At 35.2% G+C, this 144179-nt stretch overlaps 11 protein-coding genes across 14 annotated transcripts; 5 read left to right on the plus strand and 6 right to left on the minus strand.

Moving 5' to 3' along the window:
• Positions 1-2019: 2019 nt before the first annotated feature.
• On the plus strand, positions 2020-11075 carry LOC101889462 (uncharacterized protein CG3556). Its single transcript, XM_005177729.4, has 7 exons — positions 2020-2617; positions 6239-7091; positions 7163-7556; positions 7634-7832; positions 7897-7974; positions 9141-9223; positions 9294-11075. Exons 1-7 carry the CDS (start codon positions 2442-2444, stop codon positions 9353-9355), a joined length of 1845 nt encoding a protein of 614 aa, XP_005177786.2. The 5' UTR covers positions 2020-2441; the 3' UTR covers positions 9356-11075.
• Positions 11076-13266: 2191 nt separating this feature from the next.
• On the minus strand, positions 13267-17139 carry LOC101889623 (eukaryotic translation initiation factor 3 subunit C). Its single transcript, XM_005177730.4, has 3 exons — positions 16981-17139; positions 16565-16707; positions 13267-16497 (listed from the first exon to the last, which is right to left on the minus strand). Exons 2-3 carry the CDS (start codon positions 16655-16657, stop codon positions 13789-13791), a joined length of 2802 nt encoding a protein of 933 aa, XP_005177787.2. The 5' UTR covers positions 16658-16707; positions 16981-17139; the 3' UTR covers positions 13267-13788.
• A 220-nt stretch (positions 17140-17359) lies between these two features.
• Positions 17360-18586, plus strand: LOC101889793 (chromobox protein homolog 1). Its single transcript, XM_005177731.4, has 4 exons — positions 17360-17519; positions 17674-17855; positions 17923-18043; positions 18102-18586. The coding sequence occupies exons 2-4, from the start codon at positions 17769-17771 to the stop codon at positions 18434-18436; spliced, it is 543 nt and encodes a 180-aa protein (XP_005177788.1). The 5' UTR covers positions 17360-17519; positions 17674-17768; the 3' UTR covers positions 18437-18586.
• A 326-nt stretch (positions 18587-18912) lies between these two features.
• LOC101889965 (N-acetylglucosamine-6-sulfatase) lies at positions 18913-21239 on the minus strand. Its single transcript, XM_020034748.2, has 5 exons — positions 21089-21239; positions 20813-21012; positions 20249-20756; positions 19534-20186; positions 18913-19465 (listed from the first exon to the last, which is right to left on the minus strand). The coding sequence occupies exons 1-5, from the start codon at positions 21159-21161 to the stop codon at positions 19310-19312; spliced, it is 1590 nt and encodes a 529-aa protein (XP_019890307.2). The 5' UTR covers positions 21162-21239; the 3' UTR covers positions 18913-19309.
• Positions 21240-23583: 2344 nt separating this feature from the next.
• LOC101890131 (probable E3 ubiquitin-protein ligase IRF2BPL) lies at positions 23584-37652 on the minus strand. Of its 2 annotated transcripts, none has more exons than XM_011291847.3 (4): positions 35617-37652; positions 26490-26777; positions 25966-26414; positions 23584-25896 (listed from the first exon to the last, which is right to left on the minus strand). In XM_011291847.3, exons 1-4 carry the CDS (start codon positions 36386-36388, stop codon positions 25756-25758), a joined length of 1650 nt encoding a protein of 549 aa, XP_011290149.1. In that variant the 5' UTR covers positions 36389-37652; the 3' UTR covers positions 23584-25755. The 2 variants fall into 2 exon arrangements, with proteins under 2 accessions (XP_011290149.1, XP_005177790.1); XM_005177733.4 differs by having other exon boundaries at positions 26490-26591; positions 35617-37648.
• A 5948-nt stretch (positions 37653-43600) lies between these two features.
• On the plus strand, positions 43601-45807 carry LOC105261458 (tigger transposable element-derived protein 1). 2 transcript variants are annotated; one of them, XM_059122403.1, is made up of 2 exons: positions 43601-43750; positions 43808-45807. In XM_059122403.1, exon 2 carries the CDS (start codon positions 43819-43821, stop codon positions 44647-44649), a length of 831 nt encoding a protein of 276 aa, XP_058978386.1. In that variant the 5' UTR covers positions 43601-43750; positions 43808-43818; the 3' UTR covers positions 44650-45807. The 2 variants fall into 2 exon arrangements, with proteins under 2 accessions (XP_058978386.1, XP_058978387.1); XM_059122404.1 differs by having other exon boundaries at positions 43622-43750; positions 43800-45807.
• On the plus strand, positions 45535-46824 carry LOC105261459 (uncharacterized). Its single transcript, XM_020034749.2, has 2 exons — positions 45535-45714; positions 45777-46824. The coding sequence occupies exons 1-2, from the start codon at positions 45535-45537 to the stop codon at positions 46662-46664; spliced, it is 1068 nt and encodes a 355-aa protein (XP_019890308.2). The 3' UTR covers positions 46665-46824.
• Positions 46825-48641: 1817 nt separating this feature from the next.
• LOC101890299 (pyruvate dehydrogenase phosphatase regulatory subunit, mitochondrial) lies at positions 48642-52315 on the minus strand. The gene is made up of 5 exons (XM_005177734.4): positions 51128-52315; positions 50500-51072; positions 50145-50442; positions 49604-50087; positions 48642-49532 (listed from the first exon to the last, which is right to left on the minus strand). The coding sequence occupies exons 1-5, from the start codon at positions 52116-52118 to the stop codon at positions 49086-49088; spliced, it is 2793 nt and encodes a 930-aa protein (XP_005177791.1). The 5' UTR covers positions 52119-52315; the 3' UTR covers positions 48642-49085.
• An 824-nt stretch (positions 52316-53139) lies between these two features.
• On the plus strand, positions 53140-55477 carry LOC101890473 (alpha-ketoglutarate-dependent dioxygenase alkB homolog 7, mitochondrial). The gene is made up of 5 exons (XM_005177735.4): positions 53140-53479; positions 53546-53724; positions 53786-53953; positions 54229-54410; positions 54474-55477. Exons 1-5 carry the CDS (start codon positions 53335-53337, stop codon positions 54589-54591), a joined length of 792 nt encoding a protein of 263 aa, XP_005177792.1. The 5' UTR covers positions 53140-53334; the 3' UTR covers positions 54592-55477.
• A 582-nt stretch (positions 55478-56059) lies between these two features.
• LOC101891331 (voltage-dependent T-type calcium channel subunit alpha-1I) lies at positions 56060-121303 on the minus strand. 2 transcript variants are annotated; one of them, XM_059122349.1, is made up of 23 exons: positions 121025-121302; positions 113916-114147; positions 113625-113799; positions 107520-107561; positions 101704-101825; positions 101482-101636; positions 101172-101264; positions 97394-97635; positions 93283-93907; positions 90828-90851; positions 90377-90565; positions 87408-88207; positions 87137-87346; positions 78463-78577; positions 71089-71244; positions 70490-70672; positions 70058-70282; positions 69809-69985; positions 66767-67968; positions 66508-66700; positions 66292-66441; positions 65482-66216; positions 56060-65420 (listed from the first exon to the last, which is right to left on the minus strand). In XM_059122349.1, exons 1-23 carry the CDS (start codon positions 121214-121216, stop codon positions 63597-63599), a joined length of 8061 nt encoding a protein of 2686 aa, XP_058978332.1. In that variant the 5' UTR covers positions 121217-121302; the 3' UTR covers positions 56060-63596. The 2 variants fall into 2 exon arrangements, with proteins under 2 accessions (XP_058978332.1, XP_058978331.1); XM_059122348.1 differs by lacking the exon at positions 107520-107561 and having other exon boundaries at positions 69809-70282; positions 121025-121303.
• A 5640-nt stretch (positions 121304-126943) lies between these two features.
• LOC101893189 (uncharacterized protein DDB_G0271670) lies at positions 126944-128434 on the minus strand. Its single transcript, XM_059122527.1, has 4 exons — positions 128372-128434; positions 128233-128292; positions 127049-128024; positions 126944-126975 (listed from the first exon to the last, which is right to left on the minus strand). Exons 1-4 carry the CDS (start codon positions 128432-128434, stop codon positions 126944-126946), a joined length of 1131 nt encoding a protein of 376 aa, XP_058978510.1.
• Positions 128435-144179: the final 15745 nt, after the last annotated feature.

Consider the following 144179-nt stretch of genomic DNA (forward strand, 5'->3'; position numbering starts at 1 on the left):
TGTTATGTCACGATATCGTGACATAGCATTATGTTATAATTTAACAGAGCTGACACTTTTTAAGGGTTGTTGTTGATTTTATCGATTCAATGTACAAGGAAATGCTCTGGAATAAATTTTTGAGAGCATGTCTATCATACCTGATATTTTTTTCTGCGTATTTCCGCCATTTTTCGGCGATATCGGACTAACATATTTTTCTAAAATTGCCAATGCATTTCTGTTATGTTGCCTGCCATCTATTACCTGAGAGAAAAATTAAAGCTCATATGCATTTTGTCCAGTCTTTATAGTTTTATGTCTTTGTATATGCATTTTGACCAGTCTTTATAGTTTTATGTCTTTGATAATTGTATTATTCGATGATTTATTTTGCTAAGCGCCATCTACATTTCACATTGTGTTTTCACATTGAGTGGTGAACCCTACATCAAGTCGCTTTTCGATCTTTAGAACCCTGGTCAGCCATCACTCATTTCGCTTTGTTTGCTATAACTCAAAGAAAGTGAAAATACAGATAAAAACAGCAGTTTAAATTTGGATTTTGAATTAAAGAATAGGGAGTTTGCGTAAACTAAAAGTCCATGGAGGCCAAATATCATTTAAAAAAAAAAAAAAAACGACGAGAAGAAACATACCATTACAAAAATTCTGGTAGCTTCAAGTCTTCACTTAATGCCGGCATTGTAGAATCGTTCTTTATGCCCAGAGGTATCAATAACAATTATTTTTCACGGCTTAACTCTAGTTTAGCAAAAACTCTTCAATTTATTTGAATTTTTTTTCCAGAGGTAGGTATTTTTACCCTTGATTATGGAAAACTATTTTTTTCTTGGGGACGGATCCGGGACCCCAGGTTTTTTTGATCCGAAAGTCCAGGTTCAAGGCCCGGATTCACTTACACGATATAGACAAACATAATTTTAATTTTTAGTGTGTAATACCTTTTTTTGGTATTAGCACAAATTTTAGCATTTTGGAAAGGTAAGGTGAAAAGGTATTAGCTATAATTTGGCATTAATTTTCTTGACCCCCATAATGGACTCTTTTTTCGTCTTTTTAAGGGTTTTTATAAAAAACAGGGTCCAAAGAATCAATAATTTTACTATATCTTCCGAACCGCTTTAAATAACCCCATTATGTAACCACTTGTTGGATAGTACATTGTTGAAAAATACATATCATAACTACATCGGATTGGCGTCGTATAAAAAAACATATAAAAATCAGCTTAAAAAAAAAACTCACATTTTTTGACATATTAATATTCCCAAGATTTGTTGCATCTACCTGCATTCTTCTACCATGGGTGGATCCTACAGACTACTTTATTTTCCTACCTAATTTTTTGGCAAATTTCTTAAATTACCGAAATTATAAATATTTGAAAAATGGATGTTATCGATAATTGCCTTCTATCAAAATCAGGTGAACTTTAATACCAAAAATATGATTAAATTACCAAGATCCGGATGTGTAATTAAACTGAAATCTGTCAAATGTTTTGTCTCCAAATTCGAAAAGACCTGTTTACACATTATGTCAAATTCATGTGTATAGTGAATTTTTTTATATATTATATTTTAAATGTTCGTAGCATACTTTTAGGGGCTCCCAACTTAAAAGAAACACACAACATAATTTCATGTCAGAATTGAAGTAATCCCCACAATATTTGAATTCTGTTTCTATAACCGACTATTATATATTCCGATCTTTATAAAAATACATTTTTTATAAATATTTCCCACAAAAATCTATCTAATTTGAATTTGTAAATTTATTATGCATAGGAAGCAAACATAAAAAACATGACACGATCAAATGTCTGCCTAGACGTCTTTTCGAACTTCGAACAGTTAAAAATAACCGAGTCCTTTAACGTACGCTTTTCCCCTCTTACTTTACGATAATAAATGAAACCTGTCCGCGATGAAACCACTTAAATGCGCATGTCCTTTGATAACATCTGTCAAACAAAAGGACGAAAAAAAAACACAACTAGACATTTGAAGTTTAGCTTCGTAAACGTCAAAAACGAACATCAACGAAAAGACGCAATTAGAAAATATTGCCTAATCGTCGCCTTCGTCGTCGTCGTCGTTGTAGAAAGAAAAAAGGACATAGAGCCACAAGACATCAGAGCACAAAACTAAAATAAGTATAAAAATTGCTAAAGCAACACAAATTCTCGGTGATAGTGTGCCACATAGAAACGAAATCCTTTAACGAATAAAATTTAGAAAAACCCATAGAAATCCGGTGATTTTTTCTACTACTTTCGACAACGAGACAGTGTAATTCGATTGATTGATTGGTCGGTTGTACGGTCGAACGGTCACTGACTAAGCAAGGAAGTATGTCATTTTCCGTTTTTGCCTTGCTGGAATAAAAAAAATGAGGCTACGTGAACTGGCCGCTGGACAAGTCCTCCATGTTTCATGCTAAAGGATTACATAAAAACAACAATAACTTTGCAACGACTCTGCGACACGGCTACAAAGAAGCAACGCTCCATTCCCATACCAGTTGAAGCAGCTCCCCTCCAGTCACCACCCACGGTGAAGCCACTACAGTCATTTATTGGTGTTAAGTATTGGAAAAATCGAAATCGAAGGTAATTAAAAAAAAAGAAGAATCTGAAAAAGTGAATCACAAAGGACATGCTGTCGTCGATGACAATGATGATTACTCATTTAACAAATGCCTAGGTTTGTTGGCCTTAAAACGGATGTGGGTGTGTTCGACAAAAAGAAAAAAGTTCGCCTTTCCTTTGTTGGAATTATTATAAACAGATGTTCGGTGAATAATTGGCTGGGATTTGATTATGGCCCTCTGGGGTCCAAATGTTAAGTGCCAGCAGGATAACAATTTTGAAACAATTATGTAACACTTGACATTTGTTGTCGTTTCCGTTGTGGATGTTGTTGTTGTTGTTGCTCTCCTTTTTTTATTACAACTCCAATTTGTGAGGTGTTAAATTTGTTGTTTTTAGTGTTATTGTTGTATGTTGTTTTTTTCTTCGATTTCTTCTACAAAAGCAACAACACAACATAGAGGAAAGTATATAAAGGATGTCATATACACTGGTATATGTGCACATATATGTGAGCGTGTTTGTGCATGATGTGCCCAGAGAAAGGGGGCAAAACAAAAATTTCAAGTCTTGTGAACTTGGACCAGAAGTTAATGAAAATCCATAGACAAGTTATATATGTGTGACGATGTGTGTGTGTGTAACATATATGTAATATTTCACGAACACACACACACACATATATGTACATATACTTCCTTATGTATAAATAGATTTTTCATTTTGTCGTCTATATATAAACAAATTGGGTATTTTTTTAAGAACGTCTGAATTTATTTTTTGGCTGCACATCATTAACCTCACAGTTAGTGGGGGTTGCCATTTTGGGGGCTTGGGAAGGGGATTGGAAGGAGACACTTTAAAATGTTTTTTAATTAAATAATTTTTATACACAGTTTCCTTATAATTTAAATGTGGAAAAATTCTGTAGAGAAGTTTGGCTTTCAAGCCGTGTTTTTACAATTCAGGTTTCTACTGAAACAACTTCGAATTCTCCTTAAATCGCCATTAGAAAAAAAGGAATCACATGGCTGATAAAAACACACCAACTCTTGCTCTTTTCCAGAACTGCAAGAATTTACAAAATGCACATAATTTCACAGGACTTTCCTTTATGATATTGGAAAAAATTGGATATTGGAATCAAAGCTGGTAAATTCTTGCAGATTCTGGAACAGAGTATATTTGAAAAACCGGCAACTATTACAATACTAAAGATTTCTATCCCTAAATTTTAACATTGAGTGGGAATATTAGGCAATTTGTGGTTCTGGGTGCCCTACACGCGAATCTTCAACATTTCTGCAGAAAAAGTTCTTCTTAAATCCCAGGTTTCCCGTTGGACAGTCTTAGCCCTACTTTTATGGTTACAATGACTCGGAAAGGGCTCTAAACTTAGTTAGTACTGGTCAGGACTAGATGAGTTAAAAAGCTCTTTAGAGGGCCTTCTATCTTGAAAATTCTTTCAAAGATCTTCAAATAAGGGTCAATCTAATATATTTAAAAAAGCTGTGCATACTTTTGGGCGCAATATCGTCAGGACATGATTTTAAGAAGTCCTTTAGAGGGCCTTTTATCTTGAAAATTCTTTCAAAAGATCTTCGGAAATGTTTCAATTTTGGTATTTGAAGTTCATAATGGATACTACAGCATATGTAAAAAATTATCTGCGCAGGTCCACGTTTTGGTATAGCCCCCATATAATGGTACCTCCCTATTTTCCGTATTTTAATGATTTTAGCTATATTATTTACTGGTTTTTTTCAAGTTTCGCATTTGAATATTGTAATGCCTTTTGACAAAAGTTGCCTATGCAGGTCCACGTCGTCGTATACAACCTAATATAACGGCTACATTCGGTATTTTTTTAATATTTTTACAAAATTTTTAACGGAATTTATTTATTTATTTATTTATTTAATTATTTTTTTTTTTGAGAATTGTCAAATTCGTTCCAAATGGTGAATGGTATTAAAAGTTCGTCCCGGCCATATTTTCACATTTTTTTGTTCATTACAAAACGGAGACAAAGTGTTCGGTATTTTTTAAACCACGAAATCCGGTTTTATTTCATTTTTTATGGTTTTTAAAGAGCCTATCTTGTTTATAGCTGCCCTTATCACTTTTTGCGATCGAATGCCTATTTTTTAGATTTATTTGCTGTGCCCTTCAGAGATCATTTATAAATTCACAATTCTAGAAAGCTCTTTATTTTGGGGTTACTTTGGTATCTTTAGAACGAGGTCCATTACACATAACCACTTCCACAAGAATTTTTTAGCGTTTTTGGTCGTAAAAATCCCTTAAACAGTAATCATGTCCTTTTTTAATACCTTTGGGAAAAGTGTGCATATGTATGCACGCACACATATGTCTTTCTATTTATATTTCTTATCGACTATGCCTAAAAATATAAAAAGCTCGTTTTATACGTAACACGTTGTTCACAAAATTAATTAGAAGTTTTGTAAGCCATTCAAAATTTAACACCCCCCATAATAAGGAATTCAACAAATTACACAGAGCGACAAAAGATTTGAGAGCATTTTTTTTGGGAAATTATTAACAAGTTCAAATATCATCTGGACCTGTATCTATAATTTTGAGAAGGATATTTTACCAACCACCCTGAATAAAAAACCCCGAAAATAACCCAAACAATATTTGTAATTCTTATCTAACCACATCCAATTCTAAATGATTCCCTAATAAATAAATTCCTTCAAAGCTGGTCATTGAAAATTATTTTTGGGAACATAACCTAATTTTTTCATAATTCATAATTTTTGGCAATATTTTTCATTTTTTATTACATTAAGAAAATTATTTACTAATAAAAAAATTTACAAAAACTTCATATTTTCGTTTCTAACCTCACATTCTAGGGGCAATGCTCATAGCCCCGTTGAAATCAACAAAAGAGAGAAAGCGAGAGAGAAAGATTGGCTTCATTCTACATGCAACAGGGACTATTGTTTGGTTTTTGTTGTCTTTTCACAGCCCTGATGTAGAATGGGGCTGGACGACATTGTCTGCAGTTTTTTTTCTTTTTTTTTGGCTGGAGCCCAGTGTAATGGGGACAAATAATAATAAAAAAAAAACAAATCGATATAAAAATTCTTGCCAACGCACAAAAACTATTCTTCCTCCACACACTCTTTTATTTCGACTCACATAACTACAAACACACACATACGCGTCCTCACAAAAAACGGCAGTAAAACAGGAAAAAACTTGAAAGGACTGTGGCCTGTCTTCGTCATCGTGTCCGTGCATGACCCCAACAATGCCTAAACAAACAAAGGCTGGTGTCATTTTATCAAGGGGTGCTCGTCTGCTGCTGATGGTGGTGGTGGTGTGAAGTTTCCAAATAGTCATTCATACCCAACTCCAAGACAAGAACAAAAAAGCACTGTTACTTAGTGACAGCTGCTAAAATTAGCCAACCACCACCCTGGGCTGCCAGCAAATTGCATTTAATAATGGAAACGGAAATATCAAAAACGGAAATGGCCCAAAGAACCCCCCCTGGCCATTCGGCAGGAAAAAAACTCATTTACATTATCACTCAAGCAAATTTTCAGTTCTTTTAACAGCAATAATCAAGTTCCCCATTCACTCCCTCACCTTCTCTCGTTGCAGCACAATGTCTCAGGATAATGGAAAATCAGGCGGTGGATTGCTGCTTTCAAGTCTGCTAATAGTAAGCCTACAGTTATTAATTTTGCCACATGTTGCCGACGCCCTAAATTCAGGTACAGCCGCCACACCCGTGGAGCTTAACTTAGCAACGAGTCCAACTTCGAATAATTCTCTGGTCAATGCAGTGACAACGAATGCACCCGCCTCGGTGGCGTCAGCAGCAGCATCGGCCACAGCTGTTTCCCTGCAAACAGCCCAGGTGGATTCGGCCGAGACCAGCAGCGAACAGCCAGCAACTACATCTTCGCCAACAACAACATCAGCACCAGTTCATGAAATCATTGGTTCGGCTGGACCCGACAAAAGTGAACAGGAAGCCATTCTAAAAGCTCTGGCTTGGTTGAAGAAAAAACGTGCAGCCGATTTTGGTTGGGGCAATGACACTCATGTTGTCATTCTGGCCAAGGAGCTGTCCGGTGCCCAAGATCCCTCAGATCCTGATGATCATCTGCAAAAAATCCAAGAACTTGAAGATACCCTGTCGGTGAAGGAGATGGAAATTGAAATACTCTCAATGCTGGACAGGCATCACACCTTGCCGAAACCACTGAACTTGGAACGTTTGGCCCGTTATGTTTTGGCCTTGGGTTCGCTGTGTAAGGATCCCAAACATTTCCATGGTCACGATTTGGTGGCCACCCTGCAGCATCACGAACCGACACAGGATATTGAATTTGCTCTGACCACACTGGCGGCGTGCAGTTCGGCGGCTCATGTCCGTAAGAGGCAGATACGTAGGCTCTTGGATATAGCCAGTGGGGTGGCAGATCAAAATGTCGATACAAATGCTATGGTAAGTGAATAATATTTTCCTCCTAACCTCATTTCCCATTGTTTTCATTAAAATTCCTTCTTCGTGCCTAGGTCATTTTGGCTCTACGCTGCATTGTCACTGATCATCGACACCGTCATTTGCAACACTTTGTAAGGCGGCCCGCTCGTGGTTTGGCCAGCCTACAAGATCCTCGCGGCAGTTTTGGTTCACTGCGCAGCACCGCCTTGGCCATGCAAGCCCTGCAAGATCTGGAGAACGATCCAGCCGGTAGCTGGAATAGAACGGCAGCATCTCGTTGGATTCTTAGCAGACAAGGTGCCGAGGGCGGTTGGACCGAACAACCCCTACAGGATGGTCAAGATCCCGATATTGGTGTTGGCCTTACTGCAGATATTATTTTAGCTTTGGGCTGGAAAGGTTTGGGTGCCGTTCGTGCGCTACAATGTGATCATGTTATACGAGAAAATAGCGATACCGCCTCAGGTAAGTGAGAAGGTTTTGGTTTGGTTTGCGATTTTTTGTTGCTATACATATTTGCCATATCCACGAATCACTACTAGAAAATGGCGAACAAAAATTAGCATTACCCTATGGACTGACTGGCTCATCGGCGGAGGAATCGGATTCGAAGAATGTCTCGTACACATATACCCTGTGGGTGGGTACGAATGTGTCGCAAATTCTTACACTGAATATGGTGTCGCCCAAAAATACCAGTTTCTTTAAGGCCATGACCCAGGCGGCCGAAATAGATCCAAGGTAAGGATTGCGGAGAGGTGGTCGTTAAATATGGAAATAAATAATTAATTTTTTGTTTTTTCAGGTTTGCTTTTGAGGCAAGAGAATGGCCAAATGGACATTATGTACACACACTGGCTGGCATGAAAGAGGAACCAAGGGGGTAAGTAGCAATTGAAGTAAAGAATGAACGAAAAAATCCAAAGGAACGGCGAATTAAGGTAGAACTTTCTTAATTCCCGATGGTTCAGAAGTTTATAGACCCTTATTTTGAGGAACATATTTTCAAGTTTTTGATTTAACGCTTATTTGGATTAGTATTTTTCTTTCCTATTCACTTTTGCACCCTCAGACTGCCTTCAAGGTCTTCGAGGACGATTTTAAGGTTAATATATGGTTATGAGGGAGGAGTATTTATACACCAACTCCTCAGAAAGGAGTATTTATACACTTTTTATGGCTATAACTAATTATTAACCTTAACACTTGTTCTCGGAAACTTTTTTCAGTCGTCCTTAAAGACTTGCTTTCACTTACCCACGAAAAACTTGCTTCCAAATTTCTATTAAAAGTTAGGACTTGTTTCAGTTTAAGAAAACGAAAGAGGATGAGAATGCAAAACACTATTCAAATTAAGCTTTATTTAATTCAATATAATTAAAAATTTGAAAACTCAATTTTAAATAGTTTCGTATCGTAATACAGAAACAGGTTTTTAATTTTGGATGCGCCGAAAAATTTCCTTTCAGCGTCATCTGAGGCCTATCAATTACCTCTATCTCGAAGTCTATAAAAACATTTCTTCCGTTGCGATTGAAGACTGTAATTATTCAAGAAATTCTTTATATCAATATTCTTTAAATATTGGCCTCGATTCACCCATAAACAATTCCTTTCAATAGTCCAAACTCTCTCTCTCTCTCTCTTGGTCGTCGTCCGTAAGTCACTTTCCAACGTCAATTCTAATAAATTCTCCTATCTCTCCGACTGTAAAGATTTGGATGCATCCTCAATTAATTGTCTGCATGTCTACATTTCGTTCAAGTCTCAAAATTATGAAAATGTTCGTCTGTAAAGATTTTGTTTTATAACACTCATGACTTTTACAATTCACTTAAAAAATGTCTTCTTCGGTAGTTAAAAAATGGATTTCGTCTAAGTCCCTAAATGAGAAAAGATCTAGGATTGTTTATAAACTATTTCCTCTATATATTCAATACTAAGTTTGCAATACTATCATCCAGATCTGTGGGATGAAGAATATAATTTAGATTTCCCTCTTTTTTCCCTTTTTAATTTTTTTAATTTCTTTTGTCTTCCATTTTCCAGCTATAACTATTGGTTACTCTATCGCTTGCCTGAGATTCCAGATAAAGATAACACACCCGGAAATCAGCTAATTGCCCCAGTTGGTAAGTATTTCTTCTGAAAATGTACGATTCTTTTGAAAATTCTAAACAAATTCTGCAATATTTTCCCTAGGCGTTGATGAACTGATGGTCGAGGATGGTGAACACTATCTGTATTGGTATAAGAAACTTTAAATGCAGCCTTTCCGCAACAAGGAAACTCCGTCTATAACCTATTGAAAAAGAAAAACTCCACACACTCACACACACCGACACACAAATGCAAATTTTCCAACATTATCTCTTAAACTCCTTTAACTATGACTCCTATTCTGTAATTCTTTATTTCTTCTGTTCCCCTTTGTTTGGTTTAAATCAGAATTTTGAAAGGCATTTCTAGTTATCAACATCTTAGCAGCCGTTGTCGTCGTTGAAAAAAATCAAAACCAATATATATATATGTACATCTCGATCAATAATACGACCCATGGTGATACAACAACCATTACTCAACATTGTTTTCAATGGACGCTTGCATTCCTTAAGATATTGGAACAAAAAAAAAGAATAACCGATACCAATTTTAAAAACACTGTAGTTAACCGAAAAACAAAAAAACAACAACATATGTGATGGCCAGCAACAACAACTAAAATAAAAACAAAAAATTGAAAACCGCTTAAACATAAATCCAAAACCAAGTATAAATCTAAATATTAAAAAAAGGAAAACAAATAAAGAAATTTAAAAAAAAAAATACAAACTGCAGCTAAACATTGACTATTGGTCTACCAACAATAGCCTTAGGGCAAAGTTTCCAACGCAAGCATCGAACTAATGACAAGGGAATACCAGCAGAACAAAAGGAGGAGCTCTCACCAAAGATCGTCATCGTTTTCACTTTCTCCAAACTGACGACTTCCATACACATACACACACACAAGACGTACCCGACAGAAGCATGATTTTGCAAAACTATTACTCGGCAGACAAAGCTAAGAGAAAATTCCATAACAGGATTTTTTTTTTCATGAGGCCTTTTCTCTGTTTGCGAATGAATGCCGAATTAGACAAACCCCAAGATTTATTTAGACCGTCAGACACCGTTCGTAACAATAAGTGATTATAAATCATACTCTAAAAAAGAACTAAAAAAACAAAGAACAAGACAGAAAATAACAATTCATAAATATTTACATTCATTATATATTCATTAACGTACATACTACCATCATCATAGCATCATATAACTAACATACGATACCATAGTACATACATACATACAATGTAGATATTTTTTGCGACTAAATCAAATATTATTTTGATATACGAAAAAAGAAAACCAAAAAAATAAAAATATTATTATTAATAATAATAATGAAAATATTGAAAATAAATATACAAAAAGCAACAAGCAAAGCGAATATGATGTATGCTCTACTAAAAAAAAAACTAAAAGAAATTGCAACAATACGAACAAAAATATAAAACCACAAGAAAATAGAAAACAAAAAACAAACTTATATTAAATATTGGTTCCAAAACAAACAAACAAAAGAAAAAGGAAAAACCAAATATCTATCATATGCTCTATTTAATCTCCAGTAAATTATAGCTATCACTTTCTTCTCCGCCCATCTAGATGACACCACCCAGCCGCCCACCCACTTGTTCCCAAAAAAAAAAACTTCCATTTCATTTCGTTTTTTCTTCTTCTTCCATTTAGTCCCTTTTCTCTCCCAAATTCCATTTCAAAATTGTAAAATTCTTTTCTCCTTAATTCAGTTTCCACAACAAAAAGTCTCCACTCAATCTATGTATGTATTTATTATTATTATTATGCTTAACTATTGCAGTATTTGTTTATTGATAAAAACTGCTTCAAAAAAGAGAATAAAGAATCATAATATGCGTTTGCCTGGACTTTTTGTGGGAGGGAGGGTGGTGGAGTTGTTGTTTTTATAAATGAATTCATCTATTGAGATTTGAACACGGATAGGCAGAGTTCCTGTGGCCTAACAAAAATATTTATAAGAGTTCTAACAAGTAAAAGAGTTGTAAGTTCAGCCGGGCCGAACTTTTAATACCCTATAACATTTGGAACGAAATTGAGAATTCTCAAAACAATGAAATCCGTTAAAAATTCTGTTAAAATCTTAAAAAAAACCGAGTTTAGACAGACAATTTTCTGTTATAGGCTGTAGTATCCATTACGAACTGCAAATACCAAATTTGAAAGAATTCCGGTTAATGATATCGCCAAAATCATTAAAATGCCGAATATCGAGAGGTACCGTTATATGGGGGCTATATGAAGACGTGGACCTGCACAGGCAATTTTCTGTCTTAGGCTGAAGTATCCATTAGGAACTTTAAATGACAAATTTGAAACAATTCTGGTGAATAATGTCGCAAAAATCGTCAAAATACCAAATATCGGGAGATACCGATATATGGTGGCCATACGAAGATGTGGACCTGCACAGACAATTTTCTGTCTTAGGCTGTAGTATCCATTACGAACTTCAAATACCAAATTTGAAACATTTCCGGTGAATAATGTCGCTAAAATCACCAAAATACCGAATATCGGGAGGTACCGTTATATGGGAGCCATAGCAAAACGTGGACCTACATGGCCCATTTTGAATACCAAAAGTCCTACAAACATAATATGCATTTGAGTAAAATCTTATTAATCTACTACATTTCGTTCGGAAGCTAGAGTGATTTCCACAAACGGATAGACGGACGGACATCGCTAAATCGACATAGAATTTTATACTGATCAAGAATATATATACTTTGTGCGGTCTAAAATGTATAAAAACGAAAATTCTATTATTCATGCAATTCTCAAATTTATTTTAGAACAAGTAAAAAAACATTAAGTTCGGCCGGGCCAAACTTTTAATACCCTCCACCCTAGGGTAAAAGAACATTAGAAGAAATGTGGCAAAAAACATTAAAATGCCGAATATCGGGAGGTACCGTTATATGGGGACTATACCAGAACGTGGACCTATACATGCAATGTTTTGCTACACGCTCAGGGACCCGTTGTGACCTACAAATACCAATTTTCAGACAAATCCGTGAAAAAATGTGGCATAAATCATCAAAATACCGAATATCGGTAGGTACCGTTATATGGGGGCTATACCAAAACGTGGACCTATACATGCAATGTTTTGCCACACGCTCAGGGACCCGTCATGACCTACAAATACCAATTTTCAGACAAATCCGTGAAAAAATGTGGCATAAATCATCAAAATACCGAATATCGGTAGGTACCGTTATATGGGAGCTATACCAAAACGTGGACCTATACATGCAATGTTTTGCCACACGCTCAGGGACCCGTCATGATCTACAAATACCAATTTTCAGATAAATCCGTGAAAAAATGTGGCATAAATCATCAAAATACCGAATATCGGGAGGTACCGTTATATGGGGACTATACCAGAACGTGGACCGATATATCTCATTTTCAATACCAACCATCCTAGGGACAATACACACACTTGTGCCAAATTTCAAAGGTCTACGTCAAATAATGTGGGCTCTATCGTGATTTCAACAGACAGACAGACAGACGGACAGACAGACAGACAGACAGACAGACGGACATCGCTAAATCGTCTTAGAATTTTATGCTGATTATGAATATATATACTTTATGGGGTCTACGACGAATATTTAGAGGTGTTGCAAACGGAATGACAAAGTTAATATACCCTCCTACCCATGGTGGAGGGTATAAAAATTAAAAGTAGTCGTAGGCTACAAGAGTCTAAAACCTTGTTACAACGATAACCCATTTTTCCCCTTATGATATCGAAGAAATGTGCAAAACTAATAGATTCTTGTAGTTTCCAGTACAGTACTTTATTCTCCCATTCGATTCCGAACAAAATTCTATCGGAATGAAATTTGTATGTATTATAGAGTGACTAACTCCAACCCTTCTGCATTTAGCTATTTCTGCCGAATTTTTTAATTTAATCAAGCTAAAATTGAATATTTTTTGATACCGAATACGAGAATTGGAACCCTGAGTACTGACAAACCTACCCAAAAAGTAACAATACCGCAATATATCCTTTTCGGAGTTTTCTCTTTTTTTCTTTATTAAATATTAATGGTTTTTATCAGATATTTTTGTTTTACTTTTTGTTTTTTTTTTTTAATGAATTACATAAAAAAATTGCTTCTCCTAGTTTACAATGAGGGGACAACAATGACGCGTTTTGAATGTGCAACAGCATCTTTTAAGTCTTTGCCATTGCTTCTTACAATCTTCCTTTACAGCTTTGTTTCATATATAAAAAAACGAATAAACAAATTATTATAAATTACAAATAAAAAATATATTTTTTATTTGCCCCCGGCCACAATGCAACGGGCTGAGAGAAGTCACGACACATTGTGACCGGGAGCTAATCGACAAAGATTGCAATAAACATTATAGCCTAAATAGTCCATAATACAATTCCCCCGGAGGAATAGATTTTGTTGCTGGTGTTGCTGGTGGTGGTAGTGGTAATAAACGCGTTTCTTTTCTCCTTCTCTCCCTCCTCCTCTTCCGTCTCTTTCTTGCGATATCGACCCCAAACGAGGATTTACTCCTCTTCGACGACTTGTTGCAGGGGTTGTTCGTGTTGTTGCTGTTGCTGCTGCTGTTGTTGCTGCTGTTGATGGTGCTGCTGTTGTTGTTGCTGCTTATGATGATGTTGGTTGCGCTGATTACGATTGCGCTGATTGCGATTGTCGCGACGTTGACCACCCCAGTTGCCACCACCTTGATTGTTTTGATTGCGGTTATAGCCACGATCACGGTTACCCATATTGCCACGTTGGAAGAAGTTACCCTGTTTCATATCGAATATCTTTTCATTGACATCCACCAAATTGGTGACCTTATCAACAAACTGCATTGCCAAAGCCTGTAGACGTGAGGGTTCCGAACGATGCATAACCACCGTTTCGCTGGGGTCATCCAAACTAGCCATCAACTCTTCATTGATGATCATTTTACTTATCAATGAATGAACCTTTTGTACAGGCAACTCGTACATCTGAGCCAAGGAAGGAATGCTCAACGAAGTATAGACATTCGAATAGGTAAACAAATAGGTGCGCAACGATTCCTCCTTGATGAACTTCACCAACATTTCACGCACACGATCCGATTCGTAGAAAAGATCCCAGACCTTGGTGTTCATTTTCTTGTTGACAATGAAGTTGACACATGCCTGCCAGTTGCCGCAGCGCATTGCCTTGGCAGCAGCCACAACGTGTTCACGCATAGACTCAGGAGGACCGACGAGGGATTGACGCTCCGACGAACGCAATTGTTGATAGAATGTCTTGCTGATCATGCGACGACGAGCATCGAACTCATGGGCAGCAATGTAGGGAATTTCAATGAGCATGGCCGACACAAGGTACACACATTCCAACAATTCCAAATTAATGTGCATATGGAAGGGCATTTGACGTTGTTTCTCAATTTTTTCCTGCTCGGCGGAACGTTCATGTTGGCGTTGAGCCAACAAGCCTTGGGCCAACAATTCTTTGGGTTTGCCAGTGACCATTAGGTCGACCAAACAGTGATGGGCATCCTTGATGTTTTCCTGACGGAAGGCACACAATCCCAAATTGGCCATCATGCGATTGTACAGGATCTTGGTGGAAGGATCGGCAGAATCAATGCTATCCTGCAAGTGGGACATGAGTACCAAATCACGGGCCTGGAACCAGTTATCATGCAGAGCATGGTGGTAGATATGGGCCAAAATGGCACGAGTACGAATACGATCGGTATCATCCTTGGCATAAATGAATTTACACAGGCGATCCATAACCTGGACGGAAGTAACAGTGCCGGCAGGAAGCTCCTTGCGTTTCTGTTTCAATACCTCAGGATCGAATTTGTAGTACAAATGTTCAATCTTTCTCAAATAGATGCGGCAACGCTCATTGTTGTTGCCAATCTTTTCGAAATATTGCAAAACACTTTCAATGATCTTGGTCACGGTCACCTCATCCTTGAGACGCACCACATAATCATTGGAATGGGGATCACACTCCTTGAGCAACTTGGTGAACTCATCGTCCAAACGTTCTACAGCAGCCAAAGGACAGCCACGAATATGGAACGGCGCTTCCACGAATTCCTCATTCTCCTCGGAAACGCTTTCGCTCATGACAATGTTCTCATTGGCCAACAATAATTTCATCATGCTCTGCATAACATCCAACAATTTGCCCCAATGTTCCAATTTCATTGGTTCCGAAATCTTTTGGTTGTAGTCATAGATGGCAGAGATAATGTTGAAGTGGATTTTAACGGCCACAGCAACACCCAAGTTGTGTTGTTCGGAAATTTCCAATAGCTCGAAAAGCATATCGATCTGCATACGGCGATCGGTACGTTTCTTGCCACGGGCAGACATGATTTCCAACAACTTGGCCAATACCAAGGGTACATCAATTTCGGCATCTTGTTCGAACATTTTGGGCTTCTCCACAACCGGGCCCTTGACAACAATTTCCCATACACCCTCATCGTCGCCCTCTTCTTGCTTGCGGCGCATTTTTGGTTCCTTGGTACGCTTTTCCTTTTTACGGTCCTCCCGTTCGTCCTTATCTTCCTTGCCAGTGGCCGCCTTCTTCAAGAAACGATCACGAATGTTGACATATTGATTGTCATCATCTGAAGACTCTGATTCCGATTCAGAATCGGAATCCCAATCAATGGAATCATCGGACTCATCATCAGCCTGATCAATTTTGGAGGGAGCAGACTTTGAGCTTTTTTGATCCGCCGACATTTGTTGTTTCAAATCGCGATTGGCGCCAGCGCTGCCAAAATCATCATCCTTATCTTGATCGGATTCTTCGGCGGCCTCTTCATCTTCGGCCTCGCTTTCTTGATCAGGATTTTCACGGAACTTGGCCAAATCATCTTCGAAATCTTTGATGTATTTGCGCACCTTCTGACGCAATGTACCCAAAGACTTGGCACTGTTCTTGGACAAGTTTTTGCGGCTTTCCCTATCCTCCCACACCTCATTGATGAAGTCTTCTAATTCGGCCAGACAGCGCACATAGAAACGGGGTGTAATACCGTTTTCTTCCTTGGATATAACCGGCAATGCCTTTTGATAGGCCCTGGTCAGATCTTCAAATGTAGTTAATATGCTAGCCATGTCTTTAATTTTCTTATGATTTCGTATGGTTTTGATGAGGGCAGTAATGTTCTCATAACGTTTTTCCTTGGTGGAGCGTACAACACGCTTGACCTCCTCCTCATCGTCACTGAAGGCCTGTCCAAAATAGGGGGATGAACTATGGTCAGTAATTGAAATGGGTGGTATTGTCATTTGTACTTACGTAGGCTGTGGCTTTAGCTTGGGTTGGGATCTGAACCTCCTCATCCCCGGAATCGGTTTCCGAGTCAGAACCATTTGCGAAAAATCTTGACATGTTGGCGACTTTAGCTTACTCTTTTGCACCCCTGTTGTTTGTTAGTTAATCTGGAATTTCAAAAATAAGACATTAATTTACTCATTCACTACTTTCTTTGAGGTTATGTTGTTTTTGCATAGAAAAATTTTCGGCCAACATGGCTCTGTTTGTTGAGACACTCTGCCACACAACATTTTTGCAAAGCCTCGCTGCTCATCGTTTCAGAGGAGTGGGCAAGAAAACCACTATGGCATATTGTGGGGCTTAACTTTGTGCCGAAGTTTGATATGATTTTATGGCTAATTTTGTTTAAATATTTAACAAAAAAAGCGAAAACTTACAGAACGAATAAAATATTCGACGGCTAAATCGCACAATCGCGTATAAAAAGGGTACTGCCAGACTGAAAATTGTTAAATGTCAAAATGTTAACAAGACCAATGGTATTGCCAGACTGGAAATGTGTTTTACGCTTTGGTGGCAATGTAGACGCTGGGCGTAAATTTTTTAGAGGATTAATAACAGCATTAGAATAGCAGATGTTGATTTTGCAGCTGGCTATTTGGAATGCCTTGAATTTGTTTTCATTAACTTAGTTTTCGGAATGATACAAAGACAACACGCAGGAAATTAATTATAAAGTTCAAAAAACGTCCTTACGCCACGATTTAAGATAACAACAGTGTTTTCATACCTTGGCAGCGTTGCCATACTTAACCATCAACAGTAGCAAAATAGACATCTGGCAAATTTGTATGACGCTGAAAATATACTTTCTTTGGCTCGATATACGATCCAGAAAAATTATTTAATATACAATTAATTTACAACTACCGTTAGCATTTGGGATATCATTTAATTGTACAACCATTTGTCTCAGGTACGTTGTTTATTTCATTCATAAAGCCAGCGGATAAATACCGGTAAAAATCGGTCTTCATCCATTGATAAGAATTCATGTGGCTGGCTGCGAGTTTTTTTTTCGGTATTCACTCTTTGGGCGCATAATTTTTGTTTATTGCAAAAAATTCCAGAAAACACGGAACTGTGGTTGTGGACATAGAGGTGTAACTGTAAACAACAGAGCACTGTTTAAATAGTAGCTAGGAAGCGTAACACACACACAACCATGGCTGATCCGGCAATTGAAACTGATCCAGACGCTGGTGAATATTCCGTAGAACGTATTGAAGACAAGCGGGTCATAAATGGCAAGGTAAGAAATGATCAAGCTTATTTCGAAAACAAACATAAAAGTCATTTATTTTCCCGCTTGTTTTTAGACTGAATACTATCTAAAGTGGAAGGGTTATCCTCGTAGTGAAAACACATGGGAACCGGAAGAGAATCTCGACTGCCCTGATCTAATTGCAGCTTATGAAGAATCAATAAAACCCAAGAAACGTAAGTACATGTACATGCGATTTCCCAAATTCTAATTGGATTTATTTTAATTTTGCAGCCGATGCAAAGAAACGCTCTTCTACGGCCCCAGCCGGTGAGCCCAAAACTAAACGGAAATTAGCCGAAGAGGAAAAGGATAATCGAAAAACAGTGGGTTTTGATCGTGGTCTTGAGCCATCGAAAATTCTGGGTGCCACAGATTCTTCGGGCGAACTAATGTTCCTTATGAAATGGAAGGGCAGCGATGAGGCAGATTTGGTTCCCGCGAAACAAGCCAATGTACGCTGTCCACAAATTGTCATACAGTTCTACGAAGAGCGACTAACTTGGCACACACCCAGTACCGACGATGACAAAAACTCCACCAGCAAGGAGAATTCAGCAGCTGATTAGGCCGGCCGTGTCACAAAATAGGCATATAAAACCCCTAGATATTAAGCATCGTATTAAGTGCATATTTTCTTGCAATACAAACAAACGAACTCAAGACACACACACACAAATAAAACATTCGACTTTTCCCAAATGTGAAATTTAAAGTAACTCTACTTGTCCAAAACATATTACTCTGAATTGATTTATTTTTTTTTTTCTTTATCGTACACAAATTGCTATAATGGCACCCCATAACTTAGCGATCAACAATGTCTTGTCGCAGACGAAAGTACCTCCTTTTTCTGTTCAACAATAAATCGTTCGTTTATAGTTTTACAAATTAACTTCATTTCTTCGATTACATAGAAATGTATATTTTTTGTTTACTTTTTTGATAAATACACAACATATATTAATTTTTAATTGTCCGCATTGCGGCAAGTGAATTCTGATATATCATAAAGCTGATCTTTTGGAATATAAAACAATTTGAATTTTCAATGGTGTGTTCGCTTATAATTATTAAAATGATAATTATAAAATAAATTTAAATAACATTGTCTTAATTAAAAATAAAATAGAATTCGAATTTTTGTTTGGCCGGCCAGTTGTTAAATGGGCGGTTTATTTGTGGTGGAGACGTGTCGACCCTTCACAATCAGATTTTTGCTCAAAGCTTATATTTAGATGTGATGTTTTTATGTTTGGGACCTTGTTATCACATTGCATTTGTAGTAAAGTAAGAACTTAATCCAAACTCTGTTTGCATTTACAAAAGGAAAAGAACTAGGCATGATCACGTTGTTTACATCAACCCAATTCCAAAAGTCATTTGTCGTGAAGGGAAGTGATCCAAACAGCAAAGAACTTACCTTCAAATAATTCCCTTTCTTAAAAAACGTGAATGGAACACGATGCAGCTCCTGCACATTTTGTGAGATTTTTCAAAGCCAGACTGTAGAGAGCCCGTTCTATGGCCAGCATTTGTTTTGCCATATTTCGCAGCTGTTGCGGATCATCGTACATGTCATAGAATTCAGCAAAGTCCTTTAAGGGGAAGCATTAAATGAAATCCCCCCTAACATATATCATGTTCAACGCAATCCTCCTCTTACCTCATCATCCTGAAATTCACAGTACAAATGATTTATGCCATAGGCGAAATTTCTAACACAGGCATAGGTATTATTCCATGAATCCTGGCAATGACAAGCTGACTCTCGAGTACATTCTGCTAAACGATCTTCCGGCTTCCACATGGGACATTCAGACCGATATGTTCTCAAATTACCCTCGCCCTTGTGTTGCACCAAGAGACCACGATTATAGTACATATCGGCTGCAGCATCATAGCTATCAGCATTTACCAGAAATGGATGCAAGGATTGGCCATCCATTTGGGGATCCAATGGCAGGTGGATCCACTCCAATATGGTTGGCAATAAATCAATTAGCAACGTTGGAGTTGTTACTGTAACACCAGGTTTTATGCTGGGACCCCTAATCAGTAGAGGCACTTGGATATCGGTTTCATAGGGCTGGCGTTTGTCAAACGGTTGGGCAAATTGTCCAATGTGATAACCATTATCTGAGGTATAAATGACATAGGTGTTTTCTAGCTCTCCCGATTGCTGTAATTTGTGAATAACACTGGCCACCAATTCGTCCACGGCCAACAGGGACTCCCAACGTTTTTCAAAATAGCTATCCATTAAACTTAGGGTTTCTTCGGGTATTTCTTTTGATGTGGCCAACAGCCAATGTTTTTCTAATGAATTGGTTTAATTAAATGGTTAAATGGTCTAATGTTTCTGTCTAGGTTTTGCTTACCTTTATCGACCTTGTTAAAACTAGGGGTCCTCTTGGCCTTGGTGTTGTTAAACGCACCCCTGTGCCTATCAGCCGGTGTAAATGGTTGATGGGGTGCTGGTGGTGCAACGAAAGCCAAGAATGGCTCTTCCTTGTCTCGCTGATCCAGAAACTCCAGGGTCTTATCACGCAACAGATCGGTTAGATAAACATTGTTGTAACTTACATTGTGATCATTCTCCCTCAAGGTAAAATTGTAATAAACCGAATTACCATGCAGACCAAAGAAGTGCTGCCAACCCGGAGGTACTTCCAAACCATGATAAGCATTCAAATATTTGCCAGCATAAAATGTGCTATAACCTGCATTCCCAAGTATTGTGGCCAAGGTGTGTTTTTCATCCTTGGCACGCCAATGACTGCCGTAACAACCACCACTCATGGAATTATTAAACGTTAGATGGTTATGGGCATATTTCCCAGTCAATATGCTTGCTCTTGAGGGACAGCACAATGGTGAGGAGGTATACTAGAGAAGATGTAAGTTATTTGAAAATGAAAATGTAATATTTTCACATGACTTACGGCATTTTCAAATGTAGCTCCCGCAGAACCGATTAAATTCTTTACATTTCTCATGGGATGCATGCCATCGAGGACCACATCTTGATCGTCGGTCAAAATGATCAAAACATTAGGTTGCTTGGCTCCAATTGCCTTATCAATGGCAAACAGCAAAGAGATCAGTATCCAGCAACAACACTTCATGCTTCCCAAGTCTCCGCCTATTCGCAATCCACACAAAACAAATCGGTTTTGTTTATTGTGGCAAAAATATGACTAAAGACCGTGCCTACCTACGTTTGTCTTCAGTTGATACTGATTCAATTACTACTGCACTGGTGATGACATTGATTAATGTACCCATACACATACACCACAATTCCCATACATGCGAATCTACGTTGCCATGGAGAAAGTGACCAAGTGCTCAAAATTGAATTGAGTTAAGCGTATTTTCGGCACATCTACTTTTAAAAATAATTATTATTTAAAAATGTATTATTTAAAATGTTTGCTGTCTTGTGCACGGAAAAGTCTCAAATAGTTGCTGTTTTAAATTTACAAATCTTTTCTCGAACTGAGCTCAAAAGCATTGAAGGAATTTATCTTCATTGGCATGAGATTCTCAAAAATGGATTTATACAGTTTCATAATTTTAATGGCAATTTTACGATCATATATTTATTGGATACTGTATTGAAAGAGTTCTTTTCGAATGTAGCTAATATAAACAAAACCAAAATAGGTTCCTTAAAGTTCCTTTTCCTTTTGAGAATTTTAATTATCAAATGATCAAAAGCGCCTACGTTTCAGGAGAAAATAAAGAAGTAGGTATGGAAAGATTTTTCTATAAAAAAAAGAAAACATTATCAAATATATATTTTTTTTAATTTTCAGTGGCAATTTTTCTTTTCACTGAAATAAAATTTATAGAAAAACAACTTTCCCATTTAAACTTAAGACATTTTCTACGAAGCATAGCTCCATGGAAACCATTTAGAGTGACCCTTAAGTTAGAAAAGTGAGTGAAAAGATAAGCTCAGAAGGAATTTCTTTGGCAATATTTTTTTCGTGAAGTAGTAGGCCTGTTCTAAAAATCATGATGGCTAGTATCAGATATATTACATCAAGACGAGAAAACAGTGTTACTGACTGACTGTAATTGCTCTGATCCAGTACCTGCAAGAATATACTACTTTTTGAATTTTCTTCGATGTCTAAAAGGGAAAATCGGCTATCGTAGTAACAACTTTTACATTCTTGCAGTTCTGGAACAGACCATATGTGAATAGGAAGTACAAGGTGAGATAAACAATCTGCAACAAAGTCAAACGCCATAGTTTTTACATTTTTTTTTAATCTTATTGAATGAAAGCAAAAAAATGTCGGAAATAGCATCAAATTTTAGAATAAGTTTAGATTTGTTCGAATTGGTCACCTTTGGCACGAATTATGGCCTTCAAACGGCCAATGAAACCGTCACACGCTGCACGAATATTGCTCTGCGGTATTTTGGCCCATTCCCGGCGAAGTTGGTTGCAGTTTTTTCCTCTCACCCTTTATACAAGACTTCTGCAGGATTTCTGACTACTGGAGGCTAGGTGAAGATTAAGAAGAGGTTAGAGACGATTGAACATCTACTTTGCAGATGTTTCAGGTTATCCAACAAGATACATAGGCTATTTGGCAGGTGGGAGATTGAAATTCTAACATTTTTCTCAGACATAGATTCCATCATCATTTACAAGTTTCCCAAAAGCATTCCCTGGGTAGGCAGACCACAATGTTAACTATACTTCTCTCTATAAATCATTTCTTCTTCTCTCTTCTATATCCCCAATAATTTTTATTTCTTACTAAGATGAACACAAGGGTCCAAAGGTCTCCCGTCCATCCCACCATCATTCAAACACCGAGCGGAGTATATTTTCTAATAAGAAACACAATTTCTTATGGTTTAGTGAAGACATTTCTCCGAGAAAAGGTTGCCATAGAATGTTTTTCTTTATGTTTTAAATATGCCCCAAGAAAAATAATTATTAAAATAACTAACCGGGACATTTTTTTATTAAAAATGTGTCGAATAGTTTTTTTTTTTTTTTCATAAAATGCCTTTAGAAAACTTTAATAGAGCTCGATCACACATCACCTTAAAAGGTAACCTTGCTAATTGCTGAAAACTACTCTAAGGGCAGAGTTCTTGGCTATCATTATGGTGGATAAATTGGTGGGATCATTGTATGCCCAAATCGCTCAGAATGCTAAATGCTTAGAAGGTCATCCGCAACTGGTGTCTTTCTAAAATGCACAAGGAAATGTCATAACTGACAAAGAGAAAATAGACATTTAAAAATTTTCTATCTTATTCTCCAACTTACCTTCCAATCCATCCACAAAAGAAACACGTTCATAATATATCCATGTTTTTGGCATATTTCGATAAATTGTTATTTTTCCTTTATTTTAACATTCGTTAGTTAAGAAAAATTGATTTTCGTTTTATTTTTACTTTATTTTAGTGATGTTTGTGTGTGTTTGTTTTAGTTTGGATTTTACACACATGCAATTTGTTTTTTGTGTACTATGGATATTTTCTTTTCCAATACTGTATGTCTTTGGAAGATTTCCAATTTCAATGGGGGTGGGTTGTTTTTCCAGAAAACGGGACACAACAACACATCCGTTTTGACTTGTTTTCCAGGGAACCCCTTTAGAATCTCTCCATCCAATTAATGTTGTTTTTTTTATCTAAAAATGTTTTGTATTTTTTTTTCTAATTTTGGGTAAAAAAGTTTTCTTTTTGTTTTTGTAATGTAGTTTTAACTTGGGGAATGGACAACGTTTTAGCATATTAGTCGTTTGGAGGGGTCTACCAAAGTCCGACTGAGATTATCACAAGATACAAAATTGATTGAAACAAACAATAAAATAAAACAGGCATTTTGCATACTCAAAACCAAAAAGCTGAATTTCCCTTAAAGTATGCTCTACTTTTTTGCGTTTTTCATTTATTGCCCAGAAAGGGAAATTTTAAGAATGCCTTCCATGGGAATCCAAGATTTCTTTTTCAACACAAAATACCAAACCAAAAAATACATAGAAATTTGTTTGGACCAATCAGATCTAGATATAGTATCCAAGTATTTAATTGCTTAGTTTGAACCTACGTTCCATTCGGTCCCACTTCTGTGGAAGATCTTAAATAACATTTTCTAGTTCTTTCTTTCATTCAAACATAAGTAGTTCAAAACGGCTTGTTGTCTTCTTTTTTTGTATATTTTACGCTTTTTTTAGGTTAGTTATAACGTTTTGTTTCGTTTGCAAACTTGTTGTAGTTTTTTGTTTGTTGTTGCTTTGTTTCATATATATTATCCCGTTACGCTGATTGTGATTAAAATGAATACTTATTGTTCTACTTTATATTAAAGATTTTATTTTGTTTTTATTTTGTATATTCTTATGGGCGTTTGGATGGATCCATTCGAAAATGTGGCCATCTATGTTGCTTAGGACTATAAACCACAGGCCCTTTTTCAAAACAAAATTCACTGACCCACCACCGTACCGTACACGTATGTATGTATGGGGGTCAGATAACTGAAAAAGGACCTGTTACCGTGTGTGTATGTGTGTGTTTGTGTATGGGTGTATGTGTATACTACAGCTATCACTACTATTTGCTAAGGGACTACAAAACAATTTACAAAATTTAGATCATATATCGCAGTTTGACATCTATGATCGTCACATGGCTTATAAAAAAGGACATGCATAAATCTTAATAAATATCGGAGTTGAAGAACAACATATTTGTCATTGAATTACGTGTATGTATGTGCAGGACTGGAAAACATCTACACTTCTCTGTAGTAGTAATGCTAGCTATGATCCTAGAAACTGCAGTTGTTGTGCATTGTACTTGCTGGTTGACTCTTTATTTTTGCTAGGTGGCCGACTAAGTAGGCCACCACCATTGCTCATTGACTTTGACCTATATTGCTTTTTCGCCAAAGACCAAGAGTAAGCAAACCCGCAAATAACTGTGCACACATACCACAAATTAGGTTCCATTTAAATAACGGCCATATCTGGTACGTTAAACGTACCCATTGACAAGTTCTCTTTGAGGAACATTGAATCTGCAATTATTACTTCTTAGACATACACACACATACACAATATGTTGTCATCGTAACTACCGGATACATAAATAATAGATATGCACAACATATATTTATAAATACACAAAAGGATAAAACAAACAAATAAAATACGAAAACATACATACAATTTAGAATATTACATACAGATCATAACATACATAAATTAGCCCTACATATACAATTAATTTTTTATATTCTATGGATATTAAATATTTTTGTTGTTTTCTTCTCTCTTTTGCATTAAGACTAAAATTATTTATAATTTATTATTCCAATATTTACAATATTGATTATATGCAGCCACTTGTGTCAAGGTGGTGGCGGCGGCGGGGGTGATTGGTTACTGCCAATTGCAGTTGACCACAAAAAAGACAATTTTGTTGTTGCATTAGGTGTGTATGTAGGTCGTCATAGGTAACATATCTCTCCAGCCACATCAGGATGTGGATGCAAGGAGCCTCTTACACAACACACATGCACAAGAGTTGATTTTTTTTATTTACTGGTTCTCGAATAAATTATTAATAACTAATGGGATGGCATTTGGTTGTTTCTCTGAATGCAAATCACACCAACGGACCAGCTCATATCTGTCCAAGAGGTTTCAAAATTGTTCAAGGGGTTTTCTTTTGAAAAGATGTTGTTGTTATAACTTGTTGCAAGGAACTCAAATTGGACTTGCATTTGCAGAGAACCTCAGCAGCATCCGCATTGAAAAAATAGTTATTTTTTTGGGGGGGAGGAATTATAGGTTTAGTATTTTTCCAAAGCTCGCCTCAGCTTTTTGCAATAAAATGGACATTAAGACTCCCGTTCCTTCTTCACCTTAATCTCTTCTCCTAGAATTGTGGTAATTTCACCCTGCATAAAGGCCCAGGGTATTGTTGAATTTGCCAACGGACAGCGATCACCGCTTGGACAATATACCTCATTGCCAAGACCCTGAAAAATAGAACATTAGAAACATTAGATAAAAAACGACCAACAAGGACAACAACAACTTTGACTTACATTCTGCCTCTTGATGCTTTCTCTGCTGCATGGGAAACAGAATTTATGGTGATTCACCGAAGGGCATTGTACAAAGTGAGTATCTTCGAGTCGTTCCTGGCAAAGGGTACACTTCAGTGTGGTATTTTGTGCTGCATTAGGTGGCGGTGCTGTTGTGCCAGGTGGTGCAGTTCCTGCTGTACTGGTGGTGAGGCCAGTTGTTGGCTGACCTGTAGGATTTGCACCTGCTGGTCCTGTTGCACCATCAGGTCCGCCCTGCGCACCCGGTGCTGACGCTGTCAGTGGACCATTTGCTGGGCCATTGCCAACACCACCCGGTCCACCTGGGCCTACTGGGGGTGCATTTGTTGGTTGTTGTTGCTGCTGATTGCCCGTAGCTTCGGAGCTAGTAACTGTTGTACTGGACACATGACGTGATCCTGATGAACGACGGCTCGAAGAGGAGCCAGCTGAAATAAAACCGACAGAAAAACCACATAAGTTTTTTTTTTGTTTTCACAATGCTACCATAAGAGACAACTTACCTGAACTATTCGGTGAATGCTGGCTGCCCCGAGATGCCGTACGTGGGGGTGGTGGTCCGGGTGGACTGGGTCCATTGCGTGGGCTGCCTGGTGGCAATGTCTCTGTAATAGACATTAAATTAGCCATCGGACTTGCTAATTGGGTTACTGAGGAGGCTGTTGTTGATAATTGTGGCATAGATGGTGGTGCTATTGACTGTGGTGGAAGAGGTTGTGGTTGAGATGTTGGTAACGCTGGTGGCGTCGAAGTGCCCAGCGAAACGGCCGAATGAGGCAATGTTGGAAAAACTATAAAAATGCGATGTAGAGGATATGACCCCACCGCGAAGAAGGGAAAAAATCAAAGATTATACACATTTTTCAAGCAGAAACACAAATAGAACACATACTGAACATGTGACAGAAAGAGAATGTGATATAAAAAATATCGCTAAAACTAGAGACATGACTGAGTCAACATTGAGGTTGGGGGTGGGGGGACATAGTTCGCACAGACCCTGCGTACGTGTTCAAAAAAAAATCCTATAGGGATTTCTTAGTTCTACCAGGTATATACAGTTTTCGTTTCTAACGAGTGAGTACGTTTAAAGCATTATATGAGAAAGGTCAAATATTTACAGGAGCTACTTAAGTTCCTACAATTCAAGTTTACTGATCCAAATGACAAGATTTTTACTTAAAAATACAACTCCCAGGTTCCCTTAATATTCATCATCCATCTTATGAATGAATGAGTGAACAGAATGCAAACATACTTATTCAAAACTTTGTTGGGCGGTGTTGGAATACAAAAAATAAAACTGAAATGTTCATTCTAAATTGTTGGCTATATTTAGACGATGTGGTCGTGTAATCATCAGTTGTTGTTATTGCTTTCTGTGTCGTTTTCATTTTCTCTCTGACGAACACTGTTTATTTTTCTTTTCCTTCCTTCCACGTATTGTATATTCTACCACAGTATATACAAATTTATAAATAAATAAATATTTGTATGTAAAGCATATATACATATCTATATGTATATACACTCTGTGTAGGTTATGTGACGAATAGTTCATTAAATACATACTTCTTAATTAAAAAAAATCAGTGGCAGAGAGAAGGGTTAAAGTTAAGGAAGTGATTGAGAGTAACACATTTCTTCCATAAACAAAGTTAATAAATTGAACAAATCAATGTCAACGAATGGAAGGTTTTAAATTGATTTTCGGCACCCACTGTGATACACGTTCATTTCAACAGCTGTAAAATATTTCAACAATCCATTCACAATAGCACAATTGTGGAATTGTGTGCGGTACACATACACAAATGAAATGAATGTTTTGATATGTATATTTCTGTTGTTCTATTATTATTTTTATTTGTATGACGACAGCACATCAGCCGGTCTAGGGCAGGGGGAAGTGCAAAGAAACGACATTTAGCACAGTGGTTTGTTAGTATTTCGATTGAGATCTGCTTCCTCACCTTTGTATTAACTGGCATTCACTGTAAAATGGTACACCCCATATATATTGAGCTATTTTTACATTAACCATATTTAAGTAATATATTCACGTACGATTGTACTTCAAATAAATAGTGAATCTTCTAATTCAACGAGTAATTTAAGTGCCAGTGTGTTGAACAAATTCGTTATATTATCCATATAATAATTCAACGTAACAGTAGCAAAGATCTTCCTTGTAAATGCTGTGTTCTTCCTCTTTGTAATATTTTCATCCTCAGTAAAATGATATCCTACCATCTACATCAGTTGTTTTATTCCTTTAATAATCTGTTATATAATTTATTGGAACAAAAATTATTGCTAATATAGTTCAATGAAAAAATATTGCCTGAAAGATACTTCTTCTTCCCTTGAGATAATGATACTTACGGGGAAATGATATTTGACATATCTTTATCACCGAAGTGTGTAAAATGTCTTATAAATACATTTTGTGAGCTTAAATCTTTAAAAATTCTGTTTTCTTTTACCAAATCGTAATCGTACATTTTTATTACAGAAACACAAACTTTTTCAGTAATGGTTCTAAATCCCCTGTGAAACCCCTCACTCAAATAATAAAAAAAAAAACAGGTATTGATGACTAGCGGGAAACACGCAAAGGGGCTTGTGCCTGTTCTCGGTTGAATGTGTGGGACCATGCTTTATACGTTATAGTATAAAAAATATATGTATATTTGTTGGCCGGCTGTTTTTTCGTTTTATATATTTATTTCTGTCTGTCCGTCCGCCCGTCTAAATTGACTAAATAACAGCAGCATGATTTTTCATTCAACTTAGTACGCATACATACGTCACTTTCAGAGTGGTGGTACAAAAAAGTAATAATGGTGATGGTGTCAGCAATTGTGTGCCTTGGTCAGGGTGGGGGAAGAACGTGGAGACGGTGTGTTTGGTGATGGTGGTGGCGGGTAAATTGTCGTTGGCATGCAAACGTGCATGTACGAGTACAAGTTCATTTTCTTCTTCTTCTTCGTCGTCGTCTACTTGTTCATGTCGTCGTAGTATTATAGTCAGCCATTCCCCAACTCTCTCTCCACTCCCCAATGGTTTTGTGGGCAATGACGACGTTAGCATTTGCCAAAGTCTATTTGTGGATTTGGCAGTGGAGGGACGTGTTTGTTGTTATACACAACAATCCAACGGATGCTTGGAAATTATGAGGCTGGTCTTCGTGTTTTTGGCATACATATTTGCAACAACATACACATACATACATACATGCAAACCAGCCACACAACAATGTGCACCATAAAGTCATGGAATCAACATACATACAGGACATGTCTCGAACATACACATGCACAGTATGCACGTAGATGGGTAAGAAATATTTGAGCGGTTCGAGAAAAAACAAAATAAAACATTTAATGCGAATAAAAATATATTCAAGTATTCACTTGTAAAACCAGTTCTGTTCCCTACTCACACAGTGTCTGTCGTCCATAGTCATAATGGCCTTAAATTTTCAAAAAAAAAAAAAAAATCAACAACAATAAAACCAGTTGTCCAATGCAAACAGTCAAATGAACCGGACAAGTTATAAAAGTGGCTGGCAGTCACGTTCAGTTTGTCCGTTTAACCATTCCAAACCCAACACCAGTACTCATCAATGCTGACGACCGACTACTACTTATACCTCCCCTGCTATATATTCGTAAAATTTAAATGTCTCCCAGCCACAGTGCTGGACTGGACTACAGCTGAACGTGTTTGGCATAAATTCAAACTCCCGCGCACTAACTCATTACTAATGCTATTGGCTAGCGTATGTGACCGGAATGTTTGATTAAAGCAATAACTTCAGACAAACACACGCTCAACGCGCTATACCTTTCGCACAAGCATATTAGTATTCCCCAGGCCAACACAACGTTGTTCAGTTCGTGCATTCAGTAATCATCATTACGGCAATTCGATGCTGTCCTGAATTCTAACAAGCATTTCTTCATATCAATAAGTATATTGGCAAAATTACACCCTACATTCTACGATATGAGCGGCATTCATTAACACATCTTGAAGAAGTATACCAAAAATGTTATATACAGTTGGTCCTGTAAATTGATTTTTCGCATGGAATACAAATCTGCCTGTTGTCGTCGTGCATTGAACGCATAGTATCATAACCACCCATGATAGAATAATATAGGTAGATGCATCAACGCTTGGGATATGTCAAAAGTTTTTAAATGTTTTTCAAAAATAAGTATAATTTTATATGTTTTATTATACGACGCCAATCGGAGATTGTTATGATATTAATTTTTCAACATTATTTTTACGAATTTACATAACTTTTCATTCAAAATTTTCAATTTTAAAATTGTTTTGACAGTTTATTGTCCCAGCAGCTGTGTCAATGCGAAAACCTGTTTTCTTCTACCCATTTGGAAGTGTTGCCACATGTGAATTGTGTTTTTAAAGTGGCCTAACCACACATCAACTCAAGGGTTGTATTATACATAGTCATACGATCTACATCACATGGCAGATCGTTTAAATAATATATTTAGATATTAATTAACTCTAATCTAAATACAAATAAAAACATATGTTCATAAAATGCGTACGTTGGCAGGTGTGAATGGTCGGACGATTTTCTACAGAAAAATTCTTGCGATAGCAAATGTATCTAGTAACTTATCTTATCTATAATTGCTTTCATTATATATCTAATCAAAACTTTGTTTTTTTATCAAACGACCTTATCTATGAGAACAACTTTTCATTGCTTCTTATCTCCTATTGACACTTATCCATACGCAGCGCTCTTTTTGATAGTCAGCAATAATTTTTAACCCAAAATGTTTGATTTTGAACTCAGCTGCATGATTTTGTTTTGTTCAATCGAGCAATTTCGTTTTAATCAATACCCAGACCAAGTTAAAAAAATAAAAACAATGACTGATTAACAAATCTAACATACTTTCTTTGTGTCCCACGTCAATCTTATCTCAAAGCTCATAACGTCACAGATAGATATTCGACAAGGTTTTTCGTTAAATAATCATTAGCCTGATGTCAATAAATGCGCAGTTAAAGAAAGAGGATATATCGGCATGCAGCTGACTTCAAAATGTTTTAATTTTGGCAATAACTGAAACAGAGTTGCCATTTTAAATGAAATGTGCAGCATATATAACATCATCCTTGATCTTATGATACTTTCATTGCTTATTTTATATTTTCCATTTGTTAGGTTTTGCGATCAATACTTTCGCCATGAAAACCCACATTTCTATATAAATAATGTATATACATAGATATGGCGGGGCATTATGCGTTTACTCAGAATCAACGAGACTTTGTATGACTGGCTTGCTTGTCAACTGGTGGTGATAACACGACATTCTGTATAAAGCGATAGTGGCTTTCTTATCCTTCTCCGCCTCCCTCTCTCTCTCCCCCTGTCTTTCTTGCTCATAAAACTTTGCACACAATACGTACGTGTATCAACACTCACTGATGATTGTATAGAGAGTAATTCAAATCTTTATGGCATTTGTGGTGGTAATTGAACGCGATAAGATTTCTCGTTATCAGTTCAAATAAACAAATATGTATAAGAAGTCGAAAAAAAAAACACCACAGTCATCTGTAGAGAATTATTTGTACATTGATATTGTGTCCCTCCGCGTCCGTCCGTCCACCTATCTGTCCATTTGTATTCTGATCCATATCGGTGCGGAGATACAATGTGGAGAGGTATCAAAAGTAAATACCATTTGTAAATTAACATTTAAAAGGCGGAGAATTCAGAAACAGCAACTGTTGATAAGAAACAGCAACACGTCCCACCAAACGGTTTTCCATTCTTATCACATTTTTTTTGCCTTTGCTGCCGCTGCCTGGTCTTATCAGCCAAATTTTCCGTTTGTGATAAGATAAGTGCGATTCTAGCAGAGTATGGGTTTTCATTGGACGTATACAATTATTTCTTTTGATTTAGCAACAGTATGTAAATACTTGCAGACAGATAAGTTTTCTTTTGTAGGCGCAAAAAAAGAATGTCTATGCCGTATGACATGCATTTTTAGTTTGGTCATGCACTTGGAATGTGGCATGATCACCAAGCAATTTTAAAAACTAAAAACTGGGATATGATCGGCAACGTCTAGGAATATTCTCCCTGTTTTGTTTAAGTGGGGCATATTAGTTATATCTTTTTATCATAATTTCTTGCCAGAAAATTACAAAAGAAATGGTTGTGTTTGAGCATTTTATGAACAAGATTGATAGTGTGTACACCACTTAAGTGCTATTAATCTCTAAACATTTCTGAATAAAAACAAATTATTTGCATCTACTCATTCATCAATTTCACTCATGAACATAACATAGTTTTGAGATTTTAATACCTCATTCTAGAATTTGCAAACATAAAGTAAGGCATTATTGATTCAGGAGTGTCCCTATAGGGGTGTTCACATTACAGAATTTTTGGTTTGTTAATCTAAAACCATCTGGCCAGCCATGAGCAAATAAATCAATATTTCTTCACATGTTTGGGAGCACCATATTTTAAAGAATTTAAATTTGAAAAAAATGCCACTTGTCACAAATCTTCATAGGAGCAACACTTTAGAACATTAGTAAATTATAAACGTAACAGAGTTTATTTATTTTTTTTTTTTTTTTTCAATAACACTAATGAACAAACAATGTAGTCCATGGAACCAAAACAATTGTTACATAACATAGTTTTGAGATTTTAATACCTCATTCTAGAATTTGCAAACATAAAGTAAGGCATTATTGATTCAGGAGTGTCCCTATAGGGGTGTTCACATTACAGAATTTTTGGTTTGTTAATCTAAAACCATCTGGCCAGCCATGAGCAAATAAATCAATATTTCTTCACATGTTTGGGAGCACCATATTTTAAAGAATTTAAATTTGAAAAAAAAAAAGCCACTTGTCACAAATCTTCATAGGAGCAACACTTTAGAACATTAGTAAATTATAAACGTAACAGAGTTTCTTTTTTTCATTTTTTTTTTCTGTTCAATAACACTAATGAACAAACAGTGTAGTCCATGGAACCAAAACAATTGTTAATTTATTTCATTGTACCTATTATTGTTTATTCTAATAAAATAAACATTGTTAAACTCATAACTACAACTACAGACAAGTTTTGCTAACAAATTATAACTGTCATACTAATTAAGTTTATAGTGTTTAGACTTGGTAGACATAGCACTCATGGTAACAGTTAATAAAAAAAAAACTATATACCCAATCCTTTTGGAAAAAAATTCTAACGCCATGGTAATACAATGTGTGCAAAATAGCTAAAATTTCCGTGAAATAATACCCTTTGAATGCACAATGCTTTTTCCATAATCCCAGAAATGTTCAATGCCCGATTTCCTAGTTAATATGTATATTTGCTCAATATAATCTAATACATGAACCTTAGTCAATATCTGCAAAAGAGACATTTACACACGAATATTACAACTCCTTGTTCCTAGACATTTTTTTTTCTTTTTTCATCATTTGCTTCGTAAAATGCACGCGCCAAAATTATTCCAAAAAGACCAATAAAAAAGACACGAATCAAAATTAGTTGTATATCTGGTTCTGTTGTTGCTTTCCTATCCTATTTTATTTTTGTACTCGTGCGAGTTCATGGTGCATCGTCAACTACTCTCACTCTCTTCTCACTTCCTGCAGAATGAAAAACGCATACATTATTCCCCGTTTGTTTGTCTAACTTGAGAAATTTTCCTCTTCTCCTCTCTTCTAGTACAGAGATGATTGTGGCATTTCAACAAAATTTTATTTAGAACATCACATAGCTTTGACGATGTAAAAATCATAGAGAGCGAGAGAGAGAGACTTTACTAGGTACACACATAATGAGAAAAATATTTTCGTGATTTCGAGTACGGAAGCCAGTTTGGTTATTTAAGAAGACAGAAAAACGTAGTTATCTTCTTCTTTTCCTTTTTCCGTTTCTTTGGCATTCCAGTTCCTGTGTGGGGCCTTGCACCAACTAAACAAGTCATTCTACCTATATAACTACCCAACAACTGTCCAGCGCTGGCGGGGAGTAAAGTATCTATACACTTGTACATACAATAATTTACTTGACACCTTCTCTTCCTGCCTTGCAGCACCACCCTTTCTCCATCGTTGAGAATACCAGTCTGACTGGGAACATGTTGTTTAAGAAGACAGACGGACAGACAACAGCAACAACGAGGCATAGTATGTAACCAATGTTGTTGTTACTCGTGACTCCGTGGTCCGTGTATATGTTACGTGTGTTACGTATCTGCATAGTTGTTTTGTTGGCTGGGCCAGTTAGCGAGACACGCTGGAGAGGATGGTAGATAGATGGGAATAGCGACCATCGTTCGTTCGTTCACTGTCGTCGCCTCGTCCAGTTAGAGCGAAACTGGTTTGGTGACGAATGCTTGGATCACACACAACATTCATACATACAGACAGACAGACATACGAACAACAAATAACAACAACAAAAAACAATAACATCGTATAAACTCGTTTTGGTAGTGTAGGTAGGGGTATTCTGTGTCTGCATGTGAATTGGTCTGGTTAGCGATTTTGGCACGTTAGCAAAATTCGATCATTGCGCATGACATGTTTTGCTTCTTCATGGCTTAGTTAGTGAACGAAGAACGCTCAATGTACTCTGAATTAGTATGGGGTTAGTTCACGGGTACTCGGCTCATACATGCACACCAATGTAAGCTTTATTTGATGAGTGTGTAAGTATGTACGTGTTTTATGTTAATATATACGACGATACATACCTAAATACAAGTACGCGCGCATATGGATTCGGATTTATAGTATTGTGTACCACAAACAACAACAAGAACGAAAAATGAACGCTTAGAGGATAACCGTTACAATTATGAGCCCTTGGTATACACAACAAATGCACAAATAAAAGCAAGAAGCAGCAGCAGCCATAAGGATGGAGAAGAAGAAGAAGCACCAGAAAAGCTTTTTTTCATTTCTTGTTGTGATGTACACGCCAATACCATTATGCCCAGGCCCAGATATGAGCATGTATGAGAGATTTGGGCCAAGCTCAACTCTCAACGCTTTCCAGGGTTTCCTTAGACCCCGAAAAATAAAACTCAAGTAAATAGGGTGTTTTGTGTATCACCCAAATTAAAGTGGTTACCTGCGGCCAGTAGTGCTTTTATCTTATCAATAACGATAAGTGTAAGCCCCACACCGATAACAACAAAGGCAGTTCCACAACGGAGTGTGAGTATGTAGGGTACATATCTCTCAAGTGTTGTTTTGATTTAATTTCTTATAGGCGATCGGGGGACCGACCGACCACACAATAATATCTTCCACGAAAAAAAAACGATAAGCCTATCTCGTCCCAAGATAACGAAAACCGACCAACCTCTAAAACTGTAAAGTAATTAGGAATTTTTTTAATGGCAAACATTTGAAATGTGATGGAAAAAATTATTTTTATCTTGTCATTATGATCTTCGTTAGCACTACCAACAATTATGACAACAACAACAACAACAAACGTGACATCGATAATAGCAACACTAGTGGAGTTATGCCTAGAATTGTAAAATGTAGCTTCTTTTGGGCTATACTCACCGCCAGGCTTAAAGGTGGAGGCATCAAACGAAGGTGCCCTGACGGGCTGATGTTTTTCCCGCATCCCCGATGAACGTTCCGATACAAATGAAACTGCTGCTGGCAATGATTCGCCCCTCGTTAGTGGCGGACGTGTTGAGGGATCATCCAAGGCCGGTCTTTTCATGCCCGATGGACCGCTACTGCCGTCTGTGTTACCATGATCATCTTCCTCTGAGGGGGATCTCTTAAGATTTACCGACAATACTGGTGGCACGGGCACGGGTAAATGCGAAGGATTGATATTGGAACCTGCTGCTGCAGCGGCCGCCGTCACAGCCCGACTGGACATGGACATGTGATGTGGCGCCATGTGTGATATACGCACGGGTCTAACATTGGCATCGTGCGGCTCCATTTTAACGGGGAAATCCATGAGTGTGGTCTGTGGCGGTCCAATTCGTTGAGCAGGATATGCGTGATGATGTTGCTGTTGTCCCACTACTCCCACACTAATGGGTCCACCGCCGGCCGCCGTGACCCTGTGTGTTTGACCTTGTGCGGGTGGTTGCACGGAGCTGGTTTGGACTTCGCCGTTTTCATGACTCCTCTTGGAGGCCTGATGCAGACGTTTCATTTGCCGGGCCGCATCGAGCACTAGTTCAATGCGATCCGCACCCTCATAGTTGACGCAGCCCCTGCACACAGCTTCTGAAAAATCATTGATCATGGCCCAGGGCATGCGGGGCAGATCGCACAAATAGCAATGCTGTCGTTTGGTTTGTAAGGACATGATGGAACACGTTTTCAATACTTAATCACTGGAATATTCCTTTTTCAAACATGAATTTTGTAAAATGTCGTTGGATTTCTCTGGAGGTCTTCTGCGTTATTGCAGAACACGACCTGTCCTCCTTTTTTTTTCTAGGTAGAACTACACCAGCCTACAGATTTACACAATACACAATTTTCAAAGGACCTCTTTTTTGCTTCCTGTTTCTTTTTGGCCTTGTATCAGATATTAGATTGTCCTTGGAATCCCCTAGGAAGGAGGATATTTATTTTTAGTTGGTGAAACACCTTTTTTCCAAATGTTTGCTTGTTTGAAATAATTTATTTTAATTCAATTGTTTAAAAATCTTTTCCTTAATGGAATTGGATTGATTGGTTGTTCTTCATCCGCATTATCCACAACGGCGAACATAAGCGAACACCATAATACACATCACAACTGCACTCATATAATGTCGCAAACGTACTAAACACCATCCATGAGGCCGTTGTCCGTTATAAGACCGTATCGAGCCGTGTACTGTGCTGGCTGGCTGACTGGCTGATTGTTGGTTCGTGAGAAGGAATAACGAATGGTTCGTTGGTTGGCTCGCGTTTTCTTCCTTTTCCCCTTCGATAGTCCTTTATTGATTTTTGTGTATTTGGCAAGACATGGAAAAGAAGGAAGGAAATCCTGCAAAGGCAATATGTAAACACACCACAAACTTCACTGTATCCGTATAGCAGTCTGACAGTCAATAGATTTTTCTCTATTTTCGATACGCGTTAGCGGAGTTCAAAACGCATGTCCTTCCTCATTTTTATTCAAATTCTTTTTTAGGGGATATTTTCGGGTGTCAGGTATTACAATCCATTTTTGTTTTTCATAAAAATCGCAATAAATATCCAAATTTCTTAAAAAAATTATGATGTTCTGAATTCAATTCTTATTTTATTTGTTATTCTCTCAAAACTGTAACCACCGCGCCGTTGGTTTTTTTTACCGTAGACGAGAAAATGCGACAATACGATAGTGATACATATAAATTTTGTGTATGTATGTAATCGAAAAAAATAAATACACAAATTTTATGTGATTGTTAGGTAGGTAGGTAGGAATCCGTTAAATCGACGACAAGACGCGCGCTCTACCTTTGTATCCAACAGTCTGCAACCGAATAAAACGGAATAGACGCAAACGGCACTCTAAAGTGATTCACTCGAGAAATTCACACTCCTCGCGCTCGTGTGTGTATACCATTCACAAACGTCGTATTACCCTGCCATGCCCAACCTACCATCCCCGTGCCCAAAGTCTTATCGCTGTAATCAACATCATTAGCCGGCAATGTAGTTGGAGAGGCCGCTTAAGTAAAGGGGCCCCGTATATAGAATTAGCACAAAAAATTCACATTTTCCCCAAACTGTCAGACTTGTTTTTCGGTAAGTATGCGAGGGGTGGACAAAAGAAATCTAATGGGTATAAAGAAAGCCCTTTTACAAAAATAAATGACTACTATTTTGAGAAACGAAATTTTAGATACATTCATGGTACAATGCATTCCCAATTCTGCATTTTCTGTAAATTACTTTGTCAAAGTTTAAGGCATAAAAAACAGTTCCCATCTCTGATTTTGTGCGTATACAATGTTGCCAAATGTATAAATTTAAAAAAAGTAAACATATGTTTACATGACTTTACCTTCTTAGTTCTACTAAGGATACATCATGTAGAAATATTTTTTTCTTGTGGGAAATATCCGCCAATGGGGCCCCAACTGAGGGCCTGCACCTCACCCACATCCGTTGTATTATTGTTGGCATATTAAAAAAAATCATCATTCTCAACAACCATCACCTACCAACACATATTCAGTTGTGTGTTTGGTGCCCTATTCAATATTTACTTAAGATACACATCACATTGTTGTTGTTGTTGCTGGTGGTGGCGTGTGAGAACCTCACGTCTGTGTGTTGAGCACGGCAGTGTGTGTGCGTGCGGTTTTTGCTGATAAACACATAGATACTGTACCCGAATCGTCATCTACGTGTACATACACAAACTAGAGAGAATGGAATGCGCATGACAAAGTACAGTTTTTTGGAACAGTGGGTTGCGGGGTGAATACCAATGATTTTTTTACAATAACCTCAATATCTCTAAAGTCAGATTATAGCTAAAGTGGCTGGTGTAAATGATAGCCGTTTAACTTAGAAACAAACAGGGTCTAAGAAGTTTGATTGTCTGAACAATATAGAATTTATAACTATCAATAATAAGAATCAACTGCAATGACGTGGATATATGTCATGGTCCAATAAGGAGGTAGAACCGCTTCGTAAATGAATTAAATGCCTAGATTTTCTTTGAAGAATATGATCTAAACAGCCCTGAGACTATGTCCGTTTCCTGTCAAATTTCCATGCAACAGGTTCTTTTCATTTATTCAGTATTTTTCTCATTTTTAAAATCAGTAACACTGGGGGAAAATTGTATTCAATGCCTGGATTTTCTTTTAAAAATATACAGTTCTATTTTTCAATTACATGGCAAAACTGGCGAATAGCTTTAATGTTCGTCTCGCAATGTACGCGTTTTCCACTCATTGATTTTGATAATATTCTGTTTTTATTTTTCAAAACAATAAAAACATACACAAAATTAGCAGGAGTCGGGCATACTTAGAAAAAACAAAAAGTAGTCAGCTGATAGCTCTACCTTACTCTCTAATCTACCTTTCCCAACCTAGGGCATTTACAAATACTATATTAAATCCATATCTAAGGAACCCTATTAAATCCTTAACCAAAGATGTGAAGAGACAGAGTTAAAATATGGCAACCCTGTGAAAATACATCTATTGTTATGATATCATAAGAACAGAGTTATCTATTTTAACTGATTTAATCGCTAAGGCAGAATGCAAATTTTTGGAAAAGTCAATGGAATAGATTTTTGAAACCACATTTTTGGATTTTCAAAACTTTTATTTGTCAATAGTTTCTGTAATTGAGGTTTTTAACATGCATCAATCAATTTCTCAATTTCATTCACTGTAAATGATAGCTCATCATTGTGTTTTACAATATAAAAGTCATTACTATTCGCCTCACAAAAATTGCAACGAATTCACATCAGCCTTTAAACCACTGTGCCATGAAACAAATTAATGTGATGATTTTTCGAATGTGACGTCACATAATAGTACAACTAGGAAATATTTGGCTCGGACATTGCTGAAACCAGAGAACAAAAAAAAACAACGTACAGGTATAACAGCAATCGTAGCTATTGCCACAAACACGAAACAGTAATAAGGGATCATTTTCAAATGAGTTCTTTGGCACAGAGGTTAGAGAGCGTAGCGCAAAACAAAACATAAAAACTTGGACATAATGCCAATCTTTGAAAAACGGGGATAAAACATGAATATGGACAAAAATCAACCCTTAACAAAGTAGTTTTTGCATCTTGACTTAATTGCACGTACATCATTTTCGGGGATGCACATTCCCCCACTGCCGTCAACCCCCTTTGGGTTACGCCAGTAAAGTCCTGCCAACAGATACATACCGGATTGCGTCGTCGAACAAGGTGTATTGTGTATACATAATGCTGGGGATAAATGTACGAAAAAAATGTGTATACAAAAACAAGTTTTACTTGTATTCACTACCCACTTTCATGTCTCGTGCTTCCCTCACTCGCGCTCAGTCACTGTGTGTTGCAAAGCAAACGTATGTTTGCGTGTGTGTGTAGGCCTGTTTGGATGAGTTAATTTAAAAGCAAAAAAACAAAAAGGAAAAAATCCAAACGAGGCGCGTCATAGTCACTAACCAATACTCTCACAATGACAACAAGAAGAAAAAACAACAGAAACCGAGAAAAACCATAATCGATAGAAATAAAAATGTAAACATACCACATTGTTCTTCTCATGTAGGTATGCAGTACCTTGACACATGTGTAAGTGCAGCTGTGTGTGATCGCAAAACACCCAGAGAAAAAATGGGGGGTTGAAGGAAGCGCAAAAGAGAGTGCGCGAGTATAGAAGTAATAAATTTATTTTTTTATTGTTTTTGTTGTGAGAGAATCACTGATAAGTTGCATATTCAAATCCCACCACATGTACATATAAAAGAAAATGCTGTAATATTATGTATTGCCGTTGTGTCATTTCCCGACCAATAATCATGAGAAATTTGGTCGATTTGGTTCTACTTCGAAAATTGATAATATATTCCATCTCGGGTTTAAGGAGTGTAAGAAGAGTATTTATAAGAAATTTACATGGTGAAATAAGGAAGGTAAAGTCATCTCAAATAAGCATTCCCATCTGCATTTTCTGAAACTTGACTTGTCAAACAGGTTCCCATCTCTGATATTTGTATGTACAATTTGTTTATAAATATATATTTTGACAATGAGATGTTGTCAAATGAAAGAATGTAAACATATGTGATTGCATGACTTGACGTTCTTAATTCTACCATGGAAAGTTACTTCCACAACTCAAAAAGCTAAAACATTGATGATCTTATGCATTATATGTCTTATAAATATTTAATAAAATCGAACCGAAATAGAAATTTTTAAGGTGTATATCATGGTAGAATTAAGAAGGTAAAGTCATGCAGTCATTTTTTTCGAAATTATTCATTTGACATCTCATTGTAAAAAATTATATCTATGCTGTGAAAGAGCTTTTTTTTTTTGATATTAGGATACCTTCATTTTATTGTACCATGGGAAAATAGTAAAATGATTAAAAATAGCTACTTATTCGAAGGTATTACAAAATGTCGAATGCTTATTTAAAAAAAAAATAGTTAAAATATTTAAATTATTGCCTAAATTTGTATAAAATTTTCACATCGGCTGATTTTCTCTAAGATGGTGATACTAGATCATTCTTTCTGAGATGTTTTTTAGTGTCAGAATTGCAAACCCTAAGTAACTCTTCTGTCAAAATGCTCTCTTCACTCACTCTCTACTACTCGAATTTTTTTAATAATTTGTACGATTTATTATAAGGTTCATTTTGACCCTTTTTTTTTCTGGGATAATTTTGGTAGAAAATCAACAACAACTGCACTGGCAATAATGTGCCTATCTGCAATGTACGTGGTGTATAGATACGAAATAAACACGAATCAAAAGTAAACAAAAACAAAACAAAAAACACTTCACCAACACATATTTGAATTACCCACAAATACTCTCAACTATTTGGATCTGGTTTACGCTGGCCGCGACTGTATGTGAATCGTACGTCTGAATGTGATGAATAGTGTAGAGAAGAATTTGCAAAAAAAAAAAATAATAATAAAAACAGAGAAAACAAAACAAACCGCTGCAAAATCACTAGAAAGAAGAGTGCGCGGGCAGAGAGAGAAGGAAAAGACTTGAACTGGAATGTGGTTAGTGTCGTTGTTGTTGTTGTATTCAACGGATCTCTCTCTCTCTGTGTGATGCAAAAAATTCCTATTCGTGAATCTCGTTCTTGCTCTTGTTAATCGTGTTCCCAAAGTGTATACATTTGTGGTTGTTTTTCGTTTTGAATTTGTTGACCGGGCTGGGGTGGCGGCAAAGGTGTGGGGGATATGTTTAAACTATTTTTGGTTTATTGCCAAGTGATGTTTCTCTACTTGTTTTGAACACTCACACACATAAACGTATATTTTATTTATTTTTTTAGTATGTCTGTCGTTTTGTCAATTTGTACTATGCCTGCCATCAATTGTTCTGTGTTGCCTGCATTTGCCCATAGAGATACTAACATCGAGACGTAGTAGTATACATCATGCCAATAATTACGTGAACCCATGTACTCTAAACAATTGCGCTCATGGCGATGGTATTGAGACCACCTTTCTCTTCTCAAAAATGATTGCCAGGCCTGTGAAGAGCTATAACAGGCATGAGCTATTTTGCTTTCATTCATAATTTAATGGTGTTTTGCATCCAACAAATGTTGACATATCAGAACCGATCTTAAATTTGATATAGGTACCTCAGTAGTAGACGCTTACATTTTATCCTTTGGATTTTGTTTAACCTAATTAAAAGCTCTGGTGTAAATAAGATCTGGAACAAGAGAACTTATTTGCTACTCCTCCTCCTCCGTCTTCCTTACTCCTTTCATAACACCTAGGACAAGTACCAAGTAATTTAGTAAAAAAATAGTTATTCATTCGTTAATAATTTTTTTGACAATCCCTCAATTTCGCCTTGAAGTGGGGGAGAAAATGTATATCCAGGATGGCGCAAACATTGATATTAGTAAATATCCGAAAAGCCTGCGACCGATTTATTTACCAAGATATCTTTATATCTTTTTAGAAATGCCAAAATACATATCCAAGTTTTCTCTAAGACCCGCAAAATGTTGTCCTATAAATTGAGAATTTTGCTATTATTAGAAAAAAAACAACAAAATATTTTCCCCATTATTTCCATTTTTGGTATTAATCTAACTGTTCTTAACGTTCGCACGTAAACCAGCTAGCTCAGTGATGATTTGCAAATGTTAAACAGATGTGTTCAAATAGGTATTTTCATAAATGCTGTTTGAAGACGAGAATGACAACAATAAAATAGCTATGAACAATACCGCCGTGGTGTTGTGGACCTTGAATACGTAACGGCTATTTAAAAATGATCCTACTTCTTCTGTGTCTCATGCCATGCCGTCGTCATAAATAAACCTGTTTCAAAATGCACACACACACACACTCACAAAGTACACTCAAATTGTTGTTGTTGTTTGTTTACCGAGCTGCTTAGCAGGAGTAGTTTAATGAAATTCAAACAAGTTCATACACGAATGAATAGGAACCTGCTGTCAACAGATTATTTGATATTTCTCAGTCAGTATGGCATGTCTGTTAATGATCATTATCTTTCGAAGCAACACAAACTCTCTCGTTCTCTTCTCATTTTACAAATGTGTATTTTTTGCATGTGAACAGACACACACACACACACCCATTGCTGCTCTCTGTTAAATACATGTTACTTTGTGACGTCAGTTCAGAAAAAAGAAACACAAAAACAAACATTAAAATGCAAAAACAACAGCAACAATAATTGAATAAAAGATATTTTATTATATTTTGTAAAAAAACACAAACAATTAAACAGTGTTGCCCACAAAATTTCAAGCATAATATGTATGTATAAATCTGTACTTTTTGTGCTCATGCTACACGATTTTAAAGCGAGAGAGAGAGAGAGAGAGAGAGAGAGCTATTACTCTTTTACACGAAAGTAGATATCTAGAAATAAGAAACAGTTTTTTTAACACGATTCTTGGCATGTATTCAGTTCATGAGTAGCATTGAAACACGGAATATTTTGCGCATGAAAATAAAGTGACGTTAGGTAGTATTTGCTGACAAACTTTCTTGTTGATTCGAATAAAAAACAGTAGTTTTTCAGAGTCTTTTACAATGTCCAGTAATTCACCCGAAGTAAAACCAAAGAGAAAGGCAATAAGTTTAGATACCAAAATCAAAGTTTTAAACTTACTTGCCTTGGGAAAACGTGCCACAGCGGTTGGAAGACATTTTGGCATTTCTGAAGCTACCGTACGAACGATAAAGAAAAAGGAGAGTGCAATCAGACGATCGGTACGTTTCGGAACAGAAGAAAGTGTTAAAACCACGTTGCACACCAGGAACAGTGCCAAAGAAAAGATGGAAAAGATATTGGTAATGTGCATTGAAAAGATGGTGCAACAAGGAAAGCCCGTAAAATCAGGAATCATCAAGAAAACAGCCATTGACATATACAATCGTCTGAATGAAGCTGAGGCAGACAATCCCACCCACTCGAAAAATTGTGTATTTGCGGCCAGTAATGGCTGGCTAAAGAGATTTCGTGAACGTCATAATATTAAATTGAGGCCAGGCGACAAGTCTGATGATGAGGATGGAGATGAAAATCCGCTTTTAAATACAAACAATGGCCTTGAAGTACTTCATAGTGATTTTCTAAATCACGGTCTAGAACTTGCACGACAATTGGGTGAACATTTTCAACAATGTGATCCTGATAAGGAACGTGCTGCAAATTTTCGCCGGCAACTGGAATTACTAATGGCTCCCTATAAAGATATGTATAGAAATATATCACTAAATCAAACAGAATATTCAGAATTTTCTTCTATTAACGATTTCGATCCAGTATCTGTAAAAGAGGAGGCTAATGATTATAAAGAAGAAGAAGAGGAACGAGAGCTAATAGAAATACAAGAAATAAAACTTGAGCCAACAAAATAAATCTGTCCTGGTTCCGCAAGGAATTTATTGATATAAATTAAACTAACCATGAAATGGACTAATAGAGTAATTTAAGGTTCTCATTATCTAACACTCGGAGCACACACCACAGTTGAACAGTACTTACCGGTATAAAATGTATATATAGGCATATAAAATATACAAAATATGTTGTGTTTTGTTGAAGAAACTCACATCATAACAACTGCTATGAGAATATAGTAAAAATTAATTTATTTCTGTATTTTTTTTTTAATATTTTACACATATTAATGTCAACAAGTGCTGATGCATCTACCGGTATTATTCTAGCATGTTTTTCACAATTGCCTTTGTGTCAATGTGTAAAAGGAAGGCGGAGAGAGTTGCTTTGACTGAGAACACATTTGAGCAGTGTTGCCGTTTAATATTTTTCGCCTAAAATAATGGTAAAAATTTTGAAGTTGAAAGAGTATACTCTGAAATTATAAAAAATTACACTATTTTGCAGAATAAAATTGTTTGCGAAAAAAAAAACTTTTTGTTATTCTCTCAAAAGCATTTTTAAAATGTTAGTAAGAATAACAAAAATGCAGTTAAAAAACCTTAATACTTTTTATCATGAGATAAAGAAAACCTTTATACATAAAAGTACTTCGATTCATTTTACGAAGAAGTTCCATATTAAACTACAAAATCCAGTGAATTAAATTAAAATAACATTAAATGGGCCAATACGGGAAAGTAGATTAATACTCCCTCCTTTCCATGATGGAGGGCATAAAAATACAAAAAAGACAAAAATGACACAAGTAAAACCAAAAATGCCCAAAATCCGCCCAACTAAAAATTGTACATATTTTATGAACTCTTTTGGTCATAAATGCCCACTTTCGGCAACACTGTATGCGAGGGCTCTCTCCCTCTCTCTTTGTGAGCGAGAGAAAAAGTTATCCACCAAGACGAATATGTTTTGTTTTAGTACGATTCCGAACATTCACATTTTCGCATTCACGACATTGGGAACACTGTTATCGACGTCTGGGTCTTAACCATTTGCTATTTCTTTTATTAGCTTCATTTGTAGTATGTTTAAATTTGCCTACTTACCATCATTAAATAATTCATTTAAAAGTTAAATATCTTAGGCATCTGTATTTAGCTTAGAGTTCTCTTCCACGATGTCCAAAACTTCATCGGACATAAAATTAACGCGAAAGAAAATTAGTTTAGAAACAAAACTTAAAGTTTTGGATCTACTTGCCACGGGAAGAGGCACTTCGGAAGTGGGTAGACATTTTGACCTCCATGAATCAACCATACGAAATATCAGAATAAGGGAAAAATCCATTAGAAAATTGGCAAGTTTTTCAACGGAAAGTAGCGTTAAATCCATTTCTTACACCAGAGACATTGTCGAAAGCAAAATGGAGAAGATTTTGGCAATGAGTATTGAAAAGATGATGCAACAGGGAAAGCCTATCAAGACCAGTACAATTAAGCAAACTGCTGTAGATATTTATAACCGGCTGAAAGACCAGGAACCTGCCTCAAATCGATCGAGAAGCAGAGGGTTTAAGGCCAGTAATGGATGGCTATACAGGTTTCGTCGTCGGCATAACATTCAAGTCAAGCCAGAGGCTGAGTCTGACGAGGACATGGTGGACAGTGAGTACTGTGAAGGAAATGAAACGATTAAAGAAGAACCAGAGTCTGATTTGAATACTCAACTTATTAAAGGTCTTCATCTTGCCCAGAAATTGGGCAATTATTTTGAACAAAATGATCCGGAAAAAGATCGTGCTGTAAAATTTCACCGACAATTGGAATTGTTGATGGCACCGTATCGTGAATTTTGTAAAGATTTATCAAAAAATGCTACCAACTCTTCGTTAAGGAATGATATCTCATCAAAATCTACATCGGAACAGACTGTTAGTGCTATACCAGAATCAAATTTGCTAGAACTTAAGCCTAATTCAAATGCGAGCTACATTTGTGAGCAAAAAATAATAAAAATAGAATCAAACTGCTAAAATACCTATACCAACATAAAATGTTTTTTGAAACAACTCTAGTTTAGTAAAAAATGCGGGTTTAATACCCGGCCTGGATCCGGACCCAATTACCCGATATAGGCAATATAGGTATCGTTGGAAAGCTTATGAAAATACCAACAAGTGGTCACATTATGGGGTAAGTGGATCGGAAGTTTTAGTCAAATTTTTGGACCCGGATTTTTTATAAAATCCCCAAAAAGTCCAAAAAGGGCCCATTATGGCGGTAAACAAAATTGATACCAAATTATAGCTGACACTCTTGCCTTTCCAAAATGCTACAATTTGTGCTGATACCTTTTCCGGGTCCAGAGATTTGGGTCTTTCCATCCGCATAACCCGATTCTAACCAGTTCATTGAAATTATGTTTTCAGTAAAAAAAGGTTTATTTCGCGTAGCCGTCGTTGGAATTACAAAATTTTTATAAATTTCGCATCACCCAAGAATGGTTACAAAATGAGGTTCCTCGCTTCATTTCCAGCGCACAATGACCACCAAAATCTCCGGATACCAATCCGTTGGACTACTGTGTGTGGAGTATTTTGGAAAGCAAGGTTGGCACTAAAAAATACCAAAGTGACGATCACCTCCAGCAAGCGCTTCGCCGGGAACGTTTTTGTAGAGTGGATTTGCATTTTTAGAGTAGATATAGGTACGGAAAATGCAAGACGGCTCAGGAAAGATTTTTTTAAAACAAATAATATTTTCAGGCCTGATTTTCATTATTGAAAATAGTCGCGTGTCCTTTGAACTAATTTATTCCTAAAAAAGGTGTTTTATATAAGTAAAACATTATCTGCCTCCCGAATTATTGGCTTCTTTTTAAGCCTTTTTTGTGAACAACTCCCAAAATACTCACTACATTTTACCACACATTTATGTAGATAGGTATGTATGTACCTTTTTGAAACAGGTATCGTTAAAAGAAAAAGGGGTCAGGTTCGCAAAAGCAAATTTAGTTTATCTGCACATGCAATTTTTCTTTGCACTCCGTTTTCTGTATAGTATTCTGGGAAATATATGAAAAATAAGTAAATATGTACGTATTACACACGCATATTATCATATAGGTACATGTCCTATTCTTCATATACTCGTATGTAGTATACAATATACAGTATTTCCTTGTCTCCTTTCCTGCTCCTGCATAAAACGCAGCAAAGCCCGAAGGGGAGTTTTCTAGAAATAAGTGAAATTGCGCCAAAAATATGGGAAAGGGTTGGCAGTAATGTTTGTATACTCATGCAATATCTAGTATACAGTGCTTTTCGTGCATGCAGGATATAAATGTTGCTGTCTTTTTATACTTGACGTTACAAGTTCAACCACCTCGCTACACATTTGGTTTGTTTGCTTCTATAGTTTAGCAGAATTGTCAATTTAGGACACAGTTCAAAATCCTGCTGCTGCAGTCTCTATTGAATATCTCATCTCATTGTTGTTGGCACTCACAAGCCTCTGTGGGTATAGAAGAGTGTGTGCGCACTTGCTCTACTTAAAATATACACACAGAGAGAGAAGGATTAACCTTAAAAAATACAATTTTTGCTACATTCATTCTCTCGTCGAGAATTGTCAATTGTCCTTTACGAACAGTTTCATGTGTGTGTCTCCTGAAAGTGTTGGTATGTAGGTACACACGGAAAAAGAAAGCAGGAATTAAATCCTGCGCATGTCCCTTTTGTTGTTGTGCATACACATTTGTTGCTGGGTTAAATATTGATTTACAGGGGTAAGCAAAAACAGCATTGGTCATGGTCTTCAACGATAGCAGAGAAGGAAGCCTGGCGCTGTTAATCTTACAGAGCCATATTTAGCAAGGTGATGAAATCAAATGCCTACATACATATAAAATAGGGATAACGATCCCAAGTTTATTTTGATTTGGAGATTTGCTCCTACCAATGGTATTTACCATAACAGCCTGTAATTCAAACACATTTGAAGAGCATAACTTGCTTGCAGTAAAAATATATTTAAATTGTTACATATATCATATATATATTTGTATAATAAAGACAGTCAGTCAGTTAATTCTATTAATTGATTAGAAATTTCTGTTTTCTTTTTTGTTGTTAACAAAAACTTATAATTTACAATCCAAGGACACTTTCTAAAATATCAATTCTGTTTTTGAATTTCGATTCAAATTTGCTTTTTTCTTGTTATCTCTAAATATCAAGGAGCAATGGCAACAATAACATTTTAATATTGGAGGACTCTTTTGACACAATTGCCATTTCTTTTCAAAATAAAATAATGAGATTATTTTCTTACCTTTTTTAAATGCCAATTTTGGAGACCAATTATTTTCAATAAATTACAAAACAACACAAATAATACAACAACAATGGGTTAATAAAAATAAATATCATGATTCGTTGTTTGAGCTAAGCATTTTATGCCTGAGGCTTTGTAACGAAGGACAACAAATCTGCCTGATCGGGTTTGTCGCGTGTTGCATGATAGGCTTCACGTTCTTTGTCGGGGAATTTGGTGGGTAAATTGGGTGAATGTAAATTCACCTTGGCCTCAAAACGCATGCCAGCCACCTCCACTTCATAGTGGCCCGACAGAACATAATCATTGGTGACTGGCAATTCATTGCCCTGCTCATCTACGTTACGTACAAAACCCAAACAAACTTGTTTCTTAAAGGTGTAGCCATAGCCGGTGGTTGTGGTCATTCCACAATATTTTCCATCTCTGTAGATCGGTTCATTGCCCCAACACCACACATCCACCTCGTGATCGTGGTCATTGAGCAATAGCTGAACATACATGCGCTTTACTCCCTCTTCGCGTTGCTTTTCCAATGCTTTGCGGCCAATAAAATCAATGGGTTTCTGAAAAAAAAAAAAAAAAAAAACCAAAAAAAGCCAGTTAATTTTATTTTTCCTTGGGATACCATGCTTACATTAAACTTAACACGCCAACTACGTCCACACTCTAAGGGTGTTGTATTGGTATCCAAATCCTGACCCCAGAAGGCATAGAATTTTTCAATGCGCAATGCTCTGGTAGCATAATAACCAGCATGTTGGATATTATACTTCTGACCAGCTTGGAAAATACGCTCATATACATGCAGGGCGTATTCATTTGGTATATACAAAACATAACCCAGTTCGCCAGTGTGTGTTATATTGAGGGCCCGTATGCCGTTGGCCAAACCAACATCCAATTCTTTGTACGTGAAAAATGGGAAATTGCTAGGTGTCAAATCGGTATCGGTCAGCTCGGAGAGAAGTACACGAGTATATGGTCCCAATATACAAATAGCTGTATACATGGAAGTTACATCGGCCACATTGACGCCTGAGCGCAAATGATTCGGCATTTTCTTGCGTATCCAACTCATGGAACGTGTTTGTTGTATGGTGGGTGCTATCATCATGTAGCTACGGATAAAAACACCACTATTGTCATATCACAAAATCTAAACATTCGGAACTCACTGTTTCTCAGAAAGTCGTGCCAGAGAGCAATCATTTTCATAGCCTCCCCTTTCATTTTGCATTCCTGTGTGTATGATGGAGCCCACGGGTACATCAACATCATTGGAGCATAAGTACTGCAACAAATCCACAACTTCAGTGCCCTTTGACCATAAATCGTACTTTGTAAATGAGCTGTAGTCAGCTAAACCAATTCGTTCCCGACAGGCATTATATTCGGAAGATACCAAATCAAACCAATGGGGTTTGCCAAATGTTTTCGTTTCGGCAATGCGAAAACGAGGTATGCCAAATTCATCTGTTAAATATACACACACATAAAAATCTGTAATATGAAAAATGAGTTCAAAATTACCCTTCTTATCATGCTGATCAAAATAATTGGGCCGTTCGTAACCCATTGTCTGGCCAAATACCGCGCCCGCTTCTTTGAGTGATGGATATATGGGAGACATACGCAGATTACGGCCCGTCTTGAATTCATCAAATGGATAGTTTATTTGGTAGTGCTTTCCAGGAACTTCTTTAACGCGATCGGTGAGAAATTTGCGGTTATTATGCAGACCTAGGAAGCGATTAATATCCAGTATATGTATATCCAGTTCGGTGGATCCCTTGACGATTACATCGGCCAGAGCACGACCAATACCACCTGCCGCCGAGACACCAATTGTTTTCATGCCAGCCGAAACATAATAATTTTGTATTTCAGGGGCTTCACCCATTATCCATTTGCAATCTGGGGAGAAGGCTTGCAAGGCATTTGTTAAGCGATCTAGACGAGCTGATCTTAAGGCGGGCACCCTCTTCAGTAGTTCATCCAAAAGATCATGGAAATGATCCCAATCGGGTGGTAATACTCGTTCCTTTTGAGACAAAGGTATGAATCCATCTTCAAAGGCCACTTTAGCCTCTTTTTCAAAGCCACCTAAAAATAAATTTATTTTATTAAATTCCGCCAAGGTTGCACAAGACTACCTTACCTGCCAATATGCATCCATCTTTCTCTCGGAAATATATGCCTCCATCAAAGTCTCGGACAAAAGGAGTCAACGGATTCAATCCTTCGACCTCTTTCGTATAAAGATAATGGTGTTCCACAGCTTTCAAAGGTACCTTTACTGCTGGCTTCGACAGAGTACCTACCTCCCTCGCCCAGAATCCAGTGCAATTGACAAAGAATTCACATTTCACATCACCTGATGTTGTATCGACCTGGGTAACCTTGCCACGTTCTGAGCGAATCTTCTTCACGGCACAATGTTCCACAACTCGCACATCCATGCGTTTAGCCTCTTCAATGAGAGTTTGGCACACTAAATGTGGATCACATACACCGTCGTCTGGTATCCACAGACCACCCAACAAATCATTAACTTCTATAATCGGACATTTTTCCTTGCACTGTTCGGGACTTAATATTTCGCACGGTATGTTCCAGGAGACTCCACAAGATTTCATGCGATTGAATGAAATCATACGATCAAAAGTTCGGCCCAAATTTAAACTCCCCACTTGCTTCCAACCAGTGGGCAATCCTTTATTGGTAAAATCCTTTATTAGCTGAACAGAATATTCGGCTAGTTTCAATTCGGTGTAACTAGGCTCAAAACGTCCCGCCAGGCCACTTGCACACCAAGGACTATCACCCGCAACTGTGTCTTGTTCCAGCACTAGTGTTTGTTTACCCCATCCCAGTAGGGCTAAGTGATAAGCCACAGAAGCCCCGACTATTCCACCGCCACAAATAACCACTCTCGCCTCCTGTGGCAGATCGCAGGCAGCCTTCTGCTCAGGTTTTTGTGGTATGAATTTGCGTTTGCGGAAGACATTTGTTGGTTCGTTTCCTGCACTCGCCGCTCCTGATCCAGTCTGAAGATTTCTGCTCGCCAAAATGCTTCGCACATGTAGGCTGACATTTAAATTTGTTTGATTCAACAGACTACCACTTAATTTTCCTCCATATTTATACATTGTTCCCGATGATATAAGTTTATATGAGTACAATCATAATTTCTTGTGTATCGGAGAAACCAAACAAATGCAGAACTGCAATTATATATATGATTCAAATATATATATGCGGGATATTTATTTAATAAATTGGCGCACGACCACCGACCTCTTTGGGCACTAAATTACCAAAGTGAAAGAAGAAAGTAAATGGACAATAAAAATCGCGAGTAAGGCGAGCGAGAGTAACAGCTGTTGATTAGGGATCTGTAAATCGACAATAAGAAATTCAAGAACTATAGGATTATGAAATCGTTTGTGTCTTTGAAAAATACATGATAGAAGAACTGTCAAACAAAATTTGAAATGGAAAATCATGAATGAAAAGTTATTAAAATTCGTAAAAATTTCTGAAAAATGAATATCATAACAATCTCCGATTGGCGTCGTATAACAAAATATATAAAAATGTACTTATTTTTGAAAAAAAAAACATTTCTAAGCATTTAAACATGTCAATGTCATTTAAAAATTTTTGAATTACAAAACATTTATGAAAGAAAACAAATTAAATTTGGGTAGACACGAAAGATAAAGACAAACAATGATATTATCATGGCTCAATAAGAAAGGTTACTTAACTTCAAAGAAACTAGAAAAATGCAACTCTGTGCTGGAGTCTTATAGTGTCAAATAAATTTTTTATTATGCAACAGTTGGTTTTATTTATTTTTCATTTTTTTTAACAAAATTCTTGTATTGGGAAAATCTGCGAAACAGAAATAGAATTTGAAATAGATTGAATCTAGAATAGTAGGACAATACAGTTTCATCCCAAAATTTTACAATGTTTTGCCTATCAACTTCGAAAACAATACACACTCATTCACAAAATGTGTTTATGTTTTGACAGAATAAGGGCACAAAAATACCTTCTGTTCTTATGCCATAGATATATTTAAAAAACTACAATTATTAAAATTTCATTCATATTTTAGTGATTCTTTTTTGCAACTGCTAGCATATAGTTATATTCCCTTTTGTGAACGTGGGAACAATTCAAAGTGAAAGCATGTCAGCTGTTTTGCGTTGGTGGCAGGTCGTGACATTTTGACGCCGTTAAGAATATTAAACTCAGTACACACTATGGATCATGTGATCAGCTGTTGATGTTATTGTTGTCTTGGAATTTATTGCCGGAATACCAACACCAGAGACGCCCCTTATCCTCTTCCAAATGGCCACAAAACAATTAACTTTAAGCGTACTAAAGCACAGTAGAGAGCTTTGGCAGGGAAATGTAAGGAACCTTTTGGTATCAAGAGTTTCGACGTCTGGAAATTGGCGCCATTTGTGTTCTAAACCGCAGCAGGAATTGAGGCGTATGTAATGTTTCGTAACGTGTAGTAATTTTTGTCCTTTAAAAGAAATGCATGGCTAAATTTCAGCAAATGACACCAATCTATTGGAATTCAAGGGTGAATGGTCTGCGGCAAATAAGGATAAATTTATACGTGACATGAGAGTTGTAGTGGATTTCATTACCGAAGACGAAGAAGCAAAACTGCTGGAAGAGATTGAACCTTATATGAAACGTTTACGATACGAATATGATCATTGGGATGATGTAGGTGTTTCGAGTGATGTGGAATTTTTAAAAAGTTATTAATTTATTTACATTTTCGTAGGCCATTCACGGTTTTCGAGAAACCGAACGTAAACATTGGTATCCACACAATCGTCAAGTACTGGAAAGAGTGCGTGTGAAAGGTTTCCAAGAAGAAATCATGCCGTATGTGCACATATTAGATTTAGCTGCCGAGGGTGTAATTAAACCGCATATTGACAGTACAAGGGTAATTGTATTTAGATTTAATCCGTAATGTATTTGAGTTGACAAACAAATCTGAGTTTTGGATATAAAGAGGAAAATGGGACAGAAACGATGTGCTATGTGCATTTGGAATATAAATTGTTTCTGAAACTGAAACGAGCTCTTTTATTGACTTTTTTTCTAAAAGTCAATGCTTTTTTAGATTATTCAGTATAATTCAAGGAAATTCACAACTAATCTAAAATTATCGATTTTCTAAACTATTTATTTTATTGATATTTTATTTGGTAATTCAAGTATTGCGGCCACACAATTGCCGGCATTAGTTTGCTTTCGGATTCTGTAATGCGACTAGTGTATGCCATCAATAAAACTGAATCTGGTGCCTCGGAAGATTATCGCAGCCAACCAAAGGCCATTTTAGAAAATAATTATTATGTTGATATTTTGCTACCACGTCGCTCCCTATACATTATGAGGTAAATTCTTTGTCATATACTTTTCGATTACAAATAAGTAACAACAAACATTTTTTATTAAAGCCATTATGCCCGCTACGATTTTACCCATGAAATATTGGCCAATAAGGAGTCCAGTTTTATGGGCCAACCAATTAAAAAGGATCGACGTATATCAATTATCTGTCGAAATGAACCATAACAGAGAACGGTTTGAGTGGCGCCAAATTGGGATTTGAAAACTCCCTGCTATCCAGAATTTTTAGTCTTATCGAGTTGTTATATTAGTATTAGCATTTTTAATTTGTTTAAAATTATACTTTTTTTGTAAATATAGTGCACCAATTGTCTTTGGTTACAATGAACTCCTATTCTTTTCCATCTCATTCATAAACCCAAAACTTACTCATATGTTTCACAGTTTTACAAAGATCTGTATGAATTCGGAAAAGCACACTATGACAACATACCTACTGTCTGGCGAGTTTATTTGCCCCATTTCTTATTGTTCTCCTTTTGAACTTGCCTCCCTCCAATTATGAATTTTATAGTTCATCATTGCTTTTCCTGTAGTTGTTATTCATAATTTTGTAGTAAAATAAGAACACAGAACGAATTGCCAATTCTAGCAATTTTTTGCCATTCTACGTTTTACGCCTAACATAAATTCACACAAAAGAGCTCCGCCATTCCATATTAAACCCCATTTTTTAAATTCATTTTTTTTTTATTTATTTCGACATTTTCAGTTGTTTTTGAAATACATATTCTGTTTTTTTTTGTACAATTCTAAAATATTTACTAATTTTTTAAGTTCATTTTCTAATATTTGGTTTTAATCTTCTTAACAATTTTCTTCAATATTTGGTTATATAGGTTAATTTTTTTGGTTTCTGTTTTTGCAATTTCTTGCTTTTGCCTAATTAAACAATTTTCTTGGTATTTTGTTACTAAACTAAAAAATATTAAATTAATTATATTAATACAACGTTTCTTTTGCGCTATTTTAGTAAAATGTTTAATTTTGTTTTTTTTTGGTTTTTTTTTTATTGGTGAATTAGTTTTTTCTATGGTTTTATTTTGAAGAGTTTTTTGAATTATTTTTTTTTTGAATTATTATTAATCCTAATAAATAATCAACAAGACTAATGAAATAATGACGTTAGGAGGGGCATGCTAGAGTTGTGTGTGTTTATGAATTTGAAGGTTTAGGATTGGAAAGTGTTGCAATGTTTTTAGTACAGAAATGGAAGTTTAATCCTAACATTAACTAAGAGAAGAAGGTCGGCGTAACTTAAAACAAGGTACCATTTTTTGATGCCTTTAACGGAAATAGTCCTATGTAATTATTTTTTAACTTTTGTTTTGAGTTATAAATTAACAAAATTTAGTAACCTTATGAAGTAGCTAACAAAAAAGCGCGGTATTAGAGTCCTATGAATAGTAAAAATGAGCGTTTTTTATGATAGTTTATAAATTGTATGATAAGGAAAAGAAGGCACAGAAGAAATTTTCCTATTATATACAAGTGTTTATTATTTATATGAAATGGTTGTAGTTAGATGGAAGTTGTAGTTATTTTTACGAAAAAAAAAACGAAAACAAAAACCAACTACATTTTTAGGCTTTTGGTTTTATTCTTCTTCCAATTTTAAGAAAATTGTTTTAAGTTTTTCTTTTTATAGAAAGGAATTGACTTTTGTGTAATAGTTAGTTAAGACTTGTAGATAAGGAGTATTAAGTTCACAATTCGTTGATGATTATTTTGTTATCTTGGCTTAAAAAGAGTGTTTTTGCGAACATTATGTCGCCAACAGCTATAATTTATACAATATTGTTGTTGTATTTTTTCTTTTTATTTTTTGTTTGGGATAAAGAAATCTTCTTTGAGACAGAAAATTTGCTTTATTTATAGATCACAGACAAAGCACCTGCTTTATTTGAATTTAGACATACATAGTTATTTTTTTGGTTTGTGTGAATGTATGTATGTATGTTTTGTTAGGTAGCTTGGTTTTGGTTATGAATGTATGAGGATCCAGGTAATGTATGTAAGTAAAAGTATTAATACTAATCTTTTGCTTATTGTTAATAATTCTAGCTTAACACTACTTTAATAGTTATTTATTTATATAATTTTGTGTTTTGGGTGGCGATTTTATAAACACTTCTTGGTTTGGGTTTCATTTCTTTAGCTGAGTCATGCAAATTTTGTTAAATTTAGTTTTTGTTTTGGGGGAGGGGGTCATAACTTTATCATTCTGGAACATTGGTTTTATTTACAATTCCACATTTGAGGTTATGTTTTAAAATGACATTATTTTAAGACTTCCAGAAATCCCCGCAAAAATTACTATAAATGCTTTTTTGTTGTAGTTTTTTTTTAAACATTTTTTTCTCTACAATTAATATGTATATAATATATGTCGGTATATAAATCCGTTTAATAACAACTATATGCAGGTGTTTTTTTTAACAATTTAGTAGGGTTTTTGCACAATTTTTGGGTACATGATTTTGATTGTAAAAGAAGCTTTTAACAAATATTTTTACAGTAGATAAATAATACAATCGAAATAGGACAAAGAGTGCTAAATATATAAATAGCCATTTTGGTATAGGACTATAGTTTTACAGCAAAATATTTTAATTAAAAAAAGAGTAATTTCAAAGAAATATTAAAACAACAAATCTGGAATAGCCACAGAGCTTTGAAACAAATCCTCACTGAAATGATTATAAGTAAAGCTATGTTATTAATATAAATTTGTTAAAATTTAGCTTTTATTTCTCATTTTAGCCTTTTAAGCCTTTTACTCAACCTTGCCATCCAAATTTAATAAACTGCAACTTTAGATTGTGATTACCAATCTTGTGCTAGGACTTTACATTTTCAAACAATCCGACAAGGACGCTGTGGGCAGGATAAAAAAATTAAGCTTAAATGTATGCTAATATGTTAAATTTTACATTAACTTTGCATGGAATATTGTATAATTAACTGTTAATTGTTTTAGAATTACAAGAAAGAACAATGTGTTATCATTTCAAATGGCATGACATCATTCCTCATTGCAAAAGAAGAAGCAGACTTCATTTGATGGGCAGAGATGGGATTTTAATATTAACCATTGTTAATATATATTTAGCACTCATTTGTTAACAAAATATCTTGTTTTCCTTACTTAATTTATTACAAATAAATCTAAAGCATATATCTTATAAATAAATTATATTTCCAGGGGCAATTGTTTGTGTCTTACTCGATCTGCAATAGACAGAATCAACTAATGTATTATTGCACTCAATCTGTTAAAGGTAGCAAAAGTCAATTAATTATCGAAAAAATTAGTTAATTAAGATGTCACTCTGGAAGCAGAGTTCCTTCTCTTTGCTTTTTACCGCTTTAACAGGTTTTGTGGATTTCAACAATACTAAAGTTGCAATATCTTGTTTAGACCGAAAGTAAGGAGAAATAATTTAGTAAAAGTTAATGCAAGTGGCACATATAGATTTATTGGTTTTTTGCAGGCATTGTCTTAACAATTCACCACACTGACCAAAGCTAGCAAAAGTCAACTAACCTAAAAGGTTAATCAATTAAGTTGCCACTATTCGAAAATAGTTTGTTCTCCTTGCTTTTTACTGATTTGGAAAGATGGCGATTTGATAAGTCAAATGTGGACCTTTTAAACCAAAATAAATCTGATTTATTTGACAAAATGGCATATTAGTGGTGTTGGGTTTTCGTTAAGAGTTTGGCTTTTCAAAAAGTTAAATTTCAAATAGAGTTTTACATATAAATTTTTGTTCATTAAATAAAAAATTGAAAAGATTCATTTTAAATAAACCACTTTGAAATTTGTCCATAAAAAGATTGGTTCAAGAGTTTTTAAAGGAAAAATATATGTATTTGTTTACATACAATATAAGTTCACCTTAAACCGTTTTCAGTAAAGCCAATCATTTATTTGCCACATTTTCACTGAAATTGACAACTTAAATGACAGATTTGTTAAAACTAGTTTAATGTAAACACTGCCTAATATTTAGTTATCGAATGTGAGCTTTTATGGACATTATTATTTTTGCTGTTCTGAAATGCAATTTCGACAAAAGTAGGTAAATTGAAATGTGCTCAGGTATAAAATCATAGTTTAATGTTTGTTTACATTGAAGAAGAAGAAGAAGAAGCTTAAACACAATAACAGGAAAAATCATGTTTGTGCAAAATCTTTTCTTTTTCGATGCATTTTATATAAATGATACTGACAACATAAATGACGCGCTTTATTAAAACGTGATTGATGTAAACGATATCTAAATGTTCCTATACAAAACAAGGAGTCACATCAATTTACAAATCTAAAGTTTGCGTCAAAAATAATGCAACTTATAACCTAAACAAAAAAAATATCTATCTGAAATTAACATTTCTTATGAAAAACTTTATCCAGCCGTTTTTAGAAATTGGTTTGGATTTATTCACAAAATAAGGGGTTTTTTCTTGTTTCAAGCGGGCTGGTCACACATCAATTTCACTTAAATATATTTTTTATGGAACTGGAAATTGTATTTGAAAAAAAGCTTACGTACAAATTAAACTAGTATAAACTGTATGAAAACGTACGATTAGATATAATATAAGTAGAACTCCCTTTATCAGAGGAGACGATGAGTTTCTTTTTTTTTTGTTGAATTAGTGCAACGAAATACAGGCTTTAAATTGAACAAAGACTGCACCTGGGGTTTATGCCAAAACAATAGTTGCCTCTCTCTTTATCGTGATGATCTGAAGGGAATGGTTTCTATTGAACTCAACAAGAACCGAAAAAAACATTTCGACATTATTACAACTGAATTATGTATATGGGGACATTTACAACATATGTTGGGAGTTCAGGAAGAATTTGGAAAATTAATCAATTGAGAACTCAAAAAATTTCAACATTTGCAATTAAAAAATATACAAAACCATGTCATGTAAAGCAATTCCGTTCCATTTTCTTTAAAAGAAATATTGAACAAGAATATAAAACAGTTAACTTGAATTCTAAAACAACATGCAGTAGGAAAAAGGGGTCCGAACAGAATGAAGACATTGGCTTCTAGAAGCGTCAAAAACAAAACTTGGAATGAAAGCAGACACAATGAAATCCTTTTTTTATGGAGCTTAATACAGGCTTCTTCTCACCTCTTTTTTATTTTATTTATGGCAGGCTTCTTGCCTTGCCAATAATTGAGAAAAATCTTCTAAGTAGCTTTCCATTGTAGAATTAAGAAGGTAAGCCAGTAAAAACAGTGCTTACATAATTTTAAAAATTATACATTTGGCAACATCTAATTTCCAAATCAGAGATGGGAACCTGTTTTCTATTCAGTTTATTTTGACAAGTTAAATTACAGAAAATGTATGGCTTATTTGAAATGTCTTAACCTTCTTAATTCTACCATGTAGCATTCATTCTGCTGAGGTCTTCAATTGAACTTTTCGCAAAACAGTGTTTATACAACAAAATGAAAAATAAAAAGAAAATGAAAATGTCTAAATTATGAATATATTTTATTTATGAAAATAACAATATTTTACAATTTATTGATAACAAAACAAAAAAAAAATGTTTATAAATAGTAAAAATAACAAACAATATATTTTAATAAACTTATGCTCTTTACATAACTATTCTCTTCTTGGCCTCAATTCTTGTTCTGTGAAAAGGTGAAACGAAAACTTTTATAAAGGAAATATATGTCAAATGAAAAATTTTACAAAGGATATATTTTTCACTTCATCTTTTCATAGAACAAGAATCCACTCCCATAATTATTCGAATAATTAGTTTTGATGTGTGGCCACACCGTTTTTGAAACATAATACTGTGAGGCCTGGCCACACATCAAGTCTTTGTGGCATGCTTTTTGTAATGCATCTAAACAAAATGATGTTGATGCAAAGTAGCTAAACGCATGTTTACACATACGAAATTAATCGAGTGTCGTTTATGTAAACCCTAAAGCTGTTATCAGACGATAAGGGTTGCCATATTTATTATCCACGTGTATTTCCGGGTATGTGTGTGTCAAATTTGACTCATAATTCTTGCTATCACATACTTGCATAAGCTTTTCTATTTCCTTTGGTGAAATTATGATTATATTGCATTTTCTAAAAAATTGTATTTTTTCTATGAAAATAGGGATCGCTGTGATTGAAAATGTACATATGTTCTTTACTCTTGTATTTCACAACTGAACACACGATGTGTATCACTTCTTCATTTATCATTATGTATGTACAAAATATACCGTCGGATAGAGCCTTAATGCATTTAAACCTCCTGCTTTTAACGCAAAGTCGATAAACGCAGGTTTACACATAGGAAATTCATCAAATGTCGTTTATGTAAATATTCAGTTTGTTAAGGCTGCTATCAGACGATAAGGGTTTTTCCTGTGTACTGTCACTTTTATTATCCGTGTGTATTTCCGTGTGTATGTCAAAATTGCCATTTTACATATGACATGAATTTTTGCCATCACACACTTGCATATGTTTTTTATATTTAATTTGGTTATATTGTGGTTATATTCATGGTACAATTAGAGAAGATAGAACAAAGCCTCCCCACAAATAAATTATTTTTCTTTTGGCGGCCTTATTTTGTCAAAAAATATACACATTTTGTGTATGTCTGTTTTTTTTTTTTTTGAATAAAAAATACAATTGGTCTGTTCCAGAACTGCAAAAATTTAAAAGTTTTTACTATAATAACCGATTTTCCCTTTATGATATCGAAAAAAAAAATTGCAAAACTAGGAGATTCTTGCAGGTTTGGTTGCAAAATAAATGCAATTTTTCGACGTAAATTGTTCAATTTTGTAATAAAACTGTATTACCCTACTATTTTAGATTGTTGAATAACCCCGAAACTCAATTCTTGTCACGCGGATTTTTCCCAATATAAGAATTTTGTTTAAAAAATAAAAATTAACAAAACCAACTGTTGCATATTTTAAAAGTCTATTTGACACTATAAGACTCCAGCACAGAGTTGCATTTTTCTAGTTTTTTTGAAGTTGGTCAACCTTTTTTATTGAGCCATGATTATATTATATTTTCTTGAAAGTTGACAATACTTTATGAATGACTTTTTACCGCAAATTAAAATTTATAAATTTTTACACAACAAACAAACAACACTTTGATTAAAGACTCTTCGATTTTTTCGTTGAAAATAGGGCTCGCTGTGATCGAAAAGTGCGTATATACCATGGAAGAAGAATACAGGTAGCCGCATTGACACAGCTGCTGGAACAATGAACTGTCAAACCAATTTTAAAATTGAAAATATTCAATGAAACATTATTGAAATTTGTAAAAATTTTTGAAAAGCGCATTTTATAATAACCCTCGATTGACTTCGTATAAGAAAAAAAAATAGAAATATATTTATATTTATATTTGAAAAAACATTTTAAGATTGTTGGCATATCAATGTTCCCAAGCGTTGAGGCATCTATCATGGGACAATGAACTGCTAAACCAATTTTTGAATTGAGTATTTTTAATAAAAAGTTATTCAAATTTGTGAAAATGTTTTAAAAATGCATGTCATAACAATCTCCCGTTGGCGTCGTATAAGAAAACATATAAAAATCTTCATATTTAAAAAAAATGTCATACATTTTGACATAACAATGTTTCCAAGCATTGATGCATCCACCTTTATTCTTCTACCATGGTATGTATTTGACAACTGAAATGTCGTCCATGTATCACACTATGTGTGCAACTTCTACATGTGGAAAATTTGACACTAGATATTTGAAAAACATATCGTCTGATATAGCCTTAAGTTTACTAAGCATGAGCTTCCGGATGCCCGAGTTGCCATCATTTGACATAAATCCACCAATTAACAAAAAAAATAATAATAAATAAATAAAAAATTGACCTTCCGAATATTTTTCAAAAAAAAAAAGGCATACATTTTGACATATCAATGTTTCCAAGCATTGATGCATCCACCTGTATTCTTCTACCATGGTATGTACTTTACTCATGTATTTGACAACTGAAATGTCATCCATGTATCACACGATGTGTGCATCTTTGACATATGGAAAATTTAAAAAACATATCGTCTGATAGAGCCTTAAGTTTGCTAAGCATGAGTTTCTGGCTGCCCGAGTTGCCACCATTTCATATATAGCCACCAATTAAAAAAAATAATTTAAAAAATTGACCTTCTCAATCCAACTGTAAAAGAAGAGAAAAGTTTTTTTCACTACAAAAACAAAGGATAAAACTAATAAAATATTAACAAATAATGTAAATGAAATAGAATGCACTACACTACATGTTTGGAGATAATTATAAAATGTACAAAACATACATATGTACATATTTCGATATACACACTAAGATCGTAGTCTCATCAATAGCTAATTTATGATATTTCGGAAATATTTCCGAAAATCTCGTCGTAATTCGTCATGAATGTTGGCGTGTAAGTCCTTCGTCACAAATTCAGTTTCTCTTATCATTACAGGTTTTAGGTTTCAATTGAAGTTCGTCATATTTGTTGACCTACTACTGATTAGAGTTATTTGTTGGCTAAAATTTCAATGGAGATTTTAAACAATATTTGTATATGTTTGTGTGTGTGTATGTGTAGTTTTTTAATTTTGTTTGTACATGGCGCTAAACACTTTTGAAAACCTTGGAGTTTTGTCAGTCCCTATGAATCGTATGAGGTGAAATATATAGGACCCGTCTTTAAATATCTTCCTTTCCTAACTTTTTTCTATTCTCTTTTGATCAAAACTAAGTATTTTTTCTTTTGTTCCGAAACTTTCTAAACCAATTAAACCTTGATATGGGCCATGGTGTAAAGTCACTTTCCTAACAGGATGATCAGATGGTACTTATTTAACAACATCGCATATAAACAGAGTTAGGTTAAAAGTATTTTCATGTAACGCTACTTACTTCTCTAATGTTTGTTTGTGTACAAATCTACATTTACATATAAATATACATACAAGGGGGGAGGGGAGGTTGGGGAAATCGTAACTATATTACTAAATTGGTTGTAGTTTGTGGCCATGATAACAGGTGGGTGGGTGGTTTGGTTGGTTGGTTGGATGTATATGTTTGTTTGTTGGTTGGTTTGTGTGTGTGTGTCTGAAGAAGGGCAACAGCTTTTAGCCATCCATCGAGGATTGTGGCGATTTCACCAGCAACAGTTCGTTGTAATCGGAATCTTCGTTGCCGCTATTATCTCGCTGCTCGACCCGCCTCCGTTCCGAAATGATGCGTAAGATTTCCGCAGAATCGGACTTGGACAGACCCTCGGCTATGACAATGTCCGCGGGGTCTGTCGCCGTTTTGTTGCCATTTTGTTTGCTGCCTGTTGTAAGAGAGCCACTTTCTACTACAACGGGCAACAACAAGGAACTCTCGTCCATATCTGGGTCTTCGTCTAGAGCCTGCTGTTTGAAGAGCTGCTTTGTGCTGCCGCTGCGGCTGCGTGGTGGCATGGAACGTGGCACTGACAAAAGGTTGGTGCGGGCAGGAGCCAAGAAACTGGGGTCTGTCGACATAGAACGGCCATAGGGTCGGCGCAACGCCGACCCACTGCTACTGCTGCTACAGGGCGCCACATTGAGGGGCTTTTCGCTGACCACTGCACTGACGATACTGGCCGTATCGGAAATGTTACGCGGCACCTCTTCACTGCGTATACTGTGCAGATCATAGGTGGAGGATGGACTGCCATCGGATTCGAGGCTTTCGAAAATTGTGCCGCTGCGGAATTCAGCGCCCTCGCCGCCACACCAGGGCAACGAATCTGAACTCATGCGTTTCGACTCAAGATTGCGACGACGTATCGCCTGTTCGTCGAGAGATCGTTCTTTCGTTAGAATGCCACGCTTGCGCAGCACAGTGGAACAGCGTCTGCCGCGTCTCATCGTGGGTGGAATTTGCAGTTTCGAATCGAAACTATTCTCCTCAGTGGCAGCCGGATCCGTGACCAGAGGCGTGAGAGTCTGCGTCTTGAATGCCCCACCAATTTCGGCCAGCCCCAGGCCGTTGTGTTGATTGAAATACTGGACTGTTTGACGGCGGTTACCCGCAACCGGCGGCACCAGACTGGGGAATTTCTTCTCCAGCGAGGGCGTATTGTAGGTGAAGTTCATTGGCAGTGATTTGACCTTGCCCAACTGGCGCTGGGCCGGAGCCGGCTTCTTCGCCTGCTGCAGCTGTTCGCAGAGCTTTTGTTCTTGCACAAACTCCTGTTCCCGCACCAATTCTCGTTCCAGTTCGACTTCCATGTCCATTTCATCTTCCATCTGTTTGTGGCTCTCCTCGAGGTGTTTCATCAGTACAGCCACGACGACGTTCACTAACACGAATTGCGCCATTAGCACGAATATCACAAAGAAAATGGGAGCTATAACTGAGCTAACGCAACAGTTGCGAACGCAATCCGCCGCGTCATCACAATTATCTCTCAACGTGTCCTTCATGATGCCGTTCCAATTATCGCCAGTCGCTACGCGAAACAATGTGAGGAAAGCCATTCCGAAATTGGCGAAATGTGCATGTTCCCCCAGGCCTTGGCAGGGAATCTCTTCGGAGCATTCGAGCCGTCCGAATAGTTCCACGCCAAGGGCAGCAAAGATGAAGAACAGCAGGAAGAAGAGCAGACCCAAGTTGCCCACTTGAGGCAATGCTTGCATTACAGTGTCCAATAAAGCCCGTATTCCTTTCGCCATTTTCAGCAGCTTCAAGACTCGTGCTATGCGCAAGACGCGCATCACACGAATGATGGTGGGATTGATGGGAATGACCTTGGTCTTCAGCTCCTCCAGGACGATGCCGATGATGGACAGCAGGACAATGCCCACGTCCAGTTGATTCCATTTGTCTTTCATGTAGAGACGCCATCCCAGAGCTACCAGCTTCATGTTGGCTTCGAGGATGAACACAGCCGTAAAGAAGTAGTTGAAGATTTTCAGGGCATACTGGAGGGGAGGGGAATGGAGATTAGTAAATTTGCTACTAGATTCTACCGGGTGGTCCTACCTGCAGTGATGCCGGCATCATGTAGTACTCCATGGCCATTGTCACCACATTCAAGCCGATGACAGCCGCAATCGCCAAATCAAAGTACTTCGAAGTGACCACATTGTGGACAAACATGCGCGAGGGCGAGTAGTTGATGTAGTAGGGCGGCTCATGCATTCGCCGACGTTTCTTCTCCATTTGCAGGGCCCTCTTGGCAGCTCGACGTATCTTCTCCTCCTTCTCCTGCTCCTCGCGACACCTATGGAAGTTCTCCACAACAACTCCCACGAACATGTTGAGGACAAAGAAGCCCACCAGCAGAATGAAGGCAATGAAGTACAGCAGCCGCCATTCGTTGTAGTTGACGATGGGCTGCTGGTCGACTCCGACCGCATCCAGGCCGGTGTACATGATATTTACCCAGCCGTCGCGGGAACTCAGCACAAACAAGGACATCAGGGCTTTGCCCAAATCGTCAAAGTTGTATTTGCGATTGACCCATGCATTGCCCGGAATGCTGAGGCATTCGGTCTTATTGCTGACGTTCTTAATGTTCTCACCCTCGCAGTAGTAGAAGGTGCCCTTGAACAGCTGGACACCCAAAATCCCGAAGATAATGAAGAAGGTGCAACAGATCAGAACGATATTGCCGATAGGTCGAAGGGACGATAAGAGCGTTTGCACGACTAATTTCAAACCCGGCGCTCGATTGATAACGCGCAAAGGCCGCAGGGAACGAAGTAGCCGAAACACCTTGGAAGAAATGGAAAGGGGAAACGGAATTTGTGTAGATCAATTCATGCGCTAGCTTCACGGATCTTGACATACCCTTAAAATCCCAAAAATTCTCGGACTCGATGCGCTAATCAGTGACATAAGCAGATCAATGATGGATATCGTCACCAAAGAACCGTCCATGATATTCCAGCCGGATGTAAAGTAGGCATCTTGACCATAAAACATACCAGCAGCAACAACCTTCAAAGGGGCATTGGTTTGGTGAGAGGGGGCGGAATAATGAGGGGGTGGGGGCGCACCACTTACCTTTACAAACATTTCCACAGTGAAGACTGCGGTGAACACATAATTGGCTGTTGACAGGAACAGACGTTCCGTACTGTCCGGTGGTATATTGGGTCGTTCCATTGCCAAGGTAATGCAGTTGAGAGCTATGAACAATAGAACCACATTGTCGAACCATTTCTGGTTGACAAACCATGAACAGATGCGTCGAAACCTGTAAATAAATGAAATTCAGAATTCGCGGAACAGCCACGTGCCGGCGGACGTCATTGCTTCCTACCTATTGTCTTCCGAGAATATGTACAGCGAATATGTTCTACGCTCATTTGTAAAGTCGTGCGGGATCAGGCGATCAATGAGCATCTTAACCTTGGAAAACCGATCCGATGATAGAAAATAGGAATGTTGTTGCTCCTTGGTATGTTCTTCCTTGCTGCTGCCACCATCCTCTTCATGCCGTTTCTTGGGAAACTGGCAGATGGAGTTTTTCCGTTTCTCACGTTCCTGGATGTACTGCTGCAACATGTCCGTCTCATTGGTGGTGTACATCTTTTGCCACTTGTCCAAGTCCAGTTTGGAGTTGGTGTAGGACAGAGATTTGCGCGATGGTTCCAGGTTGTGTAGATTCAGATGCGAAGTTTTGGTGAAGGCCAACTCAATGGAGGACATGCGTCGTTTGCTGGGATACGCATGCAACTTACTGGATTGATTGAGATTCTGATACATTTGCGAGTTGAAAAGGCAGGCTGAGGCTCGTCGACTGCCTGGTACTCCACTACCTATGCTCAGGGAGGCCGACAGACGTCGTATGGAATTCTGTGGACTGAGGCGATTGGTGTCTTTATTCTTTATGCCCATATTCGGTGTGCTGGGCTTGAGGAAAACATCGGAACGGGCCGGCGAGCAGTCGGTCAGTAGGCAGGAATTGTCACTGCCATTGTTGAGTTGATGTTCCAGATCTTCTGGTGTCATCAGCTCCTGTTTTTTTCTCTTGGAACTTGTGCGACGAAAACGTTTAATGCTGGGCAAACGCTGTAGTGGTTCATTTGTTTCGGGTAGATTGGAACTCAACGAGGTGGCACTGTTCGATGTGACGCTTGACTCGGGTCGACCAAAGCTGGGCAATTGCAATTTGGCAGCTGTCGAGGATATGGTGGGTACATAAATTGGACCCGATGTTGCAGTGGTGGGATCTTTCGATATATAATCGATAACAACACTGTGATGTATGCTGCCGCCGGCACCGGCCACCGAACTCGAGCCGTTGAGGCCAGTGGGTAGCAGAGAACAACTTGAGGTCGTGGCTGTGACGGCTGTTGTATTGCTTTCTAATTGGCTGGGATTTAAGATATTTATTGCAGATTTGTGGGGCAAGACAGGAGATGGTGGAATTAGGTCTATTGAAGGGATGCCTTCATCCAGCGACCGTTGACCACTGCTGAATATGGTTGGTGGTCGAAGTAACGAGGGCGAGCCGGGACTCTGAAAAGGGAAATGCTAGTGAGAGGTGGGGCGTTTAAAGGCGATACAAATTTAAAGGGGGTAAGCGAGTAAAAGGCTACATATTGGGCGCCACTTATAATATGAACGCAAACAAATATTCCTAGGTTAAATTTTATATAGACAACGGAAAATTGGTTTGGTCTTTTAATCCAGAGGACTTTCGGCACGCTTTTCAAAAACACATTTAGACGTTATAACCGAATTGTCCTGGATTATCGTAAAATAAAAAAGAAAGTTTAGACTGACTTAATTCAATTTCGGTCCTCAATCTATACTTGCTCACCCTACACTCCTTTGCTCTTTTGCGAAGAAACGAGACGATGACTTAAGGCAGTAAAATAGGGCTCGCTGTGATCGAAAAAGTACCATTGTAGAAAAATACAGGTAACCGCATCGGCACAGCTGATGGGACAATGAACTGCCAAACCATTTTTAAAATTGAAAATTTTTAATGAAAAATTATTCCAATTTGTAAAAGTCTGTGAGAACTCGTATCGTTATAACCCCCGATTGGTGTCGCATAAGAAAACTTAAGCAAATCTGCTTATTTTTGAAAAAAAAAAATGCGTCATATTAATGTTCTCAAGCGTTGTTGCATCTACCTGTATTTTTTCTACCATGGCATGTACTTTACTCATGAATTTCACAAATGAAATGTCGTCCATGTATCACACGGTATGTGTAACTTCTACATATTGAAACTTTGACACTACATATGTAAAAAATATATATCGTCTGGTAGAGCCTTAAATTTAAAGAGAGCCAAATAACAATAGTGCGTAGGCCTTGAATGAGTTGTTGTCTAAAGTACAATTTTGGGAATAATTATAAAAATGTGATTGCGCAAGGCCACCTTTTTAATTAGAAGTAAAAAGCCTCCGATTCAGTCTATTGTTCAAATTACTTACGAACATGGTATAAGTAAGAAGACAACCATGTGTAAACATATGTTTACAATTTTTGTTTACAATTTTACCTTTGACAATTCGGCTTTAACAATTGAGAGGGTAAGAAGAGAACTTAAAGACAATAGACAACCGACCTACTTTCTCTTAAAGAAAGAAAAACTTAGTACGCTTAGTGAATTATATTGCCCAACTGGCTTAAGTCATCAGCTGGCTTCTTCGGAAAAGAACAATGGAGCCTAGGGCCGAAATCGAACTAAGTCAACCTAAAACCCCTTTCTTTCTTTACGAAGAAGCCAGCTGATGACTTAAGCCAGTCAAAAAAGCTTTTTATGTACTTTCACCATAAGCAGCTTGAAGTCTTCGCATGGCATATTTTTTGAAGAATCATAAAGGGATGCCGAAGCCGCACTCGAATCCTGCCGTCGTCTTATAATTTGAGAGTACATAAACGGCTTTTTTGATTGGCTCATCAGCTGGCTTTTTCGTAAAGGAACAAAGGTGTTTTAGGTTGACGTAGTTCGATTTTGGCCCTACGCTTTTTTGCTCTTTTCCGAAGAAGTCAGCCAGTCAGTCTTTTCCGAAGAAGCCAGCGTTAAAAAAATTTCTAAAGGTGAGAATACATACTCACCTTTAGACATTTATTTTAATTACGCGTGGTGTCCATGGTAGAATTAAGAAGGTAAAGGCATGCATTCATATGTTTACATATTTTTTTAAGAATTATTCAGAAATCAGAGATGGGAATCTGCTTTCCATCCAGTGAAATTTGACAAGTTGAATTATAGAAAATGCAAAGATGGGAATGCTTTTTTGAAATGACTTTACCTTCCTAATTTTACCATGGATCAATTCTAAGTTTTAAAAAATTCCAAATAGAACAGGGAATATATATTTGCAATAGTTTGTATTACCTCAACCTTATCGTCGTCTGCTTGGCCCCAATTACGGAAACTCGTACCAGACTCCATTGTCGTATTTGGCGAATCTTGCGGCGTAGCGGCTGTTGTGGTGATAATGGGCGGCTCACGCATGGGTCGTATTTTGGCAAGGCGTGGTACATCAGCTCGTCGATCACGTATCGAATATGTCTTCCGAACGAAGGAAATAGAAAAAAGAAATGCGATGAGTATATCTACAACTCCAATTATTTGCCTTCTTACCTTTTTCAAGGGCTTTCTTTCTTCTTCGGATTTACTGAAATCCTTTTCTGAAAATTTTCTATTCAAACCGTTTAAAGGAACACTGCCTGGTTGGGTACTTATAGCATTGTTATCCTTTAGCTGATGCTCACCACGACTGCCAGTGCCAGTGCCAGGTGGTAGCATTCGTTGTTTTTGTATATTGCTTTTTGCGTTTTCAACAAACATTTCAGCGGAATCCTGTAGCTAAGCACATGAGGCATCAAAATCCAAGCACACATTGATAAAAAAAAACAACAAGCAACAAATGGAATACAAAAAATGTTGTTGTAAGGTGGGGGAACAAGTGCAAAAATAAACAAAATCAATAAAAAAAAGTCAAATAAAATATTCAAATATGTTGTGGCAATTTCAGGAAATTCGGCCTGGCTTTTTTGGCGTTGCGTCACTTACCTTTCGTATGTCTTCGGCGCTGTGCCAACGATTACGCACTTCATAGTAACTTTCATTGGTCGAAGATGAATCAATTTCACTGTGCGATTCATCGTACATAGCATCGCTATAGTTTTCGGCCAATGTTTCCTCGCGCAGTTTCTTAACCAACTCGCGCTGTTCCCGTTCACGACGTTCATTTCGCTGAGGGAATCAAAATTTCAAAATTAGACTTTTTTCGTTGAACAGGTAATAGATCCTGTTTGGAAATTACAGTAAGTGAATAGAAACCAATTCTCAGCTCAAGCCGAGCTGCTGTGAAGGCAAAGAATAATTTTTGTCCATCCATAAAATGAGTATCATACATACGTTAACGTTGCGTTTGAGTAACTGTGCAGGTGCTGGCTCTAAATCATTTGCTCTCAGTGCACTCCCAAGAGAGAGAAAAAAAAAACGAAACAAACAAACAAAATAAACAAGAGGATAACTCATTTTATGGCTTGGCTGGGGAGCAAATATTCTTCTTTGCCAGTTCAAGTTTTTGTTTTTTTGGATAAAAAAGAGAACTTTTTCTTAGTATTAAAGTTGTTTTTTTTTTTGATTTGATAATAAAACTCTACCTCTGAACTGAATCCCTCAACCAAAATGGCAACCAACAAGTTAAAGAGGACGTAGTTGCCGAACGTCATTAGGGCCACAAAGTACAGTGCAGCCCAATGACTGGTCTTTTCCATGCCGTTGAACAGGACAACATTCCAGTCTTCCTGCGTCAGAATCTAGAAAATGTTTTCGCAGAGTAAGTGATGAACACTGTCACAAGCAAACAAATGAACGAACACAAAGGCAAAACAAAACAAAAGATGAGAAACGAAACAAAACAAACAACCAGACAACACATAAAGTGCTAAGAACAAAAAAACTGGCCTGCCAAAACAATGACAGGAACAAGGGAGTGTAGAACGCAGGGATAAAATTGATCGGTTGCCTTGGTCCCATCAGTGCCAGGGGCGGGCGGGCAGGAATCAATCATAATAGAAACATACATTAAACAAGCAACAAAGCAAAATCAAACAAATTTAAAAAACAAAAGTAAAATGAAATAAAAAGAAAAAACAAAACAAAAACTTCAAAATATAAGGTAGAAAGGCAATTTGGCCGACTTGCGGTGTCAGAGGGACTTTGGAAGTGAGGGTGAAAATACATAAAGCCCATATTTGGCTGGCTTCTTCGTAGATGAACAAAGGAGTTTTAGGTTGACTTAGTTCGATTTTGGCCCTAGGCTCCTTTATTCATTTCCAAAGCCTTCTCACCTTAAAGGTGAGAGTACATGAGTAGCTTTAAGTCTTCGCATGGCATATTTGTTGACATATCATAAAGGAATGCTAGAGAAACACTAGAATCCTGTCGTCGTTTGAAAATAATATGCCTAGCTATGATGCCAAGCTGCTTATGTTCTCACACCTTAAAGGTGAGAATACATAAAACGCTTTTTTGATTGGCTTAAGTAATCGGCTGACTTCTTCGTGAAACTCCCTTGTTCCTCTACGAAGGGATGCTAGAGAAACACTAGAATCCTGCCGGCTTTTGACAATAATATGCCTAGCTATGATGCCAAGCTGCTTATGTTATCACACCTTAAAGGCGAGAATACATAAAATGCTTTTTTATTTGGCTTATGTCATCGACTTGCTACGTCGGAAAAGAGCAAAGGAGCGTAGGGTCAAAATCGAACTAAGTTAACCTAAAACTCCCAGAGGAACAACCTCTACGAAGAAGCCAGTCGATGATTTAAGCGAGTCAAACTAACATTTTATATTTTATGCCTTGCGAATTAGTGCCCTATTAAATTTTAGTAATTTTTTCACTTTTAAGGCTACGCCACGATAGAATCAAAAAGGTAAAGTCATGCAAACATATGTTTCAATTTTTTTCAAATCTCATTGTCAAAATATGTATTTATAAATTTATTGTAAATACACAAAGCAGAGATGGAAACTTAGTTTTTATGAAGTGATATTTTACAAGGTAGATTACAGAAAATCCAGAGATGGGTATGCTTATTTGAAATGACTTTACCTTCCTAATTTTACAATGGGCTACGTTTGAATTAGCTTTCCGAAACTTGATAATTGACCAACCATTGAGAACATTTGTATACAAATCTTGCTGATAATTGTTCAATTACAATAGATTTGGCAAAGCAAAACATTCATTGAATTTATTGTGATTGGTCAATTTTCAAAGTGTTTCTATGTAAACGTGCTATAAATGGCGGTCATTCAAACGTAGCCAAAGATGGGAAACCTAATATATTTTTTAAAAATGATTGCATGTCGACTTCTTGAATTGCTACCTTAATTCTGAATTAAGAATATAACTAAATAAAATGAAAATGAAACGCAACTAACATAAAACAGAAACAGCAAAAGTAACGCAATAAAAAACATAACTAATGTTAACGTAAATAAACTTTAACATAACCTATAATCTAATTATTCTTGGTACAATATGTAGGCCGGAGGATATATAGGGGTATATATATGTTTAAAATTAATTTAAAAGAAATTAAAAATATATATATATATATATATATATATATATATATATATATATATATATATATATCGTGTTAACGCCGTAGATTTCTGCAAACTCAAAACGACAAAGCAAAGCAGTGGCTGTGATAATCTTGACCTTGACTTGATGTCGCTTGGTTTGTTTGTTTTGGAAAAAATCAAGGATTATACATTAAGGGAAAATTACCAATAAAAAAGAAACAACAAACGTTTTGATTTAATTCGTGGTGTGATACGCCCTCTTGAAAAGAAGACTGCCCGCACTGTTTTATCTCGGGTTTTCTGTTTTTTTTCGTTTTCATGTCACATAACTAAACGATGAACGGTCTTCTTCAAATACGTTACTTAAGTTACACAAAGAATTCGTTTTGGTTTTTTTTTAAAAAAAAGAAGAGAGGAAAACGTGCCAGCGTTTCTTTGCAAAGCCTCGAAAGGATACTGAAAGTTCCTTTCCTATTTTTTTTAATTCTTCTTTTTTCTGTTTATTTCTATATGATGGCAAATTAATTAGAAAACACAAAAGAAAACGCAACAAAACATGCAGCGAAAAATATATTTCAAATGTTATGAGAGCTGTCAATGGAAATAATGGACCGAATGGCTTAGGCTTACGAATTTTGTGAAAATGATCTATATGTGACAATGAGTACTTCATTATTGGTAACATTATTGGCTATTTACATGTTAGTCATGTTCGTTTGTGAAATAAAGGTGGAAGGACAGAGAATTATATATTCCCAGTGTCACTAACTACAGGGTTATGCCTACAAACCTATCTGACAAATTATATTTCTAAAAAAAAAAAATGAAACAAAAAGTCCAACCTAATGAGTGGTCATGTGACCTTGGCATATTTCCAATAAAATGCCAACGTGTTGCCCTGTAGATACATGCACCCTGTTGTTTGGCTCATTGTTGCCACACTTGTTATTGTGAGTAGAGTAACTTCCACCTTTAAGCATGACGTATGAATGCTATTAGTCGTCTCATGCAAATGATGCCTGATAATGATATTATACAATTTTGATTGTTTGATCATGGTTCGATTGTTAGTGTTACGTTACACTACAGTTACGTTTCTGTAGATACTTTTTATCTGGTCTATTGTAAATGATTGACTGGAATAAAACACATTCTTTACGAGAATTAGAGTACGTGTAAACTTTACTTTGTGTTCGTGAAACGTAATTTGTTGTTTCCAATTTACTTTTTGTTGTTGTTGTTGTTGTTTGTGGGATGTTCAACTAAAACTAAGAGTGCTCTGTTATGTTTGTGGGTAAAAATAAATAAGTTAAAAAAAAAAAAAAAAATAATTGAATAGTTAGCTACTTTCATTGAATTGGAAGAAAGGCTTTAGGCGCTGATATTTGTGACTATTGTGAATGGTCACAATAGTCTTTGTAATACTAACTTCAGACCTGTTTTAACAACACCAGTAATCAAAATTTGTCAATTGTATTGACTTTAAGTCCAATTAATAAATAAATTGATTTGTAAGGCTTATATGATTTAAAGACTTGTTTATATGTAATAAATCCACTGGATTTAAGCTGTCATTCCGACTGGATTTATAGCGTATAGCGTAAATAAAAATTGTATAGCGTAAAATAATATACTCCGAAAAACTATAAAAAGTTTATTTTAATCACCCATACCATAGACAATTTTTATAAGTAGACTTAGAATAAGGACCTTAGCAAATTTAACTATAAAAGTAGGTTTCCACCTCTGATTTGTGTAAACACACTATCATCAATAGATGTTGTCAACGGTACAATTTTGAAAAGATTGTAAACATATTATTGCAGAAGTCTACCTTGATAATTCTGCAATGCACACGTGGATCTGGAGTTATCAATAAAGAGATGGACCAAGTCTGCGGCGGGATTCAGATTTGTTTGTCCAACGTATGACAACACAATTAAATATCATATTTTCCGATGAAAATAGGGCTCGCTGTGAAGAATATAGGTAGACGCATTTACACAGCTGCTGGGACAATGAACTGTCAAACCCATTTTGGAATTGAAAATGCTGAATGAAAACTTATTTTATTTTTTAAAAATTTTCGAAAAGCGCGATAATAACCTCCAAATAAAGTCGTATAAGAAAACATATAAAAATTTGAAGAAATATTTAAAATTTTTTGACATATCAATGTTCCCAAGCGTTTCTGTTTAATGCCAACAGAGAGCTGGGACAATAAACTGTCAAATCAACTTTGGAATTGAAAATGTTGAATGAAAATTTCATTAAATTTGCTAAAATTGTTGCAAAACGCGAAGAAAACATATAAAATTTTACTTATATTTGAAAAGACATTTAAATTTTTTTGACATATCAATGTTCCCAAGCGTTGGTGCATCTACCTGTATTCTTCAACCATGGCCCAGTGGATATTATTTGACGTATACGCTATGAAATTGACATTTGAGATCACGTGGATTTCATAAATCTAAATGTCAGGCGTTTTACGCTTTAAAGCTATTCTTCCAAAGGCAAAAAATTCAACAACCAAAGAAAAGGTGAAAAATTTACAAATGCTAGCTAACGAGTTTAGAGAAATGAATGGAAGAAAAAATTTATAAAACTAAAAACTAATATAAATAGAAAAATATTATAATGTAGTCTTTACAAGATAATAGAGAAAATAATTGTTTGATATTAGGGGGGTTTATAAGTTATATAGATAATTTTTTTTTGAGGTTAAGAATTAAGGATTTGTTTGCTCTTACTTGAAAGACCGTTACGGTGGCCCATAGTATGTTGTTGAAGTGTTTGCGATCACATTCACACTGTGGATGTTTGCTGATTATTTCGGGACATGTACACTCCCTTTCGAGACCGGTTTCGTCCATAAATTTACAAAACTTACCGCCGAACAGATACATGCCCAGTATGCTGTTGTTGTCGGTTTGTTTGTTTATTTTGAGGATTTTGTGGTTTATTGTTTTGTTGTTGTAGTTGTTGGGAGTTATGTTGTTGTTGTTAATATTATTGTTATTATTGGTGGTGAGTGAATGTTGCACACACACGCACGCACAAAGAGATGTTTTGTTTTATTTTTTTGTTTTGGAACACACACAAACACACGAGTTGTGGTGAATTATTTTGATTACGTGGTGAGTTTAGTGATAGTGGTACGAGAAAACGAGAGTTACGAGGTTACGAGTACAAGTATATAAATATTATTTAGTTGAATTTTGTTTTTGATTTTGAATTTAGTTTGTTATTGTAGTAGTAGTAGTAATTGTTGTTGTTTTTTGTATAATAAATAACAATGATAGTAATAATAATAATAAAAAATTATATATAATATTTATATATAGTTATTTTTATGTCTTATAGTTTAAATACTTTGTTAATATAGTACACAAGGAGTAGTTTTTGTGGAGCATTAACTTCGCAAAACAAATTCTCAAAAACCAAAATGATCAAGAGATCAATTTAAGGAATCCATTTTAATTATCAATAAAAAAAGACATTTTTTATCTTTTTTGATTCTATCCAATATAGTACATTTTAAAGACAAGAATTCGTTAGACAATTTAAAAAATACAATTAAAAGTAAGCTCTGCTTTAAAATAGCTCTTGAAAGATGGATTATTACAATAAAAAGGGAAAGTGTAAACATAGTGTATTGTTTCGTTACAATAGCACTCTTCATTTACATCAGACAATAACAATTTCCGTTATTGTCAGTTTGATGGCAAATGGGGAGAGAGGATCCCCCATCAAACTTTTAAAAACAGTAAAAAACAAATATTCTAATTAGCCGGCATTAAAGTAGGTTTCTCTCAATCGACTTTTGTCCTCTCCCAAAAAGGCGGAGAGACATATAGGGTTCTATAGACAAAACATTTTAATTAGCCGACATTGAAGTAGGTCTCTCACAATCGACTTTTGTCCTCTCCTAAAAAGGCGGAAAGATACATAGGGTTCTATAGATCTATTTTGGTTTTTAAGAATTTGGTTTGTTAAATAAACGTTTTTGGGGGTTTTCTTTGCTTAACTGCGAATTATTAAGTGTTTTTTGAATATTGTTGCTAGTCACACAATGAATCCTGCTAAATTTATTTACAAAATCTCAAATGTTGTTAATGGTTGGTAGCACAGTGTTCGTTTGGACGTATTTCCTTATGTGGGGGGTCGACAGGGTTTGTTTTCATATGGCAGTGGTGGATTCAATGGAATGTGTAGGGGTTAATTGGGGCGGGGTGTTCTATAATTAATTTGGTTGTGTGTGGTTTTGAGAGGTGAATGTTTTTTATAGATAGGTTTGAAATTAGCTAATTTATGGTTTTAGTGAGTTGTGGCTTTGGAAAATGAAAGTTTGATAGACACAGAGTTTTGTGGGCGAAGTTATGAGGCACATGGATTTAGATGATATTGCATGCAACAAAAATACACAGATTTTTCCATCAATAAAAACACGACAAACATCAACAATTGTAATAAAAAAGAATTTAAATATTTCCATATGTTTTGTTTGGAAATTCAATATATATTACACTTACCTTTTAGTGGATGGTCTGAATTGTTTATACCTACATTCATTCATTCTAATAGTCCAGAACTAGGAGAACTATGTTTTACAGGGGGAAGGGGTTGTTTTTTTTTTTTTGGATAATTCAAGTAACTACTGGGGAAGTGGAGATTTGAAATTCTATGGCACGACTGCTAATGGTCTAAACTATATTCAAAACCTAGTTAAGTTCGTAGCACTGCAATTTTCTTATTCTTGTTTGCGTTAATTTCACGTATTTTTTTCTTGGTCTTGTACACAGAACACACCACAAATTAAAATTCAATCCCTTAAAAAATTAAAATCAAAATAAATTATAAAACAAAGCATAAACAAGCAAACTAAGGGTAATGTGGAAGATTTGTCGCTGGTTTTTGGGGGGTTTGAATTGAAAAAGAAGGGAAATAAATAAAAACTTATTCAAAAATATAAGGTCCAATCATTCACAGTCCATGGCTAGGCACACTGACATGCCAAAATAACAACAAAAATGACATTTATTACACTCATTCAAAAGGCAAAGTACATTAAAAAATATGGGGGGAACAGATAATTTGTGTCACGAAAAATAAAGCCAAACTCAATGGAAGACATAACCTAAAACTTAAAAACAAAATAAAATTAAATTGAAACGGCAAAATAATTATATTTAGAAAGTTGTAAATTAAGAATTAAGACATTTCTTGTTGTCTTTGTAATAATACTATATGTTTTTTGTTTAATATATATTGTTTTAAGTTTTAGGTGATACATTATTTAATGTTTATATATATTTATATAAGTTAGATGTATGTAAGCAATGTATGATATATAAGTATATATATATATATGACTATTTATTTTGTAAGCATTATTGGTTTTATTTTGTTTTTTAATTAACTTTGATCATCTACCTGAAACACTGTGACCAGCGCCCACAGCAGGCTGTCGAAATTTTTGCGATCACATATCCGGTCCGAGTCAATTGTTTCGCAGAATTTACATCCAAATAGATTCATGCCAAGTATACTATAAAAATTCATTTACGTTTCGTTTTTTTGTTTGGGTTTTGGTTTTTGAAATCGAGTCATTAGCATTAAAATTAAAATAATTATTGGTTTACGTATTATTTTACGGTTCGTTTGTGTATGTATTTTTTCCATTATTTTTTTGTTAAGTGTTAAAAAATTAATATTTCAAAAGAAAATAATATGTATTTTTAACAAAGAAATAAACATATTTTTAATATATAAATAATTTTTAGTTTTATTTTTTGATTATTATTTTAGTGTTTAGTTATTGTTTTTTATTATTATTAATGAAACGTTTTAAAGTTTAGTTAAATAGATTTATTAATTGTTTGTGATTTGGAAAATAGGTGGGGAAAGTTGAAAAGAAATAGAGAAAGGAGAAGAAGAAGAGATATATGTTTGAAAATAGCTTATTTGGAAATTGGCATATGCCATTTTTATTTTGAAGGGCTAAGCAAGTTTGTGACTAAAACAAATTACAATATAAATTATTAAATTTTTGAAATAATACACATTTTTTAAAGATAATCGTAGTTTTGTATTATTTTGATGTTGGGTACATCACTTTACCGTACAAAATGCAATTAAATGGCGTGCCTTTGTGTGTGTCTAAAATTATGGCGTACGACAAATGTCAAAATATTTTGCTTTAACTTTACAACACAAAATGCAATAAAATGACGTGCCTTTGTGTGTGACTGAAATTATGGCGTACGACATTTGTCAAAATATTTAGATTAAACTAATGAGCTGTTCAGACAATCCAAAACATACGATGTTTTTGGCTATTTCTAAACTATTTTTAAGAAAAGCAGAGCCTGTGTGTGCTTAGATAAGATTATCCAGATTATCGAAGGCATCTTGTAAATTTCAAACAATGTTTCTCAATCATGATTTATTGTATTTCAGAACCTGTCATTTTAAAATTGTTAGACTTGACAGGTTTTGAAGCAGAGCAAAAGGGGTGTAAGGATGACTTATCGACGCCAAACTTTTGGCGTCTAATACAAAAATGTCATGGCGTAAGTAAAAAAACTCAATGACTTTCCTGTTATACCCTAAACCGACGGCAGCCTCAACATCCATTAATGGTCTTAATGTAGATTAACTCGTTCATTATTCCCATTGTATTGTAGAAGAATACAGGTAGATGCATCAACGCTTGGGAACATTGATATTTCAAAAATTTTAAAATGTTTTTTTTTTTCAAAACTAAGATGATTTTTATAAGTTTTCTTATAAGACACCAATCGGGGTGTTATGGTATGTATTTTTAAACCATTTTTACAAATTTCAAAAAATTTTTAAATAAAATTTTTAATTTTAAAAGTGCTTTGACAGTTCATTTTCCCAACAGCTGCGTCGATGCGACTAACTGTATTCTTCTACCATTTCCTATTGTTAATGTACGAAATGAAACTGAATTGATACAACATTAAAAAAATTCATATGGCAACGCTACCGAAAGTCAATCAGCTGTTGCATGGTAGAAGAATATAGGTAGACGCGTCGACACAGCTGCTGGGACAATGAACTGCCAAACCAATTTTGTAGTTGAAAATGTTGAATGAAAAATTATTTAAATTTGTAGAAATTCTTGAAAAATGCATATCATGACAGCCTCCGATTGGTGTCGTATAAGAAATCTAATAAAAATCTCTTTATTTTTGAAAAAAAAATTTTTTTTGGCATATCAATGTTCCCAGCGTTGATGTATCCACCTGTATACTTCTATCATGAGCTGTTGGCAGCCTCAACTTCCATTATCGATGTCAATTCCATAGCGTATACATCAACTAATAAACCACTGGATGTGTAAATACGATTTACGTGACGTATACGCTATGGAAGTGAAGGTGTAAGTACATAAGAAGCTTGAAGTCATGACAAGGCATATTTTGTGATATTTCATAAAGGGATTACAGAGCCGCACTAAAATCTTGCCGTTATTTTCCATTATAATTTGACATTAATATGCCTAGCCATGACTTTAAGCTTTTTATGCACTTGCACCCTTGACATTAGAAGACGAGTGGATTTCGTAAATCTAAAGGAACTTCAATTTTAAATTTTCTGTCACATAAATACTTAAATGTAGTACACACGCACCATTACAAAATAAATAAAAACAGGAGCTTTAGGTTGACTTAGTTCAATTTCATTATTGATACTTGTTAACCCTAACCTCCTTAGTTATTTTATAAAGAATGCACGAAAGTCAAAGCTATTCTAAGATTCTAACATGGGAGAAGAATATAGGTAGACACGTCGACCCAGCTGCTGGGACAATGAACTGTCAAACCAATTTTGGAATTGAAAATGTTGAATGAAAAATTATTTAAATTTGTAAAAATTGCTGAAAAAGCGTATGATAATAACCTCCGAATGACGTCGTATATGAAATCATATAAAAATCTACTTATATTTGAAAAGAACTTTAAAATATTTTGACATATCAATTTTCCCAAGTGTTGATGCATCTACCTGTATTCTTCTGCCATGGATTCTAATGTTTCCCATTATAATTTTCCTTCACAAATCAAGACATTTATTGTTTTTTTTTTCTTAAAAATATTATTATATGAATATTTTCTGTAATGTTTTCACCAAATTTGCTTAGCCCTTTTTATTTGTAAATAGTTGCAGAAATAATAAACGATTTGTGAGTAAATTTGCAATGAATAAATTAAAAAACATGCTAAATATGACGTTTAAGATATAGTTTATTGGTTTAAATGATGAAATTAAAAATAAATATTATTTATAAATATGATTTTATAAATGACTTATTGATTTTTGTTATTAGATAAGCAGGTGTGTTATTTATTTTTCTATGTTTTATGGTTTTATTGTTTTTTTTTGGGATTTTTCGTTGATAAATATAAATAAAACTTTCTATTCTATAAAAATGTTAGAATACTTATTTCGCAACAAAAGCAGCAATAAGTAGCTGAAAACGTTTGTTAATTAGTAGGTAGTAATAGTAGTAGAAGGAACATTTATGAATAAACAGAGGGGTGTGAACACAATGTAAGATATTTTATGTTAATGCCAAATCTCTTAATTTTTGATTGACATATTTTATGGATATTCGTGCTTTACTCGACGTATACTCTAAGAAATTCACAATCTAAATAATGAGTTTTATATAAAAACTTGTTCGGTTTTAATTATTTATCCTAAGTATAAGGTCCCCCTGCAATACCAGGTGACTACCAAATGTTAGGTCAAAATGCATTATTGTGATCGAAGTCAAAGAACAAAAAATAAACAAATAGCAGAAAATTGTAAATAAAATTTGACATTTCATCTGGTTTTTAAAATTTGCAGGAACATCTTGTTATTGCGTCATGGGCACGGCAGAAGAATACAGGTAGATGCATCAACGCTCGAGAGCATTGATATGTCAAAAAAATTTAAATATTTTTTCAAATTTAAGAAGATTTGTATATGTTTTCTTATATGACGCCATTCGCAGGTTATTATAATTCGCGTTTTTAAACAATTTAAATAATTTTTCATTCAACGTTTTCAATTCCAAAATTGATTTGACAGTTCATTGTCCCAGCGGCTGTCTTCTACCATGGTCATGGGCAATAGTAAGTATTTTTCTTCTTTTCACCCTTAGTATCATGTGTTAATAGCATTTTTTGCCAGTGCACCATACGGCAAAATTTAAGGTGAAATGGTACATATTTATTATCAACGACATCTCTTTCAGATGCTATACGCCAAAAATGTAAAGATTAGAAAAAAATAGCATGATAGAAGAATACAGGTAGTCGCATCGACACAGCTGATGGGACAATAAACTGTCAAATCAAATTAGGAATTTAAATTTCTGAATGAAAAATTGTTCAAGTTTGTAAAAAAATGCATATCATAACAACCTCCGATTGGCGTCGTATAGGAAGACATATACAAGTCTACTTATTTAAAAAAATAAATAAAAATGTTTTGACATTCAATGTTTCCAAGCGTTGATGCATCTACCTGTATTATTCTGTATCTATGCTCCTTCGTAGAGCAACAAAGGAGTTTAGGTTGACTTGGTTCGATTTTGGTCCTTCGCTCCTTTGTTCTTTTCCTATGAAGCCAGCCGATTACTTAAGCCAGTCATAAAAGCTTTTTATGTATTCTCACTTTTAGTTTGTTGGGTGGAAACTAATGCCATGTTTACGTTAGAACTTTTTGTGGGGTTAACCAACTTTAAGAGGATTTATTTGAAGATATGATTTGAACAATAGATATGAAAATTTTAATCCAAATCCAGTGGGTTAGCCCATTTATATGTAAACTTACTGTAACGTTTAGCTTTAAAATAATGAACATTTTCGGCATCAGCCATGGTAGAAAAATTCAGGTAGTCGCATGACACAACTGTCAAACCGATTTTGGAATTGAAAATCTTGAATGAAAAATTATTGAAATTTATAAGAATTGTTGAAAAATACATATCATTACAACCTCCGATTTGCGTCGTATAAGAAAAACATATAATGATCTACTTATTTTTGACAAAACACTTTAAAGTTTTTGACATATTATTTGATTTTTAGATATTTAATTCGACCTTTATTATTATTTATTGTTACAAATGTAAATTTAATAAAAAAAACGAGCTCGAGATCTTTGTTGTTGTTTAATTATTTATTATTTTCGATATTTCGTCCTCCAACGGAAGACATCATCAGGAACAATACTGTTTAAACATATAACAAAATTTTACAAAATATCGCCAAGCTTCGACGCCGACCTTGTGTTGTTGCCATCTGTTTTGACATATTAATGTTCCCAGGCTTGTTATTGCATCTACCTATATTTTTCTACCATGGCTTCAACGAAAGCCAATGACTTTAAGTGCGTTTAGACATACTAAATCGTGTGTCAATTCCACTGTCTATACGTCAAACGAAGTGAATTTCGTTTGACGTTTAGACAGTGAAATTGACACTCGATTTAGTATGTCTAAACACACTTAAAGTCATTGGGATTGACAGTTGAAATTTACTGCTGGTTTTATTTGGACGTATATACCGTTTTAAGTCTAAACCGTTTAACCAACAACATATCTTAATACAAAAAAACATATCTTATATTGTGAACACACCTTATAATAGCGAGTACTAATAGTGATAATAATGATATTAAATAACAATAAACGACAATAATCGTAGATATTTCTTCGATTAACTTGAAAATGAAATAACTTCTGAAAGAGAAAACTACTTTTTACTTGAAGTTACAACAATGATCTAAATTATATCACTAACTATAAGAAGTTATTAACTTAGAATATCTCAAATACGCTCTACATTTTTTTTAATTTATAAATCGGCAAGCCAATTACAATCGCTCATAAAGCAATACCTTGGTTTATTTTGTTTAGGGTTTAATTTTTTTGAAAAAAAAAAAATATATTTTCATTTATTTCTGTTTTTTTTTTTGGTTTTAAATCGGTTTACTTTAGAAAGCTAATCTAAATGCTAAAAATTACACACAATAAATTATTAGGTTATACTTAGATGGAACTAAATGAGCAGTGAATTGAGCTGAGAACACAATTGTATTTTTTTAGACGAGTACGAGAGAGAGAATGTTAGTTGTGTGTTTCGGAGTGAGTAGACAGACAGCGAGAAAGAGAGATAAAATTGTGTAGAGAACGAGAGGGTGAAAATACAAATAATGTGTTGCCAAATGTTTGGTGTTACAAAGAGAGGAGTTATTCTGGAAGAAATCATAAACAATTAACAAGTGTACAGTGATAGAGGAGAGAAAGAGCGAGAGAGGGAGAAAGGGTTATATTAATGTGTGTGAATGGTGTTTTAAATTTGCAAACGAAGCAACCTCTTGTGATTAGCACACAATTAAAGAGAGAGAGAGAGAGGGCTAGAGACAGATAGACTCAAAGTTTATGAGAAATTTTTAAAAGACAAACTTTGTTAGTATTTGGATCGGTAGCGGGTAGGATTTAAGCAACACGAAGGTGTTCACGAGTGTCTTCCAAACCAAATAGCAAAGTGGACAGACCTTTAAATTTGGGGAGGTGTGTTAAAGTGTTTTTGTGTTTAATGCAGGTGATCTTTTTTGCCCGTCTCATTGCACAATTTGTTAGCAAAAATACATAAACCATAGAAGAATACAGAGGAATTTGTTCTTTGTTTGAAGGATTATACAGAAAATTTTCTTTGGAATCCATAAAAAAAATATTAAAGTTTCCAAAATATATTAACAAATATTGAAGTGTAAAATGTACGAAACTACAATTGTTGGTGTGGCTTTTTTTTGGAAATGGAAAAAAAGTTTAGTAAAGATTTTTTTTCGTGGAAATGAAAGTATTGAGAAAAAAAGGGAAGACATTTTGTGATGGTTGTTGAATGTTTGTAATGGCTTAGGAGGAGTATGGGCGGGGAGGGTATGGGATAACGTACACAAATGTTTTGACCTTGGGAGATAAATGCATGAGATCCTATGCCATGTTCACACGTAACATGTTCACTTAGAAGTTTGGACAGTGGACTTGGATAGGGAGAGGGTCATGATTTACACAAATAATTTTGTGAATGTCTATGCAACCTAATAGGCCAATTATTACCTAACACAGTAGCTAGTTTTTTGGTCTATATATTTTGTTCTAAACTACTTTTATTTCTTCGTCGAAATGGGGGGAGAATTAACTACAATAAAGGGGTTTCTGGTAGAATTGGGAAAAAAGAACCGTAAGAAAATTTGATGGGAGAAAATATAACAGCTGTGCAGGATGGATGCCTTAGCTGATTGAGTTTTCCCAAGTTATTTTTAAATTAATGAATTTTTTTAAAAATCCTTGGTCAGAATATGGAACAAATATTACAAAAAAAGAAAAAAAAAAAAACAAGTAAAAAAGCAGATAAGCTCGGCCGTTTCGAACTTTTAATACCCTCCACTATATGAAAGGAACTTGAAATTTTTCAAAAAAAAAAACTAAAAACATAAGTCATGCATAAGTCATTTTCTGCGATAGGCTGTAGTACCGATTCTGAACTTTAAATACGAAATTTGAAATAATTCCGGTGAATAATATCGCAAAAATCATAAAAATACCGAATATTGGGAGGTTGCGTTAGAAGGGGGGCTATACGAAAGCGTGGACCTGCATACGCAATTTTAAGCATAGCCTGTAGTACGCATTACAAACTTCGAATATGAAACTTGAAACAATTCTGGTGAAAAATACCGCTAAAATCATCAAAATACCGAATATCGGGAGGTACCATTATAAGGGGGGCTATGCAAAGACGTGAACCTGCATACGAAATTTTTAGGCACAGCCTGTAGTACCCATAACAAATTTCGATTACGAAATTTGAAACAATTCGGATGAATTATGTCGTTAAAATCATCAAAATACCGAATATTGGGTGGTGCCGTTATAAGGGGAGCTATAGGAAGACATGGACCTTCATACACAATTTTTTGTCATAGCTTGTGGTACTTATTAAGATCTTCAATACGAAATTTGAAATAATTCCCGTAAATAATGTCGCTAAAATCCTCAAAATACCGAATATCGGAAGGTACTGTTATATGGGGCCTATGTGAAGACGTGAACCTGCATATGTAATTTTTAGGCATAGTCTGTAGTACCCATTACAAACATCGAATATGAAATTTGAAAGAATTCGGGTGAATTATGTCGCTATAATCTTCAAATTACCGAATATCGGGAGGTAACGTTATATGGGGGCTATACGAAAACGTGGACCGATATGGCTCATTTACGAACTTAACCTGCCTACTGGGAAAATACATATGTGTGCAAAATTTTAGCCTTCTAACTTAATTCGTTCGAAAGATAGCGTGATAAAAATAGTCAAACAGATGGACATTGATTCTAATAGGTTCCCATCTCTGATTTCTGTATAAACAATAGACTTGTAAATATAAATTTTGACAATGAGATGTTGTCAAATAAATAATTTTGAACAGAAAATTGTAAACATATTATTGCATGACTTTCTTTCTTTCAGACACCCAATTTTTGCATTTGGGCGCCAAATATTAAAAAAATATTTTTTTGTTCGAAAATTTTACAAGTGATCGAAATTGGGCGCCAAATTTATCAGCAATATTATTTTATCTACTATCGATTGTACATATGAGCGGTTGGTTCGGTGGTTGACATATATGCCTTTAATTTTGAAAGTGTGGGGAATATTCCCAAATTGGGCGCCACAAATGTTCCGCTGACATAATTGTTCTTTTTCAATTCCTACCAGAAACCATGGACATTTTTCACATACCATACACACTTCTTAAATTTATAGATTCTTCTAAGTAAACACGGGGAAGGGGGGACATCTTATATACTATTTCAAAATTACGGAATTTCTTTATGTTTTTTATTCGCTCTTTTTTGGCAATGATAATATGAGGGTTTTTCTTACAAGGCAGTCTATTTTTTGGGTTAGTTGTTTTTGTACAAGGAAAAATATCATATTTTTAAATATAACCCTGAACAGCAGGATATCATTGTTATTGTGTCAATGTTGTTGTTATTGCAAGGAGAGAAACTTACCTAAATATGAATATGAACAGGACCAAAAGGGAAAAGAACACAGCCACATTGTCCATGGTGCGCAGCATGACAAATAATTGACGTCTCAAATTGGGCATAAAGCGTACCAGCTTTAGGATGCGCAGCAGACGGAAGGTACGTAACACCGAAAGGCCGGAACCACCGCCGCCGGTGCCATTGCCCAGAAATTGTTGGCATATTTCAATGGCACTAGAATGGGTCAGACAAAAATATACTCAAGTCCCGTATTGCTAAAACATATCCCACCTACCTTAAGATCACAATGACACCATCGAAGACATTAAAACCATTGGCTATATAACGAAATGGTCCTTCGGCCACCACTTTGAGTAACATTTCCACGGCAAATATGGCCGAGAACACAATGTTGCTGGTCTCCACGATGACGGTCAATTCCTCGGGTTGATTGTGATATTCAATGCCCATGGACAGGGTGTTGATGAGAATGGCCAGCAGAATGCCCTGCTGGAAATATTTATGTTCCACCAAACGTTTGACATAACGTCGAGCAATGCTACAGACACGCCAGACACAGCGATACACTGTTATTATGGCATTCATCACCTTCGAGCGTTGTTTCTTTTTCTTTTCATCCAGCGGCGACAGGGCATTCTGGTAGAGATCATAACAACAGGAATAGTCTTCAATGTAATTGCCGGTATTTGTCTTGGCATCACGATCACCTCGTACGGTACCGCCATTGGAGGTTTTGTGGTGGCTGTCACCACCGCTTTTGTGTTTACTGCGATGTTGTGATGCCTGCACGGGCTGTTGTTGGTGCTGCTGCTGCTGTGACAATTGTTGTTGGGCCTGCTGTTGCTTGGAATTTTCCAGATTCTGTTGGTTTTTAATGGCCTCAGCTGTGTGGGGATCACAACGTGCCAGAGAGGAGTAAAACGATTCCAATGTACTCTGACCCGTCGGCAGGGCAGCTGAAAATGCCACAGAAAATGCTAAAAGCTCTTGACAAGTCATGGCGTCGTGTATACCCAAATCAGAACAGTCCGCATAAGGATTGGCAATGCTAGCCAGAGTTTGTGGTAAATTCACCTGAAAATAATGCCGTATTTATGTTAGAACTTTTTTGCAGGGTTAATTAGGAATTATTTGAAGTATAGCTAATGGAAATGACAATTTTAAAACAAATTCAGTGGCTTAAGCCATTTATACAGGGTGAGATGAAAAAACTGCAACCAACTTCAGACAGCTTTCATTTCTAAGCCTCTCGTCCGACAGCTGTTAAAATTATTCCAGTTACAGCTCATTAAATTGTTTTCAAGCGTACAAAAGCATTTTGGTGCGAATTTTTCAGAAAAAAAGTTATTCCGGATGGAATTCAAGCGCGATAGTGTGATTTCTTTATATTTGGCACGAAAGCCACAAGTGGCTATCGTTAGAGCACTCCAGCATTTAAATGTGAATAAATCTTTTGTGACTCGTACCATCGCTCGTTACCTCGTGAAGTGGACGGAAGAAAACAGCAAACTTCAGCAGAAATGGTTCGAGAAAAGTAAAGAAGCGACTTGATCGAAACCCGCGTTGCTGTGGCCGAAAAATGGCTCGTGAGCTGAACAATATTCCATTCGGCAAATATTGAAGAATTAGCTCGGGGTAAAGCCATTGAAATTCGAAGAAATGCAAGAACTTACACCGCAACAGAAAGAAAATTGACTCAAAAGAGCTAAAGGGTTGCTTCGCTTGGCCGAAAGTGGTGAACTGCTGTATTTGGTTTTCTCCGTTCTTCGATGAGAAAACATTCGTTGTCCAGCAGTTGTAAACAAACCAATTGATAGTGTTTACTTGCCAAAGAGGTCAGCTGAAAATGTGCACCTTCGGTTGGCCATCAGAACTCAAGCGCCGGGCATGGTGAGGGTGTGGGCCTACATAACAACCGATGGTCGCTCTCCGCTCGTATTAATCGAACAGAATAAATGCCGAAAATTATCGCGAAAATATTCTGGAGGGTGTATTAAAGCCTTGGAACTTGGACATTCCAACAGCACTTAGCACCATCGCACTCAGCACGCGCCGCCCAAGAATGGTTACAAAATGAGGTTCCCCGCTTCATATCCAGAGCACAATAGCCACCAAAATCTCCGTTGGACGACTACTGTGACTGGAAAGCAAGGTTGGCACTTAAAATTAACAAAATGTCGATCACCTCAGGCAAGCGCTTCGCCGGGAATGGGCCAAAATACCGCAGAGCAACATTCGGGCAGCGTGTGACGGTTTCATTGGCCGTTTGAAGGCCATAATTCGTGCCAAAGGTGACCAATTCGAACAAATTTAAACTTATTCTAAAATTTGATGCTATTTCTGACAATATTTGCTTTTATTCAAAAAAAATTTAAAAATGTAAAAATTATGGCTTTTGTAGTTTTTTATCTCACCCTGTATTTGCAGTTTTCTATCTCACCCTGTATTTGCAGTTTTCTATCTCACCCTGTATTTATGTGCATTTTTAAAACAAGTTTTATTTCATATTGTCAACACCAAGTATGTTTACACTAGAGCTTGTTTGTTGTTTAAACATCCTTCATGGGGATTTATTTGGTATTTATGCAAGGGATTTGGCAATTTAAATTCACTGGGTTCATTTAATTCGGCTAACTGTAAATGTATTCTTACTTCCTTGCTTCTCAAATAACAACGCCACTTTGAAATGCCAACGGCGTTGTTAATTATGACTTGGCGCCGTGACAGAAGAATACACAATGAACTGTCAAACCAATTATGAAATTGAAAATTTTGAATGAAAAATTATTAAAATTTGTTAAAAATGTTGAGAAACGTATATCATAACAACCACCGATTGGTGTTGTGTAAGAAAACATATAAAAATCTTCTTTTTTTGAAAAAAAAAAAAAAAATAATAATAAAATAAAATGTTTGAAATGTTTGTCAATATTCCCGACCGTTGATGCATCTACCTGTATTCTTGTACCATGATTTGATGTTTATGCAATGGATTTGCCAATTCAAATCCACTGGGTTTATTTAATTCGGCTAACTGTAAACGTGCTATTATTTCCTTGCTTCTCAAATGGCAAAGCCACTCTGTAATTCTAACGCCGTTGTCAATTATAACTCTGCGCAATAAATTCACATTGCAAACAGCTGTTTATTTTTTTTAACTGTAATTTCAATTACAAATATAATGATAACGTTGTCTAATTGTGAGAAATAAAAAAAATTGAATCTTTTTCATCTTAAACTCACCTGCCATATGCTGCCATCTCCAGCCTGAGTCATTTTCTCCGATGAACACACCGTTTTCTCTGTGGTGTTTGCCGGTGCCTCCTTTAACGCCGGCGGTGTATGCAATAACACATATTCATTGAACATAACCGAGGGACGACGGCTGCCCGCCGTGGGCGGACTCAAAAAGCCCGAGGTACATGGATGGGTCTATAAAAATATGAACACATTCATTATTATTCTCAATCTTTACAAATTTTCAAAATTTCACTCAAATTACATATTGAAAGGATTAGCAAATTTTTGTTGGTTTCATTTTTTTGGTTAATAGGGAGAATAACTTCAAGGGGAATATTTACAAATGGCCAGAATTTAATCGAATTTCTATGCTTTTATTTACACATAAGAAAGGGAAATTTGTTGTAAAAAAATTCATGTTTGAACAATAAAAGAGAAGTATTTGGTTTAATACCTTGCCTAGAGTTCCCAACTGGAGCTGTTTGTTTGTTTTTTATTAGTTGCATTAGTTACATTAGTTTAAGAAAGGCGAAAAGAGAAACATTTCTTAGTTACATATAAAATTCTCTCAAAAGGCTATCAACTCAACATTTAAGATTAGGGGGAGAGAGAGAGAGAGTTGTTAAGTGTTTGGTATTTTTAATACTCTCTCGTGTGGTTGGGTGAGTGAATGTGTTTCGAATACAATCATTTGTCAATTAAGTGTTGTAAGAGTAGATCTCGGAGAGTAAATGACATAAGAATGTCATTTTCATTAATGCAAAGTTTCAAAATGTGTAAATACTTGTGGAATGTAAACATTATGTTATCAGACGGAATGGGTTTTACACATGTGCTGTTAATTTCATTATGCATGTGTATTTTAGTGTGTATGTCAAAATTGCCATTTTACATATGATTCATAATTTTTGCCATCACACACAGACATATGTTTTTTATTTATTTTGGTTACATTGTGATTATATTGTATTTTATATATGTAGAAAAAAAATTATAATACTTTATGGATGATTTTTTTTTACCGCAAATTTCATTTTTTTTTATATTTTTACCAAACAAACAAGCAACATTTTGATTAAATTATATTTTTCCTTGTCGGCTTAATCCCTTTATTGTTGTTTTTATAAAAACAACGTTTGTTTATTTGTTGAGAACGATGAAAATAGGGCTCCCTGTTATCGAAAAAGAATACAGGTAGTAGCATCGACACAGCTGCTGGGACTATGAAATGTCAAACCAATTTTGGAATTGAAAATTTTTTTAATGAAAAATTATTCAAATTTGTAAAAATTGTTGCAGAATGCATATGATAACGACCCCCGATTTGTGTGTTATAAGAAAACATATAAAAAACAAATTTTTGCTGTTAAAACACTTTATAATTTTTGACGTATCAATGTTCGCAAGCATTGATGAAGCTACCTTTATTCTTCTAACATGATATGTTCATTTCTCATGCATTTCACAATTTAAATGTCCTCTATGTATCACACGATGTGTGCAACTTCTACATATGGAAAATTTGACATTACATATCGACTAATTGAGCCTTTAAGTACTAAATGTTTAAATCGGATATTTTTTTATGTGGAAAACGGGTATGACATTACCGTTTTCATAATTTTTGTCATATATAAAGGGATTTCAGAGCCCGATTCGAATTTAGCGTCGTTGACCCTTATGATTTGACATTTGACATCCACATAACAAATCGAGTGGAATTTAACTGCCAATTCCATTGCTTATATGTCAAATGAAAATCGCTGGATTTGAAAGTCGATTTCATTTGACGTATGCGCGATGGAATTGACAGTTGAAATCCACTCGATTTAGCCAGTCAATGACTTAAGCCCGTCAAAAAAAAAAAAAACCTTTCACATATGTATTCGCACCCTAAGCCTACGACACAAAAGCAGCTTGGCATGGAATATCTTGTGACAGATCATAAAGAGTTGTCAGAGCCGCATTCGAATCCCACCGTCGTTTTTGCCTACAATTTGGCACTAATATGCCATGCCATGATGCCAAGCGGCTTATGTACTCTCCCCTTTAAGGTAGCTTAGCATCTTGGCTTTGCATATTAATGTTAAATTATAAGGGGAAACGAGGCAGGGGCAGGATTCGAGTGCGGTTCTGGCATCCCGTTATGATATGTCACAAAATATGCGAAGCGAAGGCCTCAAGTTGCTTTAAGTTTCTAAGCAACCAAATTATTGAAATAAAATGAACTATTGAACCAAGAGGAACGATTTGGCTAATTGAACGATGGAACTATAAAGTGTTAAGGAACTAGATGAACGACAAGTTCCCTTTGAGAAAATAAGCGAGAAAAGTTTATCCGTACAGAAAACTATGATTTATACGCTTAAGCTCAAGGCTCAAGACTGATAACACCTCAAAAACTTTGTTTACGTTTTCATACGTTGAAATGTAAATGTCATGTATTTTGACAATGCCTAATAGCGCGTTCACACATAAAATCTATACCTGGGGGATGTAAACGTACTTTAACCAGTTCATACAGTTTGCCAGCTAGACGGTGAATCAGATGGTCTTTTTAGGAGATTGATCAATCACAATAAATTTAATGTACGTCAGGTCATTGCTATTGATCAATTATCTCGGTGAACCCAATTTAATATTTGTATGTAAACATACTTTAAGCAGTTCTTGCAGTTTGACAGCTCGACGAAGAATCAGCTGGTCTTTTTAAATGACCAGATGATTGGCGCTTGATATGACATTTAAACAAGTATCCGAGCCGGAATTCTTTGTGTTTTTGTTTCTAGTTTCTTAATGTGAGAAATTGAAATGAAAAATAGGGGAAATTTGATTTCCTCGACAAAAATGGCTTCTGTAAATCTCTTCAAAATAAATGCAATAATTTTCAACAAAATTCTAAAACTTACAATCAGTTGATCTGTTTCCATTAGATTTTGTGGAAATTTCAATAGAATGGTTTTCTGTTGTTGTGGCTGCTGCTGCTGGGGGCCAGGAATTACTTGCAACTGTTGCTGTTGTTTGGCCATTAAAGACTCCGTCTCTGGTTTTGTGGCATTTTGAATTCTTTTGTTATCGCTGCCATTTTTGTGGCCTGCTGTGGAACCATTGTCCAAAGATTGTACGGAATTTTCCGAGGACGAATGATGACGGCCTGTTTGGCTATGACTGTTGTTGCCGTTGTTCAGGCCATTTATTAGGCCCATTGGGGTTTGAGTAGTTGTTGTTGTTGAATTGGAACGCTGTTGCTGCTGCTGCTGGCCCGCTTGCTGTTGGACCTGTTGCATGCTGGCCGCTGTAGTTGTTGTCATCTGTTGTGACTGATTGTGATGATTATTGTTGTTGCCACTTAGATTGTTGTTGGAGTTGAGTGGCACCATAACCGTTATCATTTGATCTTGTATATTGGAAGGTTTTCGAGGTGGTCCTGGATATTTGGGGCATTTCGGATGATGGCATTTAATGCGGGATGGAGAAAATGTCAAATTATCGGCATTTGGCAAGAGGCCTTCCTTGCGTTGCTGCTGCTGATATCTGCCATGAGGCGTGGAGAAAGGTAAAGAAGAGCAATTACTAAAATTTCCAAATAGGGTCCGCAAAAAATTAACTAAGAAAAAAACTTGTAAAGAAGTTGTCTTCACAACATTTTTTTTAATTGTTCTTTTTTTCATTTGACAAAATAACAAAAATTGGATCTTGGATTCATTTGATTTAACATTTCAGCAAAACTAACTAATGAGGATTAAATGGAGGAGACCTCGCATGTGGAGGCCATATATTAATAATGGAGCTAGCGTTGATGTTAAGGTGACTAACAAAGACATGCATGCATGGAGTATGACATGGGCCATGGTTTGGCAAATCTTGCCCAGCACTGGCCTTGAGTTGTGATCGGTTGAAGGTAGTGGTTGTGGTGGCTCGTGGTATGTTGTGAAGAATGCGAATCTAAGCTAAGCTAATTTGAAACTTCCAACTCAGCTTCAAAATCATATTTTTGCCAAGGCATGCAAAATCAAGATTAGCACCGAATATGCCATAAACTGAAAGAAAACTGAACTGAATTTGAAAGGAAGAAGAAATCAACTCAAATTCAAATGGGAAACGGAAAATTTTTGTTAAATAGCAACAATGTTTCTTTTTTGCTTTTTTTGGTTGCATTATCTATCTATTTAAATATAGCACTGAACATTGACAATGAAGAACTATGATCCATTAGTTACGATTTTTTTTTGATTCCAAAAAATGTATTCATTTTTTTCAATTTGGAATTTATTGGAAATGGATATGGTTTTTAATTATTGTATAAAGAAAATAATTTGACAAATTCCAGTTTCCGTCTAGAGTTAGTTAGTGAAGGCAGCATATTGTATATATAGAAAAAATAAATTTTGAAGCTCTACTCTAGGTTAAATTTGTAGATATTAAAGGACTGTCGCTATCGGTAATTTGTGTAGCTAGGCGGGAGTATATACAAAAATCGGGGCAGCGGAGCAGATAATTATGGTGGAGGAAAATGGAATCGTAATAAGAATTGGTATAAGAAATATCGAATATTTGGTCCCATCAAAATTATCCTGACTCCGTAGCCCCAATACAAAATAAGCTTGTAAGGAAAGAATTTGGAACTTGGAGATTTGGTTATAATTAATGGCATTATTTTCGAATTGTTTGGATTTCCCTATATGTTGCAGCATATGTTTCAAGAACTGTGTTCCTTTATAGTTTCCCTATTAATGTTATATTCTATTTCGTTGCAGATAACCGCAGTTGAAAAGCAAGTTGGACGGATGATATCAGATTTTAGCATATTTGCATTTAAAGTTATTTGATTTGAAATTTGGAATGTTTTGCCCACCAGGATGGTAAATTATATGGTAATAAGTTAGTGGTAATAAGTGTCCATAGAAGAGAGATTTTAATTAAACATCGAACAAATTTTAATACCAAAGGAACTCATGAATTAAGCAGGAAGAAAGGGCTCAAAAAAATTGACCCTCTAAATTGCAAATATTAGTATGCTCGTGATATGCGAAATCACCATGTGTGTAAACTCTATAATAAATGTTGAAATACATATAGCGGTTCGGAATTATCATGGTAGAATAATATAGGTAGACGCATCGGCACAGCTGTTGGGACAATGAACTGTCAAACCAATTTTGGAATTGAAAAAATTGAATGAAAAATTATTTAAATTTATAGGAATTATTGAAAAATGTATATCATAATAACATATGCAAATATACTTATTTTTGAAAAAAAATGAAATTTTTGACAAATCAATGTTCCCTAGCGTTCCCTACTTGTTTTCTTCAACCATGGGTTCGGAATTATAAAGGTTAAAGGTGGAAGTACATAAAGAGCTTTTCCGACTGGCATAAGAAATCGCCTGGCTTCTTCGTAGAGGAAGAAAGGAGTTTTAGGTTGACTTAGTTCGATTTTCTCCCTAGGCTCCTTTGTTCATTTCCGAAGAAGCCAGCCGTTGACTTAAGCCAGCCAAATAAGCGCTTTATTTATTCCCACCTTAAAACAGTGTTACACAATCCTGATTGGCGGCGTTGAAAGTGACCATCCCGCTGCTAGCGGTCTCGGGGTCTGGTTCTCAACCGTTAACTTTTTAACCACCTCAGGACGAACACGAAATTGGAACTTTACACATCACAAATACAATGCACTACCCGAACACAACACCTGCTCAAACAAGGGAGATTTAATGTTTCTACTCCCGCATTCTCCCAACCTTCCATGGTCTTCAGGGTTCCTTTTTAAATTAATTTTCTGAAGACCCCACACACACATTCACCCCCTTACCTAGTTAGAAAATTGCCCTATTAACAAAAATTTAACAACAGATCAATATATTAAATGTGACTTTGGCTTGAAAATACAACACTGTTGCTACTTATAGCTAATAACAGTGTTGCATTTTCACATCAAAGTTACTATTCAAGCTTTTTGATCTATTTTCGTGTTAAGGGACAACGTCGGCAGTATTCGAGGTTGGCTCTGAAATTATTACCGGGTACATTTTTTTGTAATGTCAATTCCTATTGTTTCAAATTGGTTTGACAGTTCATTGTCCCAGCAGCTGTGCCGATACGACTACCTGTATTCTTCTACATATATATGTCAATACCATAGGGTATACGTCAACAAATATCCACTGGATTTATGAATTCGATTTACGTGCCGCTATGGAATTTGTATTTAAAATCGAGTAAGATTTAGTAGTCTGAACGTGGTATAAAACGTCAACTTTTAAAACGCCGTTAACACATGACAGCTGCAATTGATTCACATTTTCTTTACGTTTAATTCACAATGACAATACAGCTGATATCAGCAAATCAGCTGGTCTTAACGGATGACAAAATGAATAGACTATGTGCCTTTCCATGGTAGAAGAATATAGGTAGACGCATCGACGCAGCTGCTGGGACAATGAACTGTCAAACCAATTTTGGAATTAAAAATGTTGAATGAAAAATTTTTTAAATTTGTAAAAATTGTTGAAAAATGCATATTTTTACAACCCACGATTTGTGTCGTATAAGAAAACATATAAAAATCTACTTATATTTGAAAAGAAATTTAAAAAATTTTGACATATCAATGCTCCCAGGCGTTGATGCATCTACCTGTATTTTTCTACCATGTGCCTTTCTCTACGTTTGGCAGATTTAAATATAATACCCACATATTCAGAATGGAAAACAGTTTCTCAAAACATATGCCGAATAATTTGGAATTTTCCGATTTGTGAAAGTAGGCTTTCAATTCTCAAGGGTTTTTAATGTACACAGGTTATTGTTTTTAAGGACACGTGTGCTGAGTATTCGTGTTTGTTCGTTTAGATTAGTTTTTTTTTGGTATATCAAGTTATGGTTTGTTGGGTATGATGTCCAGGGTTTTTTTTTTGGAAAAATACACAAGGTCAACAAACTTAAGGTTCAAACCAAAAATAAAAAGAAACAGAAGAACTGAAAAATAAGGAAAAAATCGAAAATACATCGAGCATACTTATATAATCTGTACTTCTTTATCATTCGTCGTTTGAAGCGGCGCCACAGATGAGCTATGTATTTGACAATTTCCGCATAACATGTGGCCGGTTCGGAGTTGTTCGTGCTGGATGCCAAGGTGGAGGTGGATGTGTAGCGTGCCCTCTCCTGGCGCATACGTTCCATTTCACGTTTCTTTGTCTCACTAAACTGGGTGGCAATGACGACAAGGCATAGATTGATCATGAAAAATGAACCGATCTGTAAGAAAGATTAGAAAAAGAAAAAAAGAGAATAAATTAGGATTTGTAACAATTTTATTTCCCTAGTTAAATGAAAATTAAATTATTTATTCAGTTTGTTTGGGGTTCTGCAAAATTTCAAATTCAAACCCTTTTATGTAATGACTATGCATTCATATTTTATGACTTCCAATTCCTTTGTTCTGCTGTGTTCACAGTTTAATCCCCTAAGTGTTGTGGTGGTTGCTGGGTTGGTGCCAGTACTTTTTTTCTTTGCTTGATTCCAAGGCAAGGCATTCATTGTCTGTCCTGAGAACGACGTTCCAGCCGATTTATTCAATTCATCGTTGAAGTTTACAATATTCATGCCACTTGGAAAATGGTTTTGGAACTTTTTCATTTGCAAATGTGTTCAACAGCATCAGAGGGTATGTCAGGTACAGACAGACATATCTACATATACTCTTGAACTTTACAAGATTTCGCCATCGTTGTCGTCTTCGACGTTGTTGTTGCTTCATCAGCCTTAACAATCAGCATTCAAATCACATACTTTTGCCTTGCCAACCTTAAAAAGTTGTAGGGAAATGGAAAAAGTTTGTTTCCACCCATACAGAACCCATACATGGCTATTGCTTAGATATGGCTGGTATTTGTTGTGCATGGGAAAACATCTTCGGCTTTTTCTCCTTCTTCTCCTGCTTTCGCGTTCTCCTCCAATACACACATATTTTGAATTCAATGATTGCTTTTCCTTTTGACTTTCTCAGTATAATGGAGAGCTGTTTTGTTCGTTATTAAGGAACAATTCATTCAACAAGTCACCCACCTGTCATGCCAAGCAAGTTCTCAAAGAAAGAAAGAAAGAAATTTTGCCATAGCCATGGCCATAAAGAAATGAGATGTAATGAAGCGTTCAGTTTCCATGAATGCAAAATAAAAGAAATATGCATACATAGGTGGAAACGTTTTATTTGCATAATCCCATTTTTAGATACTTCTAAATGGAAAGGCTGGGTCTTGAATGGAAAGGCAAGTTTAGAAGAGCAAGATTCAGAGAGACATGATAATATTTGGCATTCAAATTTTAAATGGTTAAGGCCTGAAATCAAGGGAACGAATTTGGAAAAAAAGAAAATTTTGTATGGCTCTTTCCATTCGATTAAATGTTTCCGTTAGTGAAAGTAATTTTTGAAAACCTGAAATGCTAAGCTCTGTCTTAGAAACTTTGGAGGTTATTTCTTTTGAAATTCCCATTGACACAAATCTTGGAAGAGAGTGGGAGAACACTGTCGGTATAATTCTAATGGTGTAACAGTTTAAATAAGATCTATAAGAGCGTATGAGAGAATTGAACTGCTATATTAGTGGAATATAACATATCTCTCATGGCAAAAGAATATAGGTAGACGCATCGACACAGCTGCTGGGACAATGAACTGTCAAACCAATTTTAGAATTGAAAATATTGAATGAAAAGTTATTTAAATTTGTAAAAATTGTCGAAAAACGCGTATTATAATAACCTCCGAACGAACGTCGTATAAGAAAACATATAAAAAATCTGCTTATATGTGAAAAGACATTTAAAATTTTTTGACATATCAATGTTCCCAAGCGTAGGCATAGTTGTATAAAACCATAGCTAAATGTAAATTGAGGGATCCCTACATTTTTTCTGTGATGGCAATACCATCCATTGTCTCCTTTAAATGTATTTTCTAGTTCGAATGATGATCCGCCGCCGCTTATTTTATTTTAGGTCTCTGAGCTATTTCTATTTTTAGGCTAATAGCTACTACTGAGGTAAGTTTTCAAAAAGAGGTAAAAATATGTTATTGTCAAATCTGTTTGCAATTTTCAGGGAAGCAACACCTCCTGATGATATAATAATATTGAATGTAAAAATCCGAATGTTACAAAGGCCAGGAAAGAAGTCAGTTTTATATAAAACAATTACATTAGAGACTTTTACCGGGATCTCTTCCTTAAGGTGATTATTTGTATTTTACAAATCAAATTTAATTAAATTTTTTATTTTATATCTTTTATATCTTTTCAGTGAGACGAATTGGCAATGGAACGAATATGGGATATCGGATATCAACAGAATGGATATACGGAACGGAATTTAACATATTTTCATTTAAAGTTATTTGATTTTTAAAAAATGGAACACTTTGAAAGTTATGTTTTATTTACTAACAAATTTATGGAATGTTTACATTAGAGTTTTTTTTTTGTTTTAACCAAGATTTTATTGACGTATATGTAATAGAATTGGCAACTTTAATCCACTGGGTTTTATAAATTCCGTAAACTATAAACGTAGTATAACATCCTAAACAATAATAGCGTGTTTACATACAAAATCGTTATCTAGATTGAGCTAATAATTGATCAATCACAATAAATTGTATGTATGTTTTCCATGCTAAAATTGATTATGATTTGTCAATTATCAGGATTAATCCAGATAAAGATTTGTATGTAAACGTAATTCAAGATAGAGAATCAGAATTGTATCAAGCTCCCATATTATGCAACCTTGTGATTAACAATATTTGACAGTTTCTGCTATAATTTAAGAACAACTTTATTGTCATTTGATTCTTTGAACAGGTTCTTTCAGAAAAATACCTATCTAGGTCTACATCAGTAGACTTCAAAGGTAATCTCATGCAATCATTTAAATTCCTTTACATATACGTCAAATAAACCCTAATGAAGGAGGTTAATCCTGAAAAATGCTCTAACGTAAACATGCCATTAGCCCTATAAGTAATGTGAGACTAGATTGTGGAATGATTGAATTTAGCTTCAAAGTATCATTTTTCGGTAGCCTTGTTTAGTTAATACACATGCCGAATATTGTCATCCCGCATTTTCTGACGAATTGGCATTAAATTTATTATTGGAAGTAGTAAGTAGTAATTTTAGAACAGTCTCCATATTGTAGGTTATTGTGAAGATTTTGGCAACCAGCGTCCAGCTGATTTTTCTGGGAGTTCATTTCTTAAAGGCTGACTCAAAATAAAACACCATTCAACACCACAATAACTAACAGCCCCGAGAATTTTTTCTTAAGATGTATAATAAAAACCATGGTAAAATTAAGAAGGTAAAGTCGTTTCTAAAAAGACTATCCATCTCGGCATTTTCTGTAATTTACCTTGTCAAATTTTACTGAATAAGAAAGGGTTCCCTTCCCTTCAATGAATTTATAAATATAAATTTTAACAATGAATTGTTGTCAAATGAATAATCTTGAAAAAAAATTGTAATCATACGATAAAAACTCTATTTTTATATGTTTTAACCCAAAAAATCATAAATAAAATCCGCCTTTCCGAGATATAAAACAAATAACTGTTTTTACGTACCAAGGAACGACGTAAATATGATATTGCTTTTTTTTTTGTAAAATACGCCATTCGTCGTACGTAAATATTTTAGGCATGACAAGGTTGAGTTGCAAAAAGGGTTGCCATATTCAATTTATCAAATGAGTATAGATTCTATGTTCTGTTTATCTTTTGTTAAATTAATACTTACAACAATTAATAGCACAAAATAGATCCAATCCCAAAAACTGTGTGCATCCTGTACATAGTACATAATATCTGTCCAGCCTTCCAAGGATATTACCTTCAAAGAAAAAAAATAATTTCAGGCATAATTAGAAAACTGAGTTTCATTGTCATGATTTTTCCATGGTTGAAGAATACAGGTAGATACATCAGGGCTTCTACAAATTTCAATAATTTTTCATTCAAAATTGTCAATTCTAAAATTGATTTGACAGTTCATTGTTCCAGCAGCTGTGTTGTATTCTTCTACCATGGATTTTTCGCAGGAGACTTACCAAAAATATGGCCACCCAGGCCATGCCAATGTTATCAAAGGATATGGTACCCTGAAAGGGATTCAAACCCATTTGGGTGCAGTGTGAATAGTATTGATTCCAATTGACGCATGATGTATTGGTGGGTAAATTGTCTTGCATAGGAATGGCGGCCTCTGTAAAGGGGGAGGGATTTTGAGAAATATAGAGGATGAATGTACCAGATTATTGGACCTGACATACCTGTACAAATCATGGGCCCAATACGATACGGTGGCAAATCCGAACACAAATGCATGCCAGAATCTTCGGGCTTGGAGCATATGTAATCCTGTTCCTTGGAAAACTCATAGTAATAGGACACACTTGATTGGGGGGTTTTTGAGGTTAGTTTTTTGATTGTTTGGAAATTGGGAAGTGTGAAAATAGAATAAAACAAAACAGAGAAAGAGAGCCAGAGATGTAAAATTCCATTTTGATTACGCAGTAAAAGTTAAAATACACATACAACCAATATTATTTGATAGATTAATTAAAAAAATATATTATTTTTAGTTTAAAAGTTGTCATTTTTAGTTGGGGTTATCCTTGGGGAAATTGTTAAGTGGGAGTATTTTTGGTGGGTTAAAAAGGTCTAATAGTTGAGAGAGAAATTTATAAAAAAATGTTTGAATTTTTGGGAGAATTATGCAAAATGCACACACATACACATATGAAAAATACACACTCGTGAAATAGTTGTTTGTTTTTTAGAGCGAGAGAGGCAGAGAGAGAGAGGGAGAGACGACAATTAGGAAATCATAGATTAAAAAAAGGTTTAAGAGAAAGTTAGAGGAAGTATTAAAGGAAAAATAAATAATTGAAGGGTTCAGGGGCGGTTTTGGGGTTGCTCACAGTTGTGGTGCAGAGTCGCCTAACATGTCGGCCTGTAGACGTCTCATTTGGTCCACACCCATGCAACTGTGTTTTTTTCTTGGGGTTTTGGTTACTCTAATCAAAAAACTATGTTTTGGGGGTAAGGGGTGGCAGCATAACCCATGGTTGGTGGGTGCGAGAGGTTCCAGATCCCTGGCTTTTCTTTGCTGTCTTACTCAACTAAACTATTTATTTTTAGGTCTTATTTATTGTTATGATGTGGGATTTTAAAGGTTGGTATTTGGCTTGACTACATGGAGGGCAGCTCGGAGACTTAACCCTCACCAGGCTGTGTGGCTTGCGAATGAGCCCCCACAATTCCTGTCTATAAACTAGAACTAAACTCATTTTCATTTTTTGTGATCGCTTTGGATTTCCATGAAACAAACAGCATGGACCCATGGCCCAGCACAGATGATGATGGATGCTATGTGGGTTTGGTTTTCTTTGGCTACAACAACACCAGGTTACATGGCTTGGCATAAGTACCTTTGCAACTTAAACTGATGATTTTTTCTGTAAAAAGCAGAGAGAGAGAGAGAGAAGACAAGAAGACGAGACAAAAGGAACGCCTGCCCATGGAGACGTTCGTCTTCTGTGCTCGCAAAAAACCTACTTAAGCAAAAAATAAAAAAGGAGAACACAAAAGAAAATATAAAAAACAATTTTCAAAATAGAATGAGAATAAAGAACAAGAAGCAGTCGCGTAGCAGTGGCCGGGGCAGATGCCAACAAAAACATATATCCTTGCTATTGCTGTTGTTGTTGGTTTCTTGCGGGAGAGTTGTTGTAAAAAAAAGACGGTAGAACACAAAAAAGCAGTCGAATAGAAAAACAAAGACAGATTTATATCAAAGCTTAACAAACAAACAAAAGTAGTGACAACTGGACGGATACTACTACGAAAACAAAATACGCACAGACACACACAAAATAGAGAGAGAAGTTGGTGGGAGTAAGGCAACATGGATTTAACATAAAAAATGCTAAATAGTTTGGAATTGTTCTTTTATATAAAAAATTAATCAAATACAACACGACTAAGTAAGACTTAATGCGACACCTTCCCATTCACCCAGAATTGGGTGTGGGAACGAACCCAGGGATAATTGGTTGTGGTGTTCGTGTGGGGTTGACTGTTTGTGTAAGAGTTCATGTTGTGTGTCTGTGTGTGTGTGTGTGTTCATGAAATGTCTCTTCTGTGTGTCTATTTCCACTTGAGGCAAACTATTTGTTGCTGCTGATTGTTGTCAGCCAGAAATGAAATCATTGAAAAGGATTCTCTCTCGAAAAACAAAAAACGAAAACGAAAACAGATAAAAGCCATAAACAAGTACTTAAACATAAATGAATGTACCAAAGTTAGAAATACTGAAAACTAAACAAAAGTTGACTAGAGTTCTGTGGAGAAGTATTTCTAGTAGTGGTGGTGATGGTGTTGGTATTGGACGTGTTCTAAATGCCAGGGAACTGCATGATGGCAGGACGGACAACAAATATGTTACGAAATGGGCGTTAAAAATTATGCAAATCCTAGTTGAATTTATTAGAAAATTTACATGAAATAATTTGTTAAATACAGTCTGTGGTGTTGTTGTATTTTTTGGAGAAACTACAAGTGGGTATTTTTTAAGTTTTAGGAACGTAAGAAACTGTTATACAAACATGTTTTCGAATTGTACAATTGGTTTTAGTTCATAAGCAAAATTTAAATATTACATAAAATATAGCAATTTTCGTTGAAAATTACGACTGTATAACAGTTTGTGCAAAGAAAATTTTGTATAACAGTTTTTCGGTTTGTATAACACATTTTTGCTATTCTAGTTTATGAAACACAATTGTATAACAGTTTGTGCAAAGAAAATTTTGTATAACACATTTTCGCAATTTTACTTAAGAAACACAATTGTATAACAGTTTGTGGAGAGAAAATTTTGTATAACAGTTTGTTGTAAAACACTTTTTCGATTTGTATAACACATTTTCGCAAAATTTTAATTAAGAAAAACAATTGTATAATAGTTTGTGTAGAGAAAATTTTGTATAACAGTTTTGGGTATAACACTTTTTAGGCTTGTATAACACATTCTCGTAATTTTCCTTAAGAAAAAAATTTTATAACACTTTGCGCAAATAAAATTTTGTATAACAGTTTTTTTGTATAACACTTTTTTGGTTTGTACAACACATTTTCGCATTTGTCGTTAAGAAAACCAAGTGTATAACAGTTTGCGCAGAGAAAATTTTGTATAACAGTTTTTTGCATAGCACTTTTTAGAGTTTTATAACACATTTTCGCAAAGAAACGGTTTTTTATGCACAGAAAAAGCTGTTATACAGTCTGTTTTACAAGGTTTATAACAGTTTTTAATAGGAAGAGTCATATACAATTTGTTGTTCATGAGGAAAGAGAAGAAAATATTGGCAGATCTTGATTATTTTTGAAGTTTTTTTGTCTAACTCAAAATTGTTATTGACATCGTTTGAGAGCACATATTAGCTCACTTTCACTTGGGAGCGAAAATTGCCCGAAGAGTGGATTTTTTTTCGGAGACTACTTTTTACACTTTTGTTTTGTGTAAGAGGTATGACAAAAACTAAAAAAACTGATTGGCAAGAGTAGAATCTGCTCGATTTGGAACGAATTTTGACATCCGATTCGACATCAAAAAAAAAAATGGTTTGTTTGATTTTTTCTGCTATCACCAGCACTTCCTCTCGAATTCGAGTGAGTTTCACTTCTTGAGCAAATTCGAGCGAGTTTTTCGGAGGCCTGAATTATTCTAAAGATAATAATTTTTCACAAAAATAGGGTCGTATAACAGTTTCAAATGCAAAGGTGCAAATTGAGTTTATATCGGAATATTTTACAGAAGTCAAGTTTTTTAAAAGTTTTTAGTAGAAGTAAATATGGACACACATTTCTATAATAGAAAAATGTTTGTGAAACAGTATAACAGTTATTGTATTTCAAACAAAATTGTATAACAGTTTTTCAATAGAAATAAATATATTCATACAATTTTTATAACCGAAAAATATTTTTGTAACAGCCTTAAAAGCGTAACAATTTCTGTATAACAACTTTAATAGTATGGTACTTTTTGTATAACAGCTTTGTTCATAGACAAAGTAGCTATATAATTTTTTTTAATATGAAACTACCGGAAACATTGCTTTTTTAGATTCGAAGTAAAGGTTCGAATTGTAAGTTGTTGAACTCAGGTATAACAGTTTCACTTATAGCAAAGGTGTTGGAACGTAATCTGATTGCTGTTTAGAAAATTGCTGTATAGCAATTATTTCATTAGAAAAGTCTTGTTGAAAAGATGACCTTTGTAGAAATAAAGCATTTCCCTTTTAAACGCATTTCAAACAAATTGTATAACAGTTTTTCAATAGATGTAAATAAGGACACATAAATTTTAGATAGCTTTTAGAGTATAAGATTTTCTATATAAAAGCTTTTGTACCATAAAAGTTTTTATATAACAGCTTTAAGAGTATAACAGTTTTTGTGTACCAGTTTTCTTGAAAAACTTTCTGTATACAAGTCTCTCTACAAGAGTTTGTGTAATAGTTTTTTTTTGTAGTTTCAGTTTTTGTATAAAAGTTTTTTTTTGTATAACAGTTTTTATATAACAGATTTTTGTATATCAGTTTTTGTATAACAGTTTCTGAACCAAAGTTTTCGTATTACAGTTTTTGTATAACAGGTTTTGTATAACAGTCTTTGTATAACAGTCTTTGTATGACAGTTTTGTACAACATTTTTGTTTAACAGTTTTTGTATAACAGTTTTTTGTATAACAGTTTTTGTATAACAGTTTCTGTATAATAGTTTTTGTATAACAGTTTTTGTATAACAGTTTTTGTATAACAGTTTGTTCATAAACAAAATATCTATGTACCATTTTAAGTACGAAATTTTCGGAATCTTTAATTTTAAAATTCGAAGTTGTACAGAATTGTTACTTGTAGAACATATGTATAACAGTTTCACTTTTGGCAAACTGTGCTGAAACTTTTTTTAATGATTGGTTTTCCAATAAAATAAAAATGTTTACATAAATATCATTTCAAAAATTCCGTTTTTTTGCCTTTGCCAAAAATGTGTTATACATATTATATTGACCTCTTCAGGATCCAATAGGTATTGTGTAGTGTTTTTTTTTTAATGTTAAGCATATTCATGGCTACGGTATAGGTAGCTTTTTTGATATTACAAAATGTCTCAAATATTGGGGAAATAAAAATAAATCTAAGAAAATAAAAAATAAACTACAGTGGACACCAAAAATAGGTATGTAATTTGTAAAATGTTACAGCTATCAATTTATCCATGATGGGAAAAAAAGAGGAAGCAAGTAAAGCACAGCTTTACACCGGACACTGACCAGATTGAGAGTCTATGTGCTACAGACTGAGGGTGAGGGGAAAACAACGAAAATCGAGGAAAATAGGTGTAGGTGTTGGTGGAAAAAACAAATAAACAAACAGACAAATCAGAGATGGACATGTAAAAGAAAATCTTCTACAACTGTGGCGAAACATTTAGACTAGCAATTGGAGGACTACAAGTAAATCTTACGGTGTATATCAAATTCTAAAAACAAATCGAAAATAAGAGGGTGTGTGTGGTGGAAACAAATTCAAAACATAACCAGAGATGGTGAGCAAAAAACCGCTATTCTCATCAATGGATTACTAACTACTTAAATATGATGGTGTACGAAATTCGAACCAATTAAAAATTAAAAAAAAAAAAAAATATTTTGTTAATATTTTTTCCTTGTGTAAATAAATAAAATATTTGTTTAAAAAAAATTAAAAAAGAATTGAAAATAATATTTTAGCTAAATATCCATATTGCAGTTATAATTAATACGTTTATAAGTGGTATATATATATGTTGTAAATAGAGACAAGTTGAGAGAGAGAGATATATAAAAGAGTATATATAGATGTTTATACATATACAAACAACATTTGTATACTGCTCAGTAAGAGAGAGAGGGAGAGAAAGTGAGTTATATGACAGTTGAGTAGAAGAATTATTATTTTGTTGCTGTTGTTGTTGATTTTTTTTAATTTTATGTTTTTTTGTGGTTTGGATAATATTAAATCTTTGTTCATCTTACGAGTTAACACGGACTCGAACTCTGTACACATCAGGTAGTTCCCTGTAAACAAAAAATCGCGATGACATTTGAGTTGGTGGTTGGTTAGACATCATTTTTATGTTGTTGTTGTTTTATTTTTTTTTGATAAAATTGAAACACAAACAATGGAAATTAGACAAAAATATTGTTTAAATAACAATGAGTGTCGTATACAACAATAATAATAATAACAAGAATAGGATAGTTAAATATAACAAACAAACAGAAAAACAAGGGAAACAAAAACAATAGACAACAAAACCATAAACAAAAAAACTTGAGAAATAGTGAAAGAATTTATTGTTAAATTGACAGAAATTACAGACAAAGACAAGAAGACAAAGGAAAGTGTACAGAGAAACGTCTAAATATATTTATTAAAAAAAAAAAAACAATATGAACGTGGAGCTGCAGTTGTTATACTATTTTTGTTCTATACAAAAGTGTACGAATTTGTTGCAGTCTGTGACATGTCTGTGTTTTTGGGTGTAACATTTCTTTGCTGCCGGCCTCTAGATGTCATTGGTGGCTAAAAATGTGATTAATTAAAAGATGTTCTTAATTGGAAATAAGCTGATTAGTAGTTTTTATGAGAAAAATGGAATTGTGTAAAATATCTCGCTCATTGAAAACTGTTATACAACACATTTTAAATATGGAAACACTGTTAAAAAAATATTTTCTAAAAATAATCTCCTTATAAATGTTTTTGAATTTGAAGAAAATATAATAAAATTTAGTATAACAGTTGGTATAACAGTTTATATAACAGTTTGTATAACAGTTTTTATATCAGTATAACAGTTTTTCTATTGTATATCTTTGGTCTTTTGAGTTTAAAAATGAGCATAAAATTTTGTATAAAAGTTGGTATAACAGTTTGTGTACCAATTTGTTTAACATTTTTTAACCAAATTTTGTATTTTCCATAACATATTGTTAAAGGATGGCTGTTGTAGAGTCATTAAAAGTATAACAGTTTGTTTTATGAGTTATTTCAAATGGTAAGTTTGATTGAAAAGGAGTACTACAGTTCTGATTAGTTAGTTTAAAGGGAATTATTAGGAGAAAGGTTGTATAACAGTTTTTAGAAGAGTTGTTAAAATTTTATTCGGGTAAAATTTACTGTAGAACAGTTTGTATAAACATTAATAATTATGTAAAACAGGTTCTCACATGTGAATATACTGTTTTGCATGACAATTTCCACTTAAATATCCTATAAATGAACCGTAAATATATTGTATAACAGTTTTGATCTGTATTGAGGGGCAAAAACTATAGAAAAACAATAGCTATCCTATAGAATAATGTTTAAAAAGGGGAAATTTGTCTTTATATTGGAAAAGTGTATAAAGATGTGTATTACAGTTTGTATAACAGTTGGTACTTTTAATAATATATAGTAATGTTAAAATGATAGGATTTCTGATATGCAGTATAGTTATAGCAAAGGAAATAACTGAAGTAAAGTTGATTATTACAACAGTTTTTTATATGGCAAAAACTTGAAAAATGTTGTATAACAGTTTTCGTATGGCAAATTTTGTTGTGTAGCTGTTACTTTCTTCTACATAACAGGTTAGCCTGTACAAAAATATTAGTATGCATGAGAATTCATATTTAATAGGTTATTCTGTATAACAGTTTATTTTAAGCAATAATTTTTTGTGAAACCCCATTAACACTTGAAAGTATAATTTTTGTGTTTGTAATTTATATAAAATATAATAAAAAAATATTATTTTGAAAACTAAAAAAAAATCCAAAAAAGCTGTTGTATAACAGTTTTTCCTTATGGAATTGTGAATTTAACGTAGAATTTTTTCCAGGAAACTAATTGGTTAGTAGTTATATGCGAGAAAATGGCATAAAAAGTGTGTATAACAGTTTGTATAACAGTTTTTAAGTGGTAATTTTTTTGGTACAGCGGCTATTTTCTTATGTATAACAGCTTCGCCTATAGAAAAATATAGAAAAATATAGGCATGACAATTTTCAGCGAGAAAGCTACCAAATGTTTAAAAATGTGTGTATAACAGTTAATCTTCAGGCATAATTGTTTGCAAAACTCCATTAAAATTTGAAAATACATTTTTTTTGTTCGTAGCTGTAAAAAATTATAATAAAAAAATGTAATATAATTTTAAATATTAAAAAAAATTTAAAAAGCTGTAATATAACAGTTTTCCCTTATGTAATTATGAATTTAACGGAGAATTTTTGGAAGAAAACTAAATGGTTGGTAGTTTTATGCGAGAAGAGGGCATAAAAAGTGTGTATAACAGTTTGTATAACAGTTTTTAAGTGGTACATTTTTTGGTACAGCGGCTATTTTCTTATGTATAACAGCTTCGCCTATAGAAAAATATGGCTAGGCATGATAATTTTCAGCGAGAAAGCTACCAAATATTTAATATTATGTGTATAACAGTTAGTCTACAGAAGAAATTGCTTGTAAAACTCCACTGAAAATTTGAAAGTACAAATTTTTGTATTTGTAATTGTAGAAAAATTTAATATAATTTTGAATAATTAAAAATTCCAAAAAATCTGTTGTATAACAGTTTTACCTTATGGAATTATGAATTTAACGGAAAATTTTTTCAAGGAAACTAATTGGTTAGTAGTTATATGCGAAAAAAGTGCATAAAAAGTGTGTATAACCGTTTGTATAACAGTTTTTATGTGGTAAATTTTGTTGTACAGCGGCTATTTATATATATGTATAACAGCTTCGCCTATAGAAAAACATAGTTATGCTAGAGAATTTTCAGTGGGAAGGCTACAAAATATTTGATATTACGAGTATAACAGTTTATCTTTGTTTGTAAAACTCCACTGAAAGTACAAATTTTTGTGTTTGTAATTGTAAAAAAATTAATATAATTTTGAATACTAAAAAATTTCAAAAAAAAGTTGTTGTATAACAATTTTTACTTATGGAATTGTGAATTTAACGGAGAATTTTTTCAAGGAAACTAATTGGTTAGCAGTTATATGCGAGAAAAGGGCATAAAAAGTGTGTATAACAGTTTGTATAACAGTTTTTATGTGGTAAATTTTGATGTATAGCGGATATTTTCTTATGTATAACAGCTTCGCCTATAGAAAACTATGGCTAGGCATGACAAATTTTGTTGCATTGCTGTTATTTTCTAACGCCCATAGAAAATAGTTTGGTTAGGTGAGATGGCTACCAAATATATAAAATTGCGTGTATAACAGTTCCTCTTGAACCATAATTGTTGCAAAACTCCACAGAAATTTTGTAAGTACAAATTTTTGTGTTCGGAATTGTAAACAATTATAATAAAAAAAATTAATATAGCTTTGAATACTTAAAAAATTCCAAAAAGGTGTTGTATAACAGATTTCCCTTATGGAATTATGGAATTTTTTGCAGAAAACAAACTGATTAGCTGTTTTACACGAGAAAAGTGCATAAAAAGTGTGTATAACAGTTTGTATAACAGTTGTATAACAGTTTGTATAACAGTTTTTTGATTTTCAATTTTCAACCAAATGCTTCTGTAAATCTTATTTAACGTGTTTTATGTATTCTTAACGTATAACAGTTTATTTTGTAGGATTTTTATTTTCTTTTTTAAGGGGCTAATTTGTTCTAAAGAGAATTTATTATTTTTTAAGTTTTTATAAATTTTTGTTTCTAGTTATTTTAGCCACCAATGACACCTCCTGCGAAGCTCAAAACATGCGAAGTATTATTTTTGTTTCTTGGGGTGGATTTTATATACACTGTAAAACAAATTACAAATATCGTTGGAGTCTTTACACTGGAATGTAGATATCTTTGCGGGGGGTGAATAACGGCGAGTTACAAATGTGTGTATTTACAGCGATTATATTACAAATGATGGTTTTTCTTGTATTGTTATTGTGGTCTGGTAGGGTTCTGGTGGGCGAGGTGGGCAGGTCGAAAAGAGATTTTGAAGAGAGTTAGATTGCTTAAATCAAGATGGAGAGCAAAGAGTACTTTTGTTGCATTTTGAAAAGGGGAAATTGAACAATTTGGTATCAGTTTCTGTTAAGAAAGTACATCGCATACATCGGACTTTTGGTGGATTTTATTTGCATAGAAGGTACGTCAGTTATAGCAGGTTTACATTAGAGCCTTTTGCTGAGTGAACCTTCTTTCTGCGAATTTTTGGAACTATTTTTAAAAAAGGTACTATTCACTCGATTTTTTGCAAAAAAAGGTAAACTTTTGAAAAATTTTGATTACGTTTCGCTGCTATTTTGATGAAACGTCCATATTTTACATGGAGGGTGAGATGAAAAACTGCAACTTTAGACTGTTGCATTTCTAAAAAGTGCAAGATCTTAAACCGCTACAGAAAGAAAATAGATTCAAAAGAGTTAAATAGTTGATTCGCTAGGCCAAAAGTGGTGAACTGCCGAATTTGATTTTCTCCGTCTCCGATGAGAAAATATTCGTTGTCCAGCAGTTTGTGAACAAACAAAATGATCGTGTTTACTTGCCAAAGAGGTTAGCTGAAAATGTGCACCGGTTATTCGGTTGGTCATCAGAATTCACGCGCCGGCCATGGTGATGGTGTGGGCCGCCTTAACGGCCGATGGTCGCTCTCTCTCGTATTAATCGAAAGTGGCATCAGAATAAAAGGCGAATATTATAGCGAATATATTCTGGAGGGTGTATTAAAGACTTGGACTTTGGACATTCCAACAGGACTCAGCACCATCGCACTCAGCATGCGCCGCCGAAGCATGGTTACAAAATGAGGTTCCTCGCTTAATTTCCAGCGCACAATGGCCACCAAAATCTCCGCATACCAAACCGTTGGACTATTGTGTCTGGAGTTTTTGGGAATGCAAGGTTGGCACTAAAAAATACCAGAGTGTCGATCACCTCAAGCAAGCACTTCACCGGGAATGGACCACAATACCGCAGAGCAACATTCGGGCAGCGTGTGACGGTTTCATTGGCCATTTGAAGGCCATAATTCGTGTCAAAGGTGACCAATTCGAACAAATCTAAACTTCTTTTACAATTTGATGCTATTTCGGACATTTTTTGCTTTTGTTGAATAAAATTTAAAAAATATATAAAAATTATGGCGTTTGAATTTGTTGCAGTTTTTTCATCTCACCCTGTATATTTAGTACGTATTGGTACGTTATGTACTAACATTTGTACTCTTTGTATCCCGTGTTTTTTTTCGATCCCCAACTAGGCTAATATTTTGTTTGGCGTGTCGATGATTTATGAGAATGGATTTTGTTCTGCTCTGCTTTCCCTAGTGGGGGGGATGTTTGGAGTCTTCCTCTGTTGAGATCTGTGTTAGTATCAATGACTGAACATTTTTGTTTTTTTTTTTCTACTGAGTTGGGTTAATAATTGTTTTTGTTCTACAAAGTTTTGAGTAACTTACGGATGTCAACTAAAAAATTATTGGCTAATTAAAATTTTGTTTAAAAGGGCAACAGCAAAACCATAACGAAATGAGTAAACTATGGTGAGGGGTTTTCGTTTTTTTTTTTTTTTTGGCAAAATTGAAGCAGGAAAATTAAAGCAGATGAACTCAAGGGGAAATTAAATTAAAAGGGAAAGGAAAATAACAAACTTATATTTCTAAAAAAGGTCCCTACTAATAAGACCCTTCTGCTATATGATTTTTCTACCAAGAATAAGGCAAATTCTTGAGCTTGGGGGAGGGGTGAAACATTTGACTCTCAGGGGAAAGGCTATAACACACATTTTTCTTGTTTGGCGTTTTTATTTATTTTTTTTTGTAAATATTTCTCTTTTTAAATACCATCATAACTCGTCTAAACTTCTAGGTTAATCATGGCTAGATTAGTTTGCATTGTTTTAGTTGTGATTCTCACACAGGTCTTGGCTATTTAAGTTGTTATTGTTATTCATATTCAGTTAGTAAATACATAAAGGATAGAGTAACGGTAGATACGAAATTTATTCGGTTTTTTTCTCAATAATTTCAAAATCAAAAGAAAAAAATCAAAATATGTTTTTTTTTTTCAGAAATCTAGAAATGAGTATTTTTATAGTAGCTGAGAGGAAAATACGAATGCAAAACTTACTTCATGGGCACTTTGATAAATGCGGGTAGCTCAAGGACACAACGTTGCCTCAATATACCTTCCCACAACTGGACACCGATAATGCCGAATATAAAGAAGACGAAAAAACACAGCAACAAGACATTGCCCAGCATGGGCAAGGTGTCCAGTAACAGCATTACCAAAATACGCATACCTGGTTTAATATTTTCGTTAATATTTTTTTTTTTTAAATTTTTAAGAAAATATAATAAAAAAATTGTTATCATTCAAAATTATGAAAAAAAATTGTAAACTTCATTTCCAACTTACTTGGTATTCGATTAATGGCCCGCAGCGGCCTCAAAACTCTGATTGTCCGTATGGCGGTCAAATTCAAATTCTCCACATGCATAACATATTCCAAGAGCCCAGCCAGTACAATGAAAAAATCCAAACGATTCCAAGAGTCAGCCAGATAGGTGGTCTTGCCATAGATTCCCATGGCGACCATTTTAATGCACATTTCCAAGGCGAAGAAGGCGAAGATGATATCATCGAATGTCTGGAGGAGATTTTTTTTTATCAAGAATTAATAAAAAGGATATTAGTTTTGAAAGGAGTCAGGAATATTTAGAAATTGCTGTAATCAAAAAAACAAAAACAAAAAAAAAATGATGGGTGGAAGATTTTTTTAACTGTAATACGCATGGCCTTAAATATTTCAAATTGAGCGTATGAGTAACATAAGACCAAAATCGATCATACGCAACGAGTTTCAATCCACGTGGTACATCATGGACGTATGATCAATATACATATTTGTTGAAAACAATCATACGCATGCAATTTTAAATTAGAGTTAGTACTAACCTCCAAAATTTGACAAGGTATTCTATTCGCAATATATTTATTTCTCTTTGACACCCCTGTTCAATTTTTCAGGGAAATATATTTAGTCCTGATTTACGCCAAAATGTGATAACTCTAACGCAGAAGGATGAGAAAGAGAATGAAATGGTTGAAGACCTTTTTGCCACTGTCCTGATCTATCAAGGGAAAGACTACGAGGCAAGGGGAGGGGGTGGCGATTTCATTCGTCTCATGATTTCAATGTGGTGCCAGAGTTCAAACGTAACTCTTTTCGACTCATTTTCTTCATTTGCGGGCAAAGGTCTCAATAGTAACTACAAATTCTCTAACCTAGTCTAACTTAGAATATTCTTGATAAATGTTTAAGAAACCCCTTTAATTTCTTTTCAGAAAAAATTGTTTTTTTTTTTTACAAAAATCCACATTTTTTGTTTGAAAAGACCTTGAGAAGATTTTAGAAAAAATTATATCCTAAAAAATCTTTCCACATTCCACATCAAGTCCTTGAAAATATTGTTTTACAAAATCCATCTTTGTTTAAAAAGTTGTCTAAAAAATTAAAAAATTAAAATTTCTAGCTCGGAAAGTCCTTGAGAAAATATTGTTAGAAATATTATGTTTTATAGGTAGGAATATCTTGAAAAAAAATTTCCGTTGTCTGATTGGAAAGTCTTCGAAAGAATTTAAAAAGATCACATTTTCAAATTGGAAAATCCTAAAGAAAATGTTTGTAAGTTTTATGTTTTATGTCATTGGGAACTTTGAAAAATCAAGAAAATTTTTGTGAGAACGAAAAGTCCTCGAAAAATCTTTAAAAATGATTAAAAACTCCTTGTCAGTAGCTCTTAAAAAATATTTAAAAAATCAATTTTTTTAGTTTGGATGTCCTTGAGAAAAATGTCGAAAAATATATCCTTGAAAAAATATATGCCCTTAATGTTTTGTTAAAGAAGAAGTCCTTCTATATTCCTTTGCTGTTAAATATGAAAATCGCCGAGAAAATCATTGAGAACTTTCAAATTTTTAAGATAATAAAAAGTCCTCAAAAAAATCCACGTTTATAGGCTGTTATGTCCCTATGAGTCATTTGAAAAATCTATTTTTCATCTTTGGAAATTTCTTGAGAAAATCTCTGTAAAAGAAATCTCCAAAAAAGCAGACAAAGTCTTTTTAATTTTTTTTAATAACCACGTCTATAGACATTAATGTCCTTATGAGTCCTTTAAAAAATCTATTTTTCTTCTTCGGAAATTTCTTGAGAAAATCGCTGTTAAAGGAATCTTTAAAAAATAGTAGACAAAGTTTTTTTTTTTACATTTTTAAAAAATATCCACATTTATAGGCTGTAATGTCCTTTGAAAAATCGATCTTCCTATTATAGAATTTTTTAGGGAAAATCTCTATTTTTATATCTTGGAAATTACTTGGGAAATCGCTCTAAAAAAGTAGTTGAAATAATTAAAATGTTAAAAAGTATCCACATTTTTTGGGGTGTAATGTCCTTATGATTCCTTTGAAAAGTCCACTTTTCTAATTTAGATATCTCTTGGAAAATCGCTACAAAGGAATTTCTGAAAATTAAAAAAATATCCACGTTTGTAGTCTGTTATGTCCTTATAAGTCCTTTGAAAAATCGACGTTTATATCTTAAACATTTCTTGAGAAAATTTTTGGAAAAAATCTTAAGAAAATAGTTTTAAAAGTCCTTTGAAAAATCTACCAAAAAAAGTTGGATTTTTTAAAAGACTTTTCTACTATTTTTTTGATTTTTTCCAAAATATTTGTTTATATCTTAAACATTTTCTGAGTAAATTTTGGAAAAAATCTTAAAAAAATCGTTGACAAAGTCTTTTAAAAAAATCCATCTTTTTTTGGTTTGGTAATTCAACTATTTTTTTTAAAGAATCCTCTCTTAAAGGCAGATAGCTCCTGGAAGCCTGTAAAAATTTGTAAAATTTACAAAAAAAAAAACTAGGTTTTAAAACTCTATTGAAAACTATTTTAAAAAATCCACATTCTTTTACTTTCACTTTTACACCTCAGGAAATATTTTTAAAGTTTTTTTTCGGACATATTCAAACATCCATCAAATTTTTTGGACTTTCTAGACCCCTGGAGCCCCCTAAAAACATTTTCTCCAACTAGGTGTCGCATAAAGAATACCAAGTTCCTTCTGCACCTCATTACGTATGAGTAATTAAGATAAATTAAATATCAATCATACGCCACATACACGTACATACCGACACGATGACATATGTAACTTTATTGCCAGAGAACAGCAGTAAAACAATTGTTATTGCCGCTACTTGACTTTTGCACGTGTGTGTGTGTGCGTCGTGTGTCTATCTGTCTGACAACATTATAACAGAAGATAAACATTTGTTCATTACGCCCTCCCTCTCTCCCTCTTCTTTTCGATAGTATTTTACATGCCATTAACCAAAACATACACGTCTCCTCCCAAAACACACACACACCCATGACAGCATTGTCAAAATCTAAACAGTTTTGATGTGAACAACATTTGAGACTGTTTGTTTGTTTCTCTCCACATTCCCCCACTCTCTTCCGCTCCGCTCCGCTCTGTCTGAATGTTTATGGCATCAATAAGCTTTTTGGATGCCATTAAAATACAATGTTTTATAGATAGAATATCAGCTGGAATGTGTTGTACGAAAGACCTAAGCCAAAGTAGCAACCTGTCGTTGTTGTTGTTGTTGTTGTTGCTGTTATGTGGAACGTGATCTATTATTGTTTTCTCCAAAGTCCCGTAAAAGTTACAACACAGGCACATACATCATGACGACTTTACGCCATATCTTACGTGTCACAATAATATCAGCAGCAACAACAACGACATTGGCAATACCGTATCCTGCCACTAAACATGTCGCAGGATATTCACAAGTGGAACGCTTTTACTCTGCCTCTGAAATTATGTGAGCAGTAGTAACTTTGTCACAAGATAATTCCTAGAAATGACTTGCGAATATTAAATAGAGACAAGGGCAGAGAGAAGGACGGAGAATAGGACGTAAGTGAATAGAGAGACAATATGAAGTGTGTACAACAATGACATGTGGAGATGATGATGATAAGTTAATTTAATGAAATATTGAATGGAATATGGATTCTTTTAGAAAGGGAATGATTTTTCGAAAACGGGAAATATGGATTTTTCTAACAAAAAAAAAAAAAAAAAAAATCTGAAGGAGTTTCCACGCACAAATTTGTCAATAATATCACATATACAGGGCGTATGCGTAATGTCCAAATTGTCTTTATTACTCATACGCAACGAGGCACTGTTTTAATTAGTATTCGTGTATTATTCAGGTCTCCGAAAAACTCGCTCGAATTTTGACAAAGATTGAAACTCAATCGACTTGGAGAGAGTGCGATCCTGGGATAGGAAAAAACCGAGAAAACCCAATTTTCTACATCGTTCGAGTGGGAGTAAAGTTTGTTCAAAATCATACAGTTGTTGTTTTTCTGTGTATGTACATTTTTTTGGGCAAGATCACCCCCTCTCCCATTCTTCTCATCTCTTCGCCTCTCGTCACCCTCAAAACCCTATTCCCCCTCTTCACCTTCCTCCCCCGTTTGCTAATTAGGAAACTAAATATTTTGTTCCACAAATTTTCACTCTTCGAGCGAACTCTTGTTCTATTTTGAATTTTTGCCCCGACACAAAACAAAAGAGTAAAGAGAAGACTCCATAAATAACTCCCACTCTTCGAGCAATCCTGTGGGCCTATTCTGTAACTATTTAACGACTCCATATAAATCTACCTCCAGATATTCCGAGGAATTCTCCAGTTTTATCGGAATTCTTTAAAATTGGCTATTTATAGTTCCTATGACTGGACCATCCCTTCGTGTAGCTCCCACTCTTCGAGCAATCCTCTGGGACTATTCTGTAACTATTTAACGACTCCATACAAAACTACCTCCAGATATTCCGAGCAATTCTCCACTTTTAATGGAATTCTTTAAATTTGGCTATTTATAGTACCTATGACAGGACCATGCCTTCGTGTAGCTCCCATATATGGATACTCACCGAAATATTCGGTTTTGGATGATACTACCTCATTTTTCACCGGAATTGTTTCGAATTTAGTATTTGGCCTCTGGGCCTATTTTGTAACTATTTAACGACCCCATATAATTTCACCTCCAGCTACTCGGAGCAATTCTCCAGTTTTACCGGAATTCTTTAAAATTTGTTATTTTTAGTTCGTAATGGGAACTACCTCCAATGAAAGGTTCATGCCTTCGGGTAACTCCCATATATCGGTATTCCGTTTTACGTCATATTAGCCTTATTTTTTCCCGAAACATTTTGATGATATTAGCCTTTTTTCACCGGAATTGTCTCAAACTTAGTATTTGGAGTTCGTAGTGGGTATTATCTTCTCTGGCAGATAATTGGCTGACCTGGCAGATAATTGACCTTAACTAACTGTATGTCCAGATATTCCGTATTTTGATGATTTTTGTCATACTTTTCTCCGGAATTGCTTCAAATTTGTTATTTAGAGTTTTAATGGGTACTACCTTCTCTGGAGGATAATTGGCCGACGGTTTAGTGTAGACCCGCATTTATCTAGATATTCGGTATTTTGATGATTATACCCTCAGCCATATGACGACAGAGGGTATATATCATTTGCTACGACCAAAACGTGTCTCATTGAAATAACAAATCCGTTTCAGGACATTTGGAGTCAGTCCGTCCGTCTGTTTGGTGGTGGTGCGCAGGATATCTCTCGAAGGGATTATCCGATTTTGTCCAAACTTGGTACATCGTAATATTATTGTCAAACTTAGATCGAGTTCGGAGATGGGCAATATTGGTCCACTCCTTCTGGTACCTCCCCCACAAAATATTAACATTTACTAAGAAAATAATTTACTGCACAGAAAAAGAGAAAGGATAACTCGATTTTGTTCTAACTTTGCAAATTCTAATATTTCTATTAGTGGTAGGTCAGGAGAGAAAATGGACAATATCGGTTCAGTGCTTCCCCCACAAAGGGTAAAAAATTAGAATAATTTTAACTCTTATAAAATGTGATGTAAGTGTTCGATTATCTTAAAATTACACGCATCGCAATATTTTTATTAACCCAAGGTCAGGTAGGAACGTGGGATATATTGGATCGCTCTTTCTGGTACCTCCCCCACAAAGGACCAAAATTTGGAGTATCCATGAAGCTCATAAAACGCGGAATTAACATTTGATTCCATTTAGACATGGCATATCTCAATATCTTTATTAAAACGAGATCTGTTATAAAGATGTTAGAGATCGGACCATTCCTTGTGGAACCTCGCCAACAAAGGTTCAAAGTTTTGAATAATCGAAACGATCATAAAATCCGAAACAGGCATCCAGTTTCCTTCGTATTACACACGTGCCATTATTTCTACTAACTCAAGGTCTGATGTGAAGATGGGATATATCGGTCCACTCCTTCTGGTACCTCCCCCACAAAGGGTCAAAATTTGGAGTATCCATGAAGCTCATAAAACGCGAAATTAACATCCGATTCCATTCTGACCTGACACATCTCAATATTTTTATTATAATAAGATCTGTTATAAAAATCTTGGGGATCTGACCATTTCTTCTGGCACCTCCCCCACATAGGTTTCAATATTTTGAAAAAGAAAAGGCTCGAAGGAAGCGAAATAAGACTCCAACTCTCTTCAAATTTCACAAATCCAAAAAATTTTGCTAACACAAGATATGTTGTGAAGGTGATGTATAACTATGAACCCCTTCAAGTACATCAGGTAAAGGTAATTTGGAGTTCGCAGTAAACACTGCCTATACAGGTCAACATTTTCGTATAGCTAACATATAACTGTACTTTCCTATATTCGGTATTTTGATGATTTTTGCCACATTTTTTCCAGAAATATTCCAAATTCGGAATTCGGTCTTCGCAGTGGACTCTGCCTTCTATGACAAAAAAAAAATGCCCATTTAAATTCACGTCTTCGTGAATATTGGGAGGAACCCATATAACAGTACCTGCCTGCACTTAAACTTGATGTTTGGAGTTCGCTCTCCCTTCTCGGGCAGATAATTAGCTATAACACCTGTTATTCGGAATTTTTCAAAATTATAGTTCGATTTTCAAACGGATTTTCTTTAATTACATTTTTTTAATTTTCTTTAAATCGTTAAGGTTATAAAAAGTTCGATTTTAGCGATTTTTTATTTGTTTTTCTCAAAAATTTTCCCATAACTTGAAATCCCGTCGGCCCATGTGACGTATGAGTGATACCCAAACTCACATACGCTCCCATATCCCCCCACCCGAATTTAATACCAATCACACACATCATCACCAAGTACCCGAGTACGAATAATTTACTTCATTTCCCAGGTTAATGTGGTAACTAATCAAGAAGTTTGTTAAAGCCCGCCAACTTCCTGAACCATGTGTGCCTGCATTGCCTCCATATCGTTTGTTCAAGTTCAACACATCATCCACCCACCCATCTTAATTCAATATTTCGACACACACACACACACACAAATATACACTTACCTGCAATATTTTGCAACGATTCGTTTCGCAGGCATCGTCCACACACGGCTGATACATGCCCAGGGTGACGCAGTTGAATAAAATCACCAGTATCGAGATACGCTCGAACCATGTGTTGATGGCAAAATCAATAGTTATCAAAATGCAGTTAAGGAAAACACCAAAAAATATACAACAGGCAAACGAGAACATCGACAGAACAATACAAGGACGATACCATAAGGCAACGACGACAATAACAACAACAAGCCGAACATGATAAAAACAAATAGATTACCAGCTAAGAGTAAAACATCCCAGGCAGGATACCAAACCAGCCAGGCAGGATAGACAGTCAGTCGTTTGAACAAAACTCATACACACATGTGACTGCCATTGGTTTGCTTAATGTCACACACACACACTCGCACACACACATTTCTGGTCTGCACTTGAATTTGCTTTCAAAGCTTTCAAATGATAAATTATACGTTACGATATGAGCTGAACTGAACTGAGCTGACTTGATAAGACCATTAATTTTCTTTGACATATCATTGCATGTCCGACTGGTTTGTAAGAAAGAGTTCGTTTGAACTAAGTATTGGTTGAAAACTATCTGTGTGTGTGTGGTTGTGTTAAATTTATTGGGGCGGCCCCGAAATAAGGAGATCTACAGTTGTGAGAGGGGGAGATAGAGAGAAGGATAGAGAGAGGGAGATTGAGGGAGAGAGGGGGTGAGATAGAGAGGGAGAGCCAGGAATGTAGTAGGAGAAGGAAAGAGAAGTTTTCTATCGTAGAATAGAAGAAGACCTCTCGGGGAAGACAGAAAAATAGAAAAATTGAAGAAAGCCTCTCAGGGAAGAGTTAGCTTTTCTACAGTTGAGAGAGAGGGATATAGAGAGAAGGAGAGCGAGTGGAGAGAGAAGAGAGTGGGAGAGGGGAAGAAATAGAGAGGGGGAGAGATAGAGAGGGAGATGGAGAGGGGGAGAGATAGAGAGGGGGAGAGATAGAGTGGGAGATGGAGAGGGGGAGAGATGGAGAGGGGGAGAGATGGAGAGGGGGAGAGATGGAGAGGGGGAGAGGGGGAGAGATGGAGAGGGATGGAGAGGGAGAGGGAAAGGGAGAGGGAGAGAGAGGAAGGGAGTAAGAGAAAGAAAGAGAGGTTTTCTATCGTAGAATAGAAGAAGGCCTCTCGGGAGAGATAGCTCTTTTATCGAAGGATAGAAGAAGGCCTCTCGGGGAAGAGAGAGCTCTTTTATCGAAGGATAGAAGAAGGCCTCTCGGGGAAGAGAGAGTTCTTCTGTCGTATAATAAAAGAAAACCTCTCGGGGAAGAGAGAGCTCTTCTATCGTAGAATAGAAGAATGCTTCGTGGGGAAGAGAGAGAGAGAGGTAGAAGAAGGCCTCTCGGGGAAGAGAGAGCTCTTCTATCGTAGAATAGAAGACCGGCCTCTCGGGGAAGAGAGAGCTCTTCTATCGTAGAATAGAAGGACGGTCTTTCGTGGAAGAGAGAGCTCTTCTATCGTAGAATAAAAGACCGGCCTCTCGGGAGAGAGAGAGAGAAAGCCAGAGAGCTCTTCTATCGTAGAATAGAAGACCGGTCTCTCGGGGAAGGGGGAGCTCTTCTGTCGTAGAATAGAAGAAGGCCTCTCGGGGAAAAGAGAGAGCTCTTCTATCGCAGAACAGAAAAAGGCCTCTCGCGGAAGAGAGAGCTTTTCTATCGTAGAATAGAAGAAGCCCTCTCGGGAAAGAGAAAGAGAGAGAGAGAGATCTTCTATTGTAGAATGGAAGAAGATATCTCGGGCAAGAGAGCTAACTAATGAAGGAAGTAGAAAAAAATATTTGTTTTGAGTTCTGAGAATTTGAAGGACATTTAGTGCTCTTCCTAAAGTTAAATATTTTCCTCCCTGGCCACTTCAGTCAATTTGGTTGGCATCCCTTCCTCCATAACCGAATTGATGTTAAAATGAAAATTAATTACAAAATCGATTTAAAAATGTTGTTCTGGACAGGACAAAAAAACACGCTTTTCATACATTTGAGGGACATTCAAACGAACTTGCCATCATCTCCAGCAGAGAGTTTTTGGTGAACATATTGTCCTGAAACCAAAAAAAAAAATCTCCTCAGTCTTGTTGTTGTCGATGTTGGACAACAAATGCATTTGTATATTCAATCATTGGACATGTGGAGGGGGGGGAGGGGTTGGTTTGAGTTCTCCCCCTCTCCTTCTCACTGGAGACTCCCACCCACAAAAACACAAGGGTCATTTTGTTAGTCCAGCAACCATCGCTGGTGACGGCTGCATTTGGAAATTAATAACAAATAGTTTTCCATTTGACAAGGTCCGGATTTGAAAATGTTGGCAAAGCAAATATATTGGGCGCCACTTTACACAGGGGTCAGGTGGTAGAATGTGTTTTGGAGAGCAAGCTAATGAATGGCATGATTGGGTCCCGGGGAATTGTTGTTCATTTGACACCACATGGTTTGGAAAAGTGGTGAGTGTGTGTGTGAACGTAACTCGATTGCCTTGTAGAAACAGAGAAGGGTCATCGATAGAGATATTAACATAATGACCCCATTCCAATTGGAGTGACATTGATTGTTTTATCAGACCATTTCCTGGGGACCAACAAAAGAGTCCTTAATGTGCATTTTTGGCAGCAAATGTGGTTTTGAAATTTCCTATTCTATTGCCACGACTCGTTGCCATTTTGGCAGCCGGTGACAAATCGAAAACCATTTCACGAAAAAAGTAGAAAAAAACAAGGACAATGTACCCATCATCCTCCGCTTTGTAATTTTTTCTGCTTTGGCTCCATGACCACCACGAAATGACTCCCAAACAGAAACTGTGCTAATGAGCAGCACTTAATTCTGTCTAATCCTTTTGCTGTTTGCACAGCTGGTGCCAGTTTATGCGCTTTTCCACCACTTGTGGATGGGTCGTTTCGTTCTAGTTTTTTTTCTCCGTTTCTCCGACGTTTTCTCTTTCTCTCTCTCTGTCTCTTTTTGTTAACTTCCATTTTGTCAGGATGTTACTGTTACAGCTTAACTTTTAATTTGTTAAAATTGTAATTTGCATAAGGTGGGATTTAGTTGGGGTCCAGTTAAAATGAAAAGAAAATACGGAACGAACGAAAAAAAAAGAGAGAACAAAGTTGACTAATAAAGTTCTAAAGTTACATTAACATGGCGAGAAAGTGTTGAGCGTGAAAAAGCGGGGACATATGGTTGTTGTATGGAAACGGGAAAACAAAAATAGAAGATTTACATGGCGGGTTAAGAGAACTAATTTGAAGGATATGGACATTGACAGCTACATAAATCTTGACAGGATTAAAAGGAACATTTTTTTGATTTTGGGGCAGAGAGACTGAAATGCCAAGGGGTAGGGCATAGACGAGCGGGATTGACTGAGGAGTCTTCATAGACAACTTGGGTACAAAGTCTAGACAAATGGGGTAGGTGTCAGGAAGTCTACAGAGATAAGATGAGAGGGCCAGTCAGTCCCCACAAAGAAACTTGAAGAATCAGCAAGTCTACATTGACCACCTGTCCGGGCAAGCAAGTCTCCAAAGATAAGCTTACCGAACAATCAAGTCTCCGTCTACAAGCAAACCTAACCACCAAGTCTCCATAAACAATTTAACCCTACCAACAGGTCTCCAAAGACCAGGAGGCTGAAAAGATGTGGTACAGACTAGCTGGATGGGCCAAAACGCCTTTATAGACAAGCTGTGTACAAAGTCTACACAAATGTGGAAGGTGTCAGGAAGTCTACAGAGATAAGATGAGAGAGCCAGTCAGTCCCCACAAAGAAACTTGAAGAACCAGCAAGTCTCCATTGACCACCTTTCCAGGCAAGCAAGTCTCTAAAGACAAGCTAGCCGAACCATCAAGTCTCCAAAGACAAGCTAACCGAACCAATAAGTCTCCGTCTACAAGCAAACCGAAACACCAAGTCTCCACAGACAAAGTAACCCTACCAGCAGGTCTCCAAAGGCCATGAGACAGAAAAGATGCGATACAGACGAGCTGGATGGGCCAAAACGCCTTTATAGACAAGCAGTGTACAAAGTCTACACAAATGTAGTGCGTGTTAGGAAGTCTACACAGATAAGCAGACTAGGCCAGACAGTCTACACCGACAAATTTGATGGACCAGCAAGTCTCCATGGACTACCTGTACAAACAAACCGGTCTCCATATAACCAAACCGGGCCACCAAGTCTCCAAAGACAAAGTGACCTACCAACAGGTCTCCATAAACCAGGAGACTGTATAGGAAATGGGTACGGTACAAATGAGCTGAATAGACCAAAAGCCTTTATAGACAAGCTGTGTACAAAGTCTACACCAAAGTATTCGGGAAGTCTACACAAATATGCTGGGTTGGCCAGTCAATCCATACAGATAATCTTGTTAGACCAGCAAGCATCCCTTAACCACATATATGGGTCAGTATGTCTTCATAGACAAGCTAATTGGGCCACCAAGTCTCCATAGACGAGCTAACCGGGCCACAAAGTCTCCACAGACAAAGTAACACTACCAACAGGTTTCCATAGACGGGCTGATCCGGCCAGCAAATCTTCATAGATAAGCTGACCCAGCTAGCAAGTCTCCATAGATAAGCCAACCTGGTCAAGAAGTCTCTATAGAAAAGCAGACGTGTCTAGCAAACCTTCATAGAAAAGCTGACCCGGCTGGCAAGTCTCCACAGTCAAAGTGACCTACCAACAAGCCTCCATAGACCAGACTAAATAGAAAATAGGTACGGTACCGATGAGCTGGATGGTCCAAAAGCCAGACAAGCTGGGTGGGCCAGTTAGTCCTCACAGATAAGCTAGTTGGGCCAGCAAGCTTCCACTGACCACCGGTACGAGCAAATTGGACAGCAAGTCCCCATAGACAAGCTAACCGGACTACCAAGTCTCCACAGACAAAGTTAGCCTACCAGCAGATCTCCATAGACCTGCTAGGCGACCCAGTAAGCCTTCATAGACGAGCTGAGCCGACGAGAAAGTCTCCACAGACAAGCTGACCCGGCCAGCAAGTCTCCATAGGACAGGACGCCCGCTTGGCAGGTCTATATAAACAAACTGATCCCGGTAGCATGTCTCCAAAGACAAGCTAACCCGAACAAGCAGCCTCCATAAATACGTTGATCCGGCCAGAAAGTCTCCACAGACAAGCTAATCTGGTCAGGAAGTCTCCATAGAGAAGCAGACGCGTCTAGCAAGCCTCCAAAGACGAGCTGATCCGGCAAGTCTCCGTAGACAAATTGACCCGACCAGCTAGTCTCCATAGGCAAGCTGACCCAACCAGACAGTCTCCATAGAGAGCCTAACCCTGCCAGAATGTCTTCATAGCACAGGATAGCGGCCTAGCAGGTTTATATAAACAAGTCTCCATAGATAAGCTGACCAGAACAGCCAGCCTCCATAGACAAGGTGGTGTCTGTGTCAGATACTTCAATGTCTGGTCGGGAAGACTCTATAGACAAGTTGACCCGACTAGCATATACCAGCTGACTTGGCCAGCAAGTCACCATAGACAAGCTGATCCGATCAGCAGATTTTCAATAGACAAGCTGACCCAGGCGGCAATTTTCCATACATAAGTTGGGCGCGCCAGCAGAATTCCATACAGTAGCTGGCCCGGCCAGCAAATCTGCAATGGCCATCTGGACGAATCAGCAAGTTTACATAAGAAGTCTATAAAGACCAATTAGGCGAACCAGAAGGTCTCTAGTAAAGTCTCCACAGACCAACAGGTCCCTTTACACCAACTGGATATACCAGGGGAGGGGCCAGGGAAGGGTCTTTATATTGAGTCTGGCGGACTGTTTCCCTGTCTGGCTTCAATTTGGAAGATGTTGATATAGCTCCCTGGCCTTGGAACCTCCAAAAACTTCTCCAATTTTTTTGTTTTACTCTAAGAGGTTTCCTTTGTTGTTGTTGTCTTCGAAAACAAAAAATTAAAAAAGTAAATGTCTTGTTTTGAAAAGGATATGGATTTGTTATCAACATCAAACACCAATTCCTAGGCCTCGTATCCTGTGTCAGATACTTCAATGCAACTGCAGGAAATCCCGGATATGGCAAATTCGGTTCACCCGACGAGGTAGATGACTCCCCATCATCTGAACTACAGGAACCATTACAGCTCGAGGCGGTCGATGAGCCCGACGATGAGGAAGAGGATGAATCGGATGGGGATGATGACATGCCTTCGCCGCCGCCATTCATTGGTTTATTTCTTCGTCGTGAGCGACGACGACGATGCATGCGTCGGGATTCACCGGCACCGCCACCACAACCTCCCGTGCTATCGGCTGTGGTGCTTAACCGTTCGTCATCACTGCGATCCGTGGCGGGTTTCTTGGCTTGGCTTGATGTCGGGTTGGAGGAGGATGACATGTTGTTGGAGTTTTGGTGGGGCTGTTGGGTGATGGGACGCACTGCAGCGGGATTTGTGAGCTGAGAGGCAGGTTTCATTTGTTGCTGGGCTGAGCTGGGATTCATACCGGAATAGGCTGCCGCCGATGAGGTGGTGGTACGACCACCACCACTTGAGGAACTGGGTTTTCTTAGTTGATTGCTGCGGGTGCTGTTGGTGCTGCCACATCTGCGATGGCGATTGTCCGCAGCAGAGTTGACTAGGACAGCTGTTGGAGCTTCGTTGGAATGCATATTGTTGGAGTTTGTACTGCTGACACCGACACCACCCCCTGAATCTTTTAGTCTGCCTCTGCTGTGGGCATTGAAGGAACCAGTTTCCGAGTCCTGTCTATGGAGCCGTCTACCCAATCCATTATTGGCCAAATCCAATTGGGACACAGTTAAGGGTCGCAGCTCAGCATTGTTGCCTGTGGAACCATTTGTGCGATAGAGGTCATTTGAAGTCGCCTGAGGTGGTGGTAGCTGCATGGGTGTCCTTTTGGCTGAAATGGTTGAAATGTTTGGCTGACGTGCAGATTCATGTTGTTGTTGTTGTTGCTGATGATGCTCCTGCATTGAGGAGTGCAACATTTTCCAAATTTGAAAGGTGTTTTATTGCAACTTTGCTGCTCTGGGTGTGTGTGTGTGTGCGTGGAGGGGGGGAGAAGAAGAAGCTTGGGTTTGTTTATTAATATTTTTGTTGTTGTAGCTCCTGCTGCTGTTATTGTTCTGGGACACCTGAATGGAAATGTCATTTGAGTTTTAGGGGATGACAAACGTTATGCTTCAACTGCTGCTGCTGATGCTGTTGCTCTATCATGTTACTGGCCTCGAATATCTGCAAAGAGAGGGAGAGAGAGAGGGGAAACATTAAAAATATACTGACATTAGTTTTGTGTTGAAAGGAAAATCATTACAGACAATACGTCCAAATGTTTGCTGGCACGACCAAATCTGGATGCCATGTGACAAATGGACATTTGTAAGGAATATTTTTTGGTGCGGTTGACTGGATGTTTGGCTGATGATGGCCATTGTCAGTCAGTGTCCATGGCTTTGGACAATTGTTGTCAAATGAAGCAGTGCATGTCCAAAGCAAAAGAGGAAGGAAAAAAAAACGAAATAAAAGCAAAATATACGTCGCTTGTCATTGTTTGATGTAATGAAATTTAACGTGACAAAGGATGGAAGAGAAATAGTGAGAGTGATATATAATGCTGCTGGGGGCTGTCTTCTAGGTTGTGAGATATTTAAAGGCAAAAAAAAAAAAAATAATAATAATGGAGAGAGGAAGAGGAGTATAGAATACAATATCCCTTTTTCTATTTTTTCTAAACCAACAATATTATCACCGATACAGTAATGCTAAAGAAAATTATCACCAGTGATAATTTTTGTAAAATAAATTTACTAGTGATAATTTGGAAAAATATCACCATTAATAATTTTACTGGAGATGAAAATTATGAGTGATTTTTTTGTAAAATAAATTGTACTAGTGATAATTTGAAAAAATATCACCGCTAATAATTTTACTAAAGATAAAAATTACCAGTGATATTTTTTCTAGGAAAAATATCGCAAGTTATATTTCCTCTATGGAAATTGTCGCTAGTAAAATTGTCGCTAGTAAAAATTTTTCTATCACCAAGGATAAAATTCCTCTGGAAAATTATCACCAGTAATATTTTTTACAATGAACAAATATCACTGATGATAATTTTACCTCGTAGAAATATAATCACCTATTTGTTTTATAAATAACGTCTCTTGTTGTGATTTTAATTGGGAAAAATATTGACAGTGATATTTTTTTTCTTAAAAAAAATTATCACCAGTGATAACTTTTCCAAATATCACTAAAGATCATTTTTTTGGTTAAGAAAATCACCAGTGATTATTTTGTATGATAATTTTCTCAATTTCATTAGAAATTTTAAACATGGGATAAAAAGTATTACTATAGAAATTTTTTTTCTATGATGAAATATCACTAGGGATTTTTTCTAACGGGAAAAAATACCAGTGATAAATTTTCTATGATAGTTCTCTCAATTTCATAAAAAATTTAAAACATATGATAAAAAATATCACTAGATATAATTTTTTTCTATGAAGAAATATCACTAGGGATTATTTTCTTATGGCGAAAATTATTAGTGATAATTTTTCTATGATAATTTTCTGAATTTCATTAGAAATTGACAACAAGTGATAAAAAAATATCACTAGAGATAATTTTTTTCTATGAAGAAATATCACTAGTGATTATTTCTTACGGAGAAAATTATCAGTGATACATTTTCTATGATAATTTTCTAAATTTCATAAGGAATTTGTAACAAGTGATAAAAAATATCACTAAAGATAATTTTTTTCTGTGAAGAAATATCACTAGTGATTATTTTCTTATGGGACAAATTACCAGTGATAACTTTTTTATGATAATTTTTTAAATTTCATAAGGAATTTATAACAAGTGATAAAAATATCACTAGAGATAATTTTTTTTTTCTATGAAAAAATATCACCGGTGATTATTTTCTTATGGGAAAAATCACCTGTAATAAATTCTCTACGATAATTTTCTCAATTTCATAAGAAACTTTAAACAAGTGATAAAAGATATCACTAGAGGTAATTTTCTTACGGGGAACATTATCAGTGATAACTTTTCTATGATAATTTTCTAAATTTCATAAGGAATTTGTAACAAGTGATAAAAAATATCACTAGAGATAATTTTTTTCTATGAAGAAATATCACTAGTGATTATTTTCTTATGGGAAAAATTATCAGTGATAACTTTTCTATGATAATATTTTCTATTTCATAAAAAAACTTAAAACAAATGATACAAAATATCGCTAGAGATAATGTTTTTTTCTATGAAGAAATATCACTAGTGATTATTTTCTTATGGGAAAAAATTACCTGTGGTACATTTAGTATGATAATTTTCTGAATTTCAAAAGGAATTTATAACAAGTGATAAAAAATATCACTAAAGATAATTTTTTGTGTGAAAAAAATATCACCGGTGATTATTTTCTTATGGGAAAATTCACCTGTAACATATTCTCTATGATAATTTTGTCAATTTCATAAGAAACCTAAAAACAAGTGATAAAAAATATCACTAGTGATAATTTTTTTCTATGAAGAAATATCACTAGTGATTATTTCCTTACGGGGAAAATTATCAGTGATACATTTTCTATGATAATTTTCTAAATTTCATAAGGAATTTGTAACAAGTGATAAAAAATATCACCAAAGATAATTTTTTTCTGTGAAAAAATATCATGGGTGATTATTTTCATATGAAAAAATAACCAGTGATAACTTTCCTATGATAATTTTCTTCGATTTCATAAAAAACTTAAAACAAGTGATAAAAAATATCACTAGAGATAATTTTTTCTATGAAGAAATATCACCAGTTATTATTTTCTTATGGGAAAAATTACTAGTGATAACTTTTCTATGATAATTTTCTGAAATTCATTAGAAATTGAAAACAAGTGATAAGAAATATCACTAGATAATTTTTTTTCTCTATGAAGAAATATCACTAGGGATTATTTTCTTACGGGGAAAAATACCAGTGATAAATTTGTTATAATAATTTTCTCAAATACATAAAAAATATCACAAGAGATATTTTTTTCTATGAATCACAAATAATTTCATATGGGACAAATTACCAGTGATAACTTTTCTATGATAGTTTTCTCAATTTCATAAGAAACTTGAAACAAGTGATAAAAATATCACTAAAGATAATTTTTTTCGTAAAAAAATATCTCCGGTGATTATTTTCTTATGAAAAAAATTATAAGTGATAACTTTTTTATGATAATTTTCTGAATTTCATAAGGAATTTGTAACAAGTTATAAAAAATATCACTAAAGATAATTTTTTTCTGTGAAAAAATATCATCGGTGATTATTTTTATACGGGGAAAATTGCCAGTAATAACTTTTTTATGATAATTTTCTGAATTTCATAAAAAAACTTAAAACAAGTGATAAAAAATATCCCTAGAGATAATTTTTGTACAGACAATGAGAATCAATAATATTTTTTTATGGATAAGTAATGATTTCATGGAAAAGTAATCACCAGTGATAAATTTTCTACGGAAAATATCACAGACAATGATTGTTTACACAGGGTAAACATCTGAGGCCATAACTTTTCTATCGAAAATTATTAACTGTGATAAAAAATAGAAACATTTTTGATAATTTTCCTATGCCAAAATTTCGTTAATGATTATTTCCCGATTGAAGAAAAATATCTCCAGTCATAATTTCTTAATAGGAATATTTGACTAGTAACAATTTTTTTTTGTAGATAAATATTGCAAGTGATAATTTTCTGTAATATGTTATCAGTAGTGATAATTTTTCTAAGGAAAACCATTTTTTTAAATATATTTACCCGTAACTCACTTCTTCCTAGATTTATCAGGTGTAAAGATATTTCGGTTGGAAAAATATTTCTCGTAAAAAAATCACCAGTGTAGAATTTCCTTTCCGCTAATTTTTCGGTTTAAAAATGAAAAATTTTTCCACTGGAAAAAATCTCACCAAAGTGTGGGGTAATTGTTATAATTTCAAAATTTATTTTCAAATCATTCCTTATTTGCTGAAATTTCCCCAGGATAATTTTTCTCTCTTCCCCTCATCTAGTGCCAAGAAATTAATGACTACACCTCAAAGTGAAATATTGAAAATAAAAGATGCACCGCACAGAGAAAGGAAAAATTCAAAGTTTTTTTCCTGTTTCTGTGGCCGATGAAAGAGTAAAATTACAAAAAAGTGATTAATTTGAATCCACAAAATACAACAACAACAACATGGCCATAGAAAAGCTTCTAACCAGCACAAGAACTCTTCATTGCTTAAAAGTTTTGTCAAACACACAGTTTTTTGGCATTTTTTCTGTTTTGGGCCAAAGGAAAGTAGTTCCCTAGTTTTTCAACAAAAAATAGAAAACCAAAAGTTTTTCCCTTTTCCACAATAAATTTCTATGCCATTCAAACATTCAACAATTGTAATTGAGCTCTGGAGACTTAGAAGTAATTATTTGCTCACAATCTTAAAATGAAATTAGTGAGCCAAAAGAAAAAAAAAGAAGAGAGCTAAAATGGAAACTGAAATTAGTAAATGGGGAGAGGGGGAGAGTGGCAAAAAAGATGAGAAACAAAGTTAAAGTTGAAGGACCAAGTTTTGCTTTTAAAATCATCAGCCATCCATCCACCATTCAACAATACCTTTGGGGGCCAAAATGAAACCAGGCTAAAATGCCACTACCTGTGTGGGGAGGGGGATAAGGTGATTGTTTTTGAGGCTGGGGAGGTGAAACCGGAGTTGAGGAAATAAATTGTTTTCTCACGTACTTTTCGTTTTTTGTTTTTGTTCTGTTCTTTATTGAAACTTGACCAGAGGGGTTGTTCGCCGGAGTTTGTCCAATGATAATATTCAATTAAAGAGAAATTGAAATGGAGCAAATAGAAATTGGAAAACCGAGAAAGAAATCTATGGCGAGATATTGAGTTTCAAGGTGTTGGAAAAGTGATTTCAATTTTTTGTTGTTTTATTTTGATTTTCTTTGATTTGTTTATGTTGATATATCTAGTATTGTATTTATTCGGGGAAATCGTGGTTGAAACATTATGAAGAGCTTATTTTGAATACTAAAATGTCAATTGAGTGCTGGGTGGAATTCCCCCTCCCCTTATCCATAACTTCTTTTTTGAAGAGATAAAAATATTTTCTTTATGTTTTATGGTTTCTTTTATCTCAGTTATCATTATTTTTCTAGAGGTGATAACATTTTCTATTAATTTCGTAAAAATACTCCCATCAAAAAATCTCGACATTGCCCTATATCTCTACATCAAAACACAAACACAGCACTTCCAAAAAAACCAAGTCACATCGGTGCCATTTCGGTATTGATAATCCTTAAAAAAAGAATGCGAAAAAATACGTCAATAGTAAACAACAAAAATAAGAAAAAAAAAATCCATATTTTTCAAAATTCCTCATAGATTGGCAAAAAGGCATTCATTTTTATTTCAAGTGCTTTATTTACATACATATATTTTTTTTGCCAGCCTTGCCGCTGAACATTGTGTACAAAATACTTGAAAGATTGTGGTTTACAAACAAATAAATTTTTCCAAATAATCATAAAAAACAATACAAAATGAAAAATAATCATAGAAATGGCTTATGCGTTATTATCATTGAAAAGTGAAATTGCTGGATGGGAAAAATATACGATTTTTATTGCTGATTAAATTTATTGCATACCTTAGGCAATATTTTTGGAGAAACAAAGCTATTAAAAAATAATAAAATAAATCTAGTATAGTTCATTAATTGAGTCATACTTATACAGATACTGGATATTAAGACATATCAAAAAAGTTGAAGTTGGTAAATTAAGATTTTTGTGACTTTTTTGTCAGAATTATAACCTGAGTTTTATTTAAAAAAAAAGGATTTTTTTCAAATCTTCTGCAAGATATGCAGCAGACTTTTCAGTATACGCAATATATCCCATACGTATTACTTATACGACCTACATTCTGTAGGAATTAATACAACTCATACGCATAGATGTACGAAAAAAGTATTCTCCCTTTTGCATATTAATAATAGGGTCATAACTTTGGTTCTGGTCGGAGTTTCGGGCTAAAAGAAAAATTATATTGAAAGAGGAACATCTTGACTTACACTGCTGTAAAGTACGGAGATTTAGCTAAAAAAATGCCAAAGATATGGTTAAATTAACAAACATACGCAAATTCATCAACTTTTTGGTATTTTTGAGTAATCATCTTCCTGAGATCATAACTTTTGAAATATTTCGTATATTCCGATAAAGTGACTTGATTTCGATTGTGTATAGATTCTTTTATTCAATTATGAACAAAAATATATTCATTCTGACTTAAAACGTACTCAGGCAAACAAAATTTATGTTACTAGACGGTACATTTTGCAAGATCTTAGATGTACTGTAATGGTCTCACACACATTGTTATATCTTTGGTCCTCCTTTGATTTTCTGCAACAACGTATACATTTTTTGAAAGAAAAACTCCTTACCTTTAAACTTATTTAGTTTTATAGATATATTCCATAAAATACCAGAAATATGGCTAAGTGAGGACACATACGAAAATGTGTCCAAATTTTGGTATTTTTGAGTAACCACCTTCCAGAAGTCATAACTTTGGAATTAATCGGTACATTTTGATGAAATAATTGGGTTTTGAATGTGTCAAGGCTTTTTTAATTCAATAATGTACAGTAATACATTCACTCCCACTTCAAATTTACTCAGGTATTGAAAGTATGAGAATTAAATGCCTTATTTTTCAACAGCATAAATGTATGGAAATTATCTCATATAAGAGTTTATATTTTGAGTCCCGCTTAGGTTTTCTGCATCAAATTACACATATTTTGAAAGGAAAAGACCTCTTCTTTATGCTCATATAACTTTGTAAACGTAGGCCACAAAAAACCCTGAGATATGGCTAAACAAGCACACATACGCAAAGAAGTCACATATTTGTAGTTTTGCGTAACCATCTCCTGGAGTCTATAACTTCAACAATTATACACATATAGCGAAGAAATTACTTTATTTATAAAGTTGTCAGACCCTTTTCTTTGGTCATGTACATGTAACGAACCCAGTCAAATTTTGACTTTACTTAGGGTTTCCAAATATGAAAAATAAATTGTTTCTTTTGTAAGATCTTAAATGTACAGGTATGATGTCACATATAGGGTTATATCTAGGGTCCTGATTGGTAGTGATGCAACCAAATATACACATTGAAAGAAGAACACCTCACCTTTATACTGTGTGACATGTGTGAATGTTGGTCGCAAAGTACCAGGAATATCGCCAAAGGGAGACTAGTACGCCAATGTTCCAAATTTATGACACTTTTGAGTAAACTTTTTTAGGAGATCATATATTTTGAAAATATTAACATATTTTGATGAAATATCTGGATTTGTATAGTGTTTAGACTTTTTTTTATGTTATGAACAAAAATATGTATAGGCTGACTTAGAATTCCCTCAGGTGTTGAAAATATATGAATTAAATAACATTTTGCAATACCTCAGATGTACAGAAATGGTCTTACTTGCAGGGTTTTATCTTTGGTCCTGATTGGGGTTTCTCGAACAAAATTCATAGATTTTGAAAAAAGAAATTCTCACTTTTACATCGATGTAAACTGCGTTAGTGTTGAATACAAAATAACGGAGAAATGGTCCAATGAAGGCCGATACGAAAATATGCCAATTTTTGGCTCTTTTGAGTAAGCAACATCTGGGCTCATAACTTCTAAAGTAGTTGGTCAATTTTGTTGAAGTGAATTGTTTTCTATAGCGTAAGGGCTCTTTTACTCTATTTTATGAAACAATATATGTAGTCTAACTGACAAATTTCCTCAGATGATAAAAATATTTGAATTAAATTTCTAACTTTGCAAGTGCAAAAATGCACAGAAATGGTCGTAACTAAATGCTTATATCTTTGTTTCCGGTTGGGTTTTCTGGAAAAATTTAATATTATTTTGAAAGAATGGTACCTTATTTTTACTTAAATGCCAGTAAGTTGGTTGTACCTCACAAAGTGGCCAAGATATGGCACAAGAAAGACACATACAAAAACGAGCTAAGATTTTTGCACGTTTGAGAAAGCATCCTCGGAGTATCATAAAATTCGAAATATTTAATCAATTTTTATGAAATGACTTAATTTCAGAATCATGAGATCTCGTTTATTAAACTTTTTAAACAATTTTACCGATACCGCTTTGCAAGTTCGTAAAAATTTAGGAATATCGGACTTCAATTTCATATTTTGCAAGATCACGTATTTGCTGATATGGTCTCAAGTGCAGAGTCATATCTTTGGTCCCTATGGGGGTTTCTAGAACATTATATGATTATTTTGAAAGGGCAATATCTCGTCTTAAAATAAATGCAAGTTAGGTGATTGTATCTTTCAAAGTAGCCAAGTTATGGCTCAACAAAGACACATACGAAAATGTGTCAAATTTTTGGCACTTTTGAGTAACCATCTTCTGGTGAGCATAACTTTCGAATTAGTTAGTTTATTTTGATAAAATCACATGATTATGATAGTGTAGGGCCCTGTTTATGAAATTTTATAAGGGAATACTCTCCATCTGTCTTGAATTTTCCTGAGTTGAAGCTAATAAATGAACTAAACGGTGTATGATAGCAGAAATCAGATGAACAGAGATGGACTCTCATTCAGGGTCATATCTTTGGTTATAATTGGATTTTATGCAACAGATTAAACTTGGTTTGAAAGCAGAATGCATGGCCTTTATACTGATGCAGTTTGCATGAATATAACTAGTAAAATAAGAAAATTATGCTAAAATGAGTTAATGCACAAAAAAGTGCAGATTTTTTCTCATGTTTGGGTAATCTTCTTCTGGAGGCCATAACTTTAGGAATATTTATTCAATTTTTATAAAGTAACTTAATTTTGAATCTATTACGGATCCCTCTTTAAATTTTCTCACTTTAAAGTGTAAATTTTGATGCAAAATTTACTCAAAATTAATTTCTGTTACTCATACGCCCACCCATATCAACTACAAAAAATAATACAACTCATACGCACAAGTGTACAAAACATTAAACCTTTTTTTGTTTTGCAGAATTCTCTTTATTTCCCCTTCCATGGACTTGTGGCAATTCGTATATACACAAATCCCAATATTTTTATTGTTGTTGTAGTTGTTGCATTTTGAGTATTCCATTGTGCTGATGCATAACCTTGATCAAGGTTTTTTTTTCTTGGTTTCTTTTAAATGTTTTATTGCTCTGACTACATTGTGCTTGGCTGCCTGCCTGCCTGCCTGACTGACTGGCGGTTATGTTCGGTCGGTGGGTTGGTTGTCCTTGTTATTAAGTGTTACTTTGACAGGTTTGTTGTTATGCCTTCACATAGCCCCGAGCTTTTTTTGTTTTTCATTTTCCTCTGATTCTGACACCCGTTTTCCAACCTGTTAGCATTGCATTCCGGACAAACCTTTCATTGCAAATGCCCTTGGCATGCCAAATGCACTAGAGCAAATCTGCAAAATTACTTCCATGTGGACTTGAAAATCCATTAAATCGACAAATGGTGTCCATTTGCCCCAAAAATAAAACACAGCCTCCGTACCTCTCCTCCCAATGTGCTATCCAAAAGGTAACGCAATGAATAATTATTTTAATGAATGAATTCAGGCTAAATTAAACATTTATAGAGCACCCTTGGATTTTTTGGTATTTTGGGTTGGCTTGGTTTCTTCTGCAGCTGCCTGGTTCACCGCTCTAAAAATATGAGAAAACAGCAAAGAAACAAAAAAACCTCTAACCAAACTGCTGCTAAATCTCTCGCAGGAATACAAATAAATCGTGGCAATGGGAGGTTGAGAACAAGTGAAAGAAAACCTAAACACGTGGAAACTGTGATAAAAGTCCATTTGCCTGCCTGCCTGGCTGCTAAAAAGAAACTGAAGTAGCATAAATATTAATATTCAGCAACAGAAGAGAAAAGAATAAAGAGGACGAAACGAGCGAGCGAGCGACCGAACAAACGAATGAAAGAAATTGTCTGGGGAATTCTAACAAACATTGCTGAGATTCTTTTTCCATAAAGAATAAAAATTTATTTATTTTTTGATTATAATACACGACCACGAACAGCGACAGCAGCAGCAACAACAAGAGCAACAGAATTTTGTGCAAATATTAAGGATACAAATTATGTAAATGTTTATCCACGAAATTTATTTTAAGATTTCAACAGAAAAGGATATTTAATTGAACGAAATGAAGAGAATAAGAAAAGAATCACGTTTCTTTGTTTTGTCTGAAAATAGAAATTCAAGGAATTTTTTCCCGGGAATGAAATGCGTATACATAATATTAATTGGAAACAATTGTCATACGCCTTAGAGTCCCCACCTATTATTGATAATCATACGCCATATTGGGTAATCAGCTTCTGGAGGTCATAGCTTCTGAGATAATCAACCGATATTAATGATATGATATATTTTTTGAAGTATGAAGACTCCTCTACCTGGAAACGCAGTAAACTAAATCGGGCTTAAATAAAATTATGGTAAAAAATTTAACTGAAATCAATGAAATAGACAAATTTTACAAGACTCAAATTTTACAAAGATATCCTCCATGACATTATCATATTTTTGGACCTTGTTAGTTTTCCTCAAGAAAATTATATATATTCTGTAGAGAAAATATAGCTCCTTTACAAACATGAGACATATTTTGGGGTAGCTTTCGAAATGTATGATATTTTGACTAAAAAAGACATGTGCTGAAAATTGGCAAAAATTTGGTGTTTTTGCGTAAGCACTTCCAAATGGCCACAACTTCTGAAATAATGGTTCGATTTGCATAAAATAGCACAATTTTGAAGGTCCAAGGTAACTTCTATTAAATAATGCTTAAAAAGGTATCAATATTGGCCAAATATTGTCTATAAAAAATGAGAAAATGTAAAAAATATTTTCATACTTTACGAAACATAATGTGTACAGGGATGACCTCTTATAGGTGTCATAACTTTGGATCTGCTCGGTCTTTCTGGACAAAAGTGCACTTATTTTGAAGGCACGATATCTTACATGTACTCTGATGTAAATTTTGTAGATTTGACTAGCAACAAATCAGGTTCATGGGTAAATTGAGATCGACGCAAAAAGATGTCATATTTTTTGGCGTTTTTGCGTATCCCACTAAAGGGACCATAACTTTTGAGGTAATCAACCTAAATTGATAAACTAAGTTTACTTTGAAAGAAGAGAAGTCTTTATTTCTAGAAAATGTAGGTCGTGGCAATATTGTGCTTGACAAGTTTCCCAAAATCTTAAAAGAGATGGATAAAATTGTCATAATTTACATCTTCTAAAAGGTAAAATGATTACTTCATCTAGATGGCCATATATATTATCTTAATCGATTTTTTTCAACAAAAAAAAAGTGATTTAGAAAGAAAAACATCTTATCTTTGCTCTAATATAAGCCAGTTTTATTTAACTCAAAAAATACCAGGGATATGACCAAAGTTAAGTAGGTACTGAAATATGGACAATTTTTGTTTATTTTGCGTATCATTCTTCTGGCAGCCATAACTTCTAAAATTCTCCAACTATCGTCATGAAATAGCTTTTTAATGAAAGTAGGATTTCTTGACTTAACTTTCATATATCTTATAGGGATGTAGCTCACAAAACACCTGAGAAATTACTAATTTGAAATATGTGCTAAAATGTGGCAAATTTTTGGAATTTTTGCGTAATCTTCTTCCAGGAGTCATAACTGTTGATATTATCACCCTATTTGGATAAAAATACTTAATTTTAAGCTTAAAGAGATGCTTTTAATAAACTTCGGGTAAAAGTATACTAGTTTAAGGAGGAAAGTTAATCAAAAATTGCTAAGAATTGGTGTGAATGAGTATAAATTTGACAACAAATTCCGTGCTGTGATCACCTTCTTTTCGAGTCCATAACTTTTGATTCTGAGTGAGTAAGGCAATAAAAAAACCAGGGTTTGAAAGACAAAATCTTCCTCTCTAAGAAGAAGTATTGTATTTTTAATAATGTAATATAATATTGCGTATACTTAATATTGTGGAAAATATTCAGTAACCGCTCCTAAGTACCTGAAATAATAACACTTATACGCAACCCTAAACCAATTTACTTTGATTCTTTCCTGTTGCTTAAAAGGTTTTCCTAATTGTCCTTATTTGCTTTTCCACTCACTGTATTCCCAATTACCTTTCGCCATATTTTATTTCAACTTCGGTATGTGTCTGTTATACACATTCTGACATTTACTTCTATTTACCCCCCGAAAAAAAAATAATATTTTCCCTTAATATTGAACAAATAACACTTAAACACATACTCATGCAAATACCTTTGAGGATACGGAAATAATGATGACAACCAATAATTGAATTGAAAGCTGAATAACAACAAAAGAAACTGGGTAAATAAGACAACAAAAACGAAACGAAAAATCCAGAACACACTGTTCAATTCAATTAAATTGGATTAGATTATCATGTAACTCGCACGGGGTCCCTTAGCAATTACTTGGAGGTTTTTTTTTCGTGCAATTACGGGGAAAATGAATGAAGAAATACTCACACTAAGGTCAACGGAATTTGAAGTGTGACAATTTGTGGAACTTATATCTGTTCCATATGGCCAATATTAAAATATATCTAGGCTGGTAGGAAAAACTATGAGATTTAAGGGGTTGGCTGAAGAATTTGGCCATGCCTACAAATTAACAAGTTAAAAAGCAGTTTGAATGCAATCCACCATTTGGAACGAATTTGGAAATTTTCAAAAAATAAAATCCTTAAAATATTCTGTAAAAATTTGAAAAATACCGAATATAGCCGTTATCTTGGGGTCTATACGACGTGGACCTACATAGGCATTGTTTGTCATAAGCCATTACCATATTCAAGTTCGAAAACTTGAAATAAACGGTGATTAATGCAGGTAAAATCATCAAAATACCGAATATAGGGAGGTACCGTTATATGGGGGCTATATGAAGACCTGGACCAACATAGACAATTTTCTGTTATAGGCTGTAGCATCGATTACGAACTTCAAATACGACATCTCAAACGATTTCGGTGGGTATTGTAACTAAACTCGTCAAAATACCGAATATAGGAAGGTACTGATATATGGGGCCTCTACGAAGACCTGGACCTGCATAGACAATTTTCTGTCACAGACTGTAGTATCCATTACGAACTTCAAATACGAAATTTCAAACAATTCCGATGAATAATGTCGCAGAAATCATCAAAATACCGAATATCGTGAGGTACACTTATATGGGGCCTATACGAAGACATGAACTTGGACAGACAATTTTCTGTCATAGGCTGTAGTATCCATTACGAACTTCAAATACAACATTTTAAAGAATTCCGGTGAATAACGTCGCTAAAATCATAAAAATACCGAATATCGGGAGGTACACTTATATGGGGGCTATATGAAGACGTGGACCTGCACAGACAATTTTCTGTTATAGGCTGTAGTATCCATTACGAACTCTTAATACGAAATTTCAAACAATTCCGGTGAATAATGTCGCAGAAATCATCAAAATACCGAATATCGTGAGGTACCCTTATATGGGGGCTATTTGAAAACGTGGACCTCCATAGACAATTTTCTGTCGTAGGCTGTAGTATCCATTGCGAACTTCAAATACCAAATTTGAAACAATGCTGGTGAATAATGTCGCTAAAATCATCAAAATACCGAATATCGTGAGGTACCCTTATATGGGGGCTATTTGAAAACGTGGACCTCCATAGACAATTTTCTGTCGTAGGCTGTAGTATCCATTGCGAACTTCAAATACCAAATTTGAAACAATGCTGGTGAATAATGTCGCTAAAATCATCAAAATACCGAATATGGTGAGGTACCGTTATATGGGGGCTATACGAAAACATTGACCTACATGGCCAATTTTCAATACCAAAAGTCCTGCAGATATAATACACATTTGAGTAAAATTTTATCAACCTACTTCATTTCGTTCGGAAGCTAGAGTGATTTCCACAGCCGGACAGACGGACGGACATCGCTAAATCGACTTAGAATTTTACGCTGATCAAGAATATATATACTTTGTTGGGTCTGACATGAGTATTTCGGGGAGTTACAAACGGAATGACAAAATTAATATACCCTCCATAGTATGGTGGAGGGTATAAAAGTACCTAGGCTGGTAATAAAACCGATTAGGTTGACAAAAAAAAAGGAAATTTTTGCAAGTTAAAATTATAAAATCCGGCGTATTGAGAGGCCTATGGTTCTTGTTAGGTCTTTGTATTTTTTGTTAAATATTTAGGGTATCTTTAACAAAAATTATCCTTTTAGAGGGGAAATTTATCCCCAGAGTTAAATCCCATGCCTAAGCATGGTATTACCTTTCAAAATATTTTTGAAAAACTACATTTTATATTAAAGCGAGGGTTAAACAAGGATAAAGGTTTTTCACCACTCCTCCTCCCATCCTTTTACCCCCATACCTAATTTAATTTCATATATACAACTTCCCGTATCTGACTTGCCACAAAACCTAATTAGAATTCTTTGAATACTTTTCCTAATCAAATATTCTTTGGAGATGACGAAGATATATTTTTTTGCAGAGCTATAATTCCGGGAATTGTTTTTCATAAATTTTTTGTTATGTCGCCATATTTTATGCATAAAATATACATGCAAATGAAATCATTATGATACGATTTATACACGCTCGCACACACTCGCTCACTCAAATTCACTCACTCACACACACAGCCACATTGTCATAATGTATAGAAATCTAACAAAATAAATAAAAGAATAATCTCCTGGCAACACAGAGAGAGGGAGAGAAAAAGGATCAATACCATTATTTTATGTATAGAAGATAAGATGTTATTGTTGTTGTTGCTGCTGCTGCTGTTTGCACAAAAACAACTGGCGCCAAATCTGTAAATTGATATCACCAACATTTGAATCTGTTTACACAGACATCTATCTATGGATGTTTTTTCCTGTTTTCGTGTGGATTTTTTTGTTTTGCCCATGGAACATAACTAATAGTTTGATTGATTAGAGCTGGCTCAGCTGTTGTTTATCTTGTCAAAAAAAAATATTTAATTAGTTAATTTTTTGTGCTTCGTTGTTTGTCAACCGGAGATGGGGGTTATTTACATGAAATGGGGCGTTAAGTGAAATGTTAGTTCGATGATAATTTTTCAGAATATTATCAAGTAAACAATGGATTAAATAGAATTTTGTTGCTGAAGCTTCCGCAGATACTACCTATCTGAAATATTTTCTCTCAAATAATGCTTGCACACCTCATGGTAGTCACAAATATATCAGATATATTTTAATTTTACTGAAATTAATAAGTGTCATTTATTGCGCCTGAAAGTATGCTTCAAAGTTGCAATGTAACTTTTCATAACACACAAGCTGTGTTCGATTATTTTTTTATTCCCTCCTCCATACCATGGAGGGTATATTAACTTTGTCATTCCGTTTGTTACACCTCGAAATATACATTTTAGACCCCACAGAGTATATTCTTGATCCGGATAAAATTCTATGTCGATTTAGCGCTGTCCGTCCGCCTATCCGTCTGTGGAAATCACTCTAGCTTCCGAACGAAATGAAGTAGGTTGATAAAATTTTACTCAAATGTGTATTATGTCTGCAGGACTTTTGGTATTGAAAATGGGCCATGTGGATCCACATTTTCATATAGCCCCCATATAACGGTACCTCCCGATATTCGGCATTTTGATGCTTTAAACGACATTATTCACCGGAATTGTTTCAAATTTGGTATTTGAAGTTCGTAATGGATATTACAGCCTATGACAGAAAATTGTCTGTGCAGGTCCACGTCTTCGTATAGCCCCCATATAAAGGTACCTCCCGATATTTGGTGTTTTAATGATTTTAGCGACATTATTTACCGAAATTGTTTCAAATTTGGTATTTTAAGTTCGTAATGGATACTACAGTCTATGACAGAAAATTGTCTGTGCAGGTCAACGTCTTAGTATAG

This window comes from Musca domestica, unplaced genomic scaffold (genome assembly GCF_030504385.1).
Source record: "Musca domestica strain aabys unplaced genomic scaffold, Musca_domestica.polishedcontigs.V.1.1 20, whole genome shotgun sequence".
In the NCBI taxonomy this organism is placed as follows: Eukaryota; Metazoa; Arthropoda; class Insecta; order Diptera; family Muscidae; genus Musca; species Musca domestica.

Excerpts from the sequence above, each read along its gene's own strand:
- LOC101889462 (XM_005177729.4), top strand. The coding sequence starts at position 2,442 with ATGCTAAAGGATTACATAAAAACAACAATAACTTTGCAACGACTCTGC. Across the intron at positions 2,618-6,238 it reads TGGAAAAATCGAAATCGAAG|CACAATGTCTCAGGATAATG; the intron begins GTAATTAAAAAA and ends CTCTCGTTGCAG. Across the intron at positions 7,092-7,162 it reads ATGTCGATACAAATGCTATG|GTCATTTTGGCTCTACGCTG; the intron begins GTAAGTGAATAA and ends CTTCGTGCCTAG.
- LOC101889623 (XM_005177730.4), bottom strand. The coding sequence starts at position 16,657 with ATGTCAAGATTTTTCGCAAATGGTTCTGACTCGGAAACCGATTCCGGG. Across the intron at positions 16,498-16,564 it reads AAGCTAAAGCCACAGCCTAC|GCCTTCAGTGACGATGAGGA; the intron begins GTAAGTACAAAT and ends TATTTTGGACAG.
- LOC101889793 (XM_005177731.4), top strand. The coding sequence starts at position 17,769 with ATGGCTGATCCGGCAATTGAAACTGATCCAGACGCTGGTGAATATTCC. Across the intron at positions 17,856-17,922 it reads AGCGGGTCATAAATGGCAAG|ACTGAATACTATCTAAAGTG; the intron begins GTAAGAAATGAT and ends GCTTGTTTTTAG. Across the intron at positions 18,044-18,101 it reads ATCAATAAAACCCAAGAAAC|CCGATGCAAAGAAACGCTCT; the intron begins GTAAGTACATGT and ends TTAATTTTGCAG.
- LOC101889965 (XM_020034748.2), bottom strand. The coding sequence starts at position 21,161 with ATGTGTATGGGTACATTAATCAATGTCATCACCAGTGCAGTAGTAATT. Across the intron at positions 20,187-20,248 it reads TTTTAACAAGGTCGATAAAG|AAAAACATTGGCTGTTGGCC; the intron begins GTAAGCAAAACC and ends CCAATTCATTAG. Across the intron at positions 19,466-19,533 it reads GTGAATTTCAGGATGATGAG|GACTTTGCTGAATTCTATGA; the intron begins GTAAGAGGAGGA and ends TTCCCCTTAAAG.
- LOC101890131 (XM_011291847.3), bottom strand. The coding sequence starts at position 36,388 with ATGTCCTTACAAACCAAACGACAGCATTGCTATTTGTGCGATCTGCCC. Across the intron at positions 26,415-26,489 it reads GCATTCACCGAATAGTTCAG|CTGGCTCCTCTTCGAGCCGT; the intron begins GTAAGTTGTCTC and ends GTTTTATTTCAG. Across the intron at positions 25,897-25,965 it reads AAAGCATCAAGAGGCAGAAT|GGTCTTGGCAATGAGGTATA; the intron begins GTAAGTCAAAGT and ends TCTATTTTTCAG.
- LOC105261458 (XM_059122403.1), top strand. The coding sequence starts at position 43,819 with ATGTCCAGTAATTCACCCGAAGTAAAACCAAAGAGAAAGGCAATAAGT.
- LOC105261459 (XM_020034749.2), top strand. The coding sequence starts at position 45,535 with ATGCGAGGGCTCTCTCCCTCTCTCTTTGTGAGCGAGAGAAAAAGTTAT. Across the intron at positions 45,715-45,776 it reads TTTTATTAGCTTCATTTGTA|GCATCTGTATTTAGCTTAGA; the intron begins GTATGTTTAAAT and ends TAAATATCTTAG.
- LOC101890299 (XM_005177734.4), bottom strand. The coding sequence starts at position 52,118 with ATGTATAAATATGGAGGAAAATTAAGTGGTAGTCTGTTGAATCAAACA. Across the intron at positions 50,443-50,499 it reads TGATCAGCATGATAAGAAGG|ATGAATTTGGCATACCTCGT; the intron begins GTAATTTTGAAC and ends TATATTTAACAG. Across the intron at positions 50,088-50,144 it reads GCACGACTTTCTGAGAAACA|CTACATGATGATAGCACCCA; the intron begins GTGAGTTCCGAA and ends TTTTATCCGTAG.
- LOC101890473 (XM_005177735.4), top strand. The coding sequence starts at position 53,335 with ATGGCCACAAAACAATTAACTTTAAGCGTACTAAAGCACAGTAGAGAG. Across the intron at positions 53,480-53,545 it reads ACCGCAGCAGGAATTGAGGC|CAAATGACACCAATCTATTG; the intron begins GTATGTAATGTT and ends GCTAAATTTCAG. Across the intron at positions 53,954-54,228 it reads CGCATATTGACAGTACAAGG|TATTGCGGCCACACAATTGC; the intron begins GTAATTGTATTT and ends TGGTAATTCAAG.
- LOC101891331 (XM_059122348.1), bottom strand. The coding sequence starts at position 121,216 with ATGTTCTCGTTTGCCTGTTGTATATTTTTTGGTGTTTTCCTTAACTGC. Across the intron at positions 67,969-69,808 it reads CAGACGACGATAAGGTTGAG|AGTCCCGGCTCGCCCTCGTT; the intron begins GTAATACAAACT and ends TTCCCTTTTCAG. Across the intron at positions 66,217-66,291 it reads GAATTTTTGGGATTTTAAGG|GTGTTTCGGCTACTTCGTTC; the intron begins GTATGTCAAGAT and ends ATTTCTTCCAAG.
- LOC101893189 (XM_059122527.1), bottom strand. The coding sequence starts at position 128,434 with ATGTCCATTTGTCACATGGCATCCAGATTTGGTCGTGCCAGCAAACAT. Across the intron at positions 128,293-128,371 it reads AACATTTGGACGTATTGTCT|ATATTCGAGGCCAGTAACAT; the intron begins GTAATGATTTTC and ends CTCTCTTTGCAG. Across the intron at positions 126,976-127,048 it reads TACGAGGCCTAGGAATTGGT|ACAACAACAACAAAGGAAAC; the intron begins GTTTGATGTTGA and ends TTGTTTTCGAAG.